At 46.8% G+C, this 123151-nt stretch overlaps 9 protein-coding genes and 1 non-coding gene across 18 annotated transcripts; 3 read left to right on the forward strand and 7 right to left on the reverse strand.

Moving 5' to 3' along the window:
* The first annotated feature begins 1373 nt into the window (after nucleotides 1–1373).
* On the forward strand, nucleotides 1374–4530 carry Dnajc5g (DnaJ heat shock protein family (Hsp40) member C5 gamma). The gene is given in 5 exon segments (XM_042696820.1): nucleotides 1374–1486; nucleotides 1741–1754; nucleotides 1757–2001; nucleotides 3384–3525; nucleotides 4445–4530. Coding segments are annotated over 5 exon segments (570 nt in total). The 3' UTR covers nucleotides 4501–4530.
* A 1974-nt stretch (nucleotides 4531–6504) lies between these two features.
* On the forward strand, nucleotides 6505–25861 carry Trim54 (tripartite motif containing 54). The gene is made up of 9 exons (XM_042696751.1): nucleotides 6505–6672; nucleotides 21445–21617; nucleotides 21918–22089; nucleotides 23957–24052; nucleotides 24664–24897; nucleotides 25051–25073; nucleotides 25174–25298; nucleotides 25414–25506; nucleotides 25801–25861. The coding sequence occupies exons 1-9, from the start codon at nucleotides 6505–6507 to the stop codon at nucleotides 25809–25811; spliced, it is 1095 nt and encodes a 364-aa protein (XP_042552685.1). The 3' UTR covers nucleotides 25812–25861.
* On the reverse strand, nucleotides 20818–27244 carry Ucn (urocortin). Of its 2 annotated transcripts, XM_042696753.1 has the most exons (3): nucleotides 27072–27244; nucleotides 26405–26830; nucleotides 20818–20829 (listed from the first exon to the last, which is right to left on the reverse strand). In XM_042696753.1, exon 2 carries the CDS (start codon nucleotides 26815–26817, stop codon nucleotides 26419–26421), a length of 399 nt encoding a protein of 132 aa, XP_042552687.1. In that variant the 5' UTR covers nucleotides 26818–26830; nucleotides 27072–27244; the 3' UTR covers nucleotides 20818–20829; nucleotides 26405–26418. The 2 variants fall into 2 exon arrangements, with proteins under 2 accessions (XP_042552687.1, XP_042552686.1); XM_042696752.1 differs by lacking the exon at nucleotides 20818–20829 and having other exon boundaries at nucleotides 26355–26830.
* A 1920-nt stretch (nucleotides 27245–29164) lies between these two features.
* Mpv17 (mitochondrial inner membrane protein MPV17) lies at nucleotides 29165–42691 on the reverse strand. Of its 2 annotated transcripts, none has more exons than XM_042696684.1 (8): nucleotides 42662–42691; nucleotides 42114–42188; nucleotides 32008–32123; nucleotides 31700–31792; nucleotides 31523–31618; nucleotides 31283–31315; nucleotides 31035–31087; nucleotides 29165–29718 (listed from the first exon to the last, which is right to left on the reverse strand). In XM_042696684.1, exons 2-8 carry the CDS (start codon nucleotides 42181–42183, stop codon nucleotides 29649–29651), a joined length of 531 nt encoding a protein of 176 aa, XP_042552618.1. In that variant the 5' UTR covers nucleotides 42184–42188; nucleotides 42662–42691; the 3' UTR covers nucleotides 29165–29648. The 2 variants fall into 2 exon arrangements, with proteins under 2 accessions (XP_042552618.1, XP_042552619.1); XM_042696685.1 differs by lacking the exon at nucleotides 42662–42691 and adding an exon at nucleotides 42269–42288.
* A 1868-nt stretch (nucleotides 42692–44559) lies between these two features.
* On the reverse strand, nucleotides 44560–67105 carry Gtf3c2 (general transcription factor IIIC subunit 2). Of its 2 annotated transcripts, XM_042696653.1 has the most exons (20): nucleotides 66839–67105; nucleotides 61387–61656; nucleotides 60656–60974; nucleotides 60264–60395; nucleotides 59646–59934; nucleotides 58677–58771; nucleotides 58185–58262; nucleotides 57956–58054; nucleotides 56563–56790; nucleotides 56310–56421; nucleotides 55989–56097; nucleotides 54333–54358; nucleotides 54019–54148; nucleotides 49773–49917; nucleotides 49525–49686; nucleotides 49266–49353; nucleotides 47258–47386; nucleotides 46316–46468; nucleotides 46064–46171; nucleotides 44560–45780 (listed from the first exon to the last, which is right to left on the reverse strand). In XM_042696653.1, exons 2-20 carry the CDS (start codon nucleotides 61631–61633, stop codon nucleotides 45562–45564), a joined length of 2868 nt encoding a protein of 955 aa, XP_042552587.1. In that variant the 5' UTR covers nucleotides 61634–61656; nucleotides 66839–67105; the 3' UTR covers nucleotides 44560–45561. The 2 variants fall into 2 exon arrangements, with proteins under 2 accessions (XP_042552587.1, XP_042552588.1); XM_042696654.1 differs by lacking the exon at nucleotides 60264–60395 and having other exon boundaries at nucleotides 66839–67104.
* Nucleotides 67106–71808: 4703 nt separating this feature from the next.
* On the reverse strand, nucleotides 71809–77753 carry Eif2b4 (eukaryotic translation initiation factor 2B subunit delta). Of its 5 annotated transcripts, none has more exons than XM_042696815.1 (13): nucleotides 77611–77753; nucleotides 77196–77239; nucleotides 76750–76885; nucleotides 76365–76568; nucleotides 76024–76106; nucleotides 75752–75843; nucleotides 74850–74964; nucleotides 74577–74653; nucleotides 74085–74187; nucleotides 73715–73842; nucleotides 73406–73583; nucleotides 72136–72316; nucleotides 71809–72050 (listed from the first exon to the last, which is right to left on the reverse strand). In XM_042696815.1, the coding sequence occupies exons 1-13, from the start codon at nucleotides 77639–77641 to the stop codon at nucleotides 71851–71853; spliced, it is 1572 nt and encodes a 523-aa protein (XP_042552749.1). In that variant the 5' UTR covers nucleotides 77642–77753; the 3' UTR covers nucleotides 71809–71850. The 5 variants fall into 5 exon arrangements, with proteins under 5 accessions (XP_042552749.1, XP_042552748.1, XP_042552747.1 ...); XM_042696814.1 differs by having other exon boundaries at nucleotides 76365–76571; XM_042696813.1 differs by lacking the exon at nucleotides 77611–77753 and having other exon boundaries at nucleotides 77196–77381.
* On the reverse strand, nucleotides 73012–73151 carry LOC122122562. The gene has a single exon (XR_006150171.1). It is a non-coding gene; the product is annotated as a small nucleolar RNA SNORA29 (small nucleolar RNA).
* Nucleotides 77754–77891: 138 nt separating the features above from the next.
* On the forward strand, nucleotides 77892–83305 carry Snx17 (sorting nexin 17). Its single transcript, XM_042696819.1, has 15 exons — nucleotides 77892–78107; nucleotides 78522–78596; nucleotides 79439–79556; nucleotides 80051–80115; nucleotides 80642–80752; nucleotides 80857–80947; nucleotides 81079–81166; nucleotides 81400–81469; nucleotides 81744–81836; nucleotides 81927–82130; nucleotides 82218–82343; nucleotides 82472–82549; nucleotides 82692–82766; nucleotides 82849–82890; nucleotides 82991–83305. Exons 1-15 carry the CDS (start codon nucleotides 78045–78047, stop codon nucleotides 83102–83104), a joined length of 1413 nt encoding a protein of 470 aa, XP_042552753.1. The 5' UTR covers nucleotides 77892–78044; the 3' UTR covers nucleotides 83105–83305.
* A 281-nt stretch (nucleotides 83306–83586) lies between these two features.
* On the reverse strand, nucleotides 83587–87637 carry Znf513 (zinc finger protein 513). Of its 2 annotated transcripts, none has more exons than XM_042696818.1 (4): nucleotides 87319–87637; nucleotides 86905–87069; nucleotides 84852–85439; nucleotides 83587–84757 (listed from the first exon to the last, which is right to left on the reverse strand). In XM_042696818.1, exons 1-4 carry the CDS (start codon nucleotides 87371–87373, stop codon nucleotides 83931–83933), a joined length of 1635 nt encoding a protein of 544 aa, XP_042552752.1. In that variant the 5' UTR covers nucleotides 87374–87637; the 3' UTR covers nucleotides 83587–83930. The 2 variants fall into 2 exon arrangements, with proteins under 2 accessions (XP_042552752.1, XP_042552751.1); XM_042696817.1 differs by having other exon boundaries at nucleotides 84852–85442; nucleotides 87319–87595.
* A 389-nt stretch (nucleotides 87638–88026) lies between these two features.
* On the reverse strand, nucleotides 88027–110776 carry Ppm1g (protein phosphatase, Mg2+/Mn2+ dependent 1G). The gene is made up of 10 exons (XM_042696714.1): nucleotides 110481–110776; nucleotides 93050–93119; nucleotides 92600–92685; nucleotides 92139–92271; nucleotides 91100–91515; nucleotides 90373–90531; nucleotides 89755–89989; nucleotides 89234–89363; nucleotides 88953–89055; nucleotides 88027–88637 (listed from the first exon to the last, which is right to left on the reverse strand). Exons 1-10 carry the CDS (start codon nucleotides 110598–110600, stop codon nucleotides 88434–88436), a joined length of 1656 nt encoding a protein of 551 aa, XP_042552648.1. The 5' UTR covers nucleotides 110601–110776; the 3' UTR covers nucleotides 88027–88433.
* Between the last annotated feature and the right edge of the window lie 12375 nt (nucleotides 110777–123151).

The raw sequence follows: 123151 nt of genomic DNA on the forward strand, positions 1-123151 counted from the left end.
GCTCGTGATATCATTTTAAAGGGTGGGTTTGGTAGTACCTGCCTGTAATCCCAGCAATCCAGATAAGGCAGGAGCCTCGACACCAGTTCGACACCACCTGGACTACATAGACCTTGTCTCCAAACAAAATACTAAATAAATAGCCAATGGATCATTACAATAAGACACATGCTTTGATGCCCAAGTTGGGCAGCCACGGGAGTACACTCACGTTGGCGGTGAAGCTCAAAGGCTGTGGAAGAGTTTCGGAGACGAAGGGGGAGAAAGGACCAAGTGAAGATCCCTAAATCTGAGGAAGACTGGAAAGGAAATACAGCCCTTGAGAAGGCCTGGGCAGCCATACCTCTTTTGCCACTTCAGCCAGCCCGCTGTCTTTCCCAGCGAGAGTTGGAGAGCCATGATGGCGATCAGGTGGGTGGTGGCCTCCCACTTGAAGAAAGACGCGGTGGAAGGCGGTGCCTGGGCTGGAAGCAACGCTCAGCCCAGGCCTGCCGCTCCGGCTTCCTGAGTGAAATAAGTCTCAGGGCTAACTCAGCCTCTCCATCCGCTCTTCCGGTAGCGCCAGAAAACGTCCCCACGGTGCCTACTGAGCATGCGCAGCCAGCCAGCGACCAAGCCCCGGTGTGAAGTTTCGCACCTGGGAGAATGAAGGATATATGAGGCCTACCTAGCTCAAGAGAACGACTCCGAGGTACAGGACCAGGCCTGGTGGAGAATCAGCACAGGGCTACGGGCCTCAGCAAATACGGAGAAGCCCTCTGGGCTCCTTGCTTTGGTTCTCCCAGGCCTCTCTGGCCCACTTTCGGGGGTCTTGCTCCAGGGCCCGCCACCTCTACAGCAACCCTCTGCCCTCTTCCTCCTCAGCCTTTGGGTCATCTTCCTGCTCTCCTCAGGACCCAGTGTTGAGGAGCTGAGGGCAGATTTGGGAACTAGAGGGTGAGGAAGAAGTAAGGCCCTGGCCTAGCTGTAAGGCCCTGGCCTAGCCTCTGCTTGGCTTTTGAACATTTCACTTCCTTCGGCAGTGCAGGTTTGATCTGTGATTATAGAGATCTCAATTTCCTGACCAAGCCTATTCAAGGACTGGGACCCACCCTGGTCTTTCAAACCAAACCCTAAGCTTCCACAGGTTTTTAAAGTATACAAGCCCTGGACAAAATCGGGCTTTTCTGAGGCACAAATCTCTCGTTGCTTAGGCCTCTCTCAGCTCTGGAGTGCCTGGGGGTCTAAATAGCTAGAGAATGCTGGGAAATGAGGGGAAGATGTTTCCTCACTGACATTTGCATTTGAATGTCTTTCTGGTCACCTGCACTGTCCTTCAAGTCATGGTGAGTGGGCATCACTGACCTTGTGTTCTTGTTCTCCTGGTCCAGATCATGTCTCATGTGGAAGAAGCCGCCCGCCAGCTATCCAAACGGGGTTCAACCCTCTATGCAGTGCTGGAGGTTAAGAAGGGTGCCTCACTTAAAGAGATCAAGAGAGCCTACAGGTTCAGACCCCTCTCCTCTGTGGAATCCTGTCATTTTCCCCCCTCTAGCCGTTTTCTTTCTACCTTGCTTTCTGACCTTTTCAAATGTCAAGTTTTTATTTGGGGATCAAAGGAGGACATCCCTCTGATTTATGTGCCGTGGGAAGAAATTTAGATTTTAGCTGTTTGCCACCATCCTTTGTACCACACCCTCTTGCTCTCCTGCACTGTCTAGAGACCTGTCCCTACCATTCATCCTAACCCTCCCTCTTTAGCCATTCTCCATCCCTTCCCACCCTCCTTTTGGGTACTGCTTGGGTAGGAGACTGGCCTTGCAGTACCATCCAGACAAGAATCCAGACAACCCTCAAGCAGAAGAAATCTTCAAAGAGATCAACACAGCCCATGCTATACTGAGTGATCCTAAGAAGCGGGAAATCTATGACCAGCATGGCTCATTGGGAGTATACCTGTATGAACATTTTGGTGAAAGTGGTGTCAGATACTATTTCACAGTGCACAGTTGTTGGTTCAAGGTACACAATTTTTCCTTGTCTTAAGAATAAGGAAGGAGGAGCTGGGAAGGTGGCTCCATTGCCTTGCATGCATGAGGCCCTGGGTTCAATTCCTCAGCACCACATAAGCAGAAAAAAGCTGGAAGTGGCGCTGTGGCTCTGGTGGTAGAGTGCTAGCCTTGAGCTGAAGAGCTGAGGGACAGTGCCCAGGCCCAGAGTTCAAGCCCCACAACTGACAAAAAAAAAAAAAAAAAGGATAAGGAAGGAGGAGCCAGGCACCAGTGGCTCACACCTGCGGTCCTAGCTACTCAGGAGGCTGAGATCTGAGGATCACAATTTGAAGCCAAACTGGGCGGGAAGGTTCTTAAGACTCATATATCCAAGTAATTATCCAAGTGCTGGAAGTGGAGCTGTGCCTTAAGTGGTAGAACATCAGCTTTGAGGAACAAAGCTCCGGGCTAGCACCCATGACCCAGTACCAGCACACAAAAAGAGAAAAAGAAGATGGAAGGAGGACGGAGAATGATGAAATGGGAGATATTGATCAGGATGCACTATATTGTAAATTCATATGTCAGGTTTAAACCCGTTTGTGTAAGCACTTAAAAATAATACAAAAAGAGACAAACGAGCCGGGGACCGGTGGCTCACACCTGTAATCAGGAGGCTGAGATCTGAGGATCATGGTTCAAAGCCAACCCGGGCAGGAAAGTCCGTGAGACTCTTTTTTTGTTGTTGCTGTTGGTCATGGGGCTTGAACTCTGGGCCTGGGCGCTGTCCCTGCACTCTTCAGCTCAAGGCGAGCACTCTACCTCTTGAACCATAGAGCCACTTCCGGTTTTCTAGTGGTTTTTATTGGAGATCAGAGTCTCACAGACTTTTCTGCCCAGGCTGTCTTTGAACGGTGATCCTCAAATCTCAGCCTCTGAGTAGCTAGGATTACAGGCGTGAGCCACTGGCATCTGGCAAGACTCTTATCTCCAATAAACCACCAGAAAACCGGAAGTGGCACTGTGGCTCAAGTGGTAGAGCACTTGCCTTGAGCTGAAGAGCTGAGGGACAGCACCCAGGCCCAGAGTTCAAGCCCCATGACCAACAAAGAGAGAGAGAGAGAGAGACAAATGACAAATGAGACTAAGGAAGCAATCAAGCACTTGAGAAGCTGAGGCAGAAGGATTATGAGTTTGAATCCAGCCTGGGCTACATAGTAAGATCCTAGCTCAAAAAAGAAAGAGAATGGGGTGGGGGGAGGGGGACAGCAAGAGAATAAGGAAGGAGGGGAGGCCCTCCTTTGCTAAGACAAATGCTTCTGCTGTCCATTTTCTGGTGTGAGGAGGATAGAGGGAGGGGAGTGTGAATGGAGCTACATTAGAACTGCTGATCCCAGGCCTATCTCCTTTTAGACACTCATTGTCCTGTGTACACTGTTAACTTGCTGTTGCTGCTGCTGCTGCTGCTGCTTTTGCTGTGGAACACTTAAACCACCACCTGAGGAGGATTTCGGAGAATATCCACCAGATGTCCATACTCAGCCTTCAAAGGCAGGTGAGGACCAGAAGCAATGGCTGAGATCAGAGCTGGAGTAGGAAAGGATTGAGCAGTGAGAATGACCTGTGAAAATGGCAGGTTAGTCCCTAAATGTGACAGTTTCAACCCTGGTATGGAGGCAAAGTGAAGAAAAAGAATGTAGTCATTAACCTTATGCTGGCCTCTCCCGTTAAGCTAAGGAATGAGGTACAGGGGCTTGCCTAAAAGCAGTAGTTGAAGGTAGGTACGAGGATGCAGTTCCTTGTGTTTGCTCAACAAAAAGATAAACTGGGGATATTGCTCAGTGGTAGAGTTCTTGCCTGACAATCCTAGCATGGAGGTGGGGAAGGAAGGAAGGAAGGAAGGAAGGAAAGAAGGAAGGAAGGAAGGAAGGGCGAAACGAAGGACGGAAGGAAGGGAAGGATACAGAGAGGAAGGGAGGGAAAGAGAGACAGAGGGAAGAAGGAAGGGAAGGAGGGAAAGAAATGAAGTTTCTGAAATGATTCGTACCAGAAATAGTTAAAACTTTAAAATGGTGGGTCGGCTGCAATTCTCACCAGTGCCCCCTTGTGATGCTAATGAGTAATGCCACATAATGTTTTTCTTGTTAGTAGACTGAAAAAAAAGATTACTAAATGTTTATATATGTAAGTAAACACGCATAATTCCATCACAGGGAAACCCAGAAATTTTAGAAGAAATAATGATAGCAACGATTACTAATGACATACAAAGCAAAGTGAGGTATGTAAACTCAGGAGCAGCAGTGATGAATGGAAAAAGCCTATCAACTAACTTCAGGTAGTCATCCGCAAAAGGTTTATATCCTTGTACCATGGACTCTAGTGGCTTACATCCTTACCCGGAGGGGGTCTGCTTTCAATGCTAGGGGCTTATTCTTCCTGGTTAATAAGGCGACAGCTGTTTCTGCCATTAGGTGCTGGCCCAGTGAGGGTGCCCGCTGCTGTTCGACTAGTCTGCTGGACACATTGAAGAGAGAAGCAGGAAGCGCTGTGCTGACACCTTGATTTGCCTCCTCTTCTCATAAGGATCCTTACTTTTAAAACAAGACCAAGAAAAAAGAATCCCTACTTCAGAAACATCGGTGATATCCATCTTAGCAAGGATACCATCTCTGCCTCAGTGGTACCTCCGGCCCCCAATGTGGGGGTCTTCCAATGACTTTTTTTTAGCCCACTTTAATCTACAGAGAAAGCAGCCCTCCATCCATACCTGTTATGAGAACTCAGGCAGCGGTGTGAGACTTTCCCTGGATTCTTTTTCCTGTGTTGACCTTGGCATTGGAGCCACTTGTGATGTCTCTGCCAGGATCCGAATAACTGAGCAAGGTGGATTCTGTCCCAGGAGCGGATGCGGCGCCCAGTCCTCTTTCGTTGTAACTGTGTCGAGACCTCCCACTGGCACCTCATTCCTATGCCAGTGCTCCTTTTGAGGCCAGTCTCACTTCCGGTGCCTACACCATGGGCCTTGCAGCTCATCCGTGCCCAGAAATGTAGGAAGGCATTTGAGGTTTACAGGTGGCCCATTCATCCGTCGCCGTCTCTCCCTGAACTTCAGTTCCAGCCCAGCAGCCCTTATCACCTGTGGGCCAGCTGTGGTTCACACACAGCGCCTGCTGCCTCTGCCTTTACCACACTCTTGCAGGCTGAACATCACAAAAGCTTGTTCTTAAAATCAGGGCATGACAGGCAATAAGGAGGGATTGTGTGTTACAGACTCGCTCCTGACTTTTGTCTCTTTGTGCTGACCGTTTGACCTCCTCTCCATACCGTTTCTTCCTTGTCTGTGTGGGGTCAGGACCTAGAGATGTCTCAGACTTCTCTGCCCTGACTGGGAAAAGGGCTAAGCAATGGCAGTCATAAAAGCTTTTGTTTAGTCCCAGTGTGTATGTGATGGGCCCCCAAACAACCAGTTGTGCCTGGGGTAGATTAAAAGGCCAACTGTGTATGGGGGGGGGGGGACATGGAGGATAGAGTCCAGGGCAGCTGGACAGCTGTGGTCAGAGCTTCCCAGACACTGCTGATGGTAGCCCCAGTGCTCTGAGATTTCCTCAGAGACTGATGCCCTGCCGCCCAAAATAGGTCCCTGGCACTCAAATCGTTCTGCCCAGCTCAGCGTCTCCCAATTTCCAAACAATGTTTAAGTCCTTAGAGTAGCCTTGGTGCTCTGCTCTTGGGACAAAATGCTCACTTTCTCAGAAAGCTCATAGCCTGGTGTTGGCCCCGCACCACGGCCTAGCCTCAGCCTCTCTGACCTCTCCACCTGCTGACCTAGGGTGACATATAAAGGGCTGGACAGGACCAAACACACAGGACAGACATGTAGGACAAGAGACTTCCTCCCTAGTCTCTTCTGAATCACAGCGTCTTGAGGAAGAAGGCTGAGCCTTTGCAGGACATTGCTACCGACCATCCCCAGGTCTGGCCGGGTTTCTTCCCACGCGGAAGCCCAGGTTGGGTTTAGAGACCCAGGTTGGGTGTCAGCACCTCGGGGAGGGAAGGGCCCAGCCTCCAGCGCGGCGGCCTCGCCCTGCGCCCTGCGCTTGCTTGCTCAACAGTCGCCCATTCCCGAGTGAGTCAGGGTCACTCACGCAGTGACAGCTGTGGCTCTCCTTACGCGAGCTAAATCGGGAGCTGGAATGTCACACAGAGGTCCCTGGCCTCCCCACCCCCGTGGTAAGATTAAATCTCCTCTCTGGGGCGCCAGGGACAAACAGTGCAGGGCCCCGGAGTGAATGGGAGAGCGGTTTGGGGGGAAAGGAGGATTTCACCGGGAGGGGGCTCGGGCTGCGCGTGCGGAGGACAGTCCTTGCTGAGTCTGTCTGGAGAGACGGGGTGAGGCGGCTGACAGAGGGGGACAGGAGAGAGAGCGGTGCATTTGGAGGGGGAGGCGCGAAGGGGACTGAGCACCGGGGGCGGGCGGGCCGGAGCGAGCAGGCCGGGCGCAGCGGCGCTGAGCGCGGCCAGGCCGAGCGGGATGAACTTCGCCGTGGGTTTCAAGCCGCTGCTCGGGGATGCGCACAGCATGGACAACCTGGAGAAGCAGCTCATCTGCCCCATCTGCCTGGAGATGTTCTCCAAGCCCGTGGTGATCCTGCCCTGCCAGCACAACCTGTGCCGCAAGTGCGCAAACGACGTCTTCCAGGTGGGCCTGGGGCAAGCGCGCAGACGGTGGCCAGGGGTAGGGGCGAGGCTGAGGAGCTGAGAGCTGGGGTCCTAGGATCCCAGAGTAAGCGTGAGTCAGCAGCTGCCCTGAGTCCAGCCAGACACTGCCTGTGCCCACAGCAGCTAGGGGGCCTCCAAAGACATCTGGCAGCAACTAGAAGAGGGTGCTCCTGCAGCGGGCCCTGAGGGGGGCTGTGCTAGATGACTGGACCGTTTGGTTCCATACTTGGAGATCTTTGGGGAAAGTGTACAGAAGAGATAAGTGAAATACTGAAATAACAATAAATCCTGTAAGTCTGTCAGGATAGCTGAGCTATTTAAGGTAAAGTTCAAGGCATCCTTTTTTTTTTTTTGGAGGTGTGGGGGTAGAGTTGGATATAATGGACTAGGAACATTCTCCTCAATTTCACTTCACACCTGTGGCTCCCAGAGTCTGTAAAGAGGCCTACAAGCTATAAAGAGCTGAGGTCACTTGACAGAAGACAGAACACAGAGATGGAATTGTACTTCCCACAAGTACAGCCAGCTTGGGTTTATTACAGTCACAGGGCTGAACATCGCTATGTAAAGTCACAGATACTATCTTGGCCAGTGATTATAAAAGTGAAAAAGCAAGCCGGAGACCCATGGCTCACTCCTGTAATCCTAGCTGAGATCTGAGGCTCATGGTTTGAAGACAGCTCAGACAGAAAAGTCAGTGAGACTCTATCTCCAATTAGCCAGCAAAAAGCTGGCTTGAGGTGTGGCTTAAGTGGTAGAGCACCAGCCATGAGCAAGTAAAATATGAGACTCTAGATACAAGCCCCAGAGCCACCACACACATAAAAAGAATTAACATATTTTTTACTCATCTGTACCAAAAATTATAAGGAAATGGGCTGAGCACAAGTGCTTTCTTTTTCTCTTCCTCATTTTTCTTTTTCTTCTCCTTCTCCTCCTTCTCCTTCTCCTTCTCCTTCTTCTTCGTGTGTGCCAGTCCTGGGGCTTGAACTTGTGGCCTGGACACTGTCCCTGAGGCTCTTTTGCTTGAAGCTACCACTCTACCACTTGAGCCACAGCGCCACATCTGGCTTTTTCTGTGTATGTGGTACGGAGGATTGAACCCAGGGCTTCATGCATGCTAGGCTAGCACTCTACCATGAGCCACCTTCCCAGCCCTCCTCCTCTTTTTTCTTCTGATGGTATAGAATTTGAACTCAAGGCCTCACACCTGCTAGGCAAGTGCTCTACTGCTTGAGCCACACCTCCGTCCCCCTTTTTTGTTGCTTTGTAAACCTTGTCGCTGCTCCCTTGCTCCCCTCTCTCCTCTGTGTTCAGGATTGAACTCAGCACCTTGCGCGTGCTAAGCACATGCTCCTCCGTCAGCTGTATCCTTACCCTTAAGGGCAACAAGTGATTTGTTAGTGATGGTGGTAGCTGTGGGGCTTGAACCCAGGGCCCGTGTATTGTCCCCGAGCTCTTTTGCTGAATGCTAGCACTCTATCACTTTGAGCCATAGTGCCACTTCCAAGTTTTTGAGCGGTTAATTGGAGATAAGAGTCTCACAGGGATTTTTCTGCCTGGGCTGGCTTCAAACTGTGATCCTCAGATCTCAGCCTCCTGGGTAGCTAGGATTACAGGTGTGATCACTGGACACAGTGATTTTTAACTGAGAAAATGCTTCTCCTTCTTTGTCCTTGGGGCAGTGTGGTGAGGGGGAAGATTAGGTTAGCTGAGTCAGGCCATTGTACCCTGTGCCCTTGACCCAGCCCTCTGGTCTTCTATTTACGGCTGGTATTGAGTGCCCAACACTGTGAGCCCTCTCTAGACATCCTCCTGCCAACGCCCCTTCTTCCCTGCTTTTCTTCAGTGTCCGACTCTGCCATTGTTTGGCTTAAGAGCCCCTTGATTTCCCTCTGCAGGCCTAGCCTGTCACCTCCTGCCATCCCAGGCTTCAAGTCCAGTGTAAGAGACTACATGTTGGGCTGGGAAGGTGGCTCAGTGGTAGAGTGCTTATCTCACATGCATGAGGCCCTGGGTTCAATTCCTCAGCACCACATAAGCAGAATAAAGCCGGAAGTGGTGCTGTTGCTCAAGTGGTAGGGCACTAGCCTTGAGCTGAAGAGCTGAAGGACAGCATCCAGGCCCAGAGTTCAGGCCCCATGACCAACAAAAAACAAACAAAAAAAGACTACATGTTGCCCAGTACTTTGGATTTTCCTTTGGGTTAAATAACATCTTTCTGGCTGAGATTTCTGGAAGGGAGTGGCAGATTATATGGAGACTCCCTCTCATGTGTCTGAAATGTGTGAAGTCAAAGCAAAGTCTGGAAAGCTAAGGTAACGTATCCTGCAAAAACCAGCCAGAGTGTTAGAGTGCAAGCCACATAATGTCATGTGCAGAGTGTCCCAGGAAGACGCTGTATGTACACAGAGCCTAGATGAAGTCTTAGCACCCTCCTTTGCTCTAGGCTGTCTTCCATATCCCTGTCTACTGTTTAGGTTTCAAGATGCTTTTGAATACTGATCTGGCCCAGAGAGACCTACAAAAAGTTGGGGCCAAACTCTGTGCAAGAGCCAGACACAGTAGTGAACACCTGTAGTCCTCAGGAGGTTTAAGACAGGGAGATCAGTTAAGCTCACAAGTTTGAGATCCCCAACTATGAGACCCCATCTCAAAACAAGCAAGTGGACCAGAGGTGTGGCTGGAATGGTAGAGAGCAAGGGCTCTCTAGCAAGGGCTGCAAACACACACACACACACACACACACACACATTTTGTGAGTTTGTCCATGTGCATCTTTGAAAGTGAGGCGCGCCAGGCTCTCTGCAGAGAGCACAATGAACAGCTCATTCCCTTGCTGCTTTATTTGGGGGTCTGGGGGTGGCCGACCCAGTTATCCAGCTCAGCAGAGCCCAGTAGCTCCCTGTCTGAGAGATGAGCATATTTAGTTTTTCACACATTGCCTCCACATTTTGACAACTCCAGGCATAATCAGATTGTGTGTTTTCTAAGTATGGCGACGAGAATAGAACTTTCAGTTCTTCCATCTTCAAACCACTTAGGAAGAGAACCTTTAGAACATTGCCTAGAAAGTTAACAGTTATGAAAGTGACACCAGCATTTGAATTTTCACATGTACACTTTTTTCAAACACCCTAGGAGTTTATGTCACAGAAAAGTCATCTACCACTGACTTCAGACCCTCAGTTTCCTTCAACAGACAGAAACAAGTTTCCTTGCACATGGGCATGCTTGAATGCGTTGACATGTGGAGCCCACAGTAAACTAATTGTCTTTGTTGACTGACTTTGGTTTTGTTTTGTTTTTGGGTCCGGTTGTGGGGCCTGAACTCTGGGCCTGGGCGCTGTCCCTCAGCTCTTCAGCTCAAGGCTAGGGCTCTACCACTTGAGCCACAGTGCCACTTCCGGCTTTTTTTTTTTTTCCCTGCTTATGTGGTGCTGGAATCAAACCCAGGGCCTCATGCATGCAAGGCAAGCGCTCTACCACTGAGCCACCTTCCCAGCCCTGTTGATTGACTTTGGAAGTCTCTTGTGATTCTTCTATATCACACATTGAGCTCTGTGACTTCTGTTTTAAATATCTGCATACTGACTCCTTGTTATGGCTAGAGTACAATCCTCTAAATCCATCCTCTAAAACACTTAGACATTTCCAATGTTTCCAATGTCTTCTGTTTTTAAAAATTGCCACAGTAGACAATGAAAGAAAACCTGTGGCAGGGTTGGAGGCATGGCTTAGGTGGTAGAGTGCCAGACAATGAGTGAAAGCAAGCATCAGATAGCAAGTTTGTCTTTTCGGTCTGCGATGAGAGAGAGAGAGGGGAGAGAGAGAGAGAGAGAGAGAGAGAGAGAGAGAGAGAGAGAGAGAGAGAGGAGAGAGAGAGAGAGAGAGAGAGAGAGAGAGAGAGAGAGAGAGAATTTGCACCACACACTGGTGGCTCACACCTGTAATCCTAGGTACTCAAGAGGCTGAGAACTGAGGATTTTGCCTTGAAGCCTGCTGATCAGAAAAGTCTGTGAGATTCTTGTCTCCAAATAACCAGTAATAAATTGTAGAGGGGGGGGCGAGGGAGGCAAGGGGGAAATTGGGAAAGTGACTCAGTGGTAGAGAGCTTGCCTTGCATGTAGGCCCTGGGTTTGATTCCTCAGCACCACATAAGCAGAAAAAGCTGGAAGTGGCACTGTGGCTCAAGTGTTAGAGTGCTAGCCTTAGAGCTGAAGAGCTGAGGGACAGCACCCTAGCCCAGAGTTCAAGCCCCATGACAACAACAAAAGAAAGAAAAGAAAGAAAGAAAGAGAAAAGAAAGAGAGAGAAAGAAAGAAAAAGAAATTGGAGCGGAGCTGTGTTTCAAGTGGTAGAGTCTTGAGCAAAATAGCTGGGAGTTATAGGCCCTGAATTAGAGAGAGACAGAGAGAAACAGAAAACACCTGGTGGGGGGAGGCTGTGTTGATAAGCTCAGGTTAACTGGACAACCAGGAAACCAGGTTGGAAAAGTCAAAGGTTAATTGAAAACGTAGAGCAGGATTAAGGGTTTGGAAGGAAAGTACCCATAATCCCTGCTCACCCAACACCTTGGGTTTTTTTATTTTTTTTTTTATTTTTGCATATTATCTCTAAGCTCTCTTCAATATATATATATATATATATATTACACACTTGTCATTATAATTCTTTTTATTCTCTTAGGATTTTGTGTGTGTGTTTGTGTGCTGATCAAGGACTTGAATTCAGGGCCTAGGTATTGTCCCGTAGCATTTCAAGGCTAGCACTTCACCATTTGAGCCTCAGCTCCATTCCACCTATAATTCTCTTCAGAGTGATAACGCTTTTCTTTTTCCCTGAACTGAAACAGAAAAAAAGTATGACATTAAACCCTCCCACCCCCGCCCCAATTTCTCCCTCCTCTTTTCCTACACTTGCACCCACTCAACCAACAAGGATTTTGAGTAGAGCAAAGCTGTTGGTGTGGGAATTTGACACAAACATCTTCCCATGTGTTTCTGTATTTGTAAACTCTCCACATCTAAACTACTTTAAAGCCAGCCTTCCGTTTATTTTTATACCTGCCCCCGCTTTTCTGTGGGCACTTGTGTCTGAGCTACAACCTGTTGGTATTCCATAGAAAGTGCTGGAAGGAGGTTGCTCAGGAGCAACTTCTCGGGAACAGCTTCTCCCAGACAGGACGGGGACTTACAGGGGACTCTGGAGCAAGAAGTGCTTCAGTGAAAGAATCCAGGAAAGAGATGGCCTTGGTTTCTCCCCAGCCCAGTTCCAGTTCTCTTTTCTCCTTCTCCCTTTCTCTCTCCCTTTCCCTCTCCTTCTCTGAGGTAGTGGGTTTGAACTCAGAGCTTCTTGCTTGCTAGGCAGGTCTAAGCTTTACAGAATGAGTCCAGCCTCAAGCCCTGTATTTGTCTATCCCTTGTTGGGACCTGTAACATCCAGGACAAAAAGGCCAGCAAAAAACCTATACTTGTTTCCAGCCACATCCCCGCTGCCTCAAATGCCAGACTTCTCCAGCTCATCGTGCAGCACTCCCGTAGGACCAAGGGGCTCCTTGTGATAACTTAGTCATAGGGTTCAAGATCTTTCCTGTTTGGGAAGAAGCTTGTTTTCATGGGAACGAATATCACCACGGAGATTTAGCATTCGTGGCTTCTCTGCCCATCGCCTTTCTTTTCTTCTCTTTTGGCAGTACTAGAGTTGGAAGTAAGGGCCTTGCACTTATTAGGCTGACACACTGCTGAGCCATACCTTCCGCTTTTTTTTTTCGTCGGTCCTGAGGCTTAAACTCTGGACTTGGGCACTGTCCCTCAGCTCTTCAGCTCAAGGTGAGCACTCTACTGCTTGAGCCACAGCGCCACTTCGGTTTTCTACTGGTTGATTGGAGATAAGAATCTCATGGACTTTCCTGCTTGGGCTGGCTTTGAACCGTGATCCTCAGATCTCAGCCTCCTGACTAGCTAGGATTACAGGTGTGAGCCACCGGTGCCTGGCTACCTTCAGCTTTGTTTTAGGGTATCCTTTAGTGCTTTTTTCCCTCTTGCTTTCTGTTCACTTCCTGCTTGGGTTGGCCTTGAACTGTAATCCTCCCTTCTCGGCCTCCTAAGCAGCAAGGACTATAGCCTGGCTTCCTCTTCTTTCTTTGGTAACTTGCCACTAGATATGAAGCAAGAAGCCATTTCATCTCTTCACGTACACATCTTCAGATTAAATGAGTGTTTTAGGGGCTGGAATGTGGCTTAGTGGTAGAATGCTTGCCTAGAATGCAAGAAGCCCTGGGTTCAATTCCTCAGTACTACGTAAACAGAAAAAGCCAGAAGTAGTGCTGTGGCTCAAGTGGTAGCGCACCAGCCTTGAGTGAAAGGACTCAGAGTCATCGCCCAGGTCCTGAGTTCAAGCCCCATGACTAGTACAAAAAAAAAGTGGGTTTTTTTTTTTTTTTTTTGGTGGGGGTCCGGTCGTTGGGCCTGAACTCTGGGCCTGGGCGCTGTCCCTCAGTTCTTCAGCTCAAGGCTAGCGCTCTACCACTTGAGCCACAATGCCACTTCCGGCTTTTTTCTTTTTGCTTATGTGGTGCTAAGGAATCAAACCCAGGGCCTTATGCCTGCCAAGCAAGTGCTCTACCACTGAGCCACCTTCCCAGCCCCCAAAAAAGTGTTTTAAACTGACTTTTACACCCTTGCGACGAACAATCTGGCTTCACAAATTCACTCCAGAGAGATGTTTCTGGTTGACCATATTTTTTTTTTTTTGGTCAGTCGTGGGGCCTGACCTCTGGGCCTGGGCACTGTCCCTCAGCTCTTCAGCTCAAGGCTAGTGTTCTACCACTTGAGCCACAACACCACTTCTGGCTTTTTCTGCTTATGTGGTACTGAGGAATCAAACCCAGGGCCTCATGCATGCAAAACAAGCACTCTACCACTGATCCACCTTCCCAGCCATGGTTGACCATGTTTAAGGCTTTTCTATCCCGTTACCAGGTTCTAACTCTGTCTACTCCGCTTATCAGCCTTCCGTACAGCTTTGTGATTACGCCAGTAATCCTAGCTACTCATACTTTCCTAGTTCTCCTCTCAAAATGCCTCTTCTGCCCACAGCTCAGCTTTTACAGAAACCTGGATTCTCCTGTGTTTCCATTGTTTCTCCAGTTGCTGAGGGTCTGGCTCGCAGAAGCTGCGCGGCTAGCCATGCAGTGCTAGCTAGGCCCCAGGTGGGGGTCACCTCCAGCCTAATGTCGTGGGCCTGTGACACACCACGGCCTCCCTGTATAGTCAGAGAAGAGGAAGCATCTCTCCAGATGGGGCATTTCCATTAGATACTGTGAAACAGTGCAAGGGGACTAGAAGGCACTAGAAAGCATCATGCAGCCTACACCAGCCTACACTCATAGCATGAACAAAGCCTCGAATTATGTTCCTATCTTCTTATTTGTGTGTGTACACTCATGCACGCACACACACACACACACACACACACACACACACACACATTCATGCTAGTAGCAGAGCTTGAACTCAGAGCTTGGATCATATCCCTTAATATGTTTTGTTTTGTTTTGTTTGTTGGTCATGGGGCTTGAACTCTGGGCCTGAGCGCGATCCTTCAGCTCTTCAGCTCAAGGTAGTGCTCTACCACTTGAGTTACAGCGCCACTGTTTTCTGGTGGTTAATAGGAGATAAAGAGTCTCACGGACTTTCCTGCCTGGGCTGGCTTTGAACCATGATCCTCAGATCTCAGCCTTCTGAGTAGCTAGGATTACAGGCGTGAGCCACCAGTGCCCGGCTCCTTAATATGTTTTACTCAAGGCTCTACCATTTTAGCCACAGCTCCACGTCTGGTTTTTTTGGTGGTTAATAGGAGGTAGGAGTCTCACACTTTCCTGCTAAGGTTGGCTTTGAACTTCAATCTTCAGGAAGAAGCCCCACGACTGACAAGGAAAAAAAGTTATTTCCAGGAGGTCATTTATTTGTAAGCTATTTTTATAGATTAGGATTGTTTCATTTGGTGTTTTGTCACTAACAGAGTACCTTCTCAAACATGATTGCATTTGAATTCGATAGAATGGATGTTATCTCCCTAGTGCTGATATTCTCAAGAAACCATTTGGAGTCACACACACACACAAAAGGACAGATAGGGAGATAAATCTACGAGTCCTGTTCTGTTTCCTGGAGCAGTAGAATCACTGGCACGTGAACCAGTACTTTCATGGGTAGAATCCCTTGTGAAAATATGACATTTGAGGAAAGAACAAGGGGTTGGAGATTTAGCTCAGTGGAAGAGCACTAGCCTGGCAAGTGCAAGGCCATGAGTTCAGTCCTTAGCTCTGGAGGAAAAAAAGAGGGGGGAGGGAGGGAGGAAGAGCAGGTTTTTTTTTTTTGGTTGGCCGCGGGGCTTGAACTCTGGGCCTCAGCACTTTTCCCTCAGCTCTTCAGCTCAAGACAAGTGCTCTACCACTTGAGCCACCGCGCCACTTCCAGTTTTCTAAGCAGTTTATTTGAGTTTGAGTTAAGAGTCTCACGGAGTTTCCTGCCCGAGCTGGCTTTGAATCGGGATCCTCAGATCTCAGCCTCCTGAGTGGCTAGGGTTACAGGTGTGAGCCACCAACACCCAGCCTTAAGAACAGCTTCCCCTCCCACCCCCTTCTTTATTTTGCCCGTCTTGAGGCTTAAACTCTGGGCCTGGGCACTGTCTGAGCAACTTTTGCTCAAGGCTAGCACGCTGTCACTTGAACCACAGCGCCACTTGCAGCTTTTTCTGTGATTTAATTGAAGACAAGAGTCTCACTACTTTCCTGCCCAGGCTGGCTTCCTACTGCAACCCTCGGATCTCAGCCTGTGAGTAGCTGAGAGCGCAGGCGTGTGTTCACAGCACCCAGCTTTATTTTTTAAATCGAATCCTGTTAAATAATTACAGGCAGGTGCCTCTCCCCCCCCCCTGCTTCCCCTGCCCAGCAGCAGCAGGGGTGGTGCTGGGGTCGGGGCATTTGCCCCCAGCAGTGAGAATGGCAGTCCCAAGAGTGATTTTCAGAAAAATAAAAAAAGATCCCCAGGGGCAGGTGGTGGTGCACCCCTCCCCCCCAAGACACCAAATTTCAAGACTTTATATATAATCATCTCTATGCCCTGGGGGGGGAGGGGCAGGCAGTCCTAAGCCAAGCCATGCTGCCCCATCAGCGACTTTATTCGCTCAGACACATAGCACCCACTGCCACTGTCGCCGCCGCCGCCCCCCCTATACCAGACCAACACCCAACTTTATAAAATCACTCTTGATTATTCTAGCATCATCCTTGGCTTCCAAGTCTTCTATGATAAAACTCCAGAGACTCCTGAAGCTCTTTTTAACACACTTTCTACTCTGACTTCAAGTTGTATCTTCTTAAGTTGTTTGGATAAATACTGTTTGTTTTTTCCCCCTGAATCTCCTAGCAGTGTTTTCTCGTTGGCCTGTTTTTACTATGGCACTCTAGCGCCCCCTTTTGTTTGGGTCAGGTCTGAGCATTGCATTTTTTTTTTTTAAGTTTTTTTCAGCAACATGTTAGTGGCTCAAACCTGTAATCTTATGAACTCAATGAGAGCTGGCTGGCTGGATGCAGGTAGGACCTGAACTAGCTATCAGTTGAGGCAGGACCAATTTGGTTATATGTCATCTCAGAATATTTTCCACATGGAATCCAGTGAATTATGTATACAGATACGTAAGAAGAGGCAATGGGAGAGGGTCTTCCAAGAGATTTGTGCTAGTTCCTCTCCTTGTCACAGATAAGTGGGTCCTTCTGCTTGAAATAGGGGCCCTATGTAGAAAGGGAGGGAGGAAGGGTAAACAAATGCAATCATGCTAGTCAGTATACACTATGTGAAAAATGAACTATGTAACTTGTGGGCAGGGATGAGAGGGGAAACTGAGGGGAAAGCAAGGGAAAGGGGTGACATTGCCAAAAAAGAAAAGAAAAGAAAAGAAATGTACTCATTACTTGATTCAAGACATGATAACCACTCTGTACAACGCCTTAACAATAACAATAGGATTATATTTAAAAAAAAAAAGAAGTTGGAGCTCTACTAGTGCCCTATGAGACATGGGGGTTTGATTTGGGGTGATCTTTTATTTAGCTTAAATAAATCTGCAGTTGTTTAGCTGATTTTTATATGTGCTAGTTCTTTCCTCTGTAAAAGACTTGGTCCTTATGATTTTTTTTTTTTTTTTGGCCATTCCTGGGGCTTGAACTCAGGGCCTGGGCACTGTCCTGGAGCTTCTTTTTGCTTCAGGCTAGCACTTTACTACTTGAGCAACAACATCACTTGTGGTTTTTTCTGTTTATATGATACTGAGGAATGGAACCCAGGGCTTCATTCATGCTAGGCAAGCACTCTACCACTAAGCCACATTCACAGCCCTATGATTTTTTTTCCTTATAAAAAAAATCCATCTCTGCCTGAGAATCCCTGCATCTTTCAGCTGCCTTAAATCTTCCTGAATCTGACCAAGTGGGATAATATCTATTGTGGCAGACTGGAGGCAGAACTCCTGAATTCAGACATCAGCTTTTTCCTCTGTTAGCTGATGAACATATTCCACAGCTTTTTCATCTTTGAGATGGGGATATTAGTAGTACCTACTTCACAAGGTTGAGATGAGGAATACTTGTATTCATTCATATAAATAAAAGACTGGGAGCCAGGTGCTGGTGGCTCACGCCTGTAATCCTAGCTACTCAAGAGGCTGAGATCTGAGGATTGTGGTTCAAAGCCAGCCTGGGCAGGAAAGTCCATGAGACTCTTATCTCCAATAAACCACTAGAAAACCAGAAGTGGCACTGCGCCTCAAGAGGTAGAACGCTTGCCTTGAGTTGAAGAGCGCAGGGACAGCGCCCAAGTCCAGAGTTCAAGCCCCACGACCAACCAAAAAAAAAAAAAAGACTTGGGCCAGATGTGGGGTTGCACACCTGTAATATCAGCCACATGAGCAGGTAGAAGCAGGAAGATCTGGAGTGTGAGGGAATCCAAATGATGTTGCTATGTCCCATCTATCTCAAAAGCAAGATACAAACAAAAGGACTCGGTGTGTGGTTCAAGTGGCAGAGTACGGACGGCATGCATGAAGTCCTTGGGTCCAATACTGAATACTGACACAAGATAAATAAGTGAAATAAAGCAGAACAAATCTGACCTAAAGTAAGTGCTCACTAGATGTTTGTCATTGTCATATTGTATGGATGGAGGAGGGGTTCTAAGTTAGAAGCAAATATTCATCCTCTTCACCATCTTTACCTGAAGCTCTCAAGATAATAATCACATAACATAGAATAATATAATAATGTCCCAGAAGCACACAGCACTTGGGCTTGATACAAAACAGGCCCTGGTTGAATTTTTCAGAGTGTCCCTGTAGTTACCTTCCTCAGGGAGGCAGAGAGGGACTGATAGAGCTCTGGAAAGAGTAAAATTTGACTGGGAGCTCTCAGATTTAGCATTCTCTCAGCCCCTCCTTACCTACTTTGATTCTAAATATTGATAGGGAATTGTATGAAGCAGACCACAGCCTGTGGTGGCACCCTTTAATACTTTCCCTAAATACAACAGCGTTCCTATAATCCTAAAAGGAAGTCTGAGAGGGACAGATGTACAGACCTAGCCTTGGACAATCTGGTCCATCTGGTCCAGCTTTATTATGGGCACCAGTGTTCATTTCTTATGGTTCTCAAGAAATCCCAAGGAAGATGTGCTATTTGTAGCAAATACCAGTTGCTTTCCTCAAGTTAGGCTGCCGCATTCCACAGTGGCCCACATTCCTGCCTTACCTACAAGCGTTGCCATTGGAGAATGCAACAGGACTCTCACATTCCTGCCTTACCTACAAGCGTTGCCATTGGAGAATGCAACAGGACTCTCACATTCCTGCCTTACCTACAAGCGTTGCCATTGGAGAATGCAACAGGACTCTCAACTCTCCAAGCCAGGTGTGGTGGTACACACCTATAATCTCAGCACTCCAGAGTCTGAGGGCAGGAGGGTTGTAAGTTCCATACCAGCCTGAGTTACAGGACAAGACTCTGTATTAACAAAACAAAAACCCCTAAATGAAAAACGAAACATATGATGGGGTGCTATTGCTGCCCATAACCACGGGTCCTTTGAAATTAGAGAATTTCACATACCCCCAATTGTAGGAAACCTATCTAAATATTCAAATTCTCCAGTGACTGTTGTCTTCTTTGCTCTCTAGGAGTACACGATCTTCCAGCTGGTTAGGATTAGCACCAGCCACAAATGGCAGAAAACACCAAATAGAGCTAGGAAGGTGGCTCAGTGATAGAGTGCTTGCCTTGCATGCATGAGGCCCTGAGTTCGATTCCTAGAAACCACATAAGCAGAAAAAGCTGGAAGTGATGTTGTGGCTCAAGTGGTAGAACACTAGCCTTGAGCTGAAAAGCTGAAGGACAGCACCCAGACCCAGAGTTCAGGCCCCACAACTGACAGAAGGAAGAAGAGGAGGAGGAGGAGGAGGAGGAGGAGGAGGAGGAGGAGGAGGAGGAGGAGGAGGAGGAGGAGGAGGAGGAGGAGGAGGAGGAGGAGGAGGAGGTGGAGGAGGAGGAGGAGGAGGAGGTGGAGGAGGAGGAGGAGGAGGAGGAGGAGGAGGAGGAGGAGGAGGAGGAGGAGGAGGAGGTGGAGGAGGAGGAGGAGGAGGTGGAGGAGGAGGAGGAGGAGGAGGTGGAGGAGGAGGAGGAGGAGGAGGTGGAGGAGGAGGAGGAGGAGGAGGAGGAGGAGGAGGAGGAGGAGGAGGAGGAGGAGGAGGAGGAGGAGGAGGAGGAGGAGGAGGAGGAGAAGAAGAAGAAGAAGAAGAAGAAGAAGAAGAAGAAGAAGAAGAAGAAGAAGAAGAGAAAACATCAAATAACCATGATGTAAAGAACTAGGGGTTTAGGTCAGTGGCAGAGCACCTATTCTTAGTATTTGCAAGGCCTTGGGCTCCCCAGTGCTTCCCCCACAAAATTGACAGTGGCTTGAAAAGAAATTACTTTTGTCCAAAAATGAAGTGTGTGGAATCAGTCCAGAGCTGCCTTCTAAAGGAACTGCTCACTTTATTTTGATGTCATTCCCAACATCTGTGTACTACTTCATAGCTCAATGTGCCTGTTTCAGCTCCAGTCATCTGGTCTATATTCCATCCATCAAAAGGAAGAAAAAGGGTGGGAAAGCCCGTAAGACTTTTATCTCCAATTAAGCACACCCAAAAAGCCAGAAGTGGAGTTGTGGCTGAAGTGGTAGAGTGCTAGTCTTTAGGGAAAAAAAAAAGGAAGAAAAGGAGAGAATTAGGAAATGTCCCTACCATTGAAGAGACTTCCTAGAAATTGCACCAAATATTTCTATCTACAACTCAGTGGACAGGAACCTGGCTATACCCAGCTGGAAGGGAGACATGGATATGTAGCCTTTATACCGCATACCTGGCCAAAACTCAGGGGCTGTGTTACTGAAGAAGAGGTGAGCAATGGGGAACAGTAAGCAACCTGCCAGTTTTTCATCTGTTTCTCTCCACAAACTGGTTGTGTTCTCCTCTCTGGGAAGTTGCTTTTTGTGTTCCTAGCTTCTGTAGCTTTTTTTTTTGTCTTTTTTTTTTCCAGGGCTGAGGACCAAACCCAGGGCCTTGCGCGCGCAGGGCAGGCGCCCTTCCACTGGGCTAAACCCCCAGCCCCTGTTCCTAGCTTCTGATCCTTACACTTTTCCAGGGAGGCTGGGATGTCAGCTCTTAGCTCGGCTCCACAGCCCTCTTCGGTTCCAAAGCAGTACATAGCGTAGGTTGGCCAGCCTCTGTATCTTAGTCCAGATGCCAGGAGAGAACACTTGGTTGGTTCTTCCAGGTCAAGATGATCATTCAGCTCTTAGCCAGACCGCTGTGGCCGGGCTCCCTTCAGGATGGGATGGAGAGGTTCTCTAAGTAGGGAGTACAAATGTACCTCTAAGCCTTCCTTCAGCTGTCCTGTGACCAGTCCTTTCGCTGTGTGTGGCAGCCATTGTTCTCAGGGCAAGGGTATATTTTGTTCATAACTTTGTCCTAGAGCCTGGTAACACCCTGACACCCACAACCTCAGATCTAAAGCAAGCGAGCCACTTTTTTTTTTTTTTTGCCAGTCCTGGGGCTTGAACAAGATCTTTTGCTCAAGGCTAGTGCTCTACCACTTGAGCCACAGCACTACTTCTGGTCTTTTCTGTTTATGTGGTGCTGAGGAATCAAACCCAGGACTTCATGCATGCTAGGCAAGCACTCTACCACTGAGCCACCTTCCCAGCCCTGTAGACTCTAACTTGACAGAACTCAAATGCTCAACAGACTTAGAAGAGGAAAAAAACCACAAACAAAGCATCCGTGGGAGTACAGGGGCCCAGGCTTTCTCCAAAGACTGGAAACCATTTCCCAGAATGACCCAGCAAAGTTTCCTCTCTCTGCACAACTGTCCAGCACTTGCACTGTGAGCCTCTGCCTAGGACTACAGAGAAGCTCTTCCAGATGTGGTCCATTAGGACCCCAGCCTCGGGGCCATTATTCCCCTCTTTCCTCAGCCTTCCCTCGAAAACTCTCAACTGAGCCCCTTGGAGATCCTATCTTGCACAGAGTGAGACTGCACAGAACGACTGAAGGAGCGTTTGCTTAGTATCCACATAGCCTGCGGAAAAGATAGTGCTTCCTTCCCTCCCAGACCCCTGATGCCTCTCTGGGCCCATTCTCTCCTGCCACCTGTCCCCTGCAGGCCTCGAACCCTCTGTGGCAATCCCGGGGCTCCACGGCTGTGTCATCAGGAGGCCGTTTCCGCTGCCCATCTTGCAGGCATGAGGTTGTCCTGGATCGACATGGAGTCTATGGCCTGCAGCGAAACCTGCTAGTGGAGAACATTATTGATATTTACAAGCAGGAATCCTCCAGGTGAGCTGGGAAGGCCTCTCCCTGCTCTCCAGGGCAGGTCTGGGACTCAGCCAAGAGACTCATCAGGATGGACAGAAGCAAAACCTGTTCTTCTTAGAAAGGAGAGAATCTGTGGCCAGCCAGCTGGGGTGGGGGAGCTGGTCAGTGCTGTGCCCTCAGCCTGTCCTCCTGGAGTGAGACCACAGGTCACCTACAGATACCTGACTTCACTGGCCCTCTAGGACTTCCAGTCAAGATGTCATGGGACATCTTTGCCCCCTAGAATCAAGACTCTCTGTCACCCCGTCCCCTCCCCTCCAGGCCACTGCACTCCAAAGCGGAGCAGCATCTCATGTGTGAGGAACATGAGGATGAAAAGATCAACATCTACTGCCTGAGCTGTGAAGTGCCCACCTGCTCTCTCTGCAAGGTCTTTGGGGCCCACAAGGACTGTGAAGTGGCACCACTGCCCACCATTTACAAACGCCAGAAGGTATCAGGCGAGGGGGGGGGAGAGGGGGCCGGGCAAGGGAGGGGCCAGCCTCTTACTCCATTTGGTTGTAAGGTCTAGTGAATCAAGGCTGAAATACCAGCCCTACATTTGACCTTGAGATAGTTACTCAACCTTCACGTCCTCATTGGAAAAGCAGGATGAAAGTGCCTACTTCTGAGAGCGGTTATACCCATAAAACGGGATAACAGATGAAAGCAAAGGTTTCAGTATGGTGGCTTCGATATTCTCAAGGGTCTCTCAGTAACATATAACTGCTTTCTATACAAACAGATTTCTGCTTTCTATACAAACAGATTGCCTGACACATGGGAAGTAATGTGGTCATTGGAGGGAATGAGGGTCAATAAATAGCCCACACCCTACCCTCAGCAACTCTGCCGCCTCTGTATCTATCTGAGCATCGCCACCACTGAGGTCAGGAGTCCACACTCCCCACTGCCCCTCATCATGTGCTTCTAACCTCTGTGGAGACCAGTCCTTTGGGGCCAAGGCGAAGGTCTGTGTAGGAATCAAAACATATTCAGATCTCTAGTCATTATATTCAGCAAGAACCTGTCTCAAAGAAAAAAGTAGAATAAAAAAAATGCCCAACAATCATAGAATATAAAAAAATGACTATGTAATGGCTGGCCATAGTGATGTTACTGTAACCCTAGCTGCTGGGGTAACTGAGTTCAGACAATAAAGAGTTCAAGAACAGCCAGAGCCACATAGCAAGACCATGTCTAAAAAAACCAGACCGTATCAATTTAACCAAATAGAGCTTTTTTTTTTTTTCTGCCAGTCCTGGGTCTTGAACTCAGAGCCTGGACCCTGTCCCTGAGCTTCTTTTGCTCCAAGCTAGTGCTCTATAGCTTGAGCCACAGCACCATTTCCAGCCTTTTCTGTTTATGTGGTACTGAGGAATCGAATCCAGGGGTTCATGCATGCTAGGCAAGCACTCTTACCACTAAGCCATATTCCCAGCCCCCCAAATAGAGCTTTTGAAAATTAAAAAAAAATGTAGTGGATGGATTAAGTGATATATTCCTCTGAAGAGAGAAATAGCACAGAAGCCAAAAACAAAAACAAAAACCTCAGAATGCAACAGTACTGGGAGGGAAGAAGGTTGAGGATGAGTAAAATCTAATATAAGCCTTATCAGATCCCCAGAATGAGAGAATGAAGAGAATGGAGCAAGGCCATATTAACTGAATGAGTATCCCTAAGACATTTTCAAAATTGAGGGATGATACAAATCTACAGATAAAACATCTAGTTAGTGTAGGTGTGTGTATAAAAGACACAATAAATCTTGCAACCAGGCATGGTGGCTCATGCCTGTAATCCTAGCTACTCAAGAGGCTGAGATCTGAGGATCACGGTTCAAAGCTAGTCGGGGCAGGAAAGGCCATGAGACTCTTATCTCCAATAAACCACTCAGAAAGCCGGAAGTGGTGCTATAGCTCAAATGGTAGAGCGCTTGCCTTGAGCTGAAGAGCTAAGGGACAGTGCCCAGGCCCAGAGTTCAAGCTCCATGACCAACAATCAAAATAATAATAATAGTAATAATAATAAATCTTGCAGACCTTTGGAGGATATCAGCTCCTTTCACATTTGGTGGTGTAAGGCTTTTCTCCATCTCAAATCCACAGAATGTTCTTCCATATTTCTTGAATGGTCTCCAACCTTCTAGATCTTTACAGATGCCTCACGCTGGGGGGAAGGCAGTCTTCACCTAGGTTCACTGAGGAGTGAGAAGGGTGTGGCTGCAGGCCAGATCCTCCAGCGCTAAGAGCTTCCCCTGTGTGTGTGTGTGTGTGTGTGTGTGTGTGTGTGTGTGTGTGTGTGTGTGTGTGTGTGGCAGAGCGAGCTCAGCGATGGCATCGCGATGCTGGTGGCGGGCAATGACCGGGTGCAAGCAGTGATCACGCAGATGGAGGAGGTGTGCCAGACCATCGAGGTGAGCCTGGGCCGGGAGAGAGAAGGAAACAGGTTTACTGACCGGGAGACTAGAATTGGTGGGGTGTGTCAAGCCAGCCAGCTCTCCTACTCGGCTATTTCAGTGACTTTCTCCCACTTACTTAACTTCTCCGTGATTTGGTTTTGTTTTTAATGACATTAAATAATGATGATAAGGAAAGTGGAGGCATTTTGAAGCTCCAGGCCAGCCCAGGCAATTTAGTAAGACCCAATCACTACACACACACACACACACACACACACACACACACACACACACAGAGAGAGAGCCAGGCTGGTGATACAGTGGCTGCTTCCTTGAGTCTTTTTGAGAATTAAACGAAAGTGAATGCAAGTCTAAACCAGGCCACAGATAGAGATCGCAGGCAGCGAAGCTACCTGTTCTGTTGTCCTTGTTGCTTCTGACAAGATGGGGGGGGGGGGGGGGGGCTCGTGTTGCGCCTTCAACTCTAACAGTGTGATCACAGTCAACTCACTCCTTCTTGGCTGTCTGTGAGTCCCAGTTAGTGGGGGGAGCGAGTTACACACCCATCTCCTGCAGCCCTGGGTTCTCAGCCTCACTTTCGTGCATGTTGACTTTGGGTCTTTCAGGACAACAGCCGCAGGCAGAAGCAGTTGTTAAACCAGAGGTTCGAGACCCTGTGCGCCGTGCTGGAGGAGCGCAAGGGCGAGCTGCTGCAGGCGCTGGCCCGGGAGCAGGAGGAGAAGCTGCAGCGTGTCCGCGGCCTCATCCGCCAGTATGGAGACCACCTGGAGGCCTCCTCCAAGCTGGTGGAGTCGGCCATCCAGTCCATGGAGGAGCCCCAAATGGCGCTCTACCTCCAGGTGGGCCCCCGGGGAAGAGCGGCAGCGGGGCACAGTGGCTGAGCCAGGGACCCGGGCTAGTCACCGGCTCCGCACCCCACCCTCGCCGCCAGCGGGGAAGGTCGGGGATGGGGCGCCCCGCGCTCACCCTCTCCCCCTTTTCCTTCCCTGCAGCAGGCCAAGGAACTGATCAATAAGTGAGTAGCCGGCGGGAAGGGGAGGGAAGGGAAAAGGTGGGAGGCGCGGGGAGAGGCTGGGGGCGCCGCCCCCTCGAACCTCCCTGGGCGCCCGCCGCAGGGTCGGGGCCATGTCGAAGGTGGAGCTGGCGGGGCGGCCCGAGCCGGGCTACGAGAGCATGGAGCAGTTCTCGGTGAGCGTGGAGCACGTGGCCGAAATGCTGCGGACCATTGACTTCCGGCCCGGTGAGAGCGCGAGGGTGGGGCGTGCGCCTCCAAACCCCCCGTCTGGAGAAGAGGTGGGGGCAGGACCGCCGGAAAAGCTGGGGTCCCACCCTCACCCGGGTCTCCTTGGACCCAGGAGCAGCCGGGGAGGACGAGGATGAGGAGGTGGCGTTCGACGGGGACGACGGTAACGCGGGCCCCGAGGAAGAGCGGCCGAGCGCATCAGAAAGTGAGTGACCCGGAGGCTGGGGGTGGGGACGGCTGGGGGAAGGAGGCTCGCGTCCCCTTCGGGGATGGTCCTAGGGGGCCACACCCCCCACCTCCCCCCAAGTGTCCCCCAGGCCTGGAGCCGCCGAAGAGCGCCCCCTAGCGCTCGGAAGGGCGCCCGCCCGTCCCGCCCGCATTCCTCCGCTCCCTAGCGGACCGGGCGGAGTCTGCGGGAGCGCTAAACCCGTGGACAGGGAAAGGCAGGACACGGGGCTTCCTTTGGAGCACCCGCCCAGCGCGCTCCCCCGCCCCCCAGGCCTGCACTGACCCGACCCCCGGTGGAGAGCCCGCCCCGGTCCCGCGCCAGCCTGGTGGAGGACCTGCGCCCGGAGCACCGGTCTCCGAGTCCCGCCTCGGGGGTGGGGCCTCAATAAAAGACCCTTGTGTCCCACACGCGAATCTCCTTCCGCTGCCCGCTCCCCTCGTGGTCTTCGGAGGCGACTTCGCCACCACCCTGCCTTTTCTTCCGCAACCGGAGACCATTTGGGGGCGGAGGTGAAATGAGTCCCCGCGCGCACCTTTTCCATGCCTGGTGCGAATCGTGAGCCCAGCACCCTGGGAGGAGGGTGGTGCCTCTGAATTCCGGGATCTGGGCGGGGAGCGGGGTCGAGGGGGGGGTTGACCGGGCAATGGCACCCCCAACAACCTGGTTGGAAGAACCCCCCCTCCCATAAGTTCCCCTCTGCTGCGGTTGCCCCGCGCCCTCACGACAGAAGCCAAAAGGCTCTTCAGCACTTTTATTACAAAATAGCCACGTGGAGGAGAGTGCTCCGGGGGTCTCCGGGCGCTCCGCGCGGCGGGCTGGGGTCAGTTCCGGCCGCACACGTTCCAATCCGGGGTGGAGGAAGGGGGTAAAGGACCTGGACGGGGCGGATCACTTGCCCACAGAGTCGAATATGATGCGGTTCTGCTCGGCGCGCTCCCGCTGGCTCTGCGTCCGCGCGAGCTCCAGCAGGGTCCTCAGCAGGTGGAAGGTGAGGTCGATGGACAGGGGCGGGGGGTCGTCCCGTCGCGGCCGCTCGCTGGTGGTCTCGGATTCCCACCGCGCGGGCCCCGCCAGGCGCGGAAAGCGCTCGGCCAGCAGCAAGAGCAGCGCACGGGCTCCCCGGCCCTGGCTCCGCGTCCCGGGGCTCCATCGCAGATGCGGGTCCTGGACCCCGGCCGCCGCCGCCGCCTCCGCTGCCTCCGCCGGGCTCCACTGACTGCTCCCGGGGTGTAGCGGTGCCAAGAGCAGCAGCGCCACCAGCAGCGCCGCGCAGCCCCTCGGTCTCATGGTGCCGCCGGCCCTGGACGCACAGGATCAGTGTGGGGGTGAGGCGCGCCGGGGACGGCTGCAGGGGGCGCGATCCCCTTCCCGCCCGCGCCCAGCGCCCCCGCTGGGACCCCTTGCCCACCAGCCCCCACGCTGCACCGGCTCTGTCCCATCCCTCTTGCCCTCCCTTCTTCCCTCCCGGTGATAACGGTGGATGGACTGGGCGCAAAGTCCTGGTGCGGAGGGAGTTTGGACCAAAGCTTTCAGCCACTCACAGGGGTGTCAGGGCGTCTGCCCGGCGCACGGTGGAGCTCCGGTGGGTCCCACGGGACGGGAGGAGGACGCCTTGGGGAATTCGGGGTCTGTCCCGGGACCGCCGCCAGCCTTATATAGCGCCAGGACAGCTCCGACTGACGTCAGCGGAGAGCAAGCACTGCTTGTGGAGGCAATGACAGCCACGGCTACCGGTCCAGCGGATTCCAGCCCCGAGGGGCGCTCCCCCCCCCCCCCCCCACCGCTTGTCCCTGGCCTAGTCTTGGAAGCAGCCCTGGACCAGGATAGCGAGAAGGTGGCCATACTGTAAAGGTTCCTCTGGGACAGGGCCTGGCCCCAGGCTGGGCTAGCCCCAGGTCTCCCCCCCCCCCCGCCCCCGCCCCCTTTCCCGCTCCCGCCCCCTCCCCCGCCCCACACCGCGGCACACTAAGAGTGCCAGACTAGGGGGCTGTCCATGGTGCTGACCCTCTCTGCCGGGGAGAAATAGGCCAAAGGTTCTGGGAGAACCTTATGCTGGTCAAATCCAGTCCTTATTCCTCCACTACCACGTTGACAAACTGAGGCAATCTGGAATGTATGCAGGCACCCAGCCAGAGGACCCTGTCACCGCCAGTCTTCCAGGGTCCTTGACCTTATTACAGCCCCAGAATTAAATTCTATGGCTGTTTGCCTGGGGCACTGTATAAAAAAGAATCGGGCTCTGGTGGCTCACATTGGTAATCCTACCTATTTAGGAGACTGAGATCTGAGGATTGTGGGTTGAAGCCAGCCTGGGCAGGAAAGTCCGTGAGACTCTTATTCTCTAATAAACTACTCGGAAAAAAGCCAGAAGCTCAAGTGGTAGAGTGCTATCCTTGAGCAAAAGAAGCTAAGGGACAGCATGCAGGTCCTAAGTTCAAGCCCCAGGCTTTCAGATCACAAAAGGCCAGTCTATCTGTTTCTTATTTTTCCCACAATGATAGTTTAACATAGGTCACTCATAGCAGCAGTTTTATTATGCCTTTCACCTAGTTCAGGTCATTGGGAAGGAAATAAGGAAATTTGGATTCCAGTTTCTACTCTGCCACTAGCACATGGTGAGGGCGTGTCCTTCACTTTTATGGACTTCAGTGTTCACCCTTTTATTTTCATTTTTGTTAGTCCTGGGGCTTGAACTCAGGGCCTGCACATTGTCCCTGAGCTTCTTTTGCTCATTGCTAGTGCTCTACCACTTGAGCCACAGTGCCACTTCCAGTTTTCTGTTGGTTAATTGGAGATAAGAGTCTCATGGGTGGGCTGGGAAGGTGGCTTAGTGGTAGAGTGCTTGCCTTGCATGCCTGAGGCCCTGGGTTCGATTCCTCAGCACCACATAAACAGAAAAAGCCAGAAGTGGCACTGTGGCTCAAGTGGTAGAGCGCTAGCCTTGAGCTGAAGAGCTGAGGGACAGCGCCCAGGCTCAGAGTTCAGGTCCATGACCGGCAAAAAAAAAAAAGAGTCTCATGGGCTTTCCTGCCCAGGCTGGCTTTGAACTGTGATCCTCATGCCTCAGCCTGCTGAGTAGCTAGGATTGCAGATGTGAACCACCAGTGCCTGGCTGGTGTCCACCTTTTTAAAAGAAGGGTGGGCTTGGAGGCCCACACTTCTTTTCAGCTATATTTTATATAATTTTCTGCTGGTTTCACTCATGACATCTGCAGTTTCCAGATTACATACTTAATAAAATATATTTACTGAGGAACCAATAAAGAATTTGCAAGGGTCCAAAGAGCACTAGGATAGAGAAAGGTAAGAGTAACTGTGCAAAATGGGGATGGATGCTCTTTCTTGGAATGTGGGTATAAAGTTGAAAAGGCCACATAGTTCAACAATTATTTGTGGAATGTGTACTATGTGGAAGGAATATGATAACAATGTTTCGATTAATGACAGACATAATGATAGACAATATATCAGAATTATAACAGCTGAAAAATTCTTACCACCTAGTTACAGAAGCTATTGTAACATCATAGTGCAATACATTATTCATGTAATTCTAGCAGAGACAAGCCTACAAGCCAGTTGTAGAAAAGTATGGCATATTTAATTATGTACAGTAATACAACTTGATAATAAATGACAATGTTACTGGTTAATGTATTTACTGTATCATTACAGTGCATCACTACTTATGAAAAAGCTTTCTCTGAAACAGTAAGCCATGTTACGCTGGCAGAGCCTGATATATCTTTTGTTTACTGTCTTTTTTTTGTAGTACTCAGTGTCTTGCTCTTGCTAGGTAGGCACTCTACCACTTAAGCCACACTTCCAGACCTGCATCTCATTTATATCAGGATGCCACATCAGTGGCTGACTTATACCATCTAGGCCCATGTAAGTATGCTCTCTAATATTCACACAATGAAACTAATGACAGTTCTCAGACCTGGTTCTGGTGATTTCAGAAGCAGTCTGTGCCGTTTCAGAGTGCTAACCCCAGTAAGGTCCACCCCAGCAAGCCTGCCCCACAGAAAGGGATGTGCCCACTCTGAGAAGGTGATCTAACCATTTCAGGATCAAGGTGCATCACTGCAAGGTAAGAGTGACAGGACAAAGTAGCTTTAGTGCTGATGCGCTTTCCAGGACAGGTAGGAGTTCCAGACAACAGCAACACACTGGACAATGGCCAACCTAAGGAAGAGGGATACACTTGTGAAGAGGAAGAAGAGAGAAGTAGAGAAGGGACAAGTTAGGGAAAGTATGACCAAAAAGAAGGGCTTATTCTGGGAATTTCCAGATTTGGGTTTCCTTCAGCCCCTCTGGAGGAACTATGCAGCTCACACCAGAGGACAGCCAGCTCAGATGCAATGCTGTCTCAGAGGAAGGTCTCAGAAGCTTAAATATCCCAGCAGGTCTCCTGTCACCCACAGCTCTGTGATCTGCTCCTCGGTGTAGGCTCTTTCTAAATACATTCATCTGTCCATCCTGTACCTACAGAGATTTCACTTTCCAAAATGTGCTGCCTGCCATATTAAGTGGCACCTTCTTTATTTTAACCTTGATCTAGTTTTAGAATGCTGTGAAGAATTCAAATGTTTAGGATATGGTTTGCAAGTCCCTAGTCTTCTCTAAAGAGTTTCATATTTTGCCCATGCCCAAGACAGTTTGTCAGCAAGCATTTTAACAATTCATCTTGAGTTCACCTCTATTATTTATTTATTATTCTTTTTGGGGGAGATTTGAACAAGGAAACTCACACTTACATGGCTTGCTTGCTTGGCTGTTGCTCTACTGAGTCATCCCTCCATCCTAGCTTTTTGCTGGTTAACTGCAGGTAGAGACTCATAGACTATTTGAACTGTGACCCTCCAGATGCCAGCCTCCTGAGTGAACTAGAATTACAGGTGTGAGCCACTGGTACTCAGCTCTATTTTTTTTTTTTCTTTTGAAACAACTTTTATTATCAGGTCAAAATAATGCTTCATGTTGACCCTTAGTTCTAACTTTTGAAATTAGGCTTCCAGTATAGCATAGACAGGCCGTGTCCCTGCAGATAAGCCATCAACGCTGGAGAGCTCAGGTGGAGTATGGACAAGAGCTGTGGAGACAGAACCCTCCCTAGGAATGTGACAGGTAAACAGGAATACTCCAGGCCAGTTTCTCTAAAGGATCAGAGGTTCTAGATAAACTGCTTGGGAATCTGAGGAGCTCTGCCTAGGGAGGTAGGAGTTGACTGGGGAGGTCTAAAGGAAGTCAAGGTTGAAAGAAAAAAAATCTTGTCTCCAACTCTTGGTAACCCAGCTCTTCCTTGAAAGGTAAGGGGCTGGGAATGTGGCTTAGTAGTAGAATGCTTGCCTAGTATGCATGAAGCCCTAGGTTCAGTTCCTCAGTACCACATAAACAGAAAAGCCAGAAGTGGCACTGTGGTTCAAGTGTAGAGTGCTCTGAATTCAAGTCCCAAGAAAAAAGAAAAAAAACAAAAAAGGTAAGGTAGGGATCTGTCATACCTGTAATGCAGGGGGACCAAGTAGAAGTTGGCTAGCTGCACAGCGGGCCAGAGCTACAAGAAGAGAAGGCGAAAGTCAGTGGCTTCCTCCCACCAGAGCTCCAGACTCACCCATGCCTGCTCCTGCCCCAGCTCCTACACACGAAAAGCTAAATGTGAGTGCTTCCCTGAGCATGGTGCCCACATGGGGAAATGAGACAGTAATCCCATCAGAGGGATTCCTGTGCCAGCTGAAGGATTGGTTCTTACATAGTAGTTGGTGATGAGGGCATCAGGATAATCCTGGGGGAAACAGAAGGAAGAATTAACACTTGCACACCCAAGCCGCTGCCCTCACCCTGCATGAGTATCACCAAGGGACCCAGAGCACACTCCTGCCCCAAACTCCCCTCAGCTCCTTTCCTCCCTGCTCAGAGACTCTCTTCACACTTTACTTTTGCCTGTCTTCTTTCCCCGTGTCAGTCCTCTGGCCAGCAGAGATCCACTCACCCGCTGTAGTTTAGCCCAATTGTCCTGGGCTGACAGTCCATTGAGTGTCCCTACCAGTGGGAGGAAGCAACCCAGAAAACATGGGGCAAAACCCCCCTAGGGAAGAGAAGTTAGAACCCGTTAAGTACCCCACCATTCCCGGGTGCACCTTCCCCAACTATTTTCTCCTTTGCTCACCTGATCCAATAACATCTTCTTAAGTGCATCCACCTTGGTGGTACCAGGGATGAACCGATCCAAAACTTTGTACCAACCTCCTACAACAGGGCCCTGAAAATAAACCCCAGACAGCGCTGCAGGATGCAGTGAGGGGCACTTTATTTTCCTATTGCAAAGCTCTGTTCCCAAGCATTAGAAAACAAATCCAGGATGAGGTAGACACTGGGACAAAAAGAGGGGGGCAGGCGAGCGTAGAAATGTGAGGCCAAGGAAAACTACAGGAGAGCGGGAAATGAATTCCACTGTCCAGTGCAATCAGAACTTACCACAAAGCCACAGCCCAGGGCTACCATGGTCAAGGTACGGCCTGTCTGGTGTTCCTGCAGACCCCGCCTCTCCACGAGCTGCTGTGAGATAATGTCACCTAGGCCCATCAGGGACCCTGTGCAGGGTACACAGTGAGTGTCAGAATCTCTCCTGAGAAAGGAAAGTCTGCTGATTGAGGCTCTGGCACTGAGCCCCAGGGCTTCATTCTAGCAAATGATCAGCCCCTTCCTGCCACTTCAGAGCCCTCCACTCCTCTAGGATGCTAACACCACATGTGTGTCCAATAGAAACTGGATGGCTAGACCAGGGCCCAAGAACTCTGCATTGAATGGCAGAGTTCTAAAAAAGAAATACCCTAGCAAACACAAAACTTCAGAAAGCAGGAGAACCTAAGGTCCCAGGGCTGAGAACTGTTGGCTGTTGAGACTGAATGGGGCCTTCCAGATTATTTCATCCCCACACTGATTTTTCAGATATGAGCATGAAACTCTGGGATCTTAGATAACCAGTAAATGCCAAGCCTAAGTAGTTTGTCACCTAAACACTGTCATTTTTAGTTCTAGAAGGAATGTCATACTGTGACTAGATCATATGTACAACAGTAAGAAATTCTCTTTTCTTTTTCCCTTAGCCTAATGTAAGACCCTGGCCAATGTGCTTCACATTAGACTTGAGGTCTCTATTTGTACAGAAGGCAAGGATAACTCTTTTCCTAAAACATGAAAGCTCAAATGGGCCCAGGTAGAAAGATGACTTATTGAGCTAGTAAGAGTCCCCTCAAGGAAGAGTCCTAGGTACCTCTCCATACAATCAACCTAAATCCAGACTCTCAGATTGAGTTGGCAACAGGAATTAGAGTCATCCTCCCCCTACCACAGGCCTCTGCATTCCCCCAACTGCACAGATGCTCAGCTCTAAGACGCTTTAGGCAGTCACTGTCACTATTTACAGAGACCCTAGTCAGTCATGGTGGTGTGATGATTTCTTGCAAAGACACTAATGTAGGCCACTGGGGAGTAGCCATATGATCTCCAGCTCACCCATGTATCTCACTGCGTAATGAGAGCCCTCTCCAGTCCTGAAGCCACTGCTGTCCCTATGCCCTCAATTATCCCTGAGCAAACACATCCTTCAACCCTGTGCCTCAGTCTAGAGCTGGTGCTGACGTCCACACTGGCTACACACTTACTGCTCTGTGTTTCCCCCATACCCTCTGAAGAGCCCCACCCCTGAACAGCCTAGGCAGAGGCAGCTAGGAAAAGCTAGGAGCCAGGGATGAGGATAGTCACCTCTAGATGACCTGGACTGCTGGTCATCAAGCAGCTCTGAGACACCCTGGCAATCCTGCCTTAGTTCCGCCCGAAACTCCCAAAGTGGCTCTTCCCAGAACACATGACCTCCCAAGGGCAAGCATGCCAGAACCTTTGGTTCTCTTATTTCCTATCACACCTAACCAACTCCTTGCTAGGTGCTCAGAAAATCAAAGGAAAAATGTCAACTGTATGGCTCAAAACAATAGGACTGGTCTGGGAAAAGTCATGCAGATTCTAAGGCTTGGGGTTGGGGTGTGGCTTAGGTGGTAGAGTGCCAGCCAATAAGCGTGAACATCAGATACCAAGTTTGAGTCCTGGTTGAGGGGGTGGATTCTAAGCCTGGTGTGAAGAACATGTCAAGCTCAGGTATTGGGACAATGGAGAACTGAGTTTATTCACCAACCCAAACAGTGCTTCCCTGTGCCCCACCCTTGAGGCCTGGCTGGGAGAGGGAGGAGTGAACCCAGAAGCCTGAGGCACTGGGTAAGTAAAGGGATGGACAGTCTGATAGTCTACCTAGGCTGATGCTACAGATTACAGACTCCTAAAATCCCCACTAAAGCTCCCTGAAGTTGGTGGTTATGTGTCCATAAAGGAAAGAGCCCCTGAGAGATGAGGTAATAAGTTGTGAAGCTGGGATCAACTCAGACCAAAAGAAGCAAGGAGGTCAAGGCATTCCCAGCCTAAGCTGAGATGAGTTCAGAGACCAATGGGCATCTCCAGTCTCCTGTCCAAGCAGGGTCCCAAAGGGCCCATGTATCAAAGATGTTTCCTGAACTGATAGACTTCCCCCCACCCCACACACCCTTCTTTCTTGTCGGTCATGGGGCTTGAACTCTGGGCCTAGGCGCTGTCCCTCAGCTCTTCAGCTCAAGGCAAGCACTCTACCACTTGAGCCACAGTGCTACTTCCAGTTTTCCGGTGGTTAATTGGAGATAAGAGTCTCTCACAGACTTTCCTGCCCAGGCTAGCTTTGAACCGTGATCTCAGCATGAGTAGCTAAGATTACAGGCATGAGCCACCAGTGCCCAGCCCATTTCCAGTAACCACTAAAAAGCTGAAAGTAGAGTTGTGGCTCAAGTGGTACAGTGTCTCAAGTCCCAACCTTGAGCTCCCCCCCCCTACTCCCCACCACACACAAAAATAACCAAAATCCAAATGAGAGTCAAGCCCTAGATTCAAGTCTCAGTACTGACACACAACAAATAAAACAAACAAGAGTTAGAATGAAAACTCAAAGCCCTGATCCCACAGTCTTGGAGACTTTCAACCATTGAGAAAGATGGATTCTAGGCTTCCAATATTCCCATGAAGCCAGAAGGACTCCCAAGTCATAGAGAAACAGCAAGAGCAGGGGAGGGGTGGTGTTGGTGGTGGCAGTGTAGCGGTCTGTACTTCTAGCCTAGTCTGGTCATTTTAGACAGGTCGGTCCCAAGTTTGTCCTTTGTCCACAGATGATCAGGGCCCTGGATCAGGGCCCCTGCGGCAAGTCCAGTACCATCTAAAACTAGGTCAAGCAAAGAACAAGGCCTGCATTTCTGGCCCCAACCATTCTTTGAGCAAGTAGAAGTCAAATATTCTGACTCTTCATCCTTCCTTCCCCAACGCAGAGCCTAAGTATCCAAACTACACTAGACTCTAGAAGACCTCCTGGATATATTTGGTTCTTCTGGATCTTTCAACACTCTGGCTCCCTTCTCCTTGGACTCAGGAGTTGGGACTGAAGGCCTGCAGACACGTAATACCCAGAGTTCTGATGGCACAGGGAAAGATGCTACTGGGCAGTTATGCCCAATGCCAGGCTGGGCACAGAGCCCAGTGAGCAGACACTGGCGTGGGTGTGACATCATGCCCCTGGATAGATGCCAGTTCTCATGATGTCACTCTGCACTAGGTCTGGAGGTGGGGGAAGAGAAGCCTGCTTCTGGGCACCATCCCCTACCCACCAGTGGAAAAGCCCCAACCACATACCTGTGAGAACAAATTCTATAGTGATATGGGAATTGTTCCCCATTGATTTGTGTATACATGCATGTGCATGTCATGTGTGTGTGCATGTGTGTGTGCTTGCATGCTGGTCCAAGGGCATGAACTCGGCCTCAGTTTTGTACCTGAGCTTTTTTGCTCAAGGCTATTAGCCCTTTACCACTTGAGCCACAGATCCACTTCTGGTTTTGGGGTGGTTAATTGAAGTCTCATAGACTTGCTTCAAACTGTGCTCCTCAGATCTAGCCTCCTGAGTAGCTAAGATTACAAGTGTGAACCACAGACACCCAGCTTCCCCATGATCTGGCCCAGGGCCCAGGGAGAGCTGAATCCTACGAGGGAAGGGAAAACTCATTCCATGGGATGGGTCTGTAATGTTGTCCTTACTCCTGGTCTTAACTCTGTCTTGTTGCTAGAAAATAAGACAGAATGGATAGCTTAAGTGCTTAGGGTGAGCCAGTGGGATCACATCCCCAGGCCCAGTAGTCTCAAGTACAGGGTAGAACAGGAGGCAGCGCCCTAGGTTCTATCACTGACAGTGTGAGACTTCAGTGCACCTCACTCCCTGTTCCGGACTCCATTTCCCTTTCTGTACTACTGGGCTAAACTGGATCATCTCCAAGACCTGTTTGAGCTGTCATCCCTGGCTCGTTTAATTCAGGTTCCAGGGAAACCAGGAGTTTAGCTGCTCCCATAGTGGGGCAGGTTGCCTAAGATGGATGGATCTGGGAGTGGAAGGGCCCTGCAGAGGGGAAGGGGAAGGGTGACTCAGACTCTGTAGAGCACACAGCCAACCTCTCCCCACACCACTGCTCCTGACGCGGGCTTGGCCCAAACTGATAAATTATGGACACTTCCGTTGAACCATTTTAGATTTTGTTCCAGCTATGGCTGTGGTTCAGCCTGACAGACCCTTGCTTAGACTCATGATACCTCACTACTGGTGCCTTCAGTGACTGTATGCAATAAGGTAATGGAAGGGAACTGATGTTCCTTGGGGTGAAACTTTGGCCAATGTGGGATAGAAGCTGGTGAATAAAGGTGTCATCCTTTCTCTAAAAAGAACTATTTATCCTAAAAAAAGATTTCAAAGAGCTTCTTGATCCATTCCAAGAAATGAAGCCACTAGTAGCCCTGAAGAGTGGCCAATTTGTAAATGGACTCTTACATTAGTTTTTCTTTCTTTCCTACTTCTTAACAAAGCACTTGTCTATAAACTCTAGGTTCTGCTTTTTGGAAAACCAAAGTGAAGACATTATCCATGTCCACATTTATGCTATGTGGAACAAACCCAACCCCAAACCCATTATGAAAAATAGTTTGTTGCCGGGCACTGATGGCTCATGCTTATAATCCTAACTACTCAGAGGGCTAAGGTCCGAGGATTGTGGTTTGAAGGCAGCCCAGGCAGAAAAGTTCATGAGACTCTTAACTCCAGTTAATGACCAAAAATGCCAGAGTGGAGCTGTGTCTCAAGTGGTAGAGCAGCAGCCTTGAGGGAAAAAAATGCTCAGAGACATTACCCAGGCACACACCACACACACACACACACACACACACACACACACACACAAAGTTATTTTAATTAATTTTTGGTTTTGGGTTGCCAATAGCCACAGCAAAGTTTAGTGCCTTGAGCTTTTAAGTGTATTGTATTTTTTTTTTTGTTTGTTTGTTTTGGTGCCGGTACTGTGGCTTGAAGTCAAGGCCTGGGTGCTATCCCTCAGCTTTTTCCCTCAAGTCTGGTTCTCTACCACTTGAGCTAGAGCTCTATCTCCAGCTCTTAACTAGTTAACTAAAAACTGGAGTCCTAGATTTCTCTCCTCTATCTGGCTTCCAACCTTGAGTATCAGATCTCAGCCTCCTGATTATAGGCAAGAGGCACCTGTGCCTGGCTAATTATTGTAATTTTTTTTAAATCACCAAATCCTCTTCACAGAGGTAATCCCTATACTGACTTTGTAAGGTTGTAGAACTCAGCTCAAGTTCTAAATGAGGAAACTGAGGCCCAGAGAGGCTTACTGACTTGTACCTTAAGGCAAATACTAAGTGCTATAGCTAGAGATCCAAATCTCTGTCTTCTAACTCCAAGTCTGAAGTCTGTTCTGTTTTCCAATATGATGAGCTATCCTACAGGATTGCAGGAACTGTTGAGTTGGAGTCCAAAAATGGCCCAATGAGCTAAATCTACTTCCTCTATTTGTAGGTTGGCTCAAATACACTGAGTAGCAAAGAAGAAAATGTCTGAAAGGTTTGAAATAGTCTGACAAAAAGTGCTAGAAAGTCGGGCGCCAGTGGCTCATGCCTGTAATCCTAGCTACTCAGGAGGCTGAGATATGAGGATCACGGTTCAAAGCCAGCCCGGGCAGGAAAGTCCTTGAGACTCTTTTTTTTTTTTTTAATTTTTTTTGGGTCCAGTCATGGGGCCTGAACTCTGGGCCTGGGCGCTGTCCCTCAGCTCTTCAGCTCAAGGCTAGCGCTCTACCATTTGAGCCACAGCGCCACTTCCGGCTTTTTTCTTTTTGCTTATGTGGTGCTGAGGAATCGAACCCAGGGCCTCTGGCATGCAAGGCAAGCACTCTACCACTGAGCCACCTTCCCAGCCCAGTCCTTGAGACTCTTATCTCCAATAAACCACTAGAAAACTGGAAGTGGTGCTGAGGCTCAAGTGGTAGAATGCTTGCCTTGAGCTAAAGAGTGCAGGGACAGCGCCCAGGCCCAGTATTCAAGCCCCAAAGTGCTAGAAGGCTACAGGTTGTTTTAGGTCTGAACTGGAATATCAGCTTAGCCTTGGGAGGATTGAGAATATGATGCTCAAGGGCCCCAGCACAGATAAGACTAAACCCCCATTCAGCCTCATTTCTGTGTTTGGGCCCCCTTGGAGCTTTAATTCTTGCCTTTTTTAGCTACAGATCCCTTGGGGAGAAAAACACAAGGACTATCCCTCCCACCTTATTCTTGATGGCCATGATGGGGAACCTTCCATCTGGCAGTGATGGGCCCTGAGGGAATCTGAGGCTGGGCAAAGGGCCCAGCGTGTCAGTTTCCATCACAGCCACACAGTCCAGCATGAGTCACCACACACAGAGCCAGGTGAGTCATGCAGGCTGACCGACACTCTGAGGACAGGACAAGAGGTTGTTGGGCCCAGGAAACTGGAAAGGGGCTAGAGAGAGGTAAAAAGTCCATTTTCTGGCCAGTCATGCAGTGAGGTTGGCTTCTAGTGCTGATGTAGGACTATTCTGGTGAGAGGATCCCTATTCCATTCTAACTTTCAGTTGCCTCCTATCCCTCCCAAAAAGTCCTCTTCTCAGCCCACAGTCCTCTAAACATTGGCAAGACCCCATTTTAACATGACCACTTTTTGCTTTTTCCTGGATGGTAAGAGGCCTGCTGATGCTTCCCCTACCAAACTTATCTCTGTGCCATTTTCTTGCAGCGAGGAACCTAGGTTACTTTTTCAAGATTGCTACTCCATTACTGGACTTGGAGTTAACAACAACAACAAGAAACCTTGGTTAGCCAGATGATGGTGGCTCATACCTGTAATGCTAGCTACTTGGGAGGCTAAGATCTGAGGATCATGGTTCAAAGCTAGCAGGAAAGTCTGTGAGACTCTTATCTCCAATTAGCCACCAGTAAAACAAAAAATGGAGCTAGTGCTCAAGGCACTAGCCTTGAGCAAAAGAGCTCAGGCACTGAGTTCAAGACCCCCCCCCTCAAAAAAATAAATAAAACAAAACAAAAACCCTTGGTTGATATAGTTTGGGGAGTCACACATAACAAATGATAAGAAAAACAAATGAGTGAGGAAAAAACTCAGCAAAGTAGTAATCCCTTGGAATATACGAATTTGGAAGAGATGAATAAAGAGGTCCTAAAGGTGGTTACTGATTCTGAATTTCGGTTTTAGTATTGTTTAAATTGCAGATGCATGTGTATTTTACAATAAAAATACTACACAAGGCCAGGCACTGGTGAGACTCTTATTTTTTTTGTTGTTGTTGTTGGTTGTAGGGCTTGAATTCTAGGCCTGGGTGCTATCCCTGAGCTTTTCAGCTCAAGGCGATTGCTCTACTACTTGAGTCAAAGAGCCACTTCCGGTTTTCTGGTGGTTTATTGGAGATCAGAGTCTCACAGACTTTCCTACCTGGGCTGGCTTTGTACTGTGATCCTCAGATCTCAGCCTCCTGAGTAGCTAGGATTACAGGTGTGAGCCACCAGAGCCCAGCTCCATGAGACTCTTATCTCCAATTAACCACCAGAAAACTGGAAGTGGCACTGTGGCTCAAGTGGGAGAGTGCTCGCCTTGAGCTGAAGAGCTCAGGGACAGTGCCCAGGCCCAGAGTTCAAGCCCCATGACCGACAAAAAAAATAAAAAATAAAAAAATAAATAAATTCTACACAGAAAATAAACTGGAGGGCTGGGAAGGTGGCTCAGTGGTAGAGCACTTGCCTTGCATGCCTGAGGGCCTGGGTTCGATTCCTCAGCACCACATAAGCAAAAAGAAAAAAGCCGGAAGTGGCACTGTGGCTCAAGTGGTAGAGCGCTAGCCTTGAGCTGAAGAGCTGAGGGACAGCCGGGCACTGGTGGCTCACGTCTGTAATCCTAGCTACTCAGGAGGCTGAGATCTGAGGATCACGGTTCAAAGCCAGCCCGGGCAGGAGAGACCGTGAGACTCCTATCTCCAATAAACCACCAGAAAACCGGAAGTGGCGCTGTAGCTCAAGTGGTAGAGCGCTCACCTTGAGCTGAAGAGCTGAAGGACAGCGCCCAGGCCCAGAGTTCAAGCCCCACGGCCGACCAAAAAAAAAAAAGAAAAAAGAGCTGAGGGACAGCACCCAGGCCCAGAGTTCAGGCCCCATGACCGGACCAAAAAAAAAAAAAGCAAAACAAAACAACAAAAAAAAAGAAAATAAACTGGAGTAAGAGTCTTAGTTTCAGCACTTATTGTGTTAATGTGGAGTCAAGTGATTCTAACTCACAGACCTTTGAGGTCTGTAGTTGAGGAGTAGTTATGACACAATGTCTACAAAAGTGCTTTGCAGGCAGGTGATGGTGGCTCACAGTTCTAATCCTAGCTACTCGGGAAGCTGAGCTATGAGGATCACCGTTCCAAACTAGCCAGGGCAGGAAAGCCCATAAAACTCATCACCAATTAACTACCAAGAAGCTAGAACTAGAACTGTGGCTAAAGTGGTAGAGTGCTAACCTTGAGCAAAAAAGCTCGGGGACAATGCCCAGGCTCTAGGACTAAGGCAGGGTAAATTAGGAAAAATGAGGCCTGGTGAAGGCAATTCAGAAACTAGGTAGTTAAAATCAGAAGCACCATTTATGTTCCAAAGAAAAACAACAGGATGCATTCCTTTCAGAGAGATGCATTTCTCACCCAAAGAGTTAATATTTGCTTGGCAAGATATATGCTTTCCTGAGAGAAATGCTCCCCCAAAATGTAAGCAACCTCCTACTCAAAATGTAGACACCAGGATGCCTTTCTTATCTCAAGGATAAGCATCCATTTTATGGCAGGATGAATTCTTTTGGGACGAAATGGCCAAAACATTCAGAAACAGAAAGTGTTATAATACCAATGTGATTGAGAGCAAAGACAAACTCCTATCTTTTCCTATCTTTAAGTCAGACCCCCTACCTTTACCATATAAAGATTCCTGACATCCAAAGAACTGTATCTCTCTCTCCCTTTGAGAGCACTCACAGAGTGTGAGTACTTGTCTATCTGATTGCCTGCTTATTCAATAAATCTCTGCCAAGTTTTCTTAACATTATGACTTTTCCAGAAATTCCTATTCTGTGATTGAAGTCAAGAACCCTAAGTGAAGAGTCTACTTGTAAAGGGAAACTTCACTAACCTTCACCTGCATTTGGTGACGACTGGTGTGTGTGTGTACCTGTGTGCGTGCTCACACACACAAAGTGCTTTGCGTACTATAAAATGGTGGGGGAGAATTTGTTAATTTTCAATTTGAGGCCTCTTGGGGCAATGCCTGTAATTTATTTATTTATTTGGGGCTTGAACTCTGAGCCTGGGTGCTGTCCTTGTGCTTGCTCTTCAGCTCAAGGCAAGGCTCTACCGCTTGAGCCACAGCACCACTTCTGGTTTTCTAGTGGTTTCTTGGAGATAAGAGTCTCACAGACGGGGCTGGGAAGGTGGCTCAGTGGTAGAGCGCTTGCCTTGCATGCCTGAGGCCCTGGGTTTGATTCCTTAGCACCACATAAGCAAAAAGAAAAAAGCCGGAAGTGGTGCTGTGGCTCAAGTGGTAGAGTGCTAGCCTTGAGCTGAAGAGCTGAGGGACAGTGCCCAGGCCCAGAGTTCAAGCCCCACGACTGGACCAAAAAAAAAAAAAGAGTCTCACAGACTTTGCTGCCGGGGCTGGCTTTGAACCGTGATCCTAGATCTTAGCCTCCTGAGTAGCTAGGATTACAGGCGTGAGCCACCGGCGCCAGGCTTATTTATTTTTATTTATTATTATTATTATTTTTGTCGGTCGTGGGGCTTGAACTCTGAGCTTGGGCGCTGTCCCTCAGGTCTTCAGCTCAAGGCGAGCGCGCTACCGCTTGAACCACAGCGCCACTCCCATGCCTGTATTTTAAAGGATGGATTGCTCAGCCAACTATGCAAACCCTTTAAAATTAGCCTTAGGAACTCACCGTTCCAAACACACAGATTGGGATAAGTAACGGCCAACCCTTGCAAGAGGCTGAATAGAGCAGGAAATGAAATGATGCTCCCTGACTCCCAAATCAGCCTGTTCTGGTCCTATCCTAGTCCCAGAGACACACTCACCAGCTGTCAGGACCTGGACTTTCCACGGGTGCGCAGCTAGGGCCCTCTGGTATGCCCGCCAGAGTGCCATGCCTCCTGTCAAGCCAAAAGGAGAGGGTCACTCCCACGGCCCCCGTGCACAGTCAAAACCACGCCTGACTTTCCCTGGTGCTCACCCTTTCTTCCTCTCTCCACTTCCTTGTGGGAAGGACAGAGGCCTCACGAGGGACGCTCCCCGGACAGAATCCTGCCACTGGGCCACCTCAGACAACTGGGGAAGGATGTGGGCAGCTGTGGACCCCGGTGGCAGCGGCCTGCGACCTCCAGTCCTTAGGCTGGGCTGAGGCTTCCGTGCCAGAAGGGACTCCAGCCTCCACCTAGAGCTTGGGTCCCCCGAAAATGATAGCAGTCATTCTCTACATTCAGACTCGGTTGGAACTAAATCATATGCTTCCTGAGTGCAACCCTGCGCTAGAAACAGCCCGTCACCGCCAGGCCCGGCAACGGCCACAGCAATGGCAGCGGGTGGGACGCCGAGCGCTGCAAGCCGGCCAGCACAGATCACTCACCTGAGGCCGAGCTGGGCCCGGCCTCGCCCCGCCCCGCCCACGTGACCGGAGCTGGGCCACAGACTTCCGACTCAAACCCCGCCCCTTCCCCCGGCTGCGGCCCGGGGCCGCCGGCCGCTGGAGCCCAGGCGTGGCGCACCCCGACCGGCGCCGGGTCCCGCCCGGTCCCCATTCTGTGGACGCTGCCGAGCCTTGGCCCAACAGTCACACCGCCCAGTTCCCCTCTCCCCCCAGGTGGCCAAGGACCTCATGTCCTTTTAATCTGCCCTGGGCTTGTGCACTTTTATTTTGCGGGTCTCTGGGTTGGCCTCAATTGTAAGCTCCAGAGTTGGAGCTAGGTCTTCATGTTTTTACCCTAAGTAGTGCGGTGCTTTGCCCACAAGTCATCTTTGACATGCTCTATATGCGCTGTGGGCCTGCAGAAGTGAGCTTAGGAACTGGCTGGGTAATGGGCTGCAGAGCCCTGGTCACTGGACTAGAACTGAAGCGTCCTTGGCTCCCTCGAAGCCACTGATGTAGATGTATGTCAGTAGACTAGGTGATTTTTTTTTAGGCAGAGGGGCAAGGCCTGGGACTGAATAAGCAGACTAATGCCCTTTGAGCTGTAATATCTACTATTCTAATATAGGATGGTAGAAATTTATAATTATCTCCTACAGCTGGCTCTTTAGGCTGGCAGGAGCCTAAGACTTCCAAGTTCTCTACCTGTCCACCTCCAGCCCGTTACTCAACTCCTGTATGATTAAGGCAGGGAGAATCCTGCCTTAAACAAAAACTGAAGAATGAGTAAGGGTGGAGGAGAATCCAGTCACAGCATTTAACTAAAAGGTTCCTAGATTCAAATTACCATGCTAGGTTACCAAGGAATTTCAACAGGAGACCAAATATAGGCTGGAAAACTTGTATTTTTGTCAAATTTTGGATGCAAATCCCAGCACCAGTACTTGGTTATTATTTTTTGACCAGTCCTTGGGCTTGAACTCAGGGCCTGGACACTATCCCTGAGCTTCTTTTGCTCAGCTAGCACTCTACCACTTTAGCCACAGCACCATTCCTGGTTTTTCTATTGATGTGGTACTGAGGAATGGAACCCAGGGCTTAATGCATGTTAGGCAAGCACTCTACCACATTCCCAGACTATTATGCAAATCAGCACATATCTGGGTCATCAGTGTTGCAGCACTTGACTCCTCTTCACAGGCTGTGGTTCCTCTGCTTCTAGTAGACCTGGGCCACCTCCAGGTCTGCTTCCTCTTTAGTAACAGAAGGGGACTGCACTACTTGAAATTTTTTTTTTGTGAGTGTGCCAACACTGGGGCTTGAACTCAGGGCCTTGTGCTAGTGCTTGTTGCTTTCCCCTCCATTACAGCTGGAGCTACACCACTTGGGCCACACCTCCAGTTCCACGTTTTTGCTTACTAATTAGAGATGTTTCTCTTGGATTTGTCTGTCCAAGTTGGCTCTAAACTACATTCTTCACATCTTAGCCGGTTGAGTAGCTAGGATTATAGGAGTGAGCCAGCAGTGTCCAACTTTTGTTTCTTCATTTCTTAAAGGTTTTCTGACATGATAAGTTTGCCTACACAAGCAGAAAGAAAAATCTTTCTGAGAAAAATCAGATACCTGAACCAGCAAACTAATTTGAATCCATTCCAAGAGGGAGCTGGCTGCTTGGTTTTCCATTTCCTAGTAACCTCCAATCATCCACCTTCCTCCAAGCTTCAGCTTGTACTCCTGTGTAGCCCAAGGCTGGAGTGTGCCTGTGCTTTAGAAAGCCGTATTGTATTGTATTGTATTGTATTGTACTGTAGACAATGAGTGTGTAGCATCCCATTAGAGCACTCTTATCAAGACAACAATATACTACATTATTGTACTTCAGTTCTGAACACCTCCTATAGAGTTTAAATAAACATGTTTAATAAGTCAACAATGTGACCATATCATAAAGGATCAAAAATCATGACGTGTAAAAGAATGGTTCAAATAACTGAAGATATTTAATCTAGAGGATAAAAAGACTTGGGAAACACATGATAGCTATTGTTAACTACTTAAAAGGGTAGTCACAGGGAAGAATAACTAGGTTTCCTAATACCCATGAGTAAAATTAATAAAGGTATATTCTAACTTGATATAAAAGAAGTTTGTTTTATGAGACAAGGTCTCATTATATAGCTCAGGCTGGCCTTGAATTCATGATCCTCCTGCCTCAGCCTCCCAAATGCTGGGAATTAAAGGCATGTACCATCATGCCCAGCTTTAAAGAAAGGTTTTCAAAAACTCTTCTAAGAGTGTTCAAGTATGGTCAATTGACCAGTGATTGGGAATATTTCATAAGCAGGAGCAAGTAAGAGCTAAGCCACTATTCTATTGGTAGGGTGTTTGCTGTATTCCTCAAAGTATTATAAGCAGCTTCAGTCCGATTAATTACTGCCACCACTTTTGGGCCTGTGTGTTGGTTCCTCTGAAGAGGAAGTTTAGGAAGGCAGTAACACTGGATCCTGAAAAAGGAGCCTTCAAATCGATACCCTTTCTGATTCTCCAAACACCCACTCACAAGTGGTCTCAAAAACACCCAGTACCTTTACTTAGCTTTACCCACTTCACAATATGCTCAATATGAGCAATTTGACTCCCAAGCCTAGGTCAGGCCTGAGTGTTTCTTGTGAGCCATCATTTTAGGTAAAGAAATTCACTGTAGTGAGAGAGCCCCCCTACCCGCAGGAGGCTATGAAGTCTGTGGAAGGACAGGAACTTAAGGAGTCCTGGGGAGGTAGGCCTAAAAATCCAGGCCTGGCACCATCACTGTCCAGGAAGGGCCCAGTTCCTATGGCTCTGTGCATGGAGACCATTTGTTCTTGGCAGACTTCATTTCAAGGGTCCTGTGTGGACTAAGACTAGGGATTGGGCAGAAAGCAATGGCTGGCTGGAGGAAAACTCAGCCCTTCTGTTGGAAAAGATGGTTGGAACATAGCACTGAAGTGGGTTTGGCTCTCAAGCTGTAAACGGTGGCCCAATGGGGAGGTGAGTCCACGGATAAAATGGATCCGAACCAGCCCTGACTGCCCCCCAGATACCAGCCATCCATAGGAGTCCAGGTTTGGGCTGAAACGTACCTGTGCAAAGAAGTGGAAAACCAAAGAGAAGATCAGAAGTCATGTTTTAGGTTGACTCCTAGTTGCATAAGCAAAAATAGATTACAATCTAAGAGGACAGAACCATGAGGTGAGAGAGATAGAAATGAAAAGCCATGAGTGAAGTACATCTTATGCTACAGGAGTTGGCAAAGTTGTTTTCCTCCTTAGCCATCTGTTCCTTTTCATCTCACATATCATTGGTGACAAGTTCAGAGTTGGGAGAAAATGAGAATGGAGGGAGAGAAGATGAAACAAGATTCACCTTATGAATAGCTTCAAGCTGCAGCCTATCCAGGCAAAGCTGAGCATGCCCTTCACCTTCCTGCATACGCAACATTGGTTCTCTACGGAGCAGATTGTGGAAGGAACCCTGGGAAGCAGAAGAGAGAGAAAGCAAGTAGCTTTAGTTTTGTAACTCTGCCCTCAAACTCCTTAGAATTTCCTACTACACAGGACTAAACATTTCCACCTTTTCTAATTAATAATCACACTCAGTCTCCTAGCCTTGACTTACCAAATCTGTGTCCTGAAAAAGCAAGTAGTGATGGTTGATAGTTTCAGCGTATGTTTTAGCTTTGGGAGGGTTGGGAGTCCCAGATGAAGCAGAAGTATATTCTTGTTCTTCAGAACTGTCCTGATATGGGATCAGATCTGCTTTATATATAGGCTACAAAGGAGACGATGAGATTAGGTTTTATAATACTAAAAGTGAAAACATAAGAGGAAATCGGAAAAACACAGAGGAAATTGGCTTGGGGCAGCAAAGTCTTAATGAGTAAGACCTCAAGACCCTGAATTTTTGTTTTGTGCCAGTACTGGGGCTTGAAATAAACAAAAACCATACTCAGTGGTAATATGGAACTGGGTGCTGGTGGCTCATGCCTGTAATTCTAGCTAATACTTAGGAGGCTGAGATCTGAGGACTGCCATTAGAAGCTACCCAGGGCAAGAAAGTCTGTGAGACTCTCATCTCCAGTGCACTACCAAAAGAACTGGAAGGGGAACTGTGGTTCAAGTGGTAGATCACTAACTTTAAGCAGAAAAGCTCAGGGACAGTTCAAACACTAGGACCGGCACACACATATACAAAAAGTTCAATAGTAATATGTAGGGAATATTATGCCAAAACCAGGAGCTAGTGGCTTACTCCAGTTACTAGGAGATTACACTGTGAGGATGAAGGTTCAAAGCCAATGTAAGCATAAAACAGTCCAAAGGACTCCAAGACCACAAAGGCTTGAGTGGAAGCCCCAGTACTGGTGTACACACACATGTATACACACACACGTATACACACACACACACACACACACACATAAATGCTATGGTGTCTTTCACAGACAGTCAATATTGGGGCTAGAAAACTGAGTACTAATCTGCACTCCACCAGGAATTGGCCAGGACATTGGATTAGGATCGAACAAATGTTATTGCCATTAGATGTTCATATACGTACGAATCTTCTCTCTGCAGGTTTCTTGACATTTACTGGATTCGATGCCATATCAGGCAATATAGCTGCTATGAGCTCCCCAGATATATCTCCAGCAGCTACTGTCCCAAGCCAGTCAGATCCTGAAAGACTCTAATAAAGAAAGACAGATTAACGCCAAGCACTGGTGGCTTATGCCTGTAATCCTAGCTACTCAGGAGGCTGAGATCTGAGGACTGCAGTTCAAAGCCAGCCCTGGCAGGAAAGTCCTTGAGACTAGTATCTTCAATAAACCACTAGAAAACTGGAAGTGGCACTGTGGCTTAAGCAGTAGAGCCCTCGCTTTGAGCTGAAGAGCACAGGGACAGTGCCCAGGCCCAGAGTTCAAGCCCCATGACTGACGAAAGAAAAAAAGAAAGAAGGAAAGAAAGAAGGAAGGAAAGAAGGAAGGAAAGAAAGAAAGAAAGAAGATAGATTACTCATTCATTTCTGTGAACTGATAACGCCTGCAGTTTGAGGGTAAAAGGGTACAAATAAAAATGAGTGGGGGGGGCAAAAAAAAAAAAAGAGTGTTTTGGTTGGACACCAGTGGCTCGTACCTGTAATTCTAGTTACTCAAAAGGCAAGAACTATCTAGGTTTGAAGCCAGCCCAGAAAGAAGAATCCTTATGAGACACTTATCTTCAATTAGCCGGGGGGAGGGGGGAGAGGCACGCTGGGAGGAGGCTGAAATATGAGGATTGTGGTCTCAAGCCAGCCTGGGCAGTAAAATCCATGAGAATCTTATCTCCAATTAACTACCAAAATCTTTTTTTTTTTTTTGGGTCCGGTCGTGGGGCCTGAACTCTGGGCCTAGGCGCTGTTCCTCAGCTCTTCAGCTCAAGGTTAGCGCTCTACCACTTGAGCCACAGCGCCACTTCCAGCTTTTTTCTTTTTGCTTATGTGGTGCTGAGGAATCAAACCCAGGGCCTCATGCATGCAAGGCAAGCACTCTACCACTGAGCCACCTTCCCATCCCAACTACCAAAACTCTTAAAAGGAGCTGTGGCTCAAGTAGTAGAGTACTGCCTTTGAGCAGAAATGCTCAGGTACAACACTCAGGCCCTGAGTTCAAGCCTAAAAACTGGCACATAAAAACAAAACCCCCAGCAAAAAGTCACAAGAGGTATGGCTCAACAGAAAGAATGCCAGCCACGAGCAAAAAAAAACCTGTGTAAAGTGAAAAAAGGGATGACACTGTATGAACGGATATATATTCATTACCTGACTTATGTAACTGCAGTCCCTTAGTGCATCACCTTTATAATAACAATTATAAAGTAAATAGTTTTTATTTTTTATTATGTTTTTTACTGTAAAAATACTGTACAGAGGGGTTACAGTTACATGAGTAAGGTAATGAGTACATTTCCCGTTGAGCAGTTACCTCCTCCTCTGTCTTTCTTTCTCCCCACCATTCCTTCCCTCCCCACCTCTCCACTTTCCCTCTTTTCCTCCCCATCCCCTGCCGAAGTTATAAAGTTCGTTTTCAACATAGTGTCTTGTACATCTCATTGTTACAATGGGTCGAGCTGTATCCTTATTTAAGCATTTTGTTATTTCCCTTCCCCTCCCCAAATTAGAAAAATGTATATACAAGATGCAGGGTATTGAAATCAAATACAGTGAAATGGGTTATACCGTGATGGAAGAACATACCAAAGAAACAAAAAAAAAAATCATATAGTACATTATAAATACATTAAAGAAAAAAACCACTTGTGTCCCTATCTTGGGGTTCATTTCGCTTAACATCATCTTATATGGTCAAATGTAAACTTTTTTTTTTTAATAAAAGCTGCATGAGAGTGCCAGAGTTCAGTATCAGCACCAAAAAAGCCCAGAAAGTTTTCTGTAACCCATGTCCCTGATGATATAGTTATGATACACCTGCCTTCTCCTTCTACCCAAACACCAACCACCTGTTCCTAACTAGCATTATAGAGTAAATGGCATTTCCCTGTATAATGGAGAGTGTGGAAGAGAGGCTCACCCAAACAGTGCCTTTTCGAGGAGCGGTGAAATAGGCCTTGAAACCAAGGTAACCAGCATCAATATAATGAATTCCACAGAGTCCATATCTGTATGAAAACAAGAAATAAAATTTTGTTTTCTAAGATCAAATAGATTTCTTTTCCCCAAATCCTTTCAGAATTCAAACCCTGTCAACCTTCATCTTCCCACAATCTGGATGCTTCGCATCCCCACCCTTAGGACCCTTCCCCAGGGCTGCCATCTCCATCTTGCCGTACGAGGCATAGCAGTTGTCCTGAGCCACAGTGACACCGTTGTAGGGTAACAGCCAGGACAGCTCTGTACTCAAGAAGCGCTTGATACAGTTTATTGGCTCATAAGGTCGCCGAAGATCCCAGAATTTGATTTTCCGGTCACTCCCCGCAGAGACTAGGAAATGACTGAAAAGATGCAAGACCAAATCAGTAGCAAATATGAACAGTCTGTTCTAGTTTCTTCTTCACTCTCCACAGATCTTATTTCATACCTGTTAGCTTTGCACCATTGAATTGTACGCACAGCCTCATCATGGGCTAGGAAACAATGGAAGGGGTAGAGTTTTAAGGAGCCATCAGAAAGCCGTATCCTCTGCAGGGGTGAGTTAGTGGGAAGGTTCCAGAAAACCACCATGCCTGAAAAAGAGACAGAATGCATAGACATTAAAGGCTGGTTTTTTATTTCTTTTCTTTCTCTGGGCTCTTAGGACCTTTATTTTCCTTCTACTCTCAGATCCAAACTACAGTGGAAGACTGTGGGGATCATGACTAGCTCTTCTATAGTCCTGTATGGTTTAAATTCATTACCTGACATATTCGCCCCAGTTCTTATCAACCAAAAAGTAATGGCTTAGTTTTGGATTTGCAGTTGAAAGGTATCTAGTTGAATGTACTGGCCTCTTACTCCCAAAATCAAAATAAAGGTATTAAAAAACCCAAAATGCTGGGTGTCAGTGGCTCATATCTATAATCCTAGCTACCCATGAGGCTTGAGGTCTGAGGATTAAGGTTCGAAGCCAGCCTGGATAGAAAAGTCCCCCTGACTTTCTTATCTCCAATAAGCTACTCAAAAAAGCCAGAAGTGGCACTGTGGCTCAAGTGGTAAAGTACTAACCTTGAGCACAAAGAAGCTCAGGGACAGAGCCCAGGCCTGAGTTCAAGCCCCAGGACTGGCAAAAAAAAAAAAAAAAGAGAGAGAGAGAGAGAAGGGCTGGGATGTAGGTCAGTGGCGAAGCACTTGCCTAGCAAGTGCAACATTCTGGGTTCAATCCCCAATGCCAAAAAACAAAAGGCAAAAAAAAAAAAGTATGGTTTAAAAAAAACACAAAAGCTGGGCGTTGGTGGCTCACGCCTGTAATCCTAGCTACTCAGAGATCTGAGGACTGCGGTTCAAAGCCAGCCCTGGCAGAGGAACAGCTCCCAGGCCAAGTTCAAGCCCCACGTCTGACAACGATGACGACAACAACAACAACGACAACGACAACAACAACAACAAAAACTCCCAAAAAACTCAGGGACAGTGCCTAGGCCCTAAGTACAAGACTCACAAATTGCTGTACAAGGCAAGAAAAATAAAGCAAAAAGCATAAACCCAGATAGGTAAAGTGCTACACACCTGTAATCCCAGCACTCCGGGAAACTGAAGCAGGAAAATTTGATAGTTTTGAAGTCTATCTGGACTATATAGTGAAACTGTTTAAAAAAAAAAAAAAAAAAGCCGGGCGCCGGTGGCTCAAAGCCAGCCCTGGCAGGAAAGTCCGTGAGACTCTATCTCCTATTAACCACCCGAAAACCAGAAGTGGTGCTGTGGCTCAAGTGGTAGAGTGCTCACCTTGAGCTGAAAAACCAGGCCTAGAGTTCAAGCCCCACAAACAACAACAACAAAGTAAAGCTGGGTGCTAAGTGATGAGTACTGGGGCTTGAACTCAGAGCTTGCAATGTGCTAGACAGGTGCTTGTTCATCCCTAACCCTCTTTTAAGTATAATAGGCAGGGAATCCAAAGCAACAAAATGTACAGAAAAAAAAAAAGGAAAACAAGCAAACAAAAAAAAGGATGAAAAGAAACTAACCTGGCTAACTCAAAATGACCATTGACCAGAGTAACAAAGGAGAAGTACTCAAAAGTATAACTTTGATAAAGAGACCAGGAATAAAAATCTTAGCAATGGCAGAGAAAAATATTTGCAGCTAAATCCCATTTACGCATAAATTCAGGAACATTTCTATTACAGTGAATTAAGGTATGCAATAAAATTAATTTAGCAATGGAGGGGAAGACTGAACTACAGGATCAGTGAAAACAATTACTAAGTTACTTTAGAAGTTAAGATAAGAGAACAGCATGAAGCATGTACCTTGACAAGGTCACCAAAAGAAAAATAAAAGATGGAGGGATAACAAGAAGTATGAGTGCTAACTTGTTGTTTTTGGTCAGTCATGGGACTTGAACTCAGGGCCTGGACATAGTCACTGAGCTTTTGTGCTCAAGGCTACTATTCAACTACTTTGAGACACAGTTTCACTTCTGGTTTTTTGGTGGCTGATTGGAGATAAGAGTCTCACAGACTTTCTTGCTCAGGCTGGCTTTGAACCCTGATCCTTAGATTTCAGCCTCCTGAGTAGCTAGAATTATAGGAGTAAACCACCAGCACCAGAAGAGTGCTGATTTATCATTTCAACAAAGTTTACCAATGATGATTGAAAATGAAAGCTGTTTAAAAAAGAATAAACTAAGGGGCCAGAAAGATGGCTCAGTGGTAGAGTGCTTGCCTTGTATACATGAGGCCCTGGGTTCAATTCCTTTCCTTAGCATCACATAAGCAAAAAAGCCGGAAGTGGCACTATGCTCAATTGGTAGAGCGCTAGCCTTGAGCTGAAGAGCTAAGGGTCAGCGGCCAGGCCCAGAATTCAGGCCCTACAAACAACACACACACACACACACACACACACACACACACACACACACACACACACACACACACACACACACACACACACACACACCCCAGGCCCAGAATTCAGGCCCTACAAACAACACACACACACACACACACACACACACACACACACACACACACACACACACACACACACACACACACACACACACACACACACACACCCCAGGCCCAGAATTCAGGCCCTACAAACAACACACACACACACACACACACACACACACACACACACACACCAGGCCCAGAATTCAGGCCCTACAAACAACACACACACACACACACACACACACACACACACACACACACACCCCTAACAGAATTCAGGCCCTACAAACAACACACACACACACACACACACACACACACACACACACACACCTAACTGCTTAATGTCAGTCATTATTTTTTTTGGTGGTACTGGAGTTCGAACTCGCTTTGTGTTGGCTAGATTGGTTCTCCACAACATGAGCCACACCTCAAGCTCATTTTTTTGCTGGTTATTTTGGAGATATAGTCTTTCAGAACTTTCTGCCCAGGCTAGATCTATTAGAGATCATTACTAGCTTGAATTATAGCTATAAGCTACCAGCACCTGGCTTTTAAAAAATCTTAAAATTATCTTCAAGAAACTAATTCTTCCTGAAAGAATCATCTATACTGTCTTCATTTTCTATTCCTAACATTAGGAATCTTCCATTATTTCAGTGTTTTTTTTGTTTTTGTTTTTTTTGGGGGGGTCAGTTGTGGGGCTTTAACTTGGCCTGGGTGCTGTCCCTGAGCTCTTCAGTTGAAGGTAAACACTCTACCTCTTGAGCACTGAGGCTCAAGCGGTGGTGGTTACTTGTAGAGTCTCACAGCATTTCCTGCCTAAGCTGACTCTGAACCACAATCCTCAGATCTCAGCTTCCTGGGTAGCTAGGATTACAGGTGTGAGCCACTGGTGCTAGTTTCAGTGGCTTTTTTTCCTAGACAATTTTTTATAATTTAATACCTATGAAGTTTTTTTTTTTTTGTTGGTTGTGGGGCTTGAACTCTGGACCTGGGTGCTGTCCCTTGAGCTCTTCAGCTCAAGGTGAGCACTCTACCGCTTGAGCTATAATGCCACTTCCCATTTTCTAGTGGTTTATTGGAGATAAGAGTCTCCTAGACTTTCCTGCCTGGGATAGCTCTGAACCATGAACCTCAGATAGCCTCCTGAGTAACTAGAATTACAGGTGTGAGCTATAGCTAATAAGTTCCCATTTACAAAAATAAATAAAGTTTCTTCTATGTACAGAAAAATCATAAAATTATGTCCATTTGCTAGAACTTGCTATGTAACCCAGAATGGGTCTAAACTCTTGATCATCCTGACATTATCTTTCTGAGTTTTGGATTATAGACTTGTACTAACATGCCTGGTTTTATTGTTTTTTCATTTTAAGAGATAGGCTTAGCTAGGTGCCAGTGGCTCATACCTGTGATCCTAGCTACTCAGGAGGCTGAGATCTGAGGATTGCAGTTGGAAGCCAGTCCAGAAAGGAAAGTTTGTGGGACTTGTATCTCTAATAAACTACTCAGAAAAAGCTGGAAGAACCTTACTCATGTAATGTAACCCTTCTGTAAGCATCTTTACAATAAAATAAAATAAAGTAAGCTGGAAGAGGTGCTGTGGCTCAAGTGGTGAAGGGCTGGCCTTGAGCCAAAGAAACTCAAGGAAAACACCCAGGCCCAGAGTTCAATCCTAGGACAAGCAAAAAAAAAAAGAACAATAGCTCTTTACATTTTATTTTGCTTTACCATTATAGTATCCAGCAGCCAGGTGGTGGTGGGGCCTGGTAGGCATCCAGGCCAGGCTAAGGCACTGACCACACTCAGATGGGTCTGAAGCTTGCATAGACCCCACTTGAAGGGTTGCTACACACTGCACCTGCAAGGACAGAAGAGCTGGGACTAGGGTTAGGAATCCTAGTTGTTGGGAACAAAGGTTCAAATCCGTGTTTAATCCAGCAGGTGGGGACATATTTTCTAAGTACAAAACAACTCAGTGTAGCATTTGTAAGGCAAGGCTCTAAGAGAAGAGCCTCAGCTAAGGCAGCAGGTTCCTCACTCACCTTATAGATAGCAGGCCTCATTGAATCTGTAAGGGAAAAAGAGCAGTAGCTGATTGTTTTTGATTAGAGGCTTGAGCTCCTTGCTAGGCCTTATTCTGAGGTTAAAGCCTCACACATAGACAACTTTCCCTCATCTTTTTTTTTTTTTTTTTCCAGCCCTGGGGCTTGAACTCAGGGCCTGGGCACTGTCCCTGAGCTTCTTTTGCTCAAGGTTAGCACTCTACCACTTGACCCACACTGCCATTTGTGGCTTTTTCTGTTTACATGGTACTGAGGAATCAAACTCATGCATGCTAGGCCAAGCACTTTACCACTAAATCGCATTCCCAGCCCCACCTCATCCTTTCTTGAGAAAGCCTTTATCTTTCCACCATCAAATTTCTTTTCTTTTTTTTTGGTCAGTTGTGGGGCCTGAGGTCTGGGCCTGGGTGGTCCCTCAGTCTTCAGCTCAAGGCTAGTGCTCTATCAATTGAGCCACAGCGCCACTTCTGGCCTTTTCTGCTTATGTGGTGCTGAGGAATTGAACCTAGGGCCTCATGCATACAAGGCAAACACTCTACCACTAAGCCACCTTCTTGGCCCCTCCACCATCAAATCTCTGACCCACAATCTACCTGTCCCCATCTTCTTCTGTTATACCTGATACTTCCTTTGCTCCTGCCAGAATGGCTAATCCCTTGACCCTACTCTCTTCTGTTTCTAGAACTTTGCTCATTTGTTCATTCTTCCTTTATCCTGCATTATCCACTTGCTCTTTCCCTGGTGGATCATTTTCATATTTCCAGGTAAGCATGTCCTATTGTCTCCTCTACAAATAAGCACAACTAAAAAAACTTTTTTCCTTCAATCAATCCAGCTACCACCCAAACTTTCTGAAAGAATCATCATTCTTTACTTCCTTACTACCTATTCCCTCTTTTCCACCAGACCACCATATACAGTACTTCCCAGGGCTTATGCTCAGATGCTTTCTTCATTAAATACTCAATAGTGTTAAAAACAAATACATTCAACACACAGAAGCTACCTTTCCCTCATCTTGCTCATCTGAACTCTAATTTTCTCCCTGTACTGACAATATTTTGTGGTCTGTGTATATGCATATTGGCATAGGGTGAAAGGTCTGACATACAAATTGGGAGCTGGGCACTGGTGGCTCATGCCTGTAATCCTAGCTACTCAGGAGGCTGAGATCTGAGTATCAAGATTCGAAGCCAACCTGGGCAGGAAAGTCCTTGAGACTCTTATTTCCAATTAACCCATAGAAAACTAGAAGTGGCTTGCAGCTCAATGGTAGAGTGCTAGCCTTGAGCAAAAGAGCTCAGTGACAGCACCCAGACCCTGAGTTCAAGCCCACACCCAACAGGGAGAGTTCACCTTTGTTGGTCTTAGCTCATAGTAGCTCTTCATAGAGCCAATTAATCAGGACAGCAATAAAGGCAAGGGACTAACCAGGACAATAAGGAAGGGGAAAATAAAAACTAAAGGGCTACAAGAGTACAGTTATAATCCTGTAAGTAAAAGTCCAAACTCAAAAGCAAATGTGGTCACAATGTGGGTGTGGGTATGACTAAGGCTCTGTGCTACAGAGAAGTTTCAGAGGAGGCAAGCTTCGCACCCATGACTGCAGTCCTGTTTGCTTGCTCTGCTCCTCACCTAGGGACTGCTGAGCTAGCAGGGCCTCAGGATGTGGCAGACTGAACAGCAGCACTTTTCCATCTGAGCAGGCGAGAGCCAAAAGACCCAGCCGGGGCAGGTGAGGAGCCTAGAGAGAGAGAGAGAGAGAGAGAAAGAGAGAAAACGAAATCAGGCCCATGGCTGAGGCTTGCTCCCTATAGGTGCTTCTCAGAAAACTTGAGGTGCTAATCCCTAAAAACATGATATGGAGTTGCTGGAAAATCTCTATCCACCACAATCCAGCCTTCCTGCCTCCAATGCTGAGAACTCCCAGGGCCATCCCATCGTCAACGGAAGTACCTTCCGAGAGGTTTCCGGAAGCTCCCATGCTCCACTGGGGCAGAACTTGAGGTCCCAGATACAGCCATTGTCACAAGCAATCCCATAGACAAAGTGAGCCCTATTGTCAGGACTGGAGAGAGAAAGCATGTGGGGACAGTGGGTAGGAAGAGCTGGCTAGGGCTACTGGAGATCGACTCAGCCCAATCCAAGCCTTCCCCCATCCTCTCTACCTCACCCATCTACCCATGGCAGTGTCCCAACCCCACCTCACCAGCTTTCTTGCTGTAATGTCCCAAGGCCCCACAACTGCAGCAGCCCAGGGCCTGAGTGAAGTCGGCTCAGTGGATGTGTCTCATTCATGTCAGGGCTGGAGAAAAGGGCCACATACTGCGAGGCTGCTGATCCCTCTGGCACTGGACACCAGTCCAGAGCCCAGAGTGGTCCCCCTGTGAAGAAGGATACATCCCAGCGCTCTGGATGTGCTGAGATCGAACTAAACCTGGAGAAAAGTCAAAAACATTAGTAAAAGATTAGGATGGAATGGGAGCTCCAGTGGAGCAGGTATGATCTGGCTTAAGCAAGGGCCTGAAAAACCAAGGACAGTCTCCAGGTGAGAGCACTTGTACCTCCTTCCCTTCCCTCTGCCCTTTTGCTTCCCTATGTCTTCCTAGCTCCAGTTCATCATCAAAAATAGGCTTTTTTTTTGGTTGGTCATGGGGCTTGAACTCTGGGCTTGGGTGCTGTCCCCCAGCTTTCCAGCTCAAGATAAGCACTCTACCACTTGAGCTACAGCGTCACTTTCCATTTTCTGGCGGTTTATTGGAGATAAAAAGTCTCACAGACGGGGCTGGGAAGGTGGCTCAGTGGTAGAGCTTGCTTTGCAGGCATGAGGCCTTGGGTTCGATTCCTCAGCACCACATAAGCAAAAAAGAAAAAGGCCAGAAGTGGCGCTGTGGCTCAAGTGGTAGAGTGCTAGCCTTGAGCTGAAGAGCTGAGGAACAACGCCCAGGCCCAGAGTTCAGGCCCCACGACTGGACCCAAAAAACAAAAAGTCTCACAGACTTTCCTGTCCAGGCTGGCTCTGAACTGCTATCCTCAGATCTCAGCCTCCTGAGTAGGTAGGATTATAAGCATGAGCCCCGCTTAAAAACAGAAGGCATTTGCTTGGTACTGGTGGCTCACATCTATAATCCTAGTTATTCAGGAGGCTGAGATCTAAGGATTGTGGTTCAGTCAGCCTAGGCAGGAAAGTTCATGAGACTTATCTCCCAGTTACACCAGAAAACCAGAAGTAGCGCTGTGGCTCAAAGTGGTAGAGCATCAGTAAAAAGAACTCAGGGACAGCACCTAAACCCTGAGTTCAAGCCCCACAACCAACAACAACAAAAGATAGAAGGTTTTTAATTTGGAATTATTTCATCATTCTTTCCAGGGCTGAGTACATTGTTATGTAAACTGGTTTGACCCCTAAGTCTTCCTAGTTTCCCTAATCTTCCTGTAGAGCTGAGCACTGAAAACTAGAAAGAAGTAACTAGTGTCAAGTGGGAAACCTGTCCTTAGAATCAATAGGCCCAGTATCAGAACATGGCTAATTTGTCATCCTCTTCAACATTCATTTTCCTGTCACCTAGAATCAGAAAAAAAAGCTTAGTGGCAACCTTCACCTGTTTATGCGGTAGAGTGTGCCATCCTCAGGAAGTCCTTCACGTTGTACAGAAAACAATGGAGACTTCTCTTCCTGGGGCAGGTAAGGAGCTGCCTCACTGGAAGAAAGCAAAGTGAACAGCCTGATTTTGGAAGTCTCACCCATTCCAGGATGCCTACTATGTATCTATAGTCCTATGTCGCTCTTCTGCCACCTAGCCTCAGCTTCAGGGATACACTTCAACTTACAGCTCAGATAGCAATTGCCACTTCCAGGCTACAGGAATCCATTCAGCAAACTCCCAGAACGAATGTTGCTGTTCTCGGCTAGAGAGACAAAAGAAGCATCAGTGAAGAAGCAGAGATTTTGCAGCTGTGCTGTCCAGTTTAACTTTCTGTAAGGGTAAATGATCTATCTGTGGTGTGTGCTATCCAGTATACCAATACTTGACCAATGTGGCCAGTACAACGGACAACCAGAACTTATCATATTTCACTCATATTAAGAGTTGTTTAATTAGTATTCCTTAAGTTTGAACTCAAGATCCCACTCTTGCTACATAGGTGCTCTACCACTTGAACCATGTCCCCAGCCTCTATATTTCATTTTAAGGAGTTCTTGCCTTTGTAGCATTCATTTACGAATGCATGTCATCACCATGCTCCACCCCTGAGCACTTCACTTTCTAGATTGCCCTGCATTCCTCCACTGCCCCTTTTCCACCAGCCCCCAAGTCTCACAGGTCTTTGGTGAGATGGAGGCACTTCCAAACAGGAGCCATGATGTAATTGGGTAAGCCATTGGGAGCCAAGCCTCGACAGTGTGACTTCTGCTTCTGAGAATCAAATCAGCGAAAACGTAAGGGAATGAGCAATCTAGGCTAAAATCTAGGCTAAAAAAAATCTAGTCCCAGAAAACCACTTTCCTTCCCAACTTTTACCTTCTTTGGCATTGTTTACCTTCCCTGCCAGTACTGCCAAAAAAATTTTAAAGAATATAACTCCCCAAACCAATTGTGATTTTTGGCTCCTGCCAATTTTGCTCTTTTTGCTCTTTCTAGTTTCATCTCCCCTAGAATTTTACCCTAGGCCTTATGTTCCAACCGCAATTTATTTTATCATTATTCTATGAAACAAGCAGTTAGTCATCTTGCCTCTCTTTGCTCCTGGTATCCTGGTCTAACAATGACTTCACTGAAACTTTATCAGGCATAATTTTGTTCACGATTATTTTTCCTAGTACAGAACAATCAATTATTGGTTATTCTTTTTTTTTTTTTGGTTGGTCGTGGGGCCTAAACTTTGGGCCTGGGCGCTGCCCCTCACCTCTTCACCTCAAGGCTAGTGCTCTACCACTTGAGCCACAGCACCACTTCCAGCTTTTTCTGCTTATGTGGTGCTGAGGAATCAAACCCAGGGCCTTATGCATGCAAGGCAAGCACTCTACTACTGAGCCACCTTCCCAGCCCTGATTACTCTTGTTTACTAGACCTTTCCCCTATAATCTTCCATGATTAGTATATTCAATTATAAATGTAAACAACCCTGTTTATTACACACTTCCCCTATAATCTCCCTAACATCTCAATGTTTTTGAAGTCATTCCTTTAAAAAGTTATAAACAAAAACAAAACTGAGCCAAAGCTCAACATGGGGCTGACCCCCTAAGACCAGTATCTCCCCATCTGCTTTCTTGTGCATTCTCATTACCCCTGACGCGGGTCCTCGTGTGGTGCTTCGGGGTGCTGCAGGTTCGGGATCAGAAAAGCTCTCAGTTGGGCCTTCACTTTCTTCTTCTTCTTCAGCCTCAACCTTGAGAACAAAGCCTTCACCCTGCACAGCAGCATCCTCGTCCCCACCTTGGCAGGCTGCCTGCTGCCGGATCTTCTTCGGTTTGGTGGGGCTGCTCACCTTGGGACTCTTAGGAGGACAAGACACCGGAGTAGGAAGAGCTGTGGAGAGCTCCTCAGCAGCCACTTCCTGAAGATACAGAAGTGCCCTGTGGGGTAGGAAGAATCAGCACTATCCTCACAAACCTTTACCTGAGAGCCTACTTCCCCAGACTTCACCGATTCCCAACTCACTGGATCCTCCCAGGAACCCTGCGAAGTAGCCATTAAATTCCCCTTCCTCCTTAACAGATGAAAAGTTAAATGACGTGGCTTAGCCAAGTCTGATAACAAATAAGGAATCTGAATCTAGGTCTTGCAACTCCAAAGCCAATGCACTTTTCACTCTACCACATTAAAGAACATAAAGGGCAAGGGAAATGAAAGGAAAGGCACATAAATACTGAAATATACTGGGTGGTAAAATAGCAATGAAGACCTGGGGGAAGTCTGCGAAAAATGTGATGGAGAGCCGGGTGTTGTAGTGCACTCCTGTAATCCCAGCACTCGGGAGGCTGAGGCTGGAGGATCGCGAGTTCCAGGCCAGCCTGGTCTATTACATAGCGAGACCCTGTCTCAAAACAAACAAAAACAAACAAAAAATGTGATGGAATATGAGGTGCAGAAAGAAGCCTCTTAGATACAAAAAGTTAGCAACACATACCATAAAAGTGGCTAAGGTGAGAGCTAAAGGAGTGCCCGTGATCCCACAACCAGACATCCCCCCAGCTTACCTGACACCTTGTAGAGTCTTCCCATCTCTCCGTATCTGCTCCACCCTCATCCCCTCACCTCCACCCCCTCCACCAGGCCATGCCCCACAATCCTTACACTTGGGCAGCCCTTCGGCGGGGTCGTTCCTCAGGAGAGGTAAAGTCCTCAGGGGGCCTCTTTGGATGTGGAGACTCTGGCTGCTCTAGACCTTTGGACAACTTCAGGAGTAGCAGGTCTCCCTTAGATTTTTGACTTCGTTTCTTAGGCACAGGGGCAGACAGAGGGTTGGACTGATCTAAGAGAGCAGGAACCAGAGGGGTGGATGGAGTTTTACGCTGTTGGGGCCTTCTGGGACCTTTTGGTGTCCCACTACCTCTCTTCCGGGAAGACTGTGAAGCCCTAGGCTTTGAGATCTTTGATAGCTCCGAAGAAAGATCTGTAGAAAAGAATATGGTCTATGAGATGAGAACGGAGCCAAACCTCTTTGGAACAGATTATATACCCAGGATTATAATAAACTCTTACAGCCGGGTGCTGTGGCTCACGCCTATAATCCTAGCTACTCAGGAGGCTGAGATCTGAGGATCGCGGTTCAAAGCCAGCCCGGGGTGAGACTCTTATCTCCAATAAATCACTTGAAAACCAGAAGTGGCGCTGTGGCTCAAGCAGTAAAGCGCTAGCCTTAAGCTGAAGAGTGCAGGGACAGGGCCCAAGCCCAGGGTTCAAGCCGCACAACCGACAAAAAAAAAAAAAAGATCCTACAAACTCTTACGTCTCTTTCATCTTAACCTAACTATGGGGAGCCAAAAAGAGAAGGGAAATAATCAACAAACCCCAGAGGTACCCACCTTGATGTTCCAGTCTGGAAAGGCTTTCCTGGTCTGGAGGGAAAAGCCTCTTATCAGGAGAACCCTCAAATCCAGTCAAAGGAGTAGGCAGTGACATCTCTATGGAAGCCTCCACACTGGTTGCTTCTGAGGAGCCCTTGATATCAAGCTGGTTTAGCACATCTTGTCCAGGAGCATCTACCACAGTCATGTTCCCCACGGGGCCGGCCTCCCCCAGGGCAACATAGCCGACCCCGCAGGTATCCATCAGCACCCCCCAAAATGGCTGTCCTGTATGAAGACATATCAATGTGAAAGGCAGAGGATAATTGTACAGGCTCAGATTTTTCTCTTTTCCTATCTTTTATCACCACACAATTAGAAACCCGAAATCGTCCATCATTCACTCATTCAGACTAATTACTCAGCACCTTCTATGTCAAGCGCTGTTCTAAGATCTGGTGTAACCACAGAAGACAGACTAGGAACTTACGTTCTAGTGAAGTGAACAAGAAACAAATAAATATGCTGCCATCAATTAAATGACTACTATGTGCCAAACACAATACCACACATATTTAACATTCACACATTTTCTTGTATGGATATTTCAATAAATGAACAATTATTTAACTCCTCTTCCTGAAAGACAGTAAAGTAAGTCATATATATATCCTACCACCACCACTTTCTCCAAAAAAAAAAAAAAGGAGAGAAAAACTATGCACCTAGGGAACAGTAACAACTGACAAAAATAGATTTTAAATAATTGCCAAGCTTGGTGTGGTGATACAGGCTAGTCCAAGCTACTAGAAAAGTTGAAGGAGAACCATTGAGCCCAGGAGTTTGCTAAAGCCCAGCTTTAGCAATATACCTTGGGTAATAGTAAAATGTAAAAAGTGTAATATGGTATAATAAATATAATTTTGTGAATAACTAGGTACTTTAAAACTTACCAAACTGAAGGACAGCTAACACTTAATTCTGTAAATACACAAGTCACAGGCTCAAAAATAACTGTAGCTAGACACCAGTGGCTCATGTTTGCAATCCTAGCTCAAGAGGCTGAGACCTAGAGGATCATAGTTCAAAGCCAGCCTAGACAGAAAAGTCCAAGAGACTTCATCTCCAATTAACAGCAAAAACCCAGGATGGAGGAGTGGCTCAAGTTAGAAGAGCTCCAACTATGGGCAAGAAAGCCAAGTGAGCACAGGCTCTAAATTCAAGCTGTGGTAATAAAGGAGTAATGAAAGAAGTTCTCTGGAGCCTGGATATCAATCTTAACTTGAAAGAATGGGAGGAGGTATCAGATAGGCCATGAAACCAAGACATCCTATTATATTAAGGGACTTTTGGCTGAGCTTGGTGGTATGCATCTGTTATCCTAGCCATGGATGAAGCAAAATGGCTAGCCTTAAGGATGCATGCCTGTCATTCCCAGACACACAGGCTGACCTCAGTCCAAGTCAGCCCTGGCATTAGCGAAACCCTGTCCCCAAAATATCCAAGACAAAAATGGTGAGCACTTGCCTAACAAACACCAGGCCTTGAATTCAATCCCCAGTTACCATCAAAAACAAAAAACAAAAAAAAACATGCACTGGTGTCTCATGCCTGTAATCTTACTACTCAGGAAGTTGAGATCTGGGGATCATGGTTTGAAGCCAGCCTATGTAGGAAAGTCTACAAGACTCATCCCCAATAAACTACCCCCCAAAAAGCTGATGGAGCTCTGGCTCAAATGGTAGAGTGCTAGCCTTGAGCAAAAGCTCAGGGACAGTGCCTAGGCCCTATATTCAAGCCAGGACAGGCAGGCACAGGCACAGGCACAGGTGAAGAAGAAGAAGAACAAAAACAAGAACAAGAAGAACAGCAAGAAGAACAAGAACAAGAAGAGGAGGAGGAGGAGGAGGAGGGGGGAGAAGTAGGAGGAGGAGGGGGGAGAAGTAGGAGGAGGAGGGGGGGGAGAAGGAGGAGGAGGGGCGGGGGGTGGGGGGGGGGAGAGAGAGAGAAGGAAGGAAGTCTAATTGCCCACACTTGTAATCCTAGCTATTCAGGAGGCAGAAGTTGAGGATCTTGGTTTGAAACCAGCCCAGCAGGAAAGTCCATGAGACTCTGTATCGACAATGAAATAGCAAAAAGCTGAAAGTGGGAAAGTGGGGATATGTGGCTCAAGTGGTAGAACATCAGCATTGAACAAAAAAACTCAAGGACAGCTCTCAGGCCCTGAGTTCAAGCTACCCAAAACAAAACAACCCATAGAAAGAAACAAAAAGTTCAAGATTCTATCTCAACTGGAAGGAAGCTGGATGCATTGACATGTTCTTGTCATGCCAACAACTCCAGAAGTCTAAAACAGGTGGATCTCAGACCTAGTTACAGAGCAGGACCATAAACAATTGTAGAGTGCATGCAAAGCAACCCCAAGGCCATGAGTTCAAACCCTAGTACTGCCAAGAGAGAAGAGAGACCTTTTCCACATTTAAGAATGAACTACATTAAGCCTGGCACCGGTGGCTTATGCCTACAATCCTAGCTACTCAGGAGGCTGAGATCTGAGGATCCCAGTTCAGAGCCAGTCCAGGCAGGAAAGTCCCTGAGACTCTTCTCTTCAATTAACCACTAGAAAACCAGAAGTAGGGCTGTGCCTCAAGTGGTAGAGCACTAGCCTTGAGCTAAAGAGCTCAGGGACAGTGCCCAGATTCAGAGTTCAAGACCCACCACAGACCAAAAACAAAACAAAACAAAAAAGAATGAACTAAATTGTCACCAATCTTTTCAATCCCAGACAATCAGATAGGCAAGCTTTTGACCAAAAAAGATTAGCAGACTGAAAACACTACTATCTCAAAAGCCTGAGCAACCACAACTCCTCAAGGGCCCAGTTTTAGCCCAGAACACTCTGTCTGCCCAGGACAAAGGAGGAGAAAAAGTTCAGCTACCAGAAAGGAAACTTCCATAGGTCTGTTGATGGGCTCAGTGGAAAGTGTGCTGCTATAAATACTATAAAAATACACAAATTCAGGGCTGGACAAATAGCTTTCTAGAAATATATAAATATTTCTGGGTATAGTAACACACACCTGTAATCTCAACACTTAAAGGCTGAAAAGGCAGGACAAAGAGTACAAGACTATTCTGGGCTAAATAAGCTGCTGTCTTAAAAAGAAATAAAGAAACTACAGAAATCAAGTTTCTAACTGTTTTCTTTGAAGATGCTACACTTTAAACAGATTATAAACAGCTACAATATCCAATTCATTTAACTATAGTGCTAAAGAAACAATGTAACATCACGTACTACAGAGACTATATACATGACAGAGAAGGAAAAATGAAGTCAAGGAATCCACCTACATTGTTCTTTGTTAAGTGAAAATCTGCTAAAACTATCCCACTCAATGAGTATTAAGCAAAAAGTATCCAATATGAAACCTTCCTATTTACATATATTATACAAAGAGTTAAGAATAGAAACAAAAGTATAAGCGGGGGAGGGCGTTCACCCCTGTGATCCCAGCTACTCAAGGAGGCTGAGATTCAAGGATCACAATTGGAAGTCAGCCAGGACAGGAAAGTCCCTTGAAAACTCTTATCTCCAATAAATCAACAGAAAACTGGAAGTGGAGCTGTAGCTCAAATGGCAGAGCACTAGCCTTGAGCAGAAAAACTCAGGGACAGTGCCCAGGCCCCGAGTTCATGCCCCATGACTGACTCCACCCCCACCCCCCCAAAAAAGGAAAAAAGTGTAAAGTACCCTTTAAAATTGCTCCAGAAAGCTTTGTGGGCTCCAGTGGCTCACACCAGCAATCCTAGCTACTCAGGAAATTGAGATTTGAGGCTAGAAGTCTGAAGCCAGCTTCCGGTGGAAAGTCCTTGAGACTTTTGTCTCCAATAAACTACCAAAAAATTTGGAAGTGGAGCAGTGCCTCAAGTGATAGTTAGCCTTGAGCACAAAAGCTCAGGGACAGCACCCAGGTCAAGAGTTCAAGCCCCAGGACTGCCACTGGCACACACAGAGCCCCAGAAAAACTGGGGAGGGGGAGATGCAACAAAAACTAGCATGAAGGGGGGTGATCAGACTCAATACTTGAAACCCAACAAGCTGACACCTATAATCAATCCTCTCTACTCAGGAGGTTGAGATCTGGAATCAAGGTTTGAAGCTAGCACCTGAAAAAGAGCCCAGGAGTTTATCTCCAATTAAATGTATATTTAAAAAAGCCTGAGGTTGAGCTGTGGCTCAAGCTCAAGAGTGCAAGCTTTCAGCAAAGATGTTCGGGGACAGTGCCGAGACTCTGAGTTCAAGTTTTAGGAGTGACACAAAATGAAAAAGAACCACAGTGAGAGATCAAAGAGAGAGAAGACATAAGACAATGGCAAAAAAAAGGCAGCCACAGAGAAAGAAACTAAAGTCATATAAATGATGAAGCTGGGAGCCAAGGGCTCACGTCTACAATCCTGGCTACTCAGAGGCTGAGATCTGAGGATCCCGGTTCAAAGCCAGCCTGGGTAGAAAAATCTCAGAGACTCTTAGCTCCAATTAACAACCAAAAACAGCTAGAAGGGGAAGTGTGGTTCAAATGATAAGAGCACTGGCCTTGAGCTTAAAAGCTCCTGGACTACATTCAAGCTCTAAGTTCAAGCCCTGTACCGGCACAAAGAAAAAAAAAAAAACTTAAAAAAAACCCCAAAACCTGTAGCCCACGATTTCAGTCCACAAGTCCATTTAAGCTTAAAATAACTCATTCTAAAAAAACCAAAAAACTCTACAGTTGATAAGGATGGCAAAAAGTTATATTGGCAAGACTTGTGTAACAATAGGGCTTTGAGTGAAGAAGTTTGTTCATCGCCTACACTTCTCCAGCAAAATGAGTTAGCTCAGGTGGATCCAAGTCACTACCACCATCTCCCCCAGGAGCCAGCCAACTTGCGCAGGATACAAGGAGCTGACAGGGAAACATAACTGGCCCTTGGCTGCGCCAATGGGACTACAGCGCGCGGGGCACAATCCCTGGGGCTAGAGCTATCTCAAGCAAAGGGCTGGGACACACCAGAAAGGACCGCTACCACTTCAGAGCCCACCGCCAGCCCTCCCCTGAAACCTGGCCGTGGGGGGCAGCTTTCACCACTAGCCAGCGTGAGAGGCGAACCCCGATTTCCCCAAAACTGAGGACCACTGTAGGTTTGCTGGGTGCAAGAGGCGCAAAGACCGCGGCGCCGAGGCTAGAACACCGCGTGGAGGAAGTAGGCCAGACCCTCGGCTCGGAGATGGGGGACGCTTGGTGGCCACGGTGGGGAAGGAGGTGCGAACGTGATGGATTTCTGTGGGAGCGCAGAAGCCAGAGGGCGCGCCGCCGTGCCCGGGGGTAAGAGAGAAGTCGGGAGTTGGTTCCCAAGGTCTCCGCGCTACTGCAAAAGAAGGGGAGGAGTAATCGCCAGCCCCCCGCACACCCCGCTGCGGTACACTCACCCGCGCCAAAGTCCTTCCGGAAGTCCAAGTTCGAAGATGGCGCCGCCTGTCTGGTCGCGGTTTTATGACGAAACCTTATATCGGCTCTTCCTTGCCCCGCCCCCCAGCCAAGGAAGCGCCTAGCTCGGTCGGGGAGTTAGTGCTCAGGGTTTTTCAGACTCTGTGTTCCATAATGCAGCGCGGCGGCAGTCTGAGCCCTTTGGCGCCCGCGAGTCTGGAGCGCGACGTCCTCGGCGTAGGGACGCTGCAAGGCCTTCTGGGAATTGCAGCGATCGACAGGGAACCCGCGCCTGCGCAGTCTCGAGAAACCCCGGCCGTCTCGACTGGAGCAGCAGGAACGTGATCGCAGGGTCTCGGCAGTCCCTTTTAAGCACTCGCTCGGAACTGCCCTTCCGCCCAGGTGCGGCCGTGGAGGGCGGCGCCAGACCTATCTGCAGTCTGATCTTAAGTGCAACCCTAGCCGTCAGCCCCAGAGTCCAACCAGCCGCCAGCTGCCAGCCGCCAGGGGATTAGACTAGCTTTTGCCACTACTAAAGCCTGGGATGGACCTTGGGCCGGAAGAAAATGAAAAGGAACTAGGAAAAGGGACCTGGAAGGGAGGAGCAGAAGAAAAGTATAGCTTGGGGGACGCTGCACTCCGGAGGACCCTCAACCTATCCTTTTCGAGATGGCCTGCGAGGGAGGTGAAGGAAGGGGTGCAACTCAATGTTCCTGTCATTTAAAGTCATAAAAGTCTCACAGGTCTCCACATACCCAGAATAGAATAAAGGGTGTATAAGTGGTCGGGAAGGGGTGCAATAAGCCAACGTTTGTCTCCCCAGATAGTTCTGCCCATTAATTCCGTGGTTGCACTAAACATTTAAGAAAATTAGGGGAGAAAGCTAGGTGCAGTCATACTCCCAGCTATTCGGGAGTCGGACGTCCAGGATTTCTGCTCAACCTGGACAGCATAAGACTGTCTCAAAAAAAAAAAAAAAACTTTTAAAATACACCTATTACATACATGAGATAACCAAGATCTAGATGAGGGGGAAGGGGACACGAAATTCCACTCCATTCGTTGCCAGAGTATTCAGGATTGGTGTCCCCTTCCTTCTTTAGATGTGAGCCTTTAACCACTTGGGTGATGGGAAGCTCTAGTTTCAAATTTTCACTTCTGAACAGAACAAGTCTATCTCTTCAATTCTGCTGCCTCTAATTAGGCTACCTTTAATTTAAACTATGGCAAAAATCTCTTAAGTTAATGACTGCATTTATTTTTGCAAGAAGACATTCATGTCTCAAAATTCTAAAGATACAAGAACCAGCCATGCAGGCAATTAATTCATTTTTTGTTGCTGGCCCAGAACATTTTAACTATACTTATCTTTTCTCTTTCAATTCTAACAGTAACAACACACATTCCTGTATCTTAAAAGATCGGAGATTGTTCCACTTGTGTATTTAAAAGGCTTCCTTACTCCGACTTTAGTATTTAATTGTATTTAACTTAATAGTATTTAGTTAGTGTCTTATTGATATCAATGGCTATTAAGTGGTTTCCAGTCTTGTTATTATAGCAATGCTGCTTATAGCAGTTTATAGCCTTGCATCTGAGTTACTTCAACATGTGCTTACTATATTGGTAGGACGAAGTATCACTGGGTCAAAGTTTAAGGGTGTTTATAATTTTGATTGAAAAGCAATTTTTTTTAACCAAGCCATGTCTCTGCCTGTAGTTGCTAAGTTATTTTCCTAGATTCTATTACCTAGTGTAATTCTGATGACTGAGAGGTAGACTCAATATATAAAAATCCCTGAGTTTATACTGATCTGAAAAAAGAAAATGCTGCCAAGTGTGTTGGTGCAGGCCTACCTAAATCCTAGAATTACCGGACATGAGGCAGGTAGACAGGATAGTTCCAGGACTTAAAAAAATCAACTACTCAAGTATTCATTGTAAACCACCGGGAGAAACTAATGACCCAATTTCTGAAAATTGGCAAATAAAAGGGACAAAAATGAAGCATTTATCCTGCCTTTCCAGTACAAAGCATAGTTCACATCAACTGACGTGAGGTAGTTTTTCTTTTGTTTTCCTTCCTTCCTTTCTTTTTAAAAAAAAATCCATTCTGGGGCTGGGAAGGTGGCTCAGTGGCAGAGCGCTTGCCTTGCATGCATGAGCCCCTGGGTTCCATTCCCCAGTACCACATAAGCAAAAAGAAAAAAAGCCAGAAGTGGCGCTGTGGCTCAAGTGGTAGAGCGCTAGCCTTGAGCTGAAGAGCTGAGGGACAGCACCCAGGCCCAGAGTTCAGGCCCACGACCGGAACCCCCCCCAAAAAAAAAACACTAAATGAAAGGTTTAGGAGGAGTTTTAAAAGGCTAGATCCACACGTCAATAAAAATGGAACAACTAGTCATTATTTGCCTACTTACATGAGGCAATATGAAACACTTATGAAGTATCCCTACCCCCAAAGCTAAATAGAAATGCAGGGCTTGGAGGAATGAGTTATTACACACTTTATGAAAGCAAACTCTAATCCAAAATGTAAAACACCTTATGAAAACCTGGTTTGGGGGGTGGGAAGGTGGCTCAGTGGTAGAGTGCTGGCCTTGCATGCATAAGGCCCTGTGTTCAATTCCTCAGCACCACAGAAAAAGCCTCAAGTGGGCGCTGTGGCTCAAGTGATAGAGCGCTGGCCTTGAGCTGAAGAGCTGAGGGACAGCGCCCAGGCCCAGAGTTCAAGCCCCTCGAGTGATAAAAGAAAAAAAGTAAAGAAAACCTGGTTTGTACAAGTCATGGAAAAAGGTAGGAGAAACTACTTTTTTTCCTTGTTGGTGGTAGGGATGGAACTCAAGAACTCAGGTATACTAGGCAGTTTCTCTACCTCTGAGCCACATTCCCAATTCTTTTTAAGAGCTAGAACAGACCCTGATTTAAAATTAACAATTTTAGACATACCAAGGAGACCTGACTATAGATTGGAAACTATGAAGGATTTTAATAAATATGATGATTTTATGGTAAATTTCTATAAGATACATTGAGGTCTGCAGGAATGATTGTCTCAAATTTGCTATAAAGTAAATTCAGGCCAGGTGCATTGGCTCACACCTATAATCCTAAGTACTCAGGGGTTGAGATCTGAGGATGGAAGTTCAAAGCCAGCATAGGGAGAAAATAAAAAAAATCTAGCTGCAATTAACCAAAAAAAAAAAAGCACAAAATAAACTTTAGCAAGAAAGAAGTAGACAGTAAATGTGACAAATCCTGGTAATTGTTGCATCTAGTAATGAGAATTCTGTGTAAAACAGAGTAAGTAAAAGGGATGGCTGGGCTGGGAAGGTGGCTCAGTGGTAGAATGCTTGCCTTGCATGCATGAGGCCCCTGGTTCAATTCCTCAATACCACATAAGCAGAAAAAGCCAGGAGTGGGCGTTGTGGCTCAAGTGGTAGAGCGCTAGCCTTGAGTTGAAGAGCTGAGGGACAGCGCCCAGACCCAGAAAAAATAAAAGAAAATGGATGGTTTTCCATTTTGAGATAACCAGTGGCTAGACTCTTACAATCTAGTCCCAATCTGCCTTTGGAGCATTATTATTATTCTAAGCATTTGACTTGGAAATTAACCAGTTCCTCTAAGGCCATTCTGTGCGTAGTGATTTCATCTGCTGCTCTGCCTTCTCATTCTTAGCTGGGAAAGCGTTTCTTTCAGAGATAAGTCACATATTACTTATGAAGTCTTTTAGTGTATGCCAGTCTTGGGCTCCTCAGGGTCCGGGTTCTATACCTGAGATAATCTGCTCAAGACTAGTGTTCTACCACTTGATCCACAGATGCACTTTTGAATTTTTGGTGGTTAATTGGTGGTAAGTCTCATGAACTTTCCTCCCCAGGCTGACTTTGAACTACAATCCTCAGATCTCAATCTCCTAAGTAGCTAGGATTACAGGTAAGGGCCACTAGCATCCATCTAACACTGCTACACCTAATAGCATGGTTCTTGGCTGTTCCCAAAGATTCTGCTCATACTAGCACTACAGTTTACACTGTAGTTAATCCATCTTATTAAGTAAGCAACTATATATGGTATACATAAGCACCGATAACACATGAATTTAAGGACATTATTATATATTATTATATATATATTATTACATAAGTAGAACCTGGTGTGGTGAGATATGCCTATACTCTCAGTCCTCCAGAGGCATAGGCAGGAAGAGCTTGAATTTGTAGCCAGCCTGGCTATTAAGTGACACCTTGTCTCAAACAAAAACAAAAATAAAAGGCAAGCAACTCTACAGTGTTGCATTCCAGTCCTTGGTTTTCTGAGAGATAGTCTTGTTGGCCTTGCACTTGAGATCCTTCTGTCTCTGCCTCCTGAGTGCTGGAACTATGACTCTATTTGTCCTTGCATTCGTCCCGATAACTAGTGCAGAGTCTGGCATCAGATGCTCAATATTAATAACTGGAGATCTAGTTGGGTGCCAGTGGCTCACACCTGTTATCATAGCTACTCAGGAGGCTGAGATCTGAGGATTGTAGTTCAAAGCCAGCCCAGACAGAAAAATCTGTGAGACTCATCTCCAATTAACCACCAAAAAGCTAAAAGTTAATTATATGACTACTGTAACCCCTCTGTACATCAAATACTTAAAAAAAACAAAAAAAGCTGAAAGTGGGCTGTGGCTCAAGTGGCAGAGCACTAACCTTGAGCAGTAAAATTCAGGGATGGTGCTGAGACCCTGAGTTCAAGCACAAGACTAGAAAAACACAAACAATAACAACAAACCCCTGGAGATCTAAACGGGTTTTGATTCCTACACAGATCTTCACCTTGGCCCCAAGGGACTGGTCTGGAACTATCCCCTGAGAGAATCTCCACAAGGGTCAGAGGTTAGAAGCACATGATGAGGGGCAGTTGGGAGTGTGGACTCCTGACCTCAGTGGTGGCGATGCTCAAATAGATACAAAGGCAGCAGAGTTGCTAAGGGTAGGGTGTGGGTCATTTATTGATCCTTGCTTCCCGCTCACTGGTCACTGCTCTTGACTCGTAAGACAACAGGCACCGAACTGCAAGGAATCATGCCCAGTTCTGTGATCACCAGATCCACAAGCTCTGGGGGAGTCACATCATAGACCAAATTCAACAACCGTAGTGATGGGTGGTTCTGCCAATTAGCCAGGGCCACATGTTCTCCTCGCTCACACTGCAGATCATCAGGGTCATCTGCAATGGGAGGTAGACCCATTATGTTCTTTTAGGAAAGAAGACGATGTTTACCAACCCTCTCCCTCTTTCCTGTCCTGCTTACCTAGCTCATTGGAGACAAATGCATCTGTCTGTACACGCTCACAGAACTTGTATGTTTCACAGCAGACCAGGACTGGCACATTATATGCTCGAGCCACTAGTGCAAGCTGAGCTGTTCCTACCCGTGACATCACGGATCCATTGGCTAGAAGTGCATGAGCTCCTAACAGCACCTTAGAAACCTGTTGGTTTTGGACAATGTAGAAAGGGAATAATAAAAAAAAAAAAGTCATGTTTGGAGCTGGGAATGTGGCTTAGTGGTAGAGTGCTTGCTTAGCATGTATGAAGCCCTAGGTCAATTCCTCAGTACCACATAAACAGAAAAAGCCAGAAGTGGCAGAGTGGTTCAATTGGTAGAGTACTAGCCTTGAGCAAAAGAAGTTCAGAGGGGCTGGGAAGGTGGCTCAGTGGTAGAGTGCTTGCCTCGCATGCATGAGGCCCTGGGTTTGATTCCTCAGCACCACATAAGCAGAAAAAGCTGGAAGTAGCGCTGTGGCTCAAGTGGTAGAGCACTAGCCTTGAGCTGAAGAGCTCAGGGACAGCGCCCAGTTCCAGAGTTCAGGCCCCACAACCAACAACAAGAAAGAAGAAAGAAGAAAGAAGAAAGAGGAGGAGGAGGAAGAAGAGGAAGCAGCAGCAGCAGCTGAGGGACAGAGCCTGAATTCAAGGCTGGAGGGGGGAAAGTTACGTTTTATCAGTGTAGAATAAGGTCCCCTCTTCTAAGTAATATTAAGACAACTAACAAATCCTTATGGTTACTCCTCTTAGAAAACACTTGAGCTGTTGCTCAAGAAGTAAAGTATGAGCTTTGAGCAAAAAAGCTGAAAGACAGTGACCAGGCTCTTAGTTCTTTCTTTTTTTTTCTTTTTTTTTTCTTTTTCTACTGTTCAGCCATTTCATATAGAAGGAAGGCACTTCAGAACCCTCCCCCTTCAGATCATGGCAACTTTAATGTATCCCATAAGCATAGCCACTAAAGTCTATGTTTAGGAGAAAATGTGGTAGTCAAATGGGAAGCCAGCCTCTTAGTTCAAACCCCAATACCAGCACACAGCACACATACACACACCCCACTTAATTTTAAGTTTACTTTTGTCTTGTTGAAGCTTGATGGTTGCTAGTTTAATATAATGTTCTTGAAGTAGCAAAATTTTGGTCTAACACGCTGAAGGGCTGTATTCTAAACTTCTACATAACAATTTTAAGGTAGGATTATGTGTTTTACTGTAGTCTTTGCCACTAGCTTTGGAGTCCCTTTTCTCTGTTCTCACCTCTGGGAGCACATAGGAGGCTGCAGAAATCAGGAGGTAAGAGGCAGGGACCCCAGCTCGGACTAGAGAACGGAGCATGAGCCTTCCCTCTAGCCTGGGTCGGCTGTCCACCACTACCACCCGAAACTGTCGACCCTTTTTCCAAGCCTCTTGAAGAATTCGTGATACCAAAGATGAGCTAGAGTGGATGGAGAGGAAACTCAAGTTATAAAAGGCACTAAGTGGTGGCCAGCCCATTTGTAAAGGCCAATGGGTAATCCTTTCCATCATTCACCACCCAGGTTTTCTCAGTTTTCCTTTGGAGCGTACCATCCATATACCAGGATTACATCTCCATTACTGATCTTCTTGTAGGCAAAACGTGAAATTGCCTGAGCTGCAAGCACAATCTTCTCTTGAACATACCGATCAATGGCTGATCCAAGTTCTGACTTAGCCTAAATGGAATAAGGTATTTAGGGACTAGGAAATGGAATATTGCTTCCTGTAGTCATGCCAAATGCTTGAGCGTATGTATAATGATGGGCATGAAGGGGCATGACACAAGTCAAAAGTGTCCAACCATTTCCCTACCCAGTGACTAGGGTAGAGTGGTATGTGTTGGTCTTCCTGAAAGTTATGAATGTGTTACTTAACCCTAACCATAGGTGCCTCTCCCATTCCTCCTCAGCTTCATCACCTCCTCTTCCCGCTTGGAGCTGCTCACACCAGTGATTTCCTTGTTAAGAAACTTGATGGCATTGCACATGCTTGCTGACAGGGGGCGGCACTGAGTCAGGAAGCTGCAACAAACAATACCTCATGTTTTGTGCAACTAGTTAGCTTTCAAAAGTGGTCACATTTTTTTCTTTTTTTTTGGGGGGTCCAGTCGTGGGGCCTGAACTCTGGGCCTGGGTGCTGTCCCTCAGCTCTTCAGCTCAAGGCTAGCACTCTACCACTTGAGCCACAGCACCACTTCCAGCTTTTTTCTTTTTGCTTATGTGGTGCTGAGGAATCGAACCCAGGGCCTCAGGCATGCAAGGCAAGCGCACTACCACTGAGCCACCTTCCCAGCCCTGGTCACATTTTCTTTAGAAAGAAAATGGAACAGAAAAATGAAAAGAGTAGAAAGGAAAGAAACAGTAGCAGAAAAGGACTGACTATACAGGGGAGATTTGTAGTGTTTATTTACCTGATATAGGGTTTTAGTTTATTCACAAGATCCCTTGAGAGTTCCTCATTGGGAGGCGTTGTGTAATCTTGAATTACCTACAAAGTACCCAGGTTGATCAGCAAAATATCCCTCAATGAAGGTCTCTGAAAGGGGATTGTAGGAGGGGGGCAAGCTTGACTGGGGAGTGTTTCTGAGTCATTCCCTCTTTGCCCCAGAGATCACCTTGGATAAAAAGGTTGTGACAGTGTGGGAGGAAATGGGGTAGGGGATTAGAAAACAGATAAGACATACCTGCTGCAAGGCACGAAGCAAGGCAATGCACCGGGCATTGGAGCCACTGACCAGGCCCTGGGAGTACTGCAGGCCGAGTCGCACCATGGCTGGGTGGATCACAGAGGATGGGATGCTGATGGGATGGCGGTGTCACATTCTTTGCAAGGGAACTTGAGCACCTACAGCTCCCTGCCTCTTATGAAAAGGAACTTCCTTTACTAGCACAGGGTCCCAGTTCCTATATAGTATCTTTAATGTACACTTCTTCCCACAGATCCCATCACAAATTTCTGCTTATTTACTTATTTATTTATGGCAGTACTGGGATTTGAACTCAGGGCTTCACACTTAATAGGCCATCATTCTATCACTGAGCCACACTTCTAGGCCCATTTACTTTTTTTTCTTTCATTCTGCCCCAGGGGCTTGAACTCAGTGCTTCAAGTTTAGTTGACTTGCTTGCTCACAACTGGAGCCATACCTCCAGCCTTGCTTTTTGCTAGTTAACTGGAGGTAGAGTCTCATGGAGTTTTCTGGGATGGCTTCAAATTCTCTGGGTCTCAGACTCCTGAATAGCTAGGATTTATGGCATGAACCACCCTCACATGCTCTCCAGTCTTTTTTTTTTTCTGGTCCTGGGACTTGAACTCTGGGGCTGGGTGCTGTCCCTGAGCTTCTTTTGCTCAAGGCTATCACTCTACCACTTGAGCCACAGCATCACCTCAGCTTTTTTGAGTAGTTTATTGGAGATAAGAGTCTCACAGACTTTTCTGCCCAGGCTGGCTTCAAACCAGGATCCTCAGATCTCAGCTTTCTGAGTAGCTAGAATTACAGGTGTTAGGCTTCTCCATTCACTTTTAACATTGAGCTATTCAATTGCTTCAGACTTAAAAGTTATGGCAATTTTCATAAAATCTTACCTCATATACTGTGTCAGGGAGTTTTGTCTGCTATACTGGGGTAGGTGGGAGAAGAGACTGACTTTGGATCCATAATCCTTTCGTGTAGGAACCTTGACAAAATAAGGAAATAGGAACAGGCCTAGAATTTAAAATTTATGAAACAAAGCTGGAAATGAAGTGAATAGTAATATTTGACCCACATAATCATCCTTACTTTGCCCTGAACAGTTTCCCTCTCACTAGCCCATTTCCCTAGGCTCTTTGTGGCCAACTACAAATCCACTTCCTACCTGTTGTCGCTCTGGTTTTTTAACAAGTCTCCTCAGAAGTGTAGGCTCATCAACCTGAATATGTTCAGGGAGACGCTTCACTCCTGAAAGACATTGGTTATATTTTCAAACCACTGTGGGTCTTGAAATGGCTAATATGCTCATAGGGCATCAAGGAAGATAGGGTAGGGAAAACAGCCAGGGAACATAGGATCAAAGAAGGAACAGGGAGTAAGGATAGGACAGAAAAATATTGAACTCTGACTCCTGAGGTAAGAACAGGAAGGAAAAACGATTTTGGTATGTGGAAGCCTAAGTGGGTACAAGAATTAGTAGCAACAGAGGGTTTGAAATAAAAATACCTGAAGAGGTTTCTCCAGCTGTGCTGGGGCAGTTCTGAGGTGGCCCTCCTTGCTCCCCCTTTCTTGCCTGTTTCAGGGCCCGCTCTGCCTCCTGTTTGGCCCGTCGCTCAGCACGAAGTTCAGCCTTACTGCGACCAGCTGGAACTTTCTCCCCCTGAGTGGCCCCTAAATGACTGGCAGGTACTGGTAGTTCTCTGGTTGGACCTACTAAAGGTAGAAGAAAGAGGTGCTCAAGGGCTAGGCAGTTGATATATGCAAAAGCCAGAGCTTCTGTCTTGGTTTATCTAAACTTGTTTACATTTCACCTGCTCAAATCAACTCTTCTGTCTCCCTTACCACAGCCCTCTACCAGCACCACCCTCGAGCTCTTTAAAGAGCCCCTCACCTTGATTTTGGGCTGCAGAAATAGCAGAGCCAGTTTCTGATTCTGCCCCCTTTTCCTCCTTCCTTTTCTTCTTCTGCTGTTTCTTTTCCTTCCGAAGTTGCAGCTTCTCTTCTTGGGTCATTTCCCTACCCCCTGCCTGAGACATAGACATTGGACACTGCACTTTTCTCAATAATTCCAAGTCAATCAACAGTATTGGATGCTTGTAAGATTCCCATAAGGTTAAGTCTCTAATCATCTCTAACGTCAAGGCAAATGAGACAAGCCTACACCCCACAAAGGCAGAAGCTTCTCCTCCAGGGTTACATACCGTTAGGCTCTAGAATCTTCTGGCTTTATGGACACATTCAATGAAACATGATGGGGAGATGGAACAGAATGAAACTGACACAGCACCCAGAGTGGTACTTGACAGGCAATTTGGAAGACAGATCTCTCTCACTTACCCCAGGCCGGGGGGAAAGCTCCGCTTTCATCCCGGATCCCGAATCTGTATCAGAAAATAGGGCACAAAGTGACCCAGAGAGGCTCCGGGAGGATCTGGGGGCACTCGTCCTCCTCGCGGCCGGCTGCTGGGCAGGCATGACCACAGCTCGGCCTGCAGACGCCAGCTGACCCGGGACCGCGTGGGGACGCGCTGTGCGGCAGGATCAAAGGACAGGAGGGGGAGGGGGCCCCCACCCTCCTCCCGGGAACAGCCGGCACGCAGCGCGGGGCTGCGCCCGAGACTGTATGAAGTGCAGTGCGGCGAGGCGCGGGATGGAAGGAACCACAGGGCCCGCAGGAGCTCAGGGCCCAGCCCCGGCCGGCCGGGGCACGTCGGGCTCGCGTACCAGTTGGTGCGCCCGTCCCTTCACTCACCCTCACGAACAGCCACAGCCACCGCAGCCATCGCTCTCCGTCCTAGGCTCCTCCCGCCGTGGTCAGGAAACCGACAGGGGCGACAGCGCCACCTGGGCCAGAGGCTCCGCCGCCCATACTCGCGGCGTGCAGTCGCGAGAGAACTACAACTTCCGGCCTGCACTGGGCCCCGCCCCCGAGCTACGGGTTGCTGTGAGGGTCCTTTCAGCTTTGGGTTCCCGTACTGGACGGGCTCCTCCTGCCCTTTCAACTACACTTCCCAGCATGCTGGAGTTGCAGCTTCCAGAGTCTACGTCCTACCGCCTTCCCACCTCCGAGCTCAGGCCCCCAAAATGGCGAGTGCAGCTACGGGGACGCGCTGAACGGCAGAGGCGAGCGTGCAGAGCCGCGGCGGCCCGCAGTCTGGAACCTGGCTGGGCCTTGCCACAGGGAACATGCACTTTTCCATTCCTGAGACCGAGTCCCGCAGCGGGGACAGCGGCGGCTCCGCCTACGTGGTGAGGAGCGGCCGGAGTTGGGCCGGGCGGGGATAACGGGCTGGAGGCTGCGGAGCCGTCTCCGAGGCCGAGCCACCACCCTTGGGCCCTGAGCCTGGGGACCTCGCTGGGAGCATATCTCGTGTCCGTTTTTGGTAAAGATTTGCCCCAGGTCTAATTGATACTTTGTTGTGCCGGCCGCCTCCTCCTGGTGGGCAGCACTGCCCTCTCGGGGAAGGAGACTGCGGCACAAGTGGCCAGTTTTTCCTTGGGTGGCCCTTCTGCTTTGGGACCTCACCCTGGGGAAAACTAATTAAAACCCAGTAGATCTCAGGGCAGGACATAAATAGAGCTGTCTTAGATTACTTCCTGCCACGGTTCTGGGGCGGGTGGTATACGATCTGCGACCCTGAAATACCTGTTTTGTGTCCTCAGGCCTATAATATTCACGTGAATGGAGTCCTGCACTGCCGGGTGCGCTACAGCCAGCTCCTGGGCCTGCACGAGCAGGTGGGACTAGCAGCTCTGTCTGGAGGCAGCTTCAAACCCTTTCCTACCGTGGGCATCTCCCAGTCCCTCTGGCGGAGTTCACTCTTTAGTCACTGCTACGAAGAGAATGTACACTCTTATCTGATATTTCTAGGCACTCTCTGTGCAGTTTTAACCACAGCTCCTCCCTTTGCTTAATCCTCCTTCCTGCTTTTCTGGTCCTTTTAACTGCTCTTTCAACCATTGCTCCTGCGGGGGGGGGGGGGGGGGGGGGGGGGGGGGAGGGGAACCTCTCCTGTCTGCCAAAGCACAGTCTGTCATCTAAGCTGCAATTTAAAAATTCCTTTTCCCAGCTTATACAGGCAATTTGCCGGTTTCCTTTGGTCCATTTTAGTGTGTGCAGTTGTTCCTTTGGTCGTTATGTATTAGTGCTGTAATTATTTTCTGCCTTCCTTACCAGATGAACTCAGTAGTTGTTACTACTAATAGTTGTACAACTCTGCATAACTAATAGTAACCTAATTTCTTTGGGCTTCAGTTTCTGCAACTGAAAAAAAAATGGATTCCTTGACCAGCAAAATCCCTTCAAGTTTCTAAGATAATAATTTTTATTATTTGTGTGCATAGATGTTATTTTTAAAGCCCTATGCTTCCTGTGAGGGTTCCTTGAAGTCTTACTAGAGAGGGGGGCTGGCTTGTACACTCCAGTATGTGAGAGCAATATCTAAGATTGCTCCCTTGAGACTTTAACTCTTGATAATATGGGAAATAATCAGAGTAGATAGGGAGGATCAAGATGATATAGTCTCAATCGTCTCATTTTCTATGTTTAGATGAACAGCTCTATCTCTTTCTCTACATAGCTCCGGAAGGAGTATGGGGCCAATGTGCTTCCTGCATTCCCCCCAAAGAAGCTTTTCTCTCTGACGCCTGCAGAGGTAGAACAGAGGAGAGAGCAGTTAGAGAAGTACATGCAAGCTGGTAAGTAGTTGGAGGAAATTTAGTCTATTTTAAGGACCATGGGAAGAGATTAAAAGCAGCTGACTCTATAGAAGGCCTTACATTAATTTCTAGGTCTGGGAAGGCTCTAATCTGCTATTTAATTAGCAAAGTAAATAGCTTTCAAGGATTTTTAACTCTATACTAGCAAAGCAACTGGGCACTAACATCTATGGGAAATATTAGCATGACAGTAGTCAATTTAGATTGGTGGGGAGCTTACTTTGTATCTGATGTGCTTTAGATTAACATCACTGTTGTTTCCCTAGTTCTATAGACTGGACTCAACTAGATGGCAGCGAAGGGTGGGGCAGGTGAAGAATTTATGCAAACAGTGAGTGAGGTGAGGCCAGCGGGGGGGATGTGGCAGGCCACCATCAGCCCAGGAAATGGGGTCGGGGGGAATCTATTAAGAGGAGGACTGGGGGAAGCCAAAAGTGAGTTCCAAATTACTAAACATTCTCTCATCCCCACAGTTCGGCAAGACCCATTGCTTGGGAGCAGTGAAACCTTCAATAGTTTCCTGCGTCGGGCCCAACAGGTAAGGCTGTGGGTGGAACCCGGATTTAAGAGAAGAAACTGCTGGAGAGCCATGCTATTTTAATGATGTGGTTATATATATTAATTTTTTATTTTTTGGTGCCATTCCTGTGGTTGAACTCAGAGCCTGGACACTGACCCTTAGCTTTTTTGCTCTACCATTTGAGCCACAGCTTTACTTCTAACTTTCTTGCTAGTTAATTGTCTCATGGACTTTCCTGCCCCAACTGACTTCAAATCATGATCCTGAGATCTCAGTCTTCTGAGTAGCTAGGATTACAGGTGTAAGCTATTGTTTTCTGAGTAGCTAGGATTACAGGTGTAAGCCATTGACACCAAGCCCCTTTTTTTTTTTTTTTTTTTTTGGTATGGAGCATCTGTAACACTGAGGTCAAGAAAAAATCTTAGCCTATATTTGAGAGACCTACAAATGGAAAGTCTGGATAGCTCAGAAGTGGTTGTTGGTTAACAAGAGGTAGACCAGGTATTAACAAGCCAGTGCTGTCCATTCCCATCTGCTCACATAGGAGACACAGCAGGTCCCTACAGAGGAAGTCTCCTTGGAAGTGCTGCTTAGTAATGGGCAGAAAGTTCTGGTGAATGTGCTAACTTCAGATCAGACTGAAGATGTCCTGGAGGTGAGGCTTGTTCACCATCGCCCCTCTGCCCCCTGTACCCCAGAGCCTCAGCTAGGGCAAGACTAGAACCAGCCAGTAAGATGAGCTATATTTCCTGTCTCTAGGCTGTGGCTGCAAAGTTGGATCTTCCAGATGACTTAATTGGATATTTTAGTCTCTTCCTTGTTCGAGTAAAAGAGGATGGTGCATTTTCCTGTGAGTTTCTCTAGGCTTTACAGCTTTTATCTCCCAGCTCCCCTACAAATGGAACATTTCCTCCTCAGGGCGTTTCTTAGTTTCTGTTCCTTCAAGCCTTATTATATTTCCCTTTTGTTTTTAACCCATAGTTGTACGGAAATTGCAGGAGTTTGAGCTGCCGTATGTGTCTGTTACCAGTCTTCGGAGTCAAGAGTATAAGATTGTACTAAGGAAGAGGTCAGGGCTGGGCCTGAAAAAGTGGGAGGGTGCTGGGTTGGGTTATTGGGCCATAGATTAAGACAGAATAATATGGATGTGAGTAGTGCTGGGTGTTTCTACCAGGCCTCCCACATTTCTTCTCACTGTAGTCCAGTAGTCCCAGATTGCTCCTGTTTTGCCCCTTTCCCATTCTACTTCCTGCCTCACCCGAGCTTAGCCCTATTACCCCTTTCCACCCCTTGGCCTCACAGTTATTGGGACTCTGCCTATGATGACGATGTCATGGAGAACCGGGTTGGCCTGAACCTGCTTTATGCTCAGGTGAGCTTGGAGCTGCCTCAGAACCCTTGCCCTGAAAATGACTCTGGTGTCCCACAGTGCCAAGAAAAGACCTTTTATGTTTTGTTCCCAGTTCATGGGGAAATTCCTAGAATACTGTCAGGACTTCTAGTATCTATACTCTCCCTACTTTATAACCTAATAAGGTCAAGTTCTCAATGCAGAAATCTTTCATGTATGGGGCCAGAGTCAGGCTGGACAAAGCTAACTGTAGATACATTGGGCACTCCACCTCCTACTCTTGTCTCTATTGTAGACTGTGTCAGATATTGAGCATGGGTGGATCCTGGTCACCAAAGAGCAGCATCGGCAGCTCAAATCTCTGCAAGAGAAGGTCTCCAAGAAGGAGGTGAACTTTGCCTTGCTGTCTTCAAGGGGTTGCCAGTTCTGACTTGCCCCACTCCCCCCTCCTAACCCACCACACATGGACGTTTTTCAGTTCCTGCGGCTGGCTCAAACCTTGCGGCACTATGGCTACCTACGCTTTGATGCCTGTGTAGCTGACTTCCCAGAGAAGGACTGTCCTGTGGTGGTCAGTGCAGGCAACAGTGAGCTCAGCCTGCAGCTCCGCCTGCCTGGCCAGCAACTCCGTGAAGGCTCATTCCGGGTCACCCGCATGCGATGCTGGCGGGTCACCTCCTCTGTGAGTTGGAATGGGAGGGGAGCCTTACTAAGGGACCTGGCAAGCCGAGTTAGAACAAACTCAGCCTAAGTTCCTGTCATCTCTCAGGTGCCATTGCCCAACGGAGGCACAAGCAGCCCAGGCCGGGGCCGGGGTGAAGTGCGCCTGGAACTGGCTTTTGAATACCTCATGAGCAAAGACCGGCTACAGTGGGTCACCATCACTAGTCCTCAGGTGGGCACCCACACTCAAGGCTCCTTCTGGGAGGCTGGGGCTTCCGGGACTCCATGCGAGTGGGAGCCCGTTTAGGGAGCTGTGACCTAAGGTGACCACTGTAGTGGACTGAGCTGTCTTATCCTCAGGCTATCATGATGAGCATCTGCTTACAGTCCATGGTGGATGAACTGATGGTGAAGAAATCTGGCGGCAGTATCAGGAAGGTCAGCAGCAGGCCAGGACTGCTGAGTAGCTACATTCTCCTGGCTTTTTGTCCCAGGGATGAGGCTTCTTCAGTGGGAGGGAAGTATTTGGGATCCTGAAGGGAGAAATCTTGCCTCATCTGCACTTTGTGTCTGTTCTCAGATGTTGCGTCGGAGGGTGGGGGGCACTCTGAGACGCTCAGACAGCCAGCAAGCAGTGAAGTCCCCACCCCTACTTGTAAGTATTATCCTCAGCTGCTACTCTAGTTCCCAGCCTTGCCTCATCTTCCCTAGTGTCTGACCTGCCTCCTCTTTCCCAGGAGTCACCTGATGCGAGCCGGGAATCCATGGTCAAACTCTCAGTGAGTTAGTTCCAGGGTCAGGGAGGTTGATGTCTGTTAAGGGCCTCACTGACTTGAGCCCTCTGACCCTCACTCTGCCTTTTTTTTTTTTTTTTAACAGAGTAAGCTGAGTGCTGTGAGCTTACGCGGGATTGGCAGTCCCAGTACCGATGCCAGTGCCGGTGATGTCCATGGCAATTTCGCCTTCGAGGGCATTGGAGATGAGGATCTGTAAACTGCACTGTTTGGATATCTGTCCTCTAACCCAGAGGAAATTTACAGAAACTTGCCCTGTGCCTGTGCTCTAAGTTAGGGGAAGTCTTTTCCTTCCCCCTTTCTCCTCTCCCTTTTTCCTCTTGGCCAGGGGCCTCTAACCTACCTTTCCTTCCTCACTGGGCTGGCTACACAAAGGATTGCCACCCCTCCCCCACTCTTTTCAGAGCTGGCCCTTGATGCCAAATTAGCATTTAGTATTTTGCACAAAGTCCAAGGGACCATAGCTACCTGTCTTGGGAAGGAACCACAGCTACCCCCTGTGCTGCTTCTGGCTTCTTGGGGGTCTGTGTATGGTCTGGCCCAGTTCTTCCGTCATTAAACTCAGCCTGACTGCTGTCTACGTACCTCTGATTCCCTCTCACTGCCCATCATAGCATGGGCTGATGTGCTAAGGGTAAGGCCTGATTCTCTTTGCCATTGCCAATTCAGTAGACATGGCTTTGTTAGTGTTTCCTTTATTATAAAGCACTGAAATAAGTTAAATAAACAGGTGGGAGGCTGGGCAGTCCCCCAGCCACTTCATCCACTGCCCCTGGGAGCAGTGGAGGCGAATACAAGGCCCTTCTCACTGAGCTCATAATATGCATGAGCCAAGGCAAAGCCCCCTTGGTCCATATGGGCCCCTGCCCATGAGGTTTGGGCTGGTCCGTATAGTGCCTAGGTTAGTCTGTGTGGAGCCCCTGGCCAGCGGGGGAAAAAGGAAAAGGTGGCTTTCTAGTCCATCTGTATAAAATGCAGGAAAAGCAGGGCTAATTCATAGGGCCCTGGGGAAGAAGGACTCTAGTTCAAGGCGAGTCAGTATGGAGAGCCCGGCTGCCCGTGGCACCCAGGGCTGTTGAACCCCGAGTGCTCAAAACAGTGGGTGGGCTGTGAGGTGGGGCCCAGCCCTCAGGAGCAGAGAGACCAGGCCCTCCTGCCCCACCATGGCCATGCACCTTCTGGTGACGCTTGTAGTTGTCCCAGTGGCCTGTGGTATATGCGCAGGTGGCACAGCGGAAGGGCTTCTCGCCTGTATGTCGCAGCATGTGGCGTTTGAGGTTCATGCTCTGGTTGCAGCTGTAGTTGCAAAGGCTACACCGAAAAGGTTTGTCACCAGAGTGGATGCGACCATGACGCTTGAGGTTGGCCAGGTTGCCACAGGCATAGGGGCAGAGGGGGCACTTGTAGGGCTTCTCTCCAGTATGGACACGTTGGTGCCGTTTCAGATTATCCAGATGAGCCGAGGCATAAGGACAGCGGGCACAGCGGAAGGGTTTCTCACCACTATGTGTCTTCATGTGCCGGGCCAGGTGGTTGGGATAGTGAGTGGCAAAGGGACAGAGACTACAGGCAAAGCCCTTGTCACTGGGGCCCTGAGGCCCACCACTAGCACCCCCTCCAGCCTCTCCTCTCATGCAGCGCCCACACATGGCAGATCCTAGCCGACTACCCTCACCCTCCTCCAGCTCTTGTCCACAGCCCCGGCAAGTCCAAGGGAACAGCAGCTCTGGCAGTGGTTCTGATCCAGTCCCACACAAGCCCTCCCCTTCACCCCGAAGCTGCCCACAGTCTGGCAGGAAACTGGTACCACCTGGTGGTACGTGGAGGCTCAAGTCTGGAAGGAGCAGAGCATCTGTGGGAAAAATGAAACCTGGGATGTTAAACCAAGTATCTGCCTGGTGTTACCCACCCAAGTCCCCCATTGTTAGTCCCTGGTCGTTATTTACCTTCAGGTCGCCGGGGCACTGCCCCCTCCTGCTCTGTGGGACTTGGAGGCCGGGTTGGTCTTGGAGCACAGCAGCGGAAGCCACAGGTCGGGCAGGGTGGAGTGGGGGGCCCGGTGTGGGTGCGCTGATGCCGCCTCAGGTTGCCCAGGCTGCTGCAGGCAAAGGGGCAGTGGGGACAGCGGTAGGGCTTCTCGCCAGTGTGGGTGCGGGTATGTCGTGTCAGGTTGACGAGCTGGGCTGAGGCGTAGGGGCAGCGGCCACAGCGGAACGGCTTCTCCCCGCTGTGTGTCTGCATGTGCCGCTTGAGGTGGCTCGAGTAGTGGGACACGAAGGCGCAGAGGCGGCATGAGTACAGCAGCCGTGGGGGCAACGGGGGCCCCCCACCCGGCCCTCCTGCCCCACAACACGGCCCCTCACCTGTCGGCCCCCCACACAGCTGGCAGGCTGGGCCTGGCCTCTCACCCCTGGCCTCCCCTGGACCCCTGGCTGGCTCCTCAACTTCACTCTCAGCACTTAGTGCTCGGCCGCCCCCAGACTCGTCGTCGCTCAGCCCATAGGGAAGCCCAGGCCTGGCCCCCAGAGAGTCTCCTGCTGAGACAGAAATGAAAAGAGACATCAACACAGTTAAAGACCAGGCTCTAAAATCTCCATTTTTCAACAGCCCACCTTTCTCTTTGTTTTGATGATTCCTATTGTTCCCTCAAAGGAATCTAAGTCTCCCCTATAGTGACAAGAAAATTCAACAAAACTGCCCACCTCTCTCTGAGCAGAGATGAACTACTTAGACTTGGTTCTACTGAATGGAAAACGAGTTCATGATGAGTCGTATGTGAATAATACTGCCATGAATCAAGTGATTTAATTGTTAAGATAAAGTAAAAATTGAAAATGCAGAGAAACTTGAGCCCTTTTTCTAAGCTGTAGGCTCCTTTTGGTTCAACACTGATTATAAAAATAAGACATCCCGGGGCTGGGAAGGTGGCTCAGTGTTAGAGCGCTTGCCTTGCATGCCTGAGGCCCTGGGGTTCAATTCCTCAGCACCACATAAGCAAAAAGAAAAAAGCTGGAAGTGGCGCTGTGGCTCAAGTGGTAGAGGGCTCAACTTGAGCTGAAGAGCTGAGGGAAGCGCCCAAGCCCAGAGTTCAGGCCCTATGACCGGACCCCCCCAAAAAAAATAAAAAAAAAATAAGACATCCCAAGATAATATTTGGAAGTGTGAACAATGAAAGTATTACATGCTATGACTAATGGGCCTATGTTTTATATAGATCCTCTCAGTGACTTTCAAAAACATCCATCAAAAGTGGGTGAGCAGCTGACTTCTGTTGGCTCATGCCTGTAATTCTATTTAGGAGGCTGAGAGATGATAATCAATGCTCAAAGCCAGTCCAGGCAGGAAAGTCCGTGAGACACTGAAGAGTGCCTAAAGTTCAGGGACAGCTCAAGCCCCAGGTTCAGGGCACACACACATGCACACGCGCGCGCGCGCGCACACACACACACACACACACACACACACACACACACACACACACACACACACACACACACACACACACACACACACACACACACTGCATAAGCAGACCAGCAATCAAGGTCGGGTTCTGCTAAAATCACAGGGAAAAAGAATGAAGATAAAGGCAGAAAGTAAAACCACTCCATACAAAAGGGAGCTAAGAGTAGAAATACCTGAACGATTTATACAGAAGGCTTTTCCCTGAACTCTTTGAATGTATACATAACAGAAATGGGCTAGGGATGGGGACAAGGTTATTGAAAGGGCATCTATCTACTTTTTAACCAATTGCTCCATGTGATTTGCCGAACCTTTTACTCGTATACCATCCTTACATCAGGCCTACACTTCATTAAGGCAAAGTGATGGAGCTGATCTAATTAGTATGCAAATGAAATACTGAGCGTCCCATCTAAATCACCCCTAGGTTGTAGCAGCAAGCAGTTTTCTGGTCATTAACGCTAAACCTGGCCTCTCCCCTAAAGGGCTGGTTCTTTGCGACCATTAATCCCTAACTAAGTCCTCCAAACTTACCTTCAGAGTCTCTCTCAAAGCCCATGAGCTGGTCGTTGCTGCCGTCACCTTCTTCCTCTTCCTCCTCCTCCTCTTCCTCCTCAAACTCCAGATCCTGGCCTAGTAGCAAGTCACTCTCCAACACCAGAGCCCCGGGTCCTTCGTCGAGGGAGTCTTCAGTCTCGGCTGAAGAGGGGAGGGGGCTTGTGGATTCTCCCTCCCGAGCCGTGCCCATGATTCGCGTTCGGGAGCCAGCGGCCGTGGACCACACTTCCCGTGCCCGTTGACCCTCTCGGGTTCCCTTAGTACCTCAGTGGGAAGCTGGAGTCCAGTCCACCCACCCCTTCCCTCAGGAGCTCCCCTCCACCCTGACCTGAGCCCACTCCACTGACCCCACCCCTGTTCCTCCCCCCTCAAGGCCCCATGACCCCTGACCTTTGACCCCCTCGCATTTCACGGGCTGCGGGTGGCTTTGCTTCCTCCGGGGCATCGTGACCGGCTCCAGCCCGACGCGCCTCCGGCCCGTGGCCGCCCGGCCCCGCCCCTCCCAGCTCGGCTCGCCCGCCCGCTTCGGCTTTCAGGATCCGCAGGCAGCCCCCATGCAGCGGCGCGGGCCCTGGGCAGCCCCAGGCCCTGGCCCCGGAGCCCAGCTCAGGCCGCTCCCGCCGCCGCCGCCGCTTCCATTCATGGAGCCCCCTACCCCCCCTCCGGAGACCAGCTGGTACCTCCGTCCCCGCTTCCGCTTCCGCCGCCGCGCAGCCGCACGGGACGCGTAGTCCGCGGCATGCAGAACCGCAAGCGCGGCCCCGACGTGACCAGGAAGTGATTGTGATGCTCGCCGAGACACCCAATCAGCGGCCGCACAAACCGGGCCGGCCAGCCAGGAAGTGTGCGCCGCCCCCTCCTAGAGGAACTAGGAAGTCACTCAGAGTCGGAGAGACGATGACCTGGGCCTAGCCGAGTGAACTCGCTGGGGCAGGCTACAATGCCCACTGGCCTCTCTCCTACAGGCACGCAGAATGCACGCGCACACACGCGCACACACACACACACACACACACACACAGGGACTTGCCAGATGCTTCCCGGGCTACCAAGTTGGGGGCCACAGCAGCAGAGAGAAAACGGACACCATGGGCACAATTAGGTTTTGGCCTTTAGTCTGAAAAAGTGTTGATTGAAAGTGTACAACAGAGTGGGCACAAGCGGCTGGGGACCAGGGAGCCGCTAATAAAAAAGAATGTTCTTAAATAAAGTGTTCACAGAGTAAAAACCAGAAACCACCAGTCTTTCCCTCCAACACAACAGAGCACAGGCACAGAACCCACTGGTGATGAGCCCAAAGGAGCGAGGAGGCCGGAGAGGACATCAGAGGCTCCAGGCTGCCGTGTGGAAGGAGAGCGGCCTCTTTGGAATGGGCTGTGGAAAGCCACTCGGCTCTCCCTGCACACCTCATACCCACTGCTAAGGCTAAAGGAAAAAGACAAAATTCAGTCTCAGGTCCGGAGGGCTCAAAAAACAGTCCAGGTGGGCAGGGATCTGGATGACTACTAGTCCCGCTTGGCTTTCTTCTTGTCACTGTTGCCATTTTCTTCAGTCCCCTCATCAGAGGGTGCCTCCTCCAGTTTCCGTTTGCCGCTTTCTGGTTGGAGCTCTGCTGTGTTTCGGGGCTTGAAGCAAATGATGATGCAGGTCATGTTGTCACACCCTGTACCATCCCCAGAAGTATCTGGTGCCAGGCACTGATCCAGCAACTACAAAAAGGATGGGGCAGCTCAGCCACAGAGTTTGAAAACCTTCCTGGAACCTACAGTTCCACAAGAGGGCTAGCTCTGGTAGCCTAGGGTGGTAGAGGGAAGAGGAATGGGCAATGGACTTCAAAAAATAGCCACTAGTGAGCCTGTTACATACACAAGCTAAGTAAGGGATATGAGGGAAGGTAGAACTTTTTAGTCAAGATTTGGTGTCTGTGGATAATTGATAAGCACTACCAGGCTCTGGTTCTAGTTCCAAAGAAAAGACCATGGCTATGCAAACCAAATGCTCTTTCTTCTCAACCCTTAACTCACCTCTTCCACAATGGATGACAATAACCGTAGCTCCCCATTTTCATCACGTTGGCTTATCTTTGATTGAATAAAGTCTACAACTTCCTGGCTGCTCATCACATTCCTGGGGTCAAAAAGAGAAGATCAGACTGTGACCCAAAGTCAATACCTACAGAAAATCTCCTCAGCCTTAGGCTTGGTTTTGACTAAGAGGGTGGCCTTAGTTATAATCAGCAGCTCTGAGTCAAAGAAAAGTAATGCTACAAAAAAGGGCATTTGAGGGTGTTCCACCCAGTGCTCACCAGATGCCGTCACAGGCAATGACCATAAATTCATGGTCATCAGTGAGAGTCAGCACCTTGATGTCAGGAAGGGCAGAAATCATCTGTTCCTCAGGTGGCAGATTCTTATTTCTCTTGTAGAAGTGGTCTCCTGAAGGAAAAGATATGTCAAGTAGTTTGAATACTTCATATAGACTTGTGTTTGGGCCAAGTCAAACCTTACCATTCATTCATTTATTCCTTTTTTTTCCCTTAACAAAATTCCACAAAGCAGTGAAATTGAAAGCTAGGTTCTACTTTGCCTAGTTTCAGCCCTGTCATTAGGTCGCTGAATTTTAAGTAGCTCATCTGTCTTTTTCATCATCCAGGAAACAGAAGACAATGAGACCTATCTTAGCTATGTCACAAGATATTTTAAGAACAGAGGGAGATGATACAAAATTACTTTGAAAGGTACAGGGGCTATGATGATTAAAGACTGTTACTAGATTGTCTGGGACAGACAGCAAAATCCCACGTTTTCCCAGTTTCTTGACCCTTACCAATGGCCCTGGAGAGGTTAAGACCTCCGTTGACTCGTCCATCCATCGTGACCTTGCCACCAGCATTCTTGATGCGTGCTAGCTCCACTTCATCCTCTGGTTTGTGGTCATAGGACATGTCTAAAGCTTTGCCAGCCTCAGATACCACACAGCGAGAGTCTCCTGCGTTGGCTACAATCAACTGCTTCCCTCGTATCAGAGCCACCACTGCTGTTGTTCCACTGTCAGAACCAGGCTTAAGAAGAAGGAAAGGGGAGCCTTGTGGGAGCTCCTGGGCACGAGTGCCTACTTGGTGCACTCCTGACCAGGCATCTATACTAGAGAGCTTTAACAAATGGGAAGAACAGATTTCATCTCTCCACAGACAACAGTGTGGCTCCTACCCTTGTTTTTAGGGTATTGGAGATTAAACCCAGGGCCACTTGAGCTGTGGTCCCAGTTTCCCTCCTTTAGGTAATTCTACCTTTGGTATTACCTTTTTAGGTTAATAAATAAATTCACCTCACTACAATTATAGTACTAAGATATCAAAGGGGTCAATCTCTTAAAAATCAAAATCAGAGGATCCACATCTGTCTCTTGGCTTTTCCAGACTCATTGGTCCTCTTTCCTACACACCTCCTCTTTGCCTTCCATCCCAGGCACCATCATTTCTTCTTCATCATCATCATCCTCTTCAGCCTCCTCAGTATCATCCTCTTCTTCCTCATTCTCTGCCTCTTCACTGCTGTAGCCATCTTCTTCTTCCTCTTCCTCCTCCTCTTCCTCACTGCATTCCTGCCAGAAGGAGGATCCCAGGCTGCTAAGACTGGGATGGCTCCTTGCCCCCAGCCCCAACTCATACTTAGGAGCACAAGAGGCCCTGACTGAACACAGGTCCTCAAAACACTGAAAGATAAAACTATATGATCATGACAATCTGGGAGAGGGGAGAGGGCTAGACTATACATAACTGACACTCTGAACCAGGCTCAGCAGTCACCAACAAGAAGCCCCAAGGAAGGTCAAGGCCATCAGCCAAAAGTATCTTCCAGGCAATGTGACCAGAAATAAATTGTCCAGAGCAGAAAACACCTAAAATAACAGCAACTACCTTCTTGTTCTTTTTCTAGGAGACTGACTCTGAAAAGCCGGAACTAGGATATATCTGTTTCACTATCAACAAAGGAAGAAGACTAATAGTACCTGTGATGGTGAAGATACTGTACTCAAAAGGCTATAGAGTAGAATACAGTAGGTATTGGGGGATGATGATAAAATAGGAGGAAGAGCTGAAAGCTACAGATGGCAACTAAATAGGCCCTCTCTGCAACTTTAGCATCTGCCTGCCCTCACAGGCCCTTACCTCACTGTCTTCCTCTTCCTCATCCGCCTCATCTGACTCATCCTCACTGTCCTCAAAGAACTTGGACTTAGCAACTCGAGGCAGCTTGTCGGAGGCTGAAGAGCAGGAAGGCCCAGCCTCACCAGTGGGAGTGCCAGGCTCTCCAATTGGGCCTGCCTCAATCCCACGTTCCGAGTTGGAGGAAAGGCCTGTGTGGGCCTTGGCTGTAGGGCCATTTTCCTGTGAAGGAGTTTCCCTAGATGGGTCCTCAGGTTCTGCCTCCCCATTGAGGCCCTGGGACCCTGGTTCCTCGCCTGTCCCAGCTCCAGATTTGCTGTGGGGAGGGCCCTTTTGACAGTTCTGCCCGTAGCGTGTCAGCAGCTCTTCAATAGTCATGGTAGCCTCTTCATGCAGCAATGCAGCCTCCTCATTGTCCACTGCAGGGAAGAGGCTAAATCAGAGCCCCCATGCCAGACTCCTCACAGGATCAATCCCTCTCACTGCCTCAACCTCCCCAGCAGCCTGAGTTCCAACTTCCCACAACCTCCCACTCCTACTGCTCCTCTCACTTAGCAAGTCTCAGAAGAACATCCTTTAGCTTCCTTCTCCTCTACAGACCTCCTTTGGTCTTTGTCTTTTGTCCCCTTAAGCCAAAGGAACACTAGTGACTGTATTTCCCCTCTCATCTCTCATTTGGTTTTGTTCAGTTGAAAACTCCTTGCTGAGGACCCAGGAAACCCACATACAATGCCTTAGGATGAGGGTGGTCAATATCTAGCTCTTGGGGCTAATAACTGCTCCAGGCTTGAAAGAAGGTCACAAAAATAACAGCAGGAAACAGGAAGACCCATTCAGATTGACAAATGATAATGTATGCAAAAATTCTTACAACTATGTACTCCAAAATGGTTAATTTCCTCTCTCCTTTCATAACCACATGCAGTGCAGAACACCACAGGGCTCTTTAATATGAGGACTCCCCAGGTCCCTAGGAAGCCACTCTGCCTTAGAACTGATAATAAAATATGATTTCCTCTTGAACATGGGATGCCATACTCACCATCATCTTCATCAGCTACTTTTTCTTTTTCATCCTCATCCTCAGTAGGTCTTCCTGCAATCTGTGCCAACTCCTTAATGACTTCCTCAGTGGTCAGTTTGGCATCAATAGCCAAGAAGGCATCTTCTAAAGCCTGAATATAAACAAAATAGTCTAAGGCAGGTATAGGAAAAAGTGAAGTGGGAACAAAACAAATTGCCTGTATAAAATCCTAAGCACTCTTGTGGAATGCACATTCAGGTGTGGTCAACCACACTAGACAAGATACTCAGAATAGGTAAAACAGTTCAAAGACCTGAGAATAAGGCAGATCTAAAAGGACCTAAGGGAATAAGCTTATTTTAGGCACAGGGTTCTTTAAGAAGAAATGCAGTAAATAAGCAGCAGCTGGGGGCAAAGAGTAAGGAAAAGCCAAGAGTTGAGAAACAAAGGGAAAAACCCACTCAAGGGGAAAGACAGACCTTCTGTAGCTTGCCTTCCTTGTAGGCTTTCTGATCTTTGATGATATCCGGAAGATATTTGGCACAATACAAGGCAACTTCCTCTCCTAGAATAAAAGTTAAGTTATCTAAAGCACTGTTTCCCACACATAAAAATGGATTTACCACCATTTTTCTCAGGAGTAAATAACTACATCCCTTGTGTCTTTTCATAACTATTCTTAGTTTTTGTTTTTTTTAAAAAGATAAATACCAATCTAAGAAAAGGAATTTTATATGAAGACCTAGACAAATTATTCACTAATAAAATGCCTTACTAGAGAGAAAAGGATTGTCAGAGGAAAATATCACTAGGCAGGAAATTAAACACCTGGGCCAGAACTCTGAAAAGTAAAAGAACAAAGGACCTCCTTCCCTAAAAGTCTTGAATTAGGGTCCTCAAATGTTGCCATTATGGTGTGCTAAAGTTACCTCCATGTCCATCGTATACAGAAAACATGGCTGTCTCACTGTCCAGTTCAGGAATACAGTTGTGAGCATCCTATGAAAAAGAGCATAATCATCAGCATCTCAAAGTCAAAGACTATTCCTCCTTGTATATCATATGACATAAAGTACCTTCACATATTTTTATCATAAACCTTTCCTGACTGGCCTAATAGGGCCTAGAAATGAGAAAGCAAATGGATAATAAAATAAGAAAAGAAGTAACAGGGTAGGGATAAAGAGAAGTAAAGGAGGGAAAATTCAAACTAGGAAAGGGAACAGAAAAGAACAAAGAGGGGAGAATCAGAGCACTACCTCTGTAATCTAGTTACCTCTGCCCAGATCTCAGTCCAGATGACAGAAAATGTATTGTTTCGCTATTGAGTTACCACTAGGCTAAGCGTAAGATTTACAAACAGTATCTCCCCAACAAATAAAGCCCTTAAACCACAGCTGTGTTTAAGACTTGTTAACTAGAATTTACAACACTTCAACTCTCAGCTTTCTCACCTATCCTCACATGGAAAGATTCCATTCAATTCTAATAGCATAGCATATCTGATGATTTTGTACAATTGCCCAATGTATTAAGATATAGGAATGCATTTCACTGCAGGATTGAACTTGGTCAAATTCTTCTAATCACAGAATTTGGGCACTTCAAACTAATGTTTAAAAATAAGTCAAAGATCAAGCAAGACTATGAACCCTAAAGTAAAATGTATAGCAGGTTACTCAGATGCTTCCTGAATACAACCTAATTTTTCTTCAGGGGCTCTCTATAAATAAAATAATGCAACTCTGTACTTTGCTTACTTATCCTTTATTTGTGTATGTGTGTGTGCACGTGCACGCACACTGGTCCTGGGGCTTGAACTATGGGCCTGGGCACTGTCCCTCAGCTCCTTTTGCTCAAGGCTAGCATTCTACCACAGTGCCACTTTCCTGTCTGGCAGTCTTCAAACCCTGATCCTCAGATACCAGCCTCCAGATTACAGGTGTGAGCCACCAGTGCTTGCACATAGTTTTGTTTTTTTGGGGGGCGGGGGTGGGTGTCGGTCATGGGGCTTGAATTATGAACCTGGGTATTGTCCCTGAGCTCTTCAGCTCAAGGCAAACACTTTACCATTTGAGCCACAGTGCCACTTTCTCCATCTTCTTAACTCTCTCTTCTCTTATAAGCACTAGAACCTTAAAATTTCTAATTTTTTCAAAAGTGAGAAAATCCTTCTGTTGTCCCTAAAATAACTATGTCTTAGTTAAGGTGAGGAACAAAACAAAACAAAACCTAGGTCCCTATCTGCAGGAGAGAGTACTCCAGAAACTAAGGGGTTGTCATGGTTGGCATAGTTATGATCATCAACTTTAGTGCCTTTTGGTCTTTTTTTGTTTTGTTTTGTTTTTTTTGCCTTTTAGTCTTATGTCTTGGATGTAGCTACCTGTTTTCTCACTCTTCCTAATATTCTACCACAAGCTATGCTAGTTGGTTCCCTCCTGTACCTCCCTCTCTTCTCACCACTATATCAATACTTCTCACTTGCACTTAGGATATGTATTTATTGCCCAGGACCTTCCACCAGCAATTCTAAAACTTGAATGTGCCTAAGAATTTATTCACTCATCAAGTATTCTGGAACCCATTATGTGCCTAGATGTTTTTGGATATTTGAGCTATATGTCAGTAAATGAAAGACTCATGAATCATTAAAAAAAAAACAAAACCTTTATATTCTAGTGGGGAACATATGTGACAAATTGGAAGGAAAGAGTAGAACAAGTAAGGAGAAAAACAGTGAGAGAACTGAACTGACATGGCATATATATAGGTACAAGAACCTGTAACTCAAAAGTTACCACCTAAGTCATGCCAAGTGTTTTAATTAGTTTTAACAAGAAGAACTGTGCTACTTTTATGCTGATTTTTCTCCAACTGATTTTATAGTTTATCTTGTTGGCATGAAATTTAAGCCCAAATTTATATTTACAAATGTTAAACTGAACAACAGTAAATTATTATAATGAAAACTGGAGTTCTACCAGTATTCCATTCCTTGAAATGAAAAATCCAAGGACGCCCTCCAGGATATTTTGTTAAACAAAGACAGCAAAACTACATGAAACTGGGGATGTAGTCTTACATAGCACGTGCAGTCTCCTGGGTTCAATCCCCAGCACTCGTGGGAAGGGAGTACAAAACATTGTATTAAGCTGAAGAGGGATCATAGGTATACGTTAGTTTGGTTTTTTTCATACTGTTAATACCATGGGACACAGAGAAAGAAAATAAAATCAGTTAAATATGAGAAGATATAAGGATATATATAGATATGGGGGACAATACTGAATGGGAATATTTAGATTTATCCAAAGTAAATTAAATGTTTTTAAAGACTTAGTTTATTACTAAAATGTACAAAGTTGATCTACCAATTCTACCTTTTTTGGTAGGAAAGGGAGAGATACTCTTCCTACCATACTCCCTACTGGTAGAATAAAAAGGATCACTTAGTCTTTTCTATCTTATAATGCTACTCTAGATTACGGTATATCGTATCTTTTGAACCTATCCCCTGTTTTCAAAGTATGTTCCTCCAGTGTATGATTTTGAAGCAGATCTAACCTAAGTATAAATATGATAAAATATTTAGCCTCATTAGTAATCAAATAAATGAATATTTAAATAGGGAAAAGGGAATAGAGGTGTGGTAGAGTATCAGCCTTGAGAAAAAGCCAAGGAAGAGGGCAAGGCCCTCTTCAAACTCTAGTATCAGAGGCTGGGAAGGTGGCTCAGTGGTAGAGCGCTTGCCTTGAATGCCTGAAGCCCTGGGTTCGATTCCTCAGCACCACATAAGCAAAAAGAAAAAAGCTGGAGTGGCGCTGTGGCTCAAGTGGTAGAGCGCTAGCCTTGAGCTGAAGAGCTGAGGGACAGTGCCCAGGCCCAGAGTTCAGGCCGCATGACCGGACCCAAAAAACAAACAAACTCTAGTATCAGCAGCAAAAGAGGGGGGGGGGAGGGAGGGAAGGAGGGAAAGAAGGAAGAAAAAAAAGGAGAAAGGAAGGGAGGGAGAGAAAGAAAGAAGGAGGAGAAAGGAAAGAGAGAGGAAGGGAGGGAGGGAGGAAAATAAAAGGAAAAAAGGAAGGGAGGGAGGGAGCGAAAAAAGAGAGAAGAGAAGGAAGAAATTCTTCTTATAAAATCAAGATGAGGGCCGGGCGCTGGTGGCTCATGCCTGTAATCCTAGCTACTCAGGAGGCTGAGATCTGAGGATAGCGGTTCAAGGATAGCCCGGGCAGGAAAGACCGTGAGACTCCTATCTCCAATAAAACTACCAGAAAACCGGAGGTGGCGCTGTAGCTCAAGTGGTAGAGCGCTCGCCTTGAGCTGAAGAGCTGAGGGACAGCGCCTAGGCCCAGAGTTCAAGCCCCATGACCGACAAAAAAAAAAAAAATCAGGATGAGTAAAGAGTAATATATAGTTGTAGTAAGGATGAAGCTTTGAGCTGGGCACCAGTAGCTCACAACTCTAATCCTAACTACTCAAGAGGCTGAGATCTGAGGATCATGGTTTAAAGTCAGCCTGGGCAGGAAACTTGTGGGACTCTTATCTCCAATAAACTACTCATAAAAAGCCAGAAATGGGGCTATTGCACAAGTGGTAGAGCACTAGCCTTGAGCACAAAGAGGCCCAGGGCCAGGGATAGCACCTAGGACCAGAGTTCAAGCCCCAGGATGGGGCGGGAGGGAGGGCGGGTGGGGAGGGGGGGAAGGGGGGTAGAAGGGAGTTTTGTAAAAGCACATTCTCCTAGCCTTATCAACAGGAATATAAATTATTATAGCTTGCCTGGAGAGCCATATGATAATATGTAACAAAATTTCCAATGTGATTTAGTAACCAGACTACTGTTTATTGTATGAATGTAATTAGACAATATGAAAAACATGTATATATATTTATTATAGTAACATTTAATAAATTTAAAAATTGTAAAATTCCTCCCATACATGCAGCTGTTTGAAATGATGAATATGAAGCCAGACATGATGGTGCACATCTGAAATCCCAGCACTTGGGAAGGCTAAGGCAGGAGAATTGCCCAGTACAAGGCTTACCTGAACTCCACAGTGAAACACTCTCAAAAACAAGCAAGTGGGAGTGGGAATGTGGCTCAGTGGTAGAGTGCTTGCCTAGCATGCATGAAGTCCCAGTTTTGATTCCTCAGTACCACATAAACAGAAAAGGCTTGAAATATCACTGTGGCTCAAGTGGTAGAGTGCTAGTCTTGAGCAAAAAGCTCAGGGACAGTGCCCAGGCCATGAATTTAAGCTCCAGGACCGGCCCAAAACAAAAACAAAACAAAAAACAAGCAAGCAAGCTAGGTGTGGTGGAGCACATATATTATTCCAGAAACTCAACAGAGGCAGAGGGCTGAGAAGGTGGCTCAGTGGTAGAGTGCTTGCCTTGCATGCATGAGGCCCTGGGTTCGATTCCTCAGCACCACATAAGCAAAAAAGAAAAAAACCGGAAATGGCCCTGTGGCTCAAGTGGTAGAGCACTAGCCTTGAGCTGAAGAGCTGAGGGACAGCGTCCAGGCCCAGAGTTCAGGCCCCACAACCAGACAAAACAACAACAACAACAACAACAAAAAAAAAAAAAACAGAGGCAGAAAGAACAAGAGCTCAAGCCCAATCTGGACTTTACAGTGAGTTGTTCCATGACCGCCTAGGCTTCCTGGTGAAATACTGACTGTAGAAGATCATATATCAAACTTAGGTGTGTAAGAGTAGAAGGTAAGATTGCATAATTTCTACTTTCCAACATGCATTTAAATTTCATTTGTGTAATAAGAGAACTTCTTCCTTGTCTTTCTGAACAATAACAACAACAAACCTAAGAATTGGTCTTAAATTACCATTCTACCATCTAAGAGTCATTCCTTGTTACACGTAGGAAACTGATTCTGAAACTGATTCCACAACACACTGAAGATACCAAAATCTATGGATGCTCATACTTCTTTTATTTAAAAATGGCACAGTAAGAACCTACACACATCCTCCTATTATATACTTCTTGATTTTGTTTTTTGTTTTGTTTTTGGAGGGGAGTCACTGGGCTTGAACTCTGGGCCTGAGTGCTGTCCCTAAGCTTTGCAGCTCAAGGCTAGTGTGCTAGCATGTGAGCCACCACTTTTGGTTTTCTGGTGGTTAATTGGAGATAAGAGTCTCACGGACTTTACTGCAAGGCCTGGCTTTGAACCATGATCCTCAAATCTCTGCCTTCTGAGTAGCTAGGATTACAGGCATGAGCTAACGGCACTTGGCTCCTCCTATATACTTTAAATCACCCTGGATTACTTGTTCTTTTTTTTTTTTGGTCCAGTTGTGGGGCCTGAACTCTGGGCCTGTGCGCTGTCCCTCAGCTTTTCAGCTCAAGGCTAGCGTTCTACCACTTGAGCCACAGCGCCACTTCTGGCTTTTTTTTTCTTTTTGCTTATGTGGTGCTGAGGAATCGAACCCAGTGCCTCATGCATGCAAGGCAAGCGCTCTACCACTGAGTCATCTTCCCAGCCCACCCTGGATTACTTATGATACTTAATACAATGTAAATGTTACATAAATGGTTGTTGTATTCTTTAGAAAATAAGTCTGTATATTGGGTTTGATCCTCAGCAATACCAAAAAAAAAAAAAAAAAAAAGAAAAAGAAAAGGAAGTGCATACATGTTCAGCACTGCCACAATTACTTTCTAAAATGTCTGCAGGTGCACCCTTTGACACAGAAGGCTGACTACTGCATTATCACTAGCCAGCTACCATGTGATATGCAATCTTCCATTCAATCATATGGATTAACATCTAACTTAGCCACATTATCACAATCATATGGATTAACATCTAACAGCCACATTATCACAGGACTTGTGAAGATGATGCAAAACATGGAAAGGTTCTCTGTATACTGGATTTTGCAGTTTAAATACATATTTGCTCTGACATTTAGTACCAGCCTTCATTTTTCTTCTCTATCCTTTTTTCCAAAGCAAAATAAGGACAATATTCACCTTTTACCTCGAGAATTGAGGTTTCAATTCTTGGAAGTTTCTAAATTATTCTCTCTTCCATTTCTTGGTGAGATTTTGGACCTGTACTGTTACTCTACTTTCTTTTCTTTTTTTGGTCACACATGGGGCTTGAACTCTGGGCCTGGGTGCTATCCCTCAGCTCTTCAGCTCAAGGCAAGTGCTCTACCACCAAAACCACAATGTCACTTTGTTTTCTTTTTTGTTGTTGTTGTTGTTGTTTTTGCCAGTCATGGGGCCTGAACTCTGGGTCTGGGCGCTGTCCCTCAGCTCTTCAGCTCAAGGCTAGCGCTCTACCACTGGAGCCACAGTGCCACTTCCGGCATTTTCTGTTTATGTGGTGCTGAGGAATCGAACCCAGGGCCTCATGCTTGTAAGGCATGCACTCTACCGCTGAGCTACCTTCTCAGCCCAATGTCACTTTGTTTTCTTTTTTTTTTTTTTGTCGGTCGTGGGGTTTGAACTCTGGGCCTAGGCGCTGTCCCTCAGCTCTTCAGCTCAAGGTGAGCGCTCTACCACTTGAGCTACAGTGCCACTTCCGGTTTTCTGGTGGTTTATTGAAGATAGGAGTCTCACGGTCTTTCCTGCCCGGGCTGGCTTTGAACCGCGATCCTCAGATCTCAGCTTCCTGAGTAGCTAGGATTACAGGCGTGAGCCACCAGCGCCCGGCTTGTCACTTTGTTTTCTGATGGTTAACTGGAGATAAGTTTCATGGACTTTCCTGCCTGGGCTGATTTTGAATTATGATCCTCAGATCTCAGCCTCCTGAGTAGCTAGGATTACAGGCATGAGCCACCAGCACCCAGCTCTGCTCTATTTTCTCTAAGCACTTCAATTTCTCTTTACAGCTTTGCCCATAAAATAATCTTTTCTGAGCCAGGTGCTGGTGGGCACATCTGTAATCTTAGCTACTCAGGAGGCTGAGATCTGAGGATGAGGTTCAAGGTTTCCCAGGCAGGAAAGCCGGTAAGACTCTTTTTTTTTGGGGGGGGGGGGAGGGGTCGGTTGTGGGCCTGAACACTGTCCCTCAGGCTCTTCACCTCAAGGCTAGCGCTGTACCGCTTGAGCCACAGCACCACTCCGGCTTTTTTCCCCCCTTCTTATGTGGTTCTGAGCAATCAAACCCAGGGCCTCATGAATGCAAGGCAAGCGCTCTACCACTAAGCCACCTTCCCAGCCCCCAGTAAGACTCTTATATCTCCTTAATCACAGAAAAGTCACAAGTAGTAAAGCACTAGCCTTGAGCAGGGACAGTGTCCAGGCTGAGTTCGAGCCCCCAAACCAGCAAATAGATAAAAAAATAATCTTTTCTGAACTAGAGTCAATGAAGCTATCTTAGCCTGGCCATTTCTTTGTTGTTGATGATTTGGGGGTAATGGGGTTTGAACTAAAGACATCATGCTTGCTAAGCAAGTACTGTAACACTTGAGCCACATCCCCAATAGATTTTTTAATGGTTAAGATGTAAATTGCTACATGTATAAAGGGGGGAAAAACTATGCACAAAGAAATGGCTAGGCTAAGATAGCTTCATTGGTAAATGATACCAAATATGTAAATAAACATTAATATTCCAAAATATCCATAATTGCAGGCTCCATATGTCTAGATTCAACCACTTATGCATTGAAACTATCCTAGCCATTCAGAGACTGAGATCTGAGGATCCCAGTTGGAAGCCAGCCTGGACAGGAAAATCTGTGAGACATTTATCTCCAATTAACTACCAAAAAAGCCAGAAGTGGAGTTGTGGTGCAGGTGATCATGAGCCTGGAGCACAAACGCTCAGGGATAGTACCCAGACCCTGAGTTCAAGCCCCAGGGGACACACACACACACACACACACACACACACGTTCTGTCTCAATAGAGTGAAGATGGATCACACACACACACACACACACACACACACACACACACACACACACACACACACACACACACGTTCTGTCTCAATAGAGTGAAGATGGATGCAAGGTCCAAAGTAGGATTTTGGCTCAGGCATGCACTAGTAGGAAAGAAGGATCCTATACTACAAATAATCAGTGAAACCAGACATCTGTACCTCAGGCCTGCAATCTTAACTATTCAGAAGGTTGAGAATGGAAGTTCATGGTTTAAGGCCAGCCTGGGAAAAAATGTCAAGACTCAATCTCCAAAGAACCAGAAAAGGCCAGGCTGGAGGGGTGGTCCATTTTGGCAGACTAGCAAGCCTGAGGCTCTAGTTCCAACCCAAGTACCACAAAAATAAATAAATAAATGCCTCTTAAACAGTGTCTGTGTTTGTGAACCAGACTTAATGTGTTAAGACAGTAATACTACAGTTGATCAACAGATTCAGTACAATCCCTATGGAAGCCTAAAGTGCCTTTTATGAACAAATTAACAAGTTATTCCTAAAATCTGTAAGAAGATATAGAAAAGGAGAAACAAGAATAATAAATCTGAAGATTCATGCTTCCCAATTTCAAACTTACTACAAAGCTACAATAAGCAAAACAGTATAGTTCTGGAATAAAGACATAAAAATTGATAGGGTAGAGTTCAGAGTCCAGAAATGAGCCCTCATATTGACAGCCAACTGATCTGTGACAATGATACTCAAAAAACTTAGTGAAGCCAGGCACCTTGGCTCAAACATGTAATCCTGCTGGGTGCCAGTGGCTCACACCTGTAATACTAGCTACTCAAGAGGCTGAGATTCAGCTGAGGATCAAGGTTCAAAGCCACCCTAGGCAGGAAAGTCCGTAAGATTATTTATTTTTTTTGGTCCAGTAGTGGGGCCTAAATTCTGGGTCTGGGCGCTGTCCCTCAGCTCTTCAGCTCAAGGCTAGCGCTCTACCACTTGAGCCACAGCGCCACTTCCGGCTTTTTTCTTTTTGCTTATGTGGTGCTGAGGAATCGAACCCAGGGCCTCTGGCATGCAAGGCAAGCGCTCTACCACTGAGCTACCTTCCCAGCCCTGTAAGATTCTTATCTCCAATAAACCACCAGAAAACCGGAAGTAGTGCTGTGGCCCAAGTAGTAGAGCACTAGCCTTGAGCTGAAGAGCTGAGGGACAGCACCCAGCGCCCAGAGTTCAAGCCCCATGACTGACAAAAGAAAAGAACAAAGAAAAAGAAGAAGAAAAAAAGACTGAGTTGAAACTAGTATCTTAAAACAATAACCAAAAACAAACTAATAGGAGGAAAAGGAAAGTTTTTAATCAAATGAAGCTGAGACTATATATATATTTTTTTTTTTGGGGGGGGGGGGGGTGTCCGGTCGTGGGGCCTGAACTCTGGGCCTGGGCGCTGTCCCTCAGCTCTTCAGCTCAAGGCTAGCACTCTACCACTTGAGCCACAGCACTACTTCCGGACTTTTTCTTTTTGCTTATGTGGTGCTGAGGAATCGAACCCAGGGCCTCATGCATGCAAGGCAAGCACTCTACCACTGAGCCACCTTCCCAGCCCCACTGAGACAATATTTTGCATGATATTTACATGCAAAAGAATTAAGTTGTATCACTTCCCTACACTACACAGAAAAGTTATGTCAAAAAGGCTAATACGGACTGGGATTGTGGCTTAGTAAGAGTGCTTGCCTAGCATGCATGAAGGTCTGGATTTGATTTCTCAGTACCACATAAAGAGAAAAGGCTGGAAGTAGTTCTGTGGCTCAAGTGGTAGAGTGCTAGCCTCTAGTAAAAGCAGCTCAGGAACAGTGCCCAGGCCCTGAGTTCAAGCCCCAGGACTGGCAAAAAAGAAAAAGAAAAGCTAATATGCCCAGCACCAGTGGCTCACACTTATATTCCTAACTGAGATCTTAGGATTGGGCTTCAAAGTCAGCCTGCACAGGAGACTCTTACCTCCAATTAACCTCCAAAAACTGGAAATGGCATCGTGGCTCAAAGTGGTAAAGTGTTAGCATTCAGCAAAAAGATATTAGGAACAGCACTCAAGCCTTGAGTTCAAGCCCCAACCAACAACAACAAAAGGCTAATAGAGCTGGGCAGCAGTGGCTCATGCCTGAAACCCTAGCTATTCAGAAGGTTAAGATCTGAGGATCAAAGCCAGTCAGGGCAGGAAAGTCCCTGAGACTCTTACTTCCAATTAAGCACCAAAAAAGCCAGAAGTACTCACATGTTGAAAATGAACTATACAATTTGTGAGTGGGGCTGGGAGGAAAACACTAGGAGAGAATGAGGAAAGAGTTGACATTGCCCAAGAAGAAATGTACTCTTGGGCTGGGAATGTGGCTTAGTAGTAGAGTGCTTGCCTAGCATGCATGAAGGCCTGGGTTCCATTCCTCAGTACCACATAAACAGAAAAAGCTAAAAGTGGCAATGTGACTCTAGTGTTAGAGTGCTAGCCTTGAGCAAAAGCCCAGGGACAGTGTCCAGGCCCTGAGTTCAAGCCCTGGGACTATTTAAAAAAATAACAACGTACTCTGCCTGACTTATGTAACTATAACCCCTCTGTACATCACCTTTATAATAACAACTAAAAAATTAAAGCTGGAAGTACAGCTGTGGCTCAAGCAGTAGAGTGCTAGTCTTGAGCACAAAAGTTCAGGGGCAGAGGCTAGGCTCTGAGTTAAAGCCTCAGGAAAAGCACCAGAGAGAAGAGAGAGAGAGAGAGAGAAGAGAGAGAGGGAGAGGGGGCTGGGAAAGTGGCTCAGTGGTAGAGTGCTTGCCTTGCATGCATGAGGCCCTGGGTTCGATTCCTCAGCACCACATATGCCAAAAGAAAAAAAGCCAGAAGTGGTGCTGTGGCTCAAGTGGTAGAGCACTAGCCTTGAGCTGAAGAGCTGAGGGACAGTCAGGCCCAGAGTTCAGGCCCCACGACCGGACCCCAAAAAAAAAGAGAGAGAGAGAGAAATAGATTTAAGAGAACAAACTACAAGATATAGAAGAAAACCTGAGTGAATTTTGACTGTGTTAGTGAGTTTCCTAAAAGTGACATCAAAAGTGCAAAAGAGGCTAGGCACTCCTCAGTGTGGCTCATGCTTGTAATCCTAGCAACTCAGGAGGCTGAGATAAGGACTGAAGTTTGAGGCCAACTCAGGGCAAAAAAATCTATGAAACACCCACCTTTACAGAAAAAAACTGATGAAGTCCAGGCTGGGAAGGTGGCTCAGAGGTGGAGTGCTTGCCTTGCATGCATGAGGCCCTGGGTTGGATTCCTCAGCACCACATAAGCAGAAAAGGATGGAAATGGCGCTGTGGCTCAAGTGGTAAAGCACTAGCCTTGAGCTAAAGAGCTGAGGGACAGCTTCCAGGCCCAGAATTCAAGCCCCACGACCGACAAAACAAACAAACAAACAAACAACTGATGAAGTGCTGAGTACTAGTCAATCTAGCTATATAAGAACCATAAGGGGGCTGGGAAGGTGGCTCAGTGGTAGAGCGCTTGCCTTGCATGCCTGAGGCCCTGGGTTCAGTTCCTCAGCACCACATAAGCAAAAAGAAAAAAGCCGGAAGTGGCGCTGTGGCTCAAGTGGTAGAGCGCTAGCCTTGAGCTGAAGAGCTGAGGGACAGCGCCCAGGCCCAGAGTTCAGGCCCCACGACCGGACCCAAAAAAAAGGTGACTCATGCCTATAATCCTAGGTACTCAGGAGGCTGAGATCTGAGAGTCACAGTACAAAGCCAGCTCTGATCCGAGAGACTCTTATCTCCAATAAACCACCAGAAGACCGGAAGTGGCCCTGTGGCTCAAGTGGTAGAGGGCTCAACTTGAGCTGAAGAGCTGAGGGAAGCGCCCAAGCCCAGAGTTCAAGCCCGACAACAGACCAAAAAAAAAAAAAAAGAAGCAGAAGTAGGGGATTGCTGCCCAAACCAGCTTGGGCAAAAAGTGAGATCCTATCTTAAAAAAAATTAGAGCAAAAACAGCTGGAGAGAGATGTGGTTCAAGTGGTAGAGTACCTACCTAACAATCACTAGGCCCTGAGTTCAATCCCCAGTACTGCCAAAAAAAATTTTTATAATATACCCAAGAGAAATGAGGACATATTTATACACAAAAACTTGAACATGAATGTTAGTAGTGTCATCATTCACAATAGACAAATGTAGGAGTCCAAATGTCTATCAAGTAACTAATAGATAAAATTATATACACACATATACATACATACATACACACATGAAAAATTATCTAGCCAAAAAATAAGTACTGACTGATTCATGATACACTGATGACCCTTAAATATTGTGCTTCTGGCTGAATTACCATGGCTTCTGTGAAAGGATGCATGCTATATAACATGTACTTTCCCTGACGATTACTGCTTTTTTAATGTACATATACTAATATATAAAAGCATATGTAAAAAAATTTTAACAAAAATATTGTTTACCAAAAGCAGCCAGATAGTATGGGTAACTTATTTGTTATGCCATTTATTTAAAATATTCTGAATAGGTAAATCCATAGATGCAGAATATAAATTCATGGTTGACAGAAGTTAGTGGAAAGAATGGGGCTGGGAAGGTGGCTCAGTGGTAGAGCGCTTGCCTTGCATGCTCGAGGCCCTGGGTCCGATTCCTCAGCACCACATAAGCAAAAAGAAAAAATCCGGAAGTGGTGCTGTGGCTCAAGTGGTAGAGCGCTAGCCTTGAGCTGAAGAACTGAGGGACAGTGCCCAGGCCCAGAGTTCAGGCCCCACGACCGGACCCCCCCCCCAAAAAAAAAAAAGAAGTTAGTGGAAAGAATACAAATGGAACTCTTCGAGGGAGGTAAAAATGTTCTAAAAACTGACTGTACAACTGTGTAAAATATAGCTAGACTAATAGATTAAGAGAACACTAAAAATTACTAAATTGTACCCTGTAAATGGGTGAGTTCTGTGTGTGTGTGTGTGTGTGTGTGTGTGTGTGTGTGTGTGTATAAATCTCTGAACTAGACTTAGAGAGAAACAAAAAACTAAATAACTCACTGGAACCAGTATCATCAAAACATCTTTTTTTTTTTTTTTTTTTGTCGGTTGTGGGGCTTGAACTCTGGGCCTGGGCACTGTCCCTCAGCTCTTCAGCTCAAGGCTAACATTCTATCACTTGAGCCACAGCACCACTTCCCATTTCCTGAGTAGTTTATTGGAGATAAGTCTTGCAGGGCGCAGGTGTCTCACTCCGGTAATCCTAGCTACTCAGGAGGCTGAGATCTGAGGATTGAAGTTCAAAGCCAGCCCGGGCAGGAAAGTCCGTGAGACTCTTATCTCCAATAAACCACTAGAAAACCAGAAGTGGCGCTGTGGCTCAAGTGGTAGAGTGCTAGTCTTGAGCTGAAGAGCAGGGTCAGCGCCCAAGCCCAGAGTTCAAGCCCCATGACCGACAAAAAAAAAAAAAAAGTGTCATGGACTTTCTTGCCCAGGCTGGCTTTAAACCTTGATCCTCAGATCTCAGCCTCCTGAGTAGCTAGGATTACAGGCATAAGCCACCAGCACCTGGCTCATCTAAACACCGTAAGTTCAGTTGTTAAGATCAAGATACTTCCAGTGGGGCACATATGGCTCATGCTTATAATGCTTGCTACTCAGGAGATTGAGTTCTGAGAATCATGGTTTAAAGCCAACCCAGGCAGGAAAGTCCATGAGCCTCTTATCCCCAATTAAGCTCAGGGATAGTGCCCAAGCCGAGTTCAAGCTCAAGACTGGCATGAGCACATGTGCATGCACACATACGTACACACACACAGAGTCATGCAAGTATTTTAAGAAAGTTCTGTTCAGTATTATATTTTAGATGATCTTCTATGTTCACTATTCTGAATGGCAATAAATAACTAGTCTACTCAAAGTTATACTGTACATATTGATACTGCCTTTAATGAAAGGAAGATATAAGTTATTAAATTAAAAAAACCCTAATTCTCAGATTGTAGGTGCATATACCTGTGATCCTAGCTACCTGGATGCTGAGATTAGGAGGATCGAGGCTGGAGGCCAGTTCAGGCAGAAAGGGTCCTCCAGATGACCTCTCAGTGAAGAGCTGGATGCAGTGTCACATATCTGTCATGTATCTACCAGTCAGCCAATACAGTTGTGCACAGTCCAGTTGTGCACTGTGGACAGGAAATGAGACCCTATCTCAAAAACAACCAACAAAAGTCAGGAGGAGAAGCAGAAGAGTAGTTGAGCAATAATAGTGCTTGCTTAGGAAGGGCAAGACCCTGAGTTCAAACACTAGTATCACCAAAACCAAACAAACAAAAGACCTCGTCCCTTTAAGACTATGTTATCTACTACACTTGTTTTCAGACTGGACTTCTTGTTAGCCATGGAACTCAGTATCTTTTCTTATATATTTCTTAGCACCCCTCCCTCCACAAACTTACCTCTTAACCTCAAGCTCACAGCTCAACCAGCTGAGATCTCACAAACTATGCAGAAGTGAGAACATCAAGTTGTATTCTGACTAACTCTCCTCAAAACAACCTGGGTTTCACAGCAAGAAGGACTGGAGACAGTCAAAAAGTATAAAATGGTAACAGCTGTTCCTTGCCTCAAGAGAAGAGATAAAACAGTTGCCGCTAAGGCTGAATCTATCCATCAGTTAAAATGTTAACAATCTTTATCACATGTATTGGGAAGATAACCTTACCTGAACTGAATCATTAAAATCTATCAAATAAGTTAAGACTTCATTAATTGGTGGAAGTAAGCTTTAAAAATTAGGAGTTACTAAACTACACTTTGTGGTGTTGTTGGTTTGGGATTATTTTGCTGGGGAAGGGGGCTGAACTCAGGGCTTTCAAGCTTAATCAGCTAGTGCTCTACCACTTAAGCCATGCCTCTAGCCTGGCTTTTGGCTAGTTATTTTGGAGATGGAGTCTATTGTGGCCAGCTCTGAGCTGCCATACTCCTAATCTCAGCATTCTTGGGGGTCCAGTCATGGGCCTGAACTCTGGGCCTAGGCGCTGTCCCTCAGCTCTTTAGCTCAAGGCTAGCACTCTACCACTTGAGCCACAGTGCCATTTCTGACTTTTTTTTTCTGCTTATGTGGTGCTGAGGAATCGAACCCAGGGCCTCATGCATGCAAGGCAAGCGCTCTACCACTGAGCCACCTTCCCAGCCCCCTAATCTCAGCATTCTGAGTAGCCAAGTATAAAGAGAGCTATCAGCACCCAGCTATTTTATTTATTCATTTATTTATTTATCACTGAGCTATATCCTTAGCCTGAAAAGCTAAGATTCACTTAAAAGGCTTGAAGTCATAACTATTTTCTTACAATAGCAAAGAAACAGTTACACTCTGAGAAGAAACAAACCCAGGAGGAAAAGTATCAATGAAGTAGAAAAGGAGGGTTTGATTAGGATATTTAACTATTCAAACAAAAGTAAAATTTAAAAGGGCACATTAGGAAGACTTCAATGCCAAAACTCTCAGGAGGATTAGAATCTAAGGAGCAAATCTAGCAAGATTATCTGTTCCACATCAAACAAAACCTGACACCTCCTCCTGGCCAAAAAGCTATTTTGTAATTACCAGAGGAGAAAGCAAAACAAAGGGAAATATCCAACAGAGAAGCCCAAAGCACAGAATCCCTAGGCAAAGAGCTTGGAAACCTAATATCCAAGCAACGCAATTCATAAAGAAAACTAGGAAGAAGAGTTCCAATGAAATGGAAAAACCATTTCCATTCCATAGAAGTGGAAAATAAGGTATGAAAAACTTGAGATGAGATATTCACTGTAAATGTCACTTGAACAGAAATTGACATAGAAATCAAACTTGCAGACTTCCTAACTGGCTCAAACCCAGCCCTACACTTTCCTTTTGAAGCTATATCCAGATGTTTCTAATAGATAACTACATGTACCACCATATAGACTGTGCATTGCTGGGGAATATGAATGTGGTGCTTCATTTGACTCAGATGAAAACAGTGTTTAGTGAGTGTCTTGAACAACAATTTGATCCTAGATTCTTTCCACCAAGGTACAGGTGTCCTAACCTTTCTGGGCCTCAAATTCCTAACTGTAAAATATGAGAGCAACCCAGAGAGGAACCAGTGGTGACATTGTCCAAAAAGAAATGTACTCTTTACCTGACTTATATTACTGTAACCCCTCTGTACAGCACCTTTACAATTTTTTAAAAAATTAATGTGGGAGCCAAGCTAGATGAGATGAACTACAGGATCCTCTCCACTCTAGAAATTTGGTTATCTAGTGATAGAACCATTTTCAAAGGTTGCTCTGAGTACAAACCACTGACGTTCACACTGTTATTCCAGAGCTAACCACAGGGAGGAGCGAAAAATTTGAGAAGAAAAAAAAAATCCCAAGGGAAACAGTACTTGGCTATTACCTGAAACCCGTGGATAAATGCTGAACCTCAGACATGGAGCATTTTCCCTTGGCTCATCTGCTTAGACCTCACAACATTTTTACACACACACACACACACACACACACACACACACACACACACCACACACACACACACACACACACACACACACACACACACACACACACAGTCCCCTTTTCTTTCATTCCTCCCACAGTTTACCTTTTCTTCTTTGGAGTTTCACATCTATTCAATATTACTCATTTTCATTCACATGTGTCCCCCTCATTTCTTTTATCCAAAGTAAAATCTTAAAAAGAAAAAGTTCTTAGGTTCTGAGGATAAAATTGATGCAATGACTGTGAAAATCAAGGAAAGCAAACTACAACAAGCAAACAACAATTACTAAGTTTGCGAGAGAGGAAAAATACCAAGCGTAATAAAAATAAATGTGATTTATGTTTTCCAAAGGTCTCAAAAGGCCCTTAGATGAGAGGCCATAGGAGTGACAATTCTTGGAGATTAGGCTAGCCCCTCTGAAATTAACAGGCGATGCTCAAGGACAGGCAGATAGGTGTCAGGAATGGGAAAGAGACTTATTTGCTTCGGCTTCCTTTCACTGTCAAGTTTCACATCCAAAGAGGCCTCCCACCTCACAGACTTGAAAAATAAAGTCACTGCTATCTCTTCGGCTCTTCCCCCCCACAAATAAACGAGTAAATAATCCCTCTGCCCGTCTTCAGCCCGACACTAACCCTCACACCGCTTACGAGTCCGAAGGGCTGTCCAGGCAGCAGAGGATGGCGCGAAGGCGCCGGGAAAGGGCAGTCAGTGGGTGGAAGGTGCCGCTCCCCACATGGCAGAGCCCTCGCTGCCCCTGGCCGTCGGCCCCAGGTCCCCCGACACCCGCTGCTCCCTCTCCGGCCCCGACCCCGCGCTCGCTGCGGCCACCGACCGCGGCCTCGGACTGCCGCCTCGACCCTTCCCCGGGGAGGACCCCATCCCCCGCACCCCGCTCCCGCCAGGTTCCCGCCGAGCTGCGGCCGGCGCTGGAGCCCCTGCCATCTCACCTCCATGGAGACGCGCCAGCCTTGCATGGCGGAGAAGCCATAGGGCAGCGGGAGGCGCGGGGCCCCAACGCCGTCCCCGGAGCACTTCACCGTGTTGGGCTGGGAGAGGTAGGCACCCATGGCGGCAGCGGCCCAGCGGCCTCGGGGAGCAGGCGAAGCGACGGGGCGCGACCCGAGCCGGCGCCGGCGCCGGAGCTCCCGGGGCGCGCGTGGCAGGAGCAGGCCCGGCTGCTCGACCGACGCAAGGTGCCGGTGAAAGGCGCGAGGCCGGGCCAGGAGGCGGTAACGGGACAGGAGCTCAGAGGGAGCGGAAGCGGAAACAGTGCCGCTCCAGACCCCGCCCGGCCCGCGCGCCACTCCGTAGCGCAGCGGGCGGTCATTTCCTTAGCAACTCGCCCCGCCCGCGGGGACAACGGCCCGCCCAACTGTCCTCCCGCGAGACTTGGCGCGCCACGCCCACCAACGGACGCGCTGCGGGCCGCGTGTGGCCCGCGGCTCGGTGGTCCCGGCGTCCACCCGCTAACCTTGGCCCGGCTTCCCAGCCGTGGCCTCTCGGAGACTTTTGTCTAGAACCCCTTTGGTGTCGATCGGTTCTGCAGTGTTGTCAAACCTCACACACGCGCGCGGGCACACACACACACACACACACACACACACACACACACACACGTGTGTCCTGAGTAGCCGGGGCTCTTGTGAGGCCCGTATGTGGAAAAAATATACATCTTTTCAGAAAAAAGGGAAATGAGGACTTGAGTTGATACAGTGTAGAAACGGGCCGTCATTGGAGTTGATCCAGTGTCAGTCAACATTGTATCTCCTGTAGGCGTAATGTAGATCAACATTGTATCTGTGGGTCTGTGCTGTGAGTGGAGTCGATACAGTGTAGACACGTCGGGTGCAGTCGGCCGGTGGACCGGGAGCGGCGGCTCGGCTGATGGGCAAGACCAAGCCCTCCCGAGAAAGCGCCTGGGCATTGCCTTCTGCCCGGAGAAGGGGGAATGGAGGGTGCTGCCTGGTTGGAGGAGAGGGGAGGGGATGTATGCTGCTATGCTGTGTCTGGGAGGATTGTTGAAGCTGGCTGGCCTCGTGGGAAAATGAGCCTAAGGAGTAACAGCAAAAAGATGGGTAACTCGGACTTCATAGTCGTGCTGGTGTAGCCTAAGATGGCTGGTCTAGTCTTTGTGTTCAGTGTGCCCTGGAGAGAGGGAAAGGAGTGTAACTGATTGAAGGGCTCTGAACCTGAGCATGAGATGGGCTGGGACAGATGCTGGCGGGAGGTAGTAGACAACTCGGGCAGTAACAGATCCTGCAGATTTAATAGTAGATTGAATTCGGGAGGTGGAAGGGAAAGGAGAAATTCACCAAGATTGATTCATTCAAAATTCAGACTCATTGTGGCTTTTTTCCTCTTGCTACTCTGATTGTGTAAGCATCTTTTTTTTTTTTTTTTTTGAGGAGGGGGGGAATGTATGTGTGCATATACTGGAGTTTGAACTCAGCATTTTGCACTCGGTTTTCTTGCTCATGGCTGGTGTCCTACTACTTGAGCCAAGCCTTTTGTCTTCAATATCCTGAATTACTATGATACCACTATAATGGATTCTAAACCACTATTGATGTGGTTTAGAAGACCCTTCCTACCTGAAGGGAATTTGAGTATATCTCCCCATTGCTCCCATCTCAGTGTTTCAGCATTATGACTGTGCTTCTCCAAAGCCATGCTTAACTTCACCCATGGAACATACCTCTCCACCCATCCATCTTACTTGTAAGTCTATCACTTCCTCTGGGCAGTCTCTAATATCCCTATACTAGTCTGGATATCCGTTTTTCTTTCCTGATTGTGTCTTCAACATCCCTAGCACAGTTCTTTTCATGCTCAGTATTTAAATATCATGAAGGTTTTGACCTTAAATACCAAAGTTTGGTAAAGCCAATAAACAGTCTCTCTAGCTTTTTCCCCTAAGTCTTGAATGTGACATTGTGAAAAAGCATGAATTTTGCCATGTAAGGTATTTCACAAACTACTTATTCCCTCTCAGGCTGAATTTCTCTTCTATAAGACAGTAATCTTCAAGGTCGCCTTAAAGTTAAGAAGAGGTGAGGGCTGGGAAGGTGGCTCAGTGGTAGAGTGCTTGCCTTGCATGCATGAGGCCCTGGGTTCGATTCCTCAGCACCACATAAGCAGAAAAAAAAAAAAAGCCGGAAGTGGTACTGTGGCTGAAGTCGTAGAGTGCTAGCCTTGAGCTGAAGGGCTGAGGGACAGCGCCCAGGCCCAGAGTTCAGGCCCCATGATCGGACCAAAAAAAAAAAAAAAAGAAGAGGTGAATGCACAGTGCTAACATCTCAGTAAATGTTGCATTAACAAATGACTGCCATTAAGTATTTAGGTACATATGCTAAAATCTGGAGTGGGAATCACATAAAACAAAAAGTAGCTGGATGCCAGTGCTCACGCCGCCTATAAGCCTAACTACTCAGGAGGCTGAGACCTGAGGATCAAGGTTCAAAGCCAGCCTGGGCAAGAAAGTCTGTGAGATTCTTATTTACAATAAACCACCAGAAAATCGGAAGTGGCGCTGTGGCTCAAGTGGTAGAGGGCTCACCTTGAGCTGAAGAGCTGAGAGACATTGCCCAGGCCCAGAGTTCAAACCCCATGACCAAAACAGACAAACAAAAAACAAGTAGTAAATGGAGTGAAACAAAAGGAAGAAAAAAAAAGACAAAAGGTGAAAAAAAATGATGCAAGGAAAAATGAAGAACTGAGAATAGCAGCATTACAGAGATACTAAGGGGCTCATGGAGATGGGCACAAACAAATTATCCCATTTCTGTCTGTATCCCTCTTCCCTCCCAAACCACTTTAGTAGGGTCTAGGGTGTGGCTCAGTTGAAGGAAAGCTTACCAAAAGAATAGTCTCTTTTTATTTTCTCTCATGAACTGCTTTCCTTTTGCTTCTCATGAGGCAAAAGAGAAAGTACTAGTATCTGTAATCCTAGCTTCAAAGGGTCAAAAATGGAACTGTGGCTCAAGTGGAAGAGTGCTGACTATCCTCGAACAAAAAAGCTCAGGGGACAGAACCTAGGCCCTGAGTTCATGCCCCAGAACAGACACAAATAAATAAAAATAATAATAAGGGAAGAGAAGGTACTTTAAGCTGAGCATTATATCTAGCTCAGTAGTACAATGCTTGCCACCCTGAGTTCAATCCACAGTGTACAAGAGAGACAAAGGATGGGAGAGAGGAAGGAAGGACAGAAAAAAAGGAGGAAGATAAAGAAGGAAAGAGAAGGGAAGGAAGGAGGAAGAAAGGAAAATCATAAACTCTTGTCATATATTTCAGAACCATGGGAATTCAAGGGACCCTCATGTGGACAATATTGCCTTAAAAGCTAAATATTCTAGAGTATAATGTGACACAAGTTCAACTGTGTATATGAATATAAATTCAGATCAGTCAGAAGTAAAAAGTGATAGTCCACCTGATTCAAAATATGCCGATATACTTACATATATTTCATATATTTATCACATGAAGGTTGAAAGCTTTGAGTGTATGCACACAGATGTCAGTTTTGGCCTTGAACTCAGTACCTTGCGCTCTCACTTGGCTTTGTCACTCAAGGCTGATACTCTTCCACTTGAGCTACACCTCCACTTCCAGCTTCCAGCTTTTTTTAACTATCTAATTGAAGAAGAATCCCCTGAATTTGTCTGCCCAGGCTGGCTTGAATGAGGATCTTCAAAATTTCAGCCTCCTGAGTAGCTGGAATTACAGGTGTAAGTTATCAGCACTTCACTTAAGGAAATAGCAGTTTTGATAGTATATTCTTTCCTGTTGATCCAAGAAGATAATCAATCCCAGTGACAAGAAAGATGGAATACAAATACTTTGAAGTTATTAGGAGAGATGGAGAAAGTCCAGTTTGAGGTTTGGGGCTAGTCTATCTTCATCCATTTAAGAGTGTTGTATATATTTTAATTTTTTTTTTTTTGGTCCGGTCATGGGGCCTGAACTCTGGGCCTGGGCGCTGTCCCTCAGCTCTTCAGCTCAAGGCTAACACTCTACGACTTGAGCCACAGCGCCACTTCCGGCTTTTTTTCCTGCTTATATGGTGCTGAGGATTCGAACCCAGGGCCTCATGCATGCAAGGCAAGCGCTCTACCACTGAGCCACCTTCCCAGCCCTATATTTAAATTTCTATATAATGTTTTGACATCTTCAAAGATCCTTTCTAAGAGAGACTGCCCTTCTCAAGGCTAGCCAGTCAAGTGTTGTGGAGTAAGGCACAACTGTCAGAATAAGAATATTGCCTCAGGCTGGAATGTGGCTTAATGGTAGAGTGCTTGCCTAGCATGATTGAAGCCCTGGGTTCAATTCCTCAGTACCTGAAGCCCTGGGTTCAATTCCTCAGTACCACATAAACAAAAAAAAGCCTGAAGTGGTACTGTGGCTCAAGTGGTAGAGTGATAGCTTTAAGAAAAAGAAGCTCATGGGTCTGGGAAGGTGGCTCAATGGTAGAGTGCTTGCCTTGCATGCATGAGGCCCTGAGTTCTATTCCTCAGCACCACATAAGCAGAAAAAGCCAGAAGTGGCGCTATGGCTCAGGTGGTAGAGCGCTCGCCTTGAGCTGAAGAACTGAGGGATAATGCCCAGCCCAGAGTTCAAGCCCCACAACCAGCAAAAAAATAAAGAAAGAAAGAAAGAAAAAAAGGAAAGAAAGAAAAAGAAGCTCAGGGACAGTGTACAGGCCCTGAATTCAAGCCCCAGCACTGGCAAAAATAAAAAAATAAAAATAAAAAAAAGATTGCCTCCTGGGATAAAAGCAATATTCCTCCCCAACCCCCACCCCCACCCCCAATCATCCTAGGCAACTAGGGACCACTCAAAAGCTTAAAGCCAATCTTACAAACTCTGTTCAGTCTTTCCTTTTGCTTGGAACCCCAAATAGGCTCTGACCTATACTTTCCAGTTGCTACTATTCTACATGACCAAAATGTGATACCTCCCCTATGAGTCTCCAGGACCTGTGAGCACAAAGACTTTGTTTTCTTATTCCTGGCCTGTGTCTCTTCTTGTTGCTGCACCTGACTGAAAAGAACACAGAATAGCTACTGTCAAAATAAAACTCAAAGAACTGTCTTGTGCTACACTTGTATTTTTACATTTCTAGAAGGTGAGGCATTAGTGATCTTGATGGTAGTCTATGTCTGTAGCAGGCATACATTCCTGCAGGAAGATATACTTTGCAGGAAGAGGAGTTGTTGTTGTTGTTGTTTTGTTGTTGTTGTTGTTTTGGTCAGTCGTGGGGCCTGAACTCTGAGCTTGGGCATTGTCCCTCAGCTCTTCAGCTCAAGGCTAATGCTCTACCACTTGAGCCACAGGACCACTTTGGGCTTTTTCTGCTTATGTGGTGCTGAGGAATCAAACTTTATGCATGCAAGGCAAGCACTCTACCACTGAGGTACCTACCGAGCCCAAGAGATTTTTTTTTCCTTACAAATAATATGAACTCAAATGTCTTTTAAAAAATCTTACTTGCTCTCAGGTGACCTGTGTATGCGCTTGTTCAAGTGTTTGCTCACAGAAGATCACAAAACCTGGGATCACCCTGATGCGGGTACCAACTTCATCCTCACACTTCTTTTAGGAGCACTGATTGACCACTGGCATTATGTAAAGCCACATTATTACCATTCTAGACAGTGTCGATAGCTTCTAGAATTCCCTTGGCCAGGTCAAGGTGGAGGTGTTTCTCCTTTTCCTGTCAGATGTTCCAGATGGAAATAAGCAGACCTTGCATTAAAAGAGAGAAAATCTTTTTGCCCCCACCCAACCTAGTACTAGCATTAGCATTCCAAGGTGTGGCACAGATTTTCCTGGTGGGAAAATCAGGCAGAATGAGCCAGCTCTTTCCAAGAGTGAAAAACAGCTACTTCTAGTGGTAGCTGTCTGTGACCTCTCCTCTGTCTTGTTAAACGGAACAGTCTGAATGGAGACTGAGCTTTTTGGGTGAAGATTCAGTAGGAGATAGGGACTCAGTAGCAGAGTTTGTGCTGTGCATGTGCCAAGGACCTAGGTGCATTCCCTGCCACCAAAATATGAGCTCTACCTATGTGCTGGGGTGAGGCCATGAGGCCAGGCTAAAAGAGGCAGTGGCAAGCCCAGGAACAGCAGTGATTGAGAGCAAGGACAGCCGGCAAAAGTGAGGGGAGTCTCTAGGGAAAATCTGGGATGCACTTATTCCTTGACGATTCTCCTAAATCTCTGAGTAAAAGAATTTCTTTGTCATATAGGCCACAAGGTCAAACTAGTGAGCCTGACACATTACTCCAAGAGAACCATCTTGCTTCTAATAATGATCAGCTCTAGGATAAAAAAAAGTCTTAAAGATTGAGGTTCACAGTCAATAGTTTTGGCCCTGCAATTAACTAGGCACTAATGGCAGCAGTAATAGGAAAGCTGCCAACTGTAATCCTGCTACCCAGTCTACAAAAATGGCTATCGGCCACACGCCGGTGGCTCACGCCTGTAATCCTAGCTACTCAGCAGGCTGAGATCTGAGGATCGTGGTTCAAAGACAGCCTAGGCAGGAAAGACTCGGGGACTCTTATCTCCAATAAACCACTCAGAAAAACCGGAAGTGGTATTGTGGCTCAAATGGTAGAGTGCTCGCCTTGAGCTGAAGAGCTGAGGGAAAGCGCCCAGGCCCAGAGTTTAAGCCCCCACGACCAAATAAAAAAGTCTATAGATGGTGATCTATCTCTTGGCTGCTATTAGTGGTGTCTAATTGACATGCCTTTCCTTTTATTTTTAATCTTATTGGTCATATTTTGCTATATTACATATATATGTATGTTAATTAGAAAAATAGGTTCTGGCTATGCTTCCTAGGCTGGCCTCAAATACATAATCTTCCTTCATGGTCTCTCCAGTGCTGAGATTACAAGCATGCACCGCCATGCTTCCCTGAGTCATATTTTAAAGGTATCTTGTCAAATATATAACTGGACTTTTAGAAAATCCAACCTAAAAGTTTATTACTCCCCCTCCCCCTCTTCCCCACTTTGGTCCTGGGGCTTGAACTGAAGACCTGGGCACTGTCCCTGAGCTCTTTGCTCAAGGCTAGTGCTCTACCACTTTGAAACACAGCTCCATCTCCATTTTCTGATGGTTAATTGGAGGTAGGAGTCTCACTGTCCAGCCCAGGTGGGCTATTAACCATAATCCTCAGATCTCAACCTCTTCAGTAGCTAGGATTTATAAGCATGAACCCCAGAGCCTGGCTAAATTTTTTCTTTTAGTAAGTTCCTTGAACTTTTGTTGTTTTAATTTTTTCTCATATATCTGAGTTTATTGCTACCATCTTATTTGTATTTTCTTCTTACCATTCTTATCTTTTGCTTCTTCCTCCACTCCCATTTCCTACTTTATGTTGGATTGATAAAGCCTCCTCCTGTATTCCTAATTTTATTTGATGGTAGAAGCTCTAGAGTGTTTCTATATTTTAGTGATTTTCCTTACAGTTTTCTTACAGTGTTAACATTCACACTTACCATAAATATTCATGATAAAATCTAGAGATGGGTTGGGAAGGTGGCTCAATGGTAGAGTGCTTGCCTTGCATGCGTGAGGCCCTGGGTTCAATTCCTCAGCACCACATAAACAGAAAAAGCAGGAAGTGGTGCTGTGGCTCAAGTGGTAGAGCGCTAGTCTTGAGCTGAAGAGCTGAGGGACAGTGCCCAGGCCCAGAGTTCGAGATCCACAACCGACACCCGCCCCGCTCCCCCAAAAAGAATCTAGAGTTGTTTAATATTTCTATTCTCAGCTTAAAAAGATCTCAGCAAGTTTTAACTACCTACTAAATCCAATCTTGTTATAATTTTTCAAAGTTGTAGTTTCAACTTCTTTTCCCTAAAGACCTTATTGTGGTAGTAAAATACACATGACATAAAATTTGCCATTCTAATCATTTGATATGGACAGTTCAGTGACATTCAGTACTTTTCACATTATAATGCAACATCACAACCATCACCTTCAGAACTTTTCATCCTAAACTGGAATTTTATGCTCATTAAATAAAAGCATACAATATTTATAGCTTTTTTTTTTTTTTTGCCAGTCTTGGGCCTTAAACTCTGGGCCTGAGTGCTGTCCCTAAGTTCCTCTTTGCTCAAGGCTAGCACTCTTACCACTTGAAGTACAAGCACCACTTCCAGATTTTTCTGTGATTAATTTGAGATGAGTCTCACAGACTTTACTATCTAGGCTGGCTGGCTTTGAACTGTGATCCTCAGATTCAATCTCTTGAGTAGCTAAGACTTCAGGCATGAACCACGGATTGCGTGGCTTTTTTTTTTTTCTTTTTAGCATTTTTATTAGCTTACACATTGTTAGGAGGATTAATTAAAGAAACTTTTCATTGTCTCATTTCCATCAGTTTTTTTTTTCATTTCCATCAGTTTTATCCCTCTACCACTCTTCCTTCCACCTTCCCTAAACAATTGCAACCAGTTTCATTATTCTATTTTTATAGTTGCAAATGATCTATTGCAACCATATGCATTCTCATTTATTTATTTATTTATTTATTTAGGTCAGTCATGGGCTTGAACTCTGGGCCTGGGCGCTGTCCCTCAGCTCTTCAGCTCAAGACTAGCATTCTACCACTTGAGCCACAGCACCACTTCCAGTTTTCTGATGGTTTATTGGAGATAGGAATCTCATGGACTTTCCTGCCTGGGCTGTTTTTGAACCAGGATCCTCAGATCTCAGTCTCCGAGTAGTTAGGATTATAGGCATGAGTCACTGGCGCCTGACCTTCATCCTCTTTTAAAATGTATTTCAGGGACTGGGAAGGTGGCTTATTGGTAGAGTTCTTGCCTTGCATGCATGAGGCCCTGGGTTCCATTCCTCAGCACCACATAAGCAGAAAAAGCCAGAGGTGGCACTATGGCTCAAGTGGTAGAGTGCTAGCCTTGAGCTGAAGAGCTGAGGGACAGTACCCAGGCCAACAGGGACAGTACCCATGACCAACAAAAATAAATAAATAAAATGTATTTAAAAATTATTTGCTATTTTTCTCTTACCCTTTTCCATCTTTTTGTTGTTGTTGTTGTCATCATTGTCATTGTTGTTGTGTGGCTCAAACTCTTGGCCTGGGTGCTGTCCCTCAGCTCTTCAGCTCAAGGCTAGCTGTCTACTACTTGAGCCACAGTGTCACTTCTAGTTTTCTGGTGGTTAATTAGAGATCACGGACTTTCCTGCCCAGATACTCACATCTCAGCCTCCTGAGTAGCTAAGATTACAGCCATGAGACACCGGTACCCGGCCCTTTTCCATCTTTTATATAGTCCTTATGTAGGTTCATGTTCTATGATTACTTATGTAGAATCATATAATTAATCTTCAGGGACTTAGGACTCTCACTCTTGCTTGGCATTTTCACTGAAGTCTGGTGTTCTATCATTTGAACCACAACTCCATTTTTAGACTTCAATGATTAATTGGAAATCAGAAACTTGAGGATTTTTCTACCCAGTCTAGCTTGGAACTGCAATCCTTAGAGCTCAGCCTCATGAGTAGCTTATCAAGAGCCACCAGTTCCCAGCTAAATTATTGTTATTTGTAAGTGTTGATGTTCTGGGGATATTGACCACTGAACATTGCAAAGTCTCATACATGTTAAGTGTGTATGCTGCCATTGACCTACACCCCCAATCTGTAATGCATCTTATCCAATATATTAAAAGCATTGTTTTGTATTTTTGTATAATTTTCTAAATGTTTAAGGGAGGAGGGTAAGTTTGGTCCCTGATAAACCATTATGTCGAAATGGAAACTTTCCCAAGTTTTATAAATTGTTATTTATGAATATATTGTGGTTTAATTATGTATTTCTTTTTTTTAAATCCCTTAGTTGTTTCTGGGATATAAAAATATGTTTTGAGCTTGTTGCTGAGCTCACACCTGTAATCCTAGCTACTCAGGAGGTTAAAATCTGAGGATTATAGTTCAAAGCCAGCCTAGGCAGGAAGTCTGTGAGACTTTTCTCTCCAATTAACCACCAAACAAACAAACAAACAAAAAACAAAGTGGAGTTCTTGTAGAGTGCAAGCCTTGATTGAAAAAACTCAAGGACATCACTCAGACCCTGAGTTCAAGCCCTATGTCTGACTAATAAATTTAAAAAAAAAAAAAAAAAGCATTTTGCTGGGGTGGAGGTGTAGTTCAAATGGTAGGAATCACCTAGCAAGTATGAGACCCCAAATCTGAACCTAATTGTGGTCAAAAGAGAAAATTCACCAAAGAAAACTTTCATCTTTCTTCATTCTGGAATAACAGTTTGGCTAGGGATCAAATTCTAGGTTGACAGTGAATTTTTTTTTTTAATCAATTTTACTGTCTCAGATAATCTGATTCCCGGTAGCTTTTACAATTTTATTTTTATCCTTGAACTTGTACAACTGCCTCTACAATGTGTTTCAAATGTATCTTAATCAGTTTTCTCTTGCTGTTAACTGACTGGGTAATTTGAAAAGAAAAGATTTATTTCTCATAGTAATGGAGGCTGGAAAATCCAGGGTTGTGGGGCTGCCTCTGCTGAGGGTCTGACAGCAGATGCAGTCTGCAGAGTCCTGAGACAGTGTGGAAAGGGTGCTCATCCAAAACACAGACTTGCTTTTATGACAGACCTGCTCTCAAGATAACCCATTAACCTATTAATGAACTCTGCATCTGTGAGGGCAGGGCCTTCATTACCTAATTACCTTTCCAAAGCCTCACACCTTAGTACCTCACAATGGGGATTCCATTTCAACAGGAGTTTCTGTGGGAACAGATCAGCAGTATGTGTTTAAAGTGGCGTGCTAAAAGATTACTTTTCAAAGTTGACTTTTTGGGGTCAATACTTAAGAATTCTTGTCTTTTGAACTTTAAATATGGTTAACCATCATTTTCTTTATTTTTCTAGAATTGGCTTTCTACATGTTCTCTCTTGTGGCTGTTTATATATCCTTGTGTCATTGTGCTTCATTCTAGGCAAATTAATTTCTACTTTAGAGCTCTTTCTAACTTAGGAACTTGGTGGATTTTTTCATTTTGATAAGTATTATTTTAAATGATCAAAGGCACAGAGTGGTTTTCTTTTATTTTTACCATTTTGTTTCTACTCATTCAAAATTTATCAGGCAAGAAGTTCCTTTTTTTGGGGGGGGGGGGTCATGGGGATTGAACTCTGGGCCTGGGCACTGTCCCTTAGCTCTTCAGCTCAAGGCGAGAGCTCTACCACTTGAGCTACAGCGCCACTTCTGTTTTTCTGGTGGTTTATTGGAGATAAGGGTTTCACGGACTTTCCTGCCCGTGGCTGTCTTTGAACCACAATCCTAGATCTCAGCCTTCTGGGTAGCTAGGCTTACAGGCGTGAGACACCAGCGCCCGGCCCTTATTTTTATTTTTTTATTTTTTGTAGAGTACTTTGTTACTTTTTCCCCAAGCTTGTTGTAGTAGTGTGTGTCAGAGATCACATTCTCTCTTTAGTTTTCTCCTCTTCCTCCTGTTCCTCCTCTTTCTTCTCTCTTCCTCCCTTTCTCTCTGCCTCTGTCTCTCTTCAGAATAGACTGGTCTTGAATTTAAGATTCTCTTTCCCCAGACTCCTGCTTGTGGTTTATTTTCTTAAGAATATTCTCAGCCTAGTGCTGGTGGCTCATGCCTGTAATCCTAGCTACTGAGGAGGCTGAGATCTGAGGATCACAACTTAAAGCGAGCCCAGGCAGAAAAGTCCGTGAGACTCTTATCTCCAAGTAATCACCAGAAAGTGGTGCTGTGGCTCAAGTGGTAGAGTACTCGCCTTGAGCTGAAGAGCATAGGGATAGCATCCAAGGCAAGAGTTCAAGCCCCATGACCAACCAAAAAATAAAAATAAAACCAAAAAGAATATTCTCACTGCTAGCCATAGTAGTATATGTGAAGAATCCCAGCTACTGAGGAGACAGAAATTAAGAGGCTCCCACAAAAAATAAAATACCTAGGAATCAACTTAACCAAAGAAGTGAAGGACCTCTATGATGAAAACTTTAAAAACTTGAAAAAGGAAATCAAAACAGAACTTAGAAAGTGGCAAAAAAAATTCCCATGCTCCTGGATTGGAAAGATCAACATCATAAAAGTGGCAATACTTCCCAAGGCTATCTACAAATTTAATGTGATACCTATCAACATTCCAACCTCATTCTTCATGGAAATAGAAGAGGCAATCCAAAAATTCATATGGAATAATAAAAGACCCCGAATAGCAAAAATGATCCTCAACAGAAAGAACAGTGCTGGAAGAATATCAATACCAAATTTCAAACTCTACTATAAAGCCATAGTAATCAAAACAGCTTGGTACTGGCACAAGAACAGACCTCAGTACCAATGGAATAGAATTGAAAACCCAGAAATGAACCTACAGACCTATAGCCATCTAATCTTCGATAAGGGAGCTAAAAAAATAGAATGGAAGAAAGACAGCCGCTTCAGTAAATGGTGCTGGCAACATTGGTTAACTACTTGTAGAAAACTAAAGCTAGATCCTTATATATCACCCTGCACTAGAATCAACTCCAAATGGATCAAAGACCTCGGAGTCAAAGCAGACACTCTGAAAACATTACAGGATGGA

Source organism: Dipodomys spectabilis, unplaced genomic scaffold (genome assembly GCF_019054845.1).
Source record: "Dipodomys spectabilis isolate Male_0828 unplaced genomic scaffold, ASM1905484v1 ptg000210l, whole genome shotgun sequence".
Lineage (NCBI taxonomy): Eukaryota > Metazoa > Chordata > Mammalia > Rodentia > Heteromyidae > Dipodomys > Dipodomys spectabilis.

Coding starts and splice junctions, on each gene's coding strand:
- Trim54 (XM_042696751.1), top strand. CDS start 6,505: ATGAACTTCGCCGTGGGTTTCAAGCCGCTGCTCGGGGATGCGCACAGC. Junction 6,673..21,444: donor GCGCAAACGACGTCTTCCAG/GTGGGCCTGGGG, acceptor TGTCCCCTGCAG/GCCTCGAACCCTCTGTGGCA. Junction 25,299..25,413: donor GACCATTGACTTCCGGCCCG/GTGAGAGCGCGA, acceptor CCTTGGACCCAG/GAGCAGCCGGGGAGGACGAG.
- Ucn (XM_042696753.1), bottom strand. CDS start 26,817: ATGAGACCGAGGGGCTGCGCGGCGCTGCTGGTGGCGCTGCTGCTCTTG.
- Mpv17 (XM_042696684.1), bottom strand. CDS start 42,183: ATGGCACTCTGGCGGGCATACCAGAGGGCCCTAGCTGCGCACCCGTGG. Junction 32,124..42,113: donor AGTCCAGGTCCTGACAGCTG/GTGAGTGTGTCT, acceptor TACCCTGCACAG/GGTCCCTGATGGGCCTAGGT. Junction 31,619..31,699: donor AGAAGATGTTATTGGATCAG/GTGAGCAAAGGA, acceptor TCTCTTCCCTAG/GGGGGTTTTGCCCCATGTTT.
- Gtf3c2 (XM_042696653.1), bottom strand. CDS start 61,633: ATGGATACCTGCGGGGTCGGCTATGTTGCCCTGGGGGAGGCCGGCCCC. Junction 56,422..56,562: donor ACATTACAGCAAGAAAGCTG/GTGAGGTGGGGT, acceptor TTCTCTCTCCAG/TCCTGACAATAGGGCTCACT. Junction 47,387..49,265: donor CTCGAAAAGGCACTGTTTGG/GTGAGCCTCTCT, acceptor TTTCTTTATTAG/AGTCTTTCAGGATCTGACTG.
- Eif2b4 (XM_042696812.1), bottom strand. CDS start 77,333: ATGCCTGCCCAGCAGCCGGCCGCGAGGAGGACGAGTGCCCCCAGATCC. Junction 75,844..76,023: donor AAAAACCAGAGCGACAACAG/GTAGGAAGTGGA, acceptor TATTTTGTCAAG/GTTCCTACACGAAAGGATTA. Junction 73,843..74,084: donor GCTCCAAGCGGGAAGAGGAG/GTGATGAAGCTG, acceptor TATTCCATTTAG/GCTAAGTCAGAACTTGGATC.
- Snx17 (XM_042696819.1), top strand. CDS start 78,045: ATGCACTTTTCCATTCCTGAGACCGAGTCCCGCAGCGGGGACAGCGGC. Junction 81,837..81,926: donor AGAAGGTCTCCAAGAAGGAG/GTGAACTTTGCC, acceptor GACGTTTTTCAG/TTCCTGCGGCTGGCTCAAAC. Junction 82,131..82,217: donor GCTGGCGGGTCACCTCCTCT/GTGAGTTGGAAT, acceptor GTCATCTCTCAG/GTGCCATTGCCCAACGGAGG.
- Znf513 (XM_042696817.1), bottom strand. CDS start 87,373: ATGCCCCGGAGGAAGCAAAGCCACCCGCAGCCCGTGAAATGCGAGGGG. Junction 87,070..87,318: donor GAAATGCGAGGGGGTCAAAG/GTCAGGGGTCAT, acceptor TCCCCTCTTCAG/CCGAGACTGAAGACTCCCTC. Junction 85,443..86,904: donor CTTTGAGAGAGACTCTGAAG/GTAAGTTTGGAG, acceptor TTTCTGTCTCAG/CAGGAGACTCTCTGGGGGCC.
- Ppm1g (XM_042696714.1), bottom strand. CDS start 110,600: ATGGGTGCCTACCTCTCCCAGCCCAACACGGTGAAGTGCTCCGGGGAC. Junction 93,120..110,480: donor GCTGGCGCGTCTCCATGGAG/GTGAGATGGCAG, acceptor TCTTTTTCATAG/GATGCTCACAACTGTATTCC. Junction 88,638..88,952: donor TGTCATCCATTGTGGAAGAG/GTGAGTTAAGGG, acceptor TCCTTTTTGTAG/TTGCTGGATCAGTGCCTGGC.